This window comes from Hylobates moloch, unplaced genomic scaffold (genome assembly GCF_009828535.3).
Source record: "Hylobates moloch isolate HMO894 unplaced genomic scaffold, HMol_V3 SCAFFOLD_5, whole genome shotgun sequence".
Taxonomy (NCBI): Eukaryota; Metazoa; Chordata; class Mammalia; order Primates; family Hylobatidae; genus Hylobates; species Hylobates moloch.
Window position 1 is genome coordinate 77721731 of NW_026652280.1, and position 122679 is coordinate 77844409.

Consider the following 122679-nt stretch of genomic DNA (forward strand, 5'->3'; position numbering starts at 1 on the left):
AGCAAATAAACAAAATTAGCAGGGCATGGTGGTGCATGTTTCTACTCCTAGCTACTCAGGAGGCTGAGGTGAGAGGATGGCTTGAGCCCCAGAAGGTCAAGCTTGCAGTGAGCCAAGATCACACCACTGTACTGAAGCCTGGGCAACAGAGTGAGACCCTGTTGTTTTTGTTTTGTTTTTCAAAAAAAAAAAAGTTACTTCTTAGGAGCCAGGGAAGGGACTCATAATTACTGTTTGTCAACTATGTGGAAGCACTTCTCTCATTAGTGAATGTTATAATCAGAACAATCTTATGAAGTGAGCATTAATATCTCCAATTTAGAGATAAGGAAATGACATTGAGAAATATTAAGTCATGTAGCTGCTGGATTCCTGATGTTAAAGCATTGCCCAATCTGAATTCAAGTTCAGTGGACCCTACCACTTTTACTAGCTATATAACCATAGGCACTTCTGTGAGTTTCATCATCTGTTAAAATGGGGAAAATAAGAGGACCTTCTTCAGAGGATTACACAAGGTTTAAATGAGATACTGTAGGTTAAACACTTAGTACATAGCACATAACTGTAAATAGTGTTTACCATAATTAGCCATTATTGGCTGAGGATACACAAGGAATAAATGATGGAGCTGAAATAGTAGTACAAACCTAGGTGTATTTTTTTCCTAAATACTTCCCCTTTGTGTTTGTGTGTTTCATACACATCTGGTTAGTAAACTGAAGCGTCATTGCCAGCCCAACTTCATGTGGGTGTAAACGCTGAGCCCCCAAATAATAATAAGCCACACCAGGTCAAGACTAGTTTGCAAACTGGGTCAGGATTGGGATGCAAAAGTGACAAAGTGACCCTAGCTTGAGGAAGAAAGGGGTAAAGGGGATGGGAACCAGGCTGAGCCTAACACCTTCCTTAGGGATGTTCTTTTGATCTCCTGGCTTCCTGACAATTTGGGATCAAAGATTAATGTTCAGTTTATTTAATCAATGGTCCAATTTCTTCACAGTGTGATATGCTATATAACTGTAGGAAGTAAAATAGTTCTTTTTACTTCAGTAACTTTGTAGTTATTGTATGTATTTTAGCAACACAACTATAGCATCAAGCCATAACTTCATATGTGCATTGCTTTGAACAAAGCTAGTTTTTATAAAGTGAGTCAATAAACAAAAATATGAAAATATAAAAGTTCCACACCACACATATAAGACCAAAAAAAAAAAAAAAACAAAAAGGAAAGAATGAAATATGCTGCAATTTACTTGGAAGTGCATTCACTTAGTCTGATTCCATAGCATACCATGTTTCTTTCAGTATTGAAAGTCAATCTGATTTTGAATAAGAGCTTTTCAGGGTGGGATGCAGGAGAATTTATCTAGAAAAAAATTAATTTTTTCATTGTTGGTTTTTAATCACAAAGATAATCTATGTTGATTATACAAGTAAAAAAAAAATCCAACATGATTTTAAAAAGTTAATAACCTCTTACCTCCCCTCCCCTCCTCTCCTCCTTTTCTATCCCTTGGTGTAATAAGTGTCCTTGCCCATATTAATACACAGAAGGAATCCCAGCACTTTGGGAGGCTGAGGCAGGCGGATCACGAGGTCAGGAGATCGAGACCATGGTGAAACCCTGTCTCTACTAAAAATACAAAAAAAAAAAATTGGCCGGGCGAGGGGGCCGGCACCTGTAGTCCCAACTACTTGGGAGGCTGAGGCCGGAGAATGGCGTGAAACCGGGAGGCGGAGCTTGCAGTGAGTTGAGATCCCGCCACTGCACTCCAGCCTCGGGCCACAGAGCGAGACTCCGTCTAAAAAAACAAACAAACAAACAAATACACAGAGGGATATTCACTGATGATCTCTTTTGTCATCACTCTTAATTTGCCTTTAACATATGGACATCACTTTGGGTGAATCAATACAGCACTAAAGTATTCGTTTTAATAACTGTGGCATTTCATAGAGTCAATGCAATGCTATTTAGTCAATCATTCTGCTGCTGTTGGGTTCAAATTGTTCATACTTCTTTGCCACTACAAACAAGCTTCAATAAACATCTTCATATACATATCTTTACATCCTGGAAATTTTTCTCAGTACAATTGATTTCCAAAAGGAATATCTGCAAGTTAGAGTTTATCTTATTCTAAGCAGGCAATGCCAAATTACCTTCCCAAAGGATTCCACAATTTTATTTTTATTAGCAATGTATGGAAGAATTGTTTCCCCACATTCTCACCAGCACTGAATATTATCCCTCTTTTAATTTATCCCAAACTGGTGGGTGAAAAATGGCATCTTCTTGTAGATTTAATTTGCATTTCCCTGACTAGTGATATTGAACATATTATATTTTCATGTTTGTCAGTCATTTGGTGTTTACTTTTGACCTGTTTAAATTCTTTGACCATTTTTACACTGGGGTTTTGTGTCATTGTTAAAATTTTATAAGTGTTTTGGATACTAGGGATACTAAAAAAAGGTGTATGCTACAAATTTGTTGCCCAATTTAGAATTATTTTGTATTTTATTGATGGAGATTTTGACATTAAGAAATTTTTTATTTTCATGTAATCAAATATATTATCTTTTTTACTATGACTTCTGAGGTTTTGGGTTTTTTTAGTTAATAATTAGGAAGATTTTTGCTACTCCAAGATCATACAACTGTTTTCTCATTTTGTCTTACAGTGAGTTAATTTTTACTTTTGACATTGCAAACTTCATTCTATTTGGAATATATTTTTAATAGCATGAATTAACATTCTTTTATATTAATCTTCCTTATGGCTGGCTAATTATGTTAGTACCATTTATTAAATAAGTCATTCCCTACTGAAACATAAATGTCTATTTTGTCATATAACATGTTATATATTTTTGTATCTGTTTCTGTATTTTTTTCTAGTCTTTTCTCATGCTATTTCATTGTTTTTGTGGTAAATTGTAATATCTAATAAAGCAAATCACCCTTCACCAATCTTTTTTTACTTTCCTATTTCTGATAAACTTAATAGCTATATGAACATAAACTAATTCTTCCAGTTCCCCACCAACTACCCCAAATAACTATTGCAGTTGTGATTGGTATTGGAGGAGGATTTTTTGACAATTTTGGAAGGATTAATATTTTTGTGATACTAAATGTTTCATGAAGAAATATGGTCTTTTTCGCACTTTTTTCAGTTTGCATTCTATACCATCTGGTAAAATGTTAGTGTTTTCCTGTGATAAACTAAGTGATTTTTCCATTAAGTTTACCCTTAGGTATTTTATACTGTTTGTTAAGATTATTAAATTATTTTCCTGTTATATTTCTGAGCATTATTATTTTGTTATTGCTTTGTATTTGTATTCTTGATTTCCAAATATGTCCCACTATTCTTTAAAATCCTGTTTGTGTGGGGCATTATTTGCTTTGTTTTTTGTTGAAGTCTCTTGGATTTTCTAAATGTGTAATACTGTAATCTACAAACAAAGTAATTTGCTGCTGCTTCGCCAATATCTGTAAGGGTTTTTAGTTTCTTGCATTATTGCATAATATGCAACCTAAGAAAACAATTCCAACTAATAATAATAATATTTCTATACTTGTCTCATCCCTGATTTTAAATAGCTATAAAAGCTTACATTTGGAATTACATTTGATTCTGTATTTACAGGTTTAGACATTTTCCTGTTGTTCCTACTTTCATAGAACTTATATTTAGAATGGAGGGTAAATTTTATGTTATTTAATTTTTGTCTTTTCTATTTGGCAATTTATACACTCATGTAATTTTTTTCTCCTTTAACTTACTACACTAAAAGACCTTCCAATCAAAGCCATTCTGGCCTTTCTAAAACCAACTATTCATGTTCACATTTTTTGTATATGCTACTGAATATTTTCTTCATAATTTTTGTATCTGCATGCATAAGGGAATGTGGTCATAACTCTCTTTTTGTTATTTCCTTACAAGATTTGGCATTAGGATCTTTTCATCTGTTACCAAAGTCTACTATTAAAATTATGTGTTTGTTTTTGGCTTATGTAGAATTTAAATGTAAAATAATCTGGTTTTGGCTACATTTTATTTTTTAATTTCAACATTCTTTTTAGATACAGGGGGTACATGTGCAGATTTGTTACGTGGGAATATTGCATGATGCTGATTCTTGGAGTATGGACAGATTCCATCACCCTGGTAGTGAGCATGGTACCCAATAGGTAGTTTTCTAACCCAGCCCCTTTTACTCCACCCTCTGGCAGTCCACACTGTCTATTGTTCCTACATTTATGCCCATGTGTGGTCAATGCTTAGCTCCCAGTTATGAGTGAGAGCATGTGATATTTGATTTTCTGTTACAGCAATAATTTGCTTAGGATTATTGCACTGTGGAAAGTAGTCTGGAAATTTCTTACAGAACTTAAAACACAGTTGCCATCTGACCCAGTAATGTCTTTACTAGGTAAATACCCAAAAGAAAATGAATCATTCTACCAACATGACACATGCACTTGCATGTTCATTGCTACACAGTTCACAATAGCAAAGACAGGGAATCAAGCCAAGTGCTCATCAAAGGTAGACTGGATAAAAAAACTTGGTACATATATTTTTATGGAATACTACACAGCAATAGAAAATAATAAAATCATGTCCTTTGTAGCAACATGGATGAAGCTGGAGGCCATAACTCTTGTCTACTTTTTTAAAGGTAGATGTTTAATTTCATTTCTGATATTTTCTATTAGTTTGTTGAGGATTTCTATTTTTTTGAAAGTCAACATTGATAGTTTATTCTTGAGGGATAACATTCATTTCTTTTATCAGTAAATATCTTGCCTTGGAGTAGTATGTAATCTTCTATTAGAAGTCTTTTGTTCTTTTCTCTGTTTCTTCTGTTTCTGTTCTCATAGCTTATAGTCTTTTTTTTTTTTTTTTGCTTTTTTCTCTTTCTCTTGTATTTCTTTTAATAAATGCCTTACCAGAAGTTTATCTCTCTCTTTCTTCTTCTCTCTTTTTGCCATTTAAAAATGAACTTTTGGCTTTATATACCCTTTGCACTATGTCTTGTTCTCCATTTCATTATTTATAGCTTTCATTTTTACAAATTGTTCCATTTGTTATTTTCTAGTTTACTTTGATATTCTGTTATATATTTCCTTGACTATTTACTTGGCTATTTTTGGTCATTCTTTTAAAATCAGGTCTTTTAAAACATCTACTCTTTTAAATTTGCTGATATTTTGGTTTTGACCATATTCAGGAACTTGCATTTATAAAAGCACCCTGAAATTCTTGAAGGTTTCTTTAAATTAATTATACTATTTTCTCTTTAACTTTAGCAATACTATTTCCAACATAATATTAATATATTCACTGCTAAAACTCTCACACTTATTGTTTATATTTCCCCAGAGAAACAGATCATCTTCCAATGAAGTTTCTGTCTTGCCAGAATGGGATCACGAGTCTCTTTCTTTCAAACCCAAGAGTCTAACACCACATAAATTACCCAGAGAGCTACCAAAAATTCAGTTACATCATTCTATTTTGTGGGCTTCTGGGTGTAAAGCCAGTGTCACTCTTCTAATAGGCTGATATCCTGTAGGCTTGGGAAAAGGCAATGTCTCAGTAATGTTTATATTCACTAAAGTATCTTGCACAAGCCCTGGACACTGTAGATTCTAGGACACTATTGATTCTAGGTGTCTGGTGAAACAGTAGGCACTAAAAATTGGAGAAATCACAGTTAAATTTATTTTGAGCCAAGTTTAAGGACTTAACTCTTAACAACACAAACTCAATACAACCCGGAATGTGTCCCACAGTAGGTTAGCTGGGGCACAGTATATACAACAGGAGTATCCGCTTGGCACAGGTGGTAAGAGAAGCAGGGAGAGAAGCAATTGTTGCATTTTTTTTATTCTGCTGGGTGCTTGGTGATGCTATGTATAAAATAAGGTAAATGTGCAGTTGAGTGGGTAAGGAGAAAGGTGAGGCATCTTAAGGCCTGGTGGAGAGTGTCTGATTTCATCCTGTCTTAGTTCTGCATGTGATAAGGAGGTTTATAACCAATACTTGTCAGTGTTAAATATTTAACAAACTCCAGTTACACAGATAAGAGGTCAGCAGTAGCTTATAGGCCTAGGTTTTATTATCCACCTGCCCAACTGCAGCCATCATGAGCCACTGTTAAAATTATCTTTTGAACTTTCATTTTTCTAATAATTGCAATCAGTGAGAGGTGAAGAAAAAGTTCAAGGGAATGACCTGATCTTACATCATCCAATACAGGAAATGACTGATAACATGGATTCATACACAAACATATATCATGTGTTCTCCAAAGAGCCTCAAAAATCAGAAGAAGTTTTGAAAAACTGTGAGATCATAAACTGGAAACAGAGACTCCAAATCCAAGGTAACAAGTCGGAAGAAATGGGCAAGCAGCTGTGCTTCTCAAATTGTGTCTTCAGCTAACAGCATTAGCATCACCTGAGAGCTATGTAATGTAAATTCATAGAAACTCTGGGGGCTGGGAGAGGTAGAGCAATCTGTGGTGTGACAAGGACTCCATCTGATTATGGTGTAAACTCAAGTTTGAGAACTGCTAAGCACTGAGGTATTAATCAGGTGGGAGCAGTGTAAGTAGAGAACTCCATGTCTGACAATATTGCTTTCTTGGCTTTCTTCCCAGGTCTTCAAGAAAGTTTAGGTGAGGGGATAAGAGCGGCTACATTTTCAAAGTCAGTGAAAGTAGAGCATTCGAGAGCAGTCCTCTTGGTTACGGAAGATATACTGAAGCTCAATGCCTCCAATAAAAGCAAGCTTGGAAGCTGGGCTGAGACAGGCCACCCAGATGATGAATTTGAAAGGTACAAAAACATGTGCTGATCATGTATAATTGCTATTCCTTGTACATTTTTGTAATTCACATAAATCAGTTTTGTAATGAAGAGAAGATGAATTCATTCCTTGGATGAATAAAGGTTGTCAAAGTTCAAAATATGCAACTTTGCAATGGTGAGTCTTTAAACAAGAAGAGCTCCCGGGATCTCTAGATTGGGATGGCACCTAGAAATTACAGGAGTGGGGATGAAAGTTGTTGTCTTTCTTTTTGTTTTCTACAGTGAAACTCCCAACTTTAAGTATGCTCAGCTGGATGTGTCTTATTCTGGGCTGGTAAATGACAACTGGAAGCGAGGGAAGAATGAGAGGAGCCTGCATTACATCAAGCGCTGCATAGAAGACCTGCCAGCCGCCTGTATGCTCGGCCCAGAGGGAGTCCCGGTCTCATGGGTAACCATGGACCCTTCTTGTGAAGTAGGAATGGCCTACAGCATGGAAAAATACCGAAGGACAGGCAACATGGCACGAGTGATGGTGCGATACATGAAATATCTCCGTCAGAAGAATATTCCATTTTACCTCTCTGTGCTGGAAGAAAATGAAGATGCCCGCAGATTTGTGGGGCAGTTTGGTTTCTTTGAGGCCTCCTGTGAGTGGCACCAATGGACCTGCTACCCACAGAATCTTGTTCCATTTTAGACAATGAAGCTGCTTAGTAATCTCTGCCCAGCCATCTCTTAATATTAAAGTAGGCCGGGCGCGGTGGCTCACGCTTGTAATCCCAGCACTTTGGGAGGCCGAGGCGGGCGGATCACGAGGTCAGGAGATCGAGACCACGATGAAACCCAGTCTCTACTAAAAATACAAAAAATTAGCCGGGCGTGGTGGCGGGCGCCTGTAATCCCAGCTACTCGGAGAGGCTGAGGCAGGAGAATGGCGTGAACCCAGGAGGCAGAGCTTGCAGTGAGCCGAGATTGCGCCACTGCACTCCAGCCTGGGCGACAGAGCGAGACTCCGTCTCAAAAAAAAAATAAATAAAAAAAAAAAATAAAGTAGACACCACAGAAAAGATTTCTTCACTTACAAATGCATATTGGGCAGTTATAATACAGCAGGAACTCTTCTCACATAGAGCCTTGATGTTAAAAGACACAGTCATGCTCTTGAGGGCTTACAATCCTGGCTGGAGGCAGGAGAGGGTATAGTCTTTAAATATGCGTAAGTGTTGTAGGGAAGGACATGGTTACCAGTAAACATGTAACTAGAAAGCCTGGCTCAGTTCTTACCTCTGGGAATCAGAACTCTTTATGAAACTTGGTTGATAGAATCTACTATCTGGAAGATAAATGAAGGATTTTAATAAAATTGTCAATAGAATAAACCTAATCTGTATGGATACTTTATTGGAAATGAATATCCCTGCTATTTCTGGATTTATGAGGCATGGTACACTAAAGAATGGAATCAGTCTCTTAGTTCAGTGAGTGGAAAGGCATCCAAGGTGAAGCCTGAGACAATTGGCTTTCCCAGGCTACCTTCCATCATTGTTGTGCAGAAAAGAAATCCAGAGAATCAAATAGACTGGCCTTGGGGCCTCTGCTATGGAAATGCATATTTTTTTGTGTCTCCTTTCTCCTACTCTTTCTCACATCCTCTTCATGATTGAAGCGTGGCACAAGGCAAGGTGTTGCCTGCAAGTCTGGTTGAAAGTTCAGCCTTTGGTGTTTGCACCACTGCTGTCATAAGGGGTCAGGGCATTCCAGGACGAAGTGACCACTAAGGTGAGGATTGGAGAGTGAGTAGGAGTGAGCCAGACAAAAAAAGCAGAAAATGCAGATGATGGAATGGACATGTGCCATGCACTATCATAAGAACTTCCTAACTGAACACTGATATTACAATTATGAATCCCTGATCTTAAAAAATAATTACACTTCTCCAACAAAACTTGGCCTCTTTTGGTTCTGCTCTGCCACCCTGCCATTGGAACTTGGATTACTGTGAACATTGCAGCTATAGCAAAAAAAAATAAAAAGTAAATAATTGGCATTTTCATTCTTTCTGATAGTCTAGATTTAAAACAGAAAAGATACCTTAATAGAATTGGCTTTGGGAGTAAAGTCTGCCAGTATTAAGAAACACCTATTCTCATCTCTCCATAAAAAACAAAACCTCCACAAAATTGAATGTTTATATTTGATGCGATTTGAAAGTGTGCAATTCCAGCAATTAAAGAATTGTGTAGGTCATGTAGCTTTTTAAAAAAACTTCATCTTAGAAGGCTGTGGTAGATCTGTCACAGCTTAGTATGAATCAATCCAATCAGATTTCTAAACTCCTAAGACCTGGCTGATTTGTTACATTGACTGAAATGAAAGCACGGTTTGAGAAAGAGAGGAAACATGTCATTTGGGATTTCAAAGGGTGGAACATTCTTACATAAAAAATAAACTCAGTAACTTGGGGTAATATGAAAACAGCTATATTTTTCACTCAAGATGCAAAAACTAATACAGATGATGAAAGAAGACAAAGTGAATAAAATTTGCCTATTTCAAAATGGTGCCTTGGGCAAGTCCTGTATCCAGAAGAGGATGTTCATCCAGGGTCTGTAGCTCAGGTCATCTTAGCGCAGCCCAGCTGGCAGCTTCCCTCCTCTGCGCCTTCTCTGAATGCAAGCCAGCTTCCCTTATCTAGCCCTTCATGGCCCTGTTATGATAGTGATTCCCAAACCTTATCATCCACTTGGATTAAAAAAACACAAGAAAGCATGGGAAAGAGGAAGGAGGATTTCTTAAATATGGCACAAATAAGTCCAAAATTATCAGTAAACACAGTACAAATGAATGGGGTAATTTTTTTTTAAAACATATGTTTTTCATACTGAGTTAAAAACAAAGTCCAAGAAGCATGCATTAATCTGCTGTGGCTGCCACAACAAAATTTCATACACTGAGTAGCTTACACAACAGAAATTGATTTCTCACTCTTCTGGAAACTGGGAAGGGATATGACAAGGTTCTGGCGAGGTAGGTTTCATTCTCGGTCCTCTTCTCTCAGCTTGTTGATGGCTGCTATCTCTCTGTGCCCTCACATGGTGTAAAGGAGGGCTCAGACTCTCTTCCTTTTCTTAGAAGGACTTAATGTCATCATGGGGGCTCCACCCTCATGACATCATCTAAACTCAATTAAGTCTGAAAGGCCCACCTCCAAATACATTTGGAGTTGGGACTTCAACATATGAATTTGGGGATCACAGTCAGTACATAAGAAAGCACATCTGAAATAAAAACACAAAGGTTAAAAGAAAGGAAAAAGATATACTAAATGAATTTGAAGCTGAAAAAGCAAAGTAATAACATCAATACTAGGCAAAATAGAACTTAAGACGAAAATCTGCTAAATACAGAATTCTCCCACAACATAGGTCATGAATCTTCCTCACAACACAACTACAAAATATATATGGCAAAAGCTGACAGACATACAAAAAGAAATAGTCTCAGTAGGAGAACTCAAAATACTTCCCTCAGAAAGCAACAGATGATGCAGATAACAAAGACAATTTGACAAAATGCCATCACGAGTTGATATTTCTGTTGATGTTAGGGTTATCTGCTTACTGTGTATTTGAGAACTTCTGTTTATCTGTTTGTCAAACTGACCAGCAGGGGGTGCTGGGGAGGGGAACACTCCATAGGGAGAGTGGGGCAAATTCTCTAAGTCTAGAGGCTCCTGGTCCCCCATGATCATCATCTATCAGGGGCAAGCACTGCTGATACAATAGCTAAAATAATCAATTGTTTAGGCAGTTAGTGTGGGTAAAGGAGTCGTTGGTAAGGTTTTCCTTTTAATAAAAAAGCAGCCCGCATCTAATTTTGTTTTCTAATAACAATCAGCCTGAAAAATCAGCTGCAAGCATAGATGAGCAAGCTAAAATCTTTCAAAGGTGAATGCCCGCACCTATGCCAATAGAAAAGGGATACTTGGAAGCCAGGCATATTCAACATGGATGTTTCCACTTCTTTTTTTTTTTTTGACGGAGTCTCCCTTTGTTGCTGGCTGGAGTCGAGCGGCGCGATGTCGGCTCACTGCAACCTCTGCCTCCCGGGTTCAAGCAACTCGCTGCCTCAGCCTCCTGAGTTACTGGGATTTCAGGCACCCAACAGGCCCGGCTAAATTGTTTTTTTGGTTTTTTTGGTTGTTTTTGTTTTTTAGTGGAGACGAGGTTTCACCATCTTGGCCAAGCTGGTCTTGAACTCCTGACCTCGTGATCCACCCTCCTCGCCCTCAGAAAGTGCTGTGATTACAGGTGTGACCTACGGCACCCTGCCTCCTCTTCCCTTTTCTTTGTCTTCAAGTGTTCAGGCGACATGGTGCTGGCCAGTTAGAGACCCCATCTGCATAATAGAAGATTAGGATGGGATGGCCAGCCTCTTCATGCATTCACACCTGGTCCAACCAATCCTCTGAACCCTATGTAAATCAGACACTGGCTCCTCAAGCTCATCTATAAAACCAACTGCAGCTTGCCCCAAACCCAGAAACCCGCTTAGGCACCCTTCCAATGCGCAGGGAACTCTCTCTTCTTTCTTTTGCCTATTAACCTTCCACTCTTAAATCCACTCCTTTTGTGTCTACATCTTCAATTTCCTTATTGTGAGACAAAAAGCCTCTGGCATTTACTCAAACAATTCTGCTTCACTGCCATCTCTAGCCCAAGTGCCAAAATGACCACTTTAGCCTGATGCATGCCATGGCTGCTACCACGCTGCTTAGGACAAGCAAGGATAGAAAGATGGACTGGGGAATGGTTTATCAGAAAGGGCACAATAAAAGCATATCCCATGCAACTTTCCACTTCTTAACTTCTGTCATTTTCAAACTTAAAGGTGTTTTTTTTATTTTTATATTTTGTTGTTGTTGTTTTGTTTTTAACAATTTCTATTTCTGGCCCAAAGACTTCTCTTTGTTTTCCTGCTATGACATATTTATTGTTTGTACTAAAGTCCTTTCCAACATTTCCTATAGTAACTTAGAAGACATGTGTTTGGTTCACATCTTGATCTCCCCTCCACCTAGAATTCTTTTTACTTTCTCCCAGGAAGATTCCACCCCTCCTATTCTGCCAGTTCCCTCATATTTGCCTCAAACAGTTGCCCTTTTAGGCAGATAAACCCGGGCCAGTTCTACTTTACTATGGACACCAACTCTTCTGAAATAACATCTGAGTCTTGGGATTTGCATATGAATCGTCCCTTGACACAGAAAACAATCTTTCCTTTTACCTTCACTAAAGGCATCCACTTGGGAGAATGGACAGCACTAAAATTCCACAGGTTTCAAAACGAAACGTGCTGTGCCTTTCTAGAGTCCTTGGAATGAAGACGACAAAAGTAGGTTAGAAGGGATGATTTCCTCCTTCCTTTGTCACCGTGAAGGAGCTCCTGTTTTTAAAGGGAAAAATTGACGACTGCCCAGAAGAAACTCTTGCAAATCAAGCCTTGCCATGCCACCACGAGAAGGGTAACCTGTGTGCCCAGGGGTGAAATTTTAAAATTTTTGTAATGGTGTCCAGAGTCACCCCTGTGGATAAAAAAAAATATTAAAAAACCTACACCAGTGCCAACCTTTCAGAACCGTGTGTCTTTGCAAGGACTTGCCAAGGCCTAGAGATGATAGCACCTCACTAGCAGTCTACAGGCAATCTCCAAAGGCTCCCATCTACCCCAACCAACACACACACACACACACACACACACACACACACAAACACACACACACACCCTCCTGCTATTCTTTGGCCCTAGATCTCACCTAAATTTATTCTAAATCTTAATCTCCCTGTGCCTTCAAACTCATGTGTTGTAGAGCCTTGGTAATTGCTTTTTAAGGATATTCTCTGACTTCATAAAAACTATTTATGAGACATATGTCTAAGGTAAAACTTTTCATTTCAGCCCAGATCAGCACTCTTTTTATTAGAATTACAAATCCTGAATTTCTTAGTTGCTAAGAGAATATATTGAAAAGGAATTATTATGCTTGTATAGCAATGGATTATCTCTGGAAAAGTACTGGGTGTCTAGAGAACGAGTGAAAACTGTTTCCCCTATATATGTTTTTTCTTTTGAAAAGTATATCCTGTGTATATTCAAAAGATAATGTTTTATAAACAGGGAAATTGCCTCCACTGTGGACTCATTAATTCACTTATCCACCAAGTTCTCTTATTAACTGACTTATCTATCATATTCCCTTATTAACTTTTTATTCAATCACTAGTATTTGCTTCTATTGCTCATAATTGAACACAAATTTCTTTACTATTATATAAAATAAAGTACCAGCTATTCCACTTTTTCTCCTGTACCTCAATAAGATGACGTATTCCAATAGATTCATTTCCCTGTTTTGCTCCCTCCTCCCATCTAGATGAGTGTGCTAAGTGATACAAAATGCTTTTATTTCTCTACCCCTCATCCCCCTGAGCCCAATCCCTGGGTGTTTTAGTTCCAGGTGTCATAGAATTTTCCTTGCGGTGTGTCGCTTCTATTTAAAGAATTCTTCTTTAAAACTTTTATTACACATTCCTGTAGAGTCTATCATTGTCCATTCAGAGTTAACTCTCTACATAAAATTTGTCAGATTTTTTTTTGGCTCACCACTGTTTCTTCTCCTTTTTATCTGATCCTATCTGAGATCTCTGTTCCTGTTTGATTCGTTAAAATTCTTTCTCCAATATATTCTGCATGTAATTATGCTACTAATATGATAGCAGAAGACTCTCAAATCCACAAATACCTTTCTTTGATCCTCACAAGAATATAACTTCTGAAGTCTTATAAATCCACAAATATTTTTCTTTTAATCTCAGGGGACCGATGCCCTATGACCCCACATTTTAGGCTTACCAAATTTAATTTTTTCCTCTTAATACATAAGGAAACTGAGGTGCAAAGAAAGAAGGGAACCTTGAACCTTCATTCAAGGTCACAAAGCTAGTAAGAAGTTGATGAGTAGCGATGATGGTTTTAGGTTGAGATTAACAACAAATGTCACAGAAGATAATAGTGTTTAACCCAACTTCAAGTTCATAAAATGAATGGACATTTCCTGATCCCTCCACTTCCTCCCCCACCTCAGGGGATTTCAGGATGTACCAGGCAAAGCTGTCTCTATCCCCAACTGTTTCTCAGTCAGTGAGGGGTGTTAAGAACTCTTCACTGCCCCTCTTGAAGCTTACATTCTGGAGCAGGGAGATAGAAACTGAACCAAAAATTGAAAAAATCCCAGTAAACATATTTCCTGCATACTGAGATGTAGTATATAAAAAAAAAACAACACGATACAGGAACAGAAGATGATGGAGGGAGAAAGAACAACAAATAAATAGGAAAAGAGACTTCAGATAGGAGCAGATGAAAGGGAGAGAAAACAGGAAGGGGTCAGAACAGCCCTCCCCAAAAGCCTGGCATTTGACAGAGAGCTACAGAATGAAGGAAGAGAGCCAAGCACATACCGGGGGGTAGGGTTGCAGTCTGAGGAAGCACTCCAGGAAGCACCCAAGATGGTCCACTAGGGTGAACAAAGAACATACTTGAACCACCAGTTAGATTCATCTTCATCTAAAAAATAAGAAATTGAATGTGCCCGATAGTTCATTCTTTAATATGTTAATTACAAAACTATATATATATATATATGATGCTCAAATCGTTAAAAATTAGGTATGTAAAATTACAGCTCATAGATTACTGTTGCCTATAGCAGGGAGTTCCTGATAGGCAAGGGTAGATTTCACCCATCTCTGTATCTTCAGAGTCCATCATATTATGTGGAACATAATAGGTATCAGTAGTATGTTGGGGGGAAATATCGAAACCGTGCTGAGCACCGGAATTCTGTGTAAATCTTTCAAAAAAATCTCTTCTACTTTACAGCAGAGTCCCTTTTCTTTTTTATTTTTAGTAGCAACTAGCCCCACGCCTTGCAGATGAGCCCCTAAGAAATGAACGGGTGAATGAATGCGTGGACAGCGGGATGGATCAATGAGTGAGGAGCAGTGATTCGCAGGACCTGCATGCATTGAAATCCTGACAAAGCAGCCTCTGCAAAATAAAAGACCTTAGGCTTTGGCGTCTGACAAACGTTAAAATTATTCAAGGGCTGTCCTTGGGCAATTTAGTTGAAGTTTCATAATCTGTGAAACAGAAAATGAATTAAATAAAAAGATAATTGAGACAAACCTATAAAAGGTGCCAAAGCACGATGCCTGGCATTAAGGGATGCTTCACACCTGTTATCTCTCACCCTATTCTCTCTTCACCCCTACTCCCGCTCGGCAGCTCCCCGCTGTTAGCACCAGAAATACTTACCTGCTAAGAAAACGAAAAGTGCAATGCTGGCTTGACCCCGCGACGCTTTAAAAAACTCCAAAAACCCAGCGTGATGGGAGGTAGGTTTGCCTAGAGACAGGTGAGGCAGCCTTAGTAAACTGAGAGGACGGTTAATTGTCAAAGAGGGTTGAGCCACTACGAGCAGCAGCAACCTTGGACTAACAGGTGTATCTTCAGCAAGCACATGTCCCAGCACGTGTCCCCACGCCCATCCTTCCATTTAGCGCCACAAACGCAGCCTCTCAAGAGAAAAGGAAGCTTGGGAGTTGGAGAACGGAAGCTACCATTGGCCTTAATGGATGTCATCCATTAATGTAAGCTTGGGAGTCGGAGAACGGAAGCTACCAATGGTTTTAATGAATGTCAATCTTCACCCGCCGCTTTTCTTCCTGGCCTCCTTGCCCCTTCCTATTCTGTTGGCTAGTTCTCTCTTGCCATCTGCTGGCCGCACTCGGGAACACACCAAACCCTGAAACGCGCCTTCGCCTGCCCTGAGTACCTGCAAACGGAGGGCTGGGCGCGGTTTATAAGGGCTCGGCTAGCGTGCCCCGGGCGGTACTAAAAGAGGGCTGCCTGTGCCAATCTCATTCCCACAAAATGCAAGTACAGAAGCAGCGCGGACGCCCGAAGGGGTCACAGAGAGACAAGGCGGGGCAGTTGACCAGCTAACTGGACTCATTTCTGAGAAATGCAAATTACCGAGCCACCGTCCAACCAACGGTATCAACACAGAATCTCTACAGATGGAGCTCAGCGAAGGTGAATCTCAGCCTCACCCCAGGGAACTTAAATATATTGGGGTTACCCAGAATCCCCGTTTTAAAAAACCTATCCAAGTGATACGTTTGAACGTTAAAGTACAGAGAATCGCAAACTGGCAGAAGTCTTTAACTTACAAAAAGGGAATGAAGATCCCCCCAAGAGGAAAAGGAATTTGCCCAAGGTATCCCTGCAAGATCCTAAGAAAACGTGAGGCTCTAAGGTTAAAATCCTAACCGACAACCATTCCTTCCCGCAACTAGTCCTCTGACCTCTAGCAAACTATCCTGTCCTAATCTGTGAAATCCGAGCAACAGTTACATCTACCCCAGCGGGTGGCTGTGAATATCAAATGGGACCAAAATGAGCCAACTACCAAGCACTACCCCACTGGAAGTACAGGTTGAATTAAATCTTGATCGCCCTACCCCCATTCATCTCCCAGTACCACTGTATGAAGGTGGAAGTGAAGCCACCCAGCCACATGTTGGTTCCAAACCACGTCCACCTCCACCCGCAGCTCAGTGAATATTTCTTTTCTTGAAGAGAGAGGCAGGCTTCTTGGAGCCTCTGGAGTCTGAAGGTAGATGTTACCTTCCTCATGAGTGTGTTGTCTTCCTAAGATAGGATGGACAACAGGGTCTAAATGGAAAGTGTTGGCTGCCAGGGCTTCAAGGCTGGCTCCTAAGCGGTTGCTGGAGGGTTAGAGACCCCACTCCAGCTCTCTCTAAAATGAGGACAGCTTGTTAGCAAGAGTGAGTGAGGTGAGCCCACTATGAACCCGTGGGAGGAGAGAAAAAGAGCATCCCATCTAAGCTTGTACATACCCCATTGCAAGCTCCAGAATGCGGTGCCCAGGCCCTTATCTCTAACCCATCCCCAGAAGCCAATTCTCCTTAGCCTTTCCTGCCACTTCTTCCATTGTACATCCAGACGGTTCCCTTCTTCTCTTCTATCAAACTCCTACTCATCTGTCATCCATCAAGTCCAAATATAAATCTTTCTCTGTGACATACTCTCAAGTTAGAGGCAGTGTTGCCTTCCTCTGTATTCCAAGAACATGTTGTTTGCAACTCTAAATATAGACATCAGCCTACTGTTAGGGTTCAGGAGCATCTTTTAGGGATTCATGGAGAAATCATTTTCCATAACTGTTGGCCTTACTCCCTAACTTCACCAGACCTGACCTTAGTGCTTGATCCATTCCCACCTCTCTTGGCCATGTAAGAGGCCTTTTCTTCTTATTGGTTTGTGAAACACAAAATGACCCAACCACCAGTTATGTAGCCAAAAGAATTCTTGTCACATTGTCATAAAATCCAGCCAACAAGATGCTTTGTGGCAAGTGAACGTTCCTTTTCAGGGCAAACACTCTGTCCCCAGGAATGTGAGACAACTTCCACAACCCCATATAAGTATTAGCTAGAAGTGAGGCTTCCTTGGTGGCTCAAAAGATTCCCTGAGCATCCCTACGCTGTCACTCATGTCAAATTGCAGTGGGATTGCATCAAATCTCTTGGAGCACAGCTGCAAAGAGAAAAGCAAAGCTAGAGCTCTACTCTGGACCCGTAGCTCTAGGCAGTTAGTTTCTCTGTGAGGGTCAGTTTTATACATAAGGAAGAAATGGAAGATTGCTACCAAAAATGACATCATGTTACTTATTCCAGTCATGTGGTTCAGTTGCTACTCCAGTGATGAGCAAATGAAGAGGAATTAGAAGCATGGCTATTCCTAGGCTCAAGGAGCAGGGAAGCTCTGGAATTGGGTGTGTGGCAGTGCTGCTTGGAGTGCCATTACAAAGGGACAAGAGTGGTTCACTGGGATGTAAAATATAGGGCACCTAAGAGACAAGGGGTCTGGGAAACAAGGCAGACTTTTGTATTTATCATTTGCTCTGATAGCTCTCCGTGAACTTTCTTCTCCCTTTTAATTGTCGCTGTACTTTAATTACATTTCTTGTTGGGAACAGGCCCCCAAATCTGGCCATAAGCTGGCCCCAAAACTGGCCATAAACAAAATCTCTGCAGCACTGTGACATGTTCGTGACGACCATGAAGCCCATGCTGAGGGTTGTGGGTTTACTGGAATGAGAGCAAGGAACACCTGGCCCAACCAGGGAGGAAAACCGCTTAAAGGCATTCCTAAGCCACAAGCAATAGCATAAGCCATCTGTGCTTTAAGGACATGTTCCTGCTACAGATAACTAGCCAGAGCCCATCCCTTTGTTTTGGCACATTCCTTTGTTTCCTGTAAGGAATACTTTTAGCTAATCTATAATCTATAGAAACAATGCTTATCACTGGCTTGCTGTCAATAAATATGTGGGTAAATCGCTGTTCGAGGCTGTCAGCTCTGAAGGCTGTGAGACCCCTGATTCCCACTCCACACACTATATTTCTGTGTGTGTGTCTTTAATTCCTCTAGTGCAACTGGGTTAGGGTATCCACGACCGAGCTGATCTTGGCAATTTCTCAGGCCCGGCATGGTGGCTCACATCTGTAATCCCAGCACTTTGGGAGGCTGAGGCGGGCAGAGCACCTGAAGTCAGGAGTTCGACCCTAGCCTGGCCAACATGAAGAAATCCCATCCCTACCAAAAACACAAAAATTAGCCAGGCATGGTGGCAAGCACCTGTAATACCAGCTGCTCAGGAGGCTGCGGGATGAGAATCGCTTGAATCCAGGAAGTGGAGGTTGCAGTGAGCTGAGATCATGCCACTGCACTCCAGCCTGGGCAATAGAGCAAGACTCTGTCTCAAAAAAAAAAAAAACAAAACTTCTCAGTTAATGACCAACATCGTTATCATCATAAGTCCTAGCTTCCCTCTCTCTTCCTCCGTGTGTCTTTTATTTTGATCTATGTTCTTCTCTCCCACATTCGCCCTCTGGCCCCTTCTTAAGGCCCCCTGGGCATTCACCCTCATGTGTTGAATGTCCATTTCCCTCCTTATTTTTTAGTTGGCATGGATTAGCAACTCCAAGTCAACAGGTCAAAAGTAGAATTACTGATACACACACACACACACACACACACACACACCCTAATCCTGGCATACACAGCATCTCCTTCCTCAGTCTTCCCCATATCAGTTAATGGAGACTTTATCCTTCTAGTTGCTCAAGTCAAAAGCCGAAGAATCATCACGGAGCCCTCTTTTTCTCTTATTTATGGAACATCCATAAGCAAATTCCATGTGCTGGCCTTTCAAAATATATGTGGAATCCAGCCATTTCTAACACCTCCACCATTACCACCTGAGGCCGGGCTCCGAAATCTTTGCAATCCTGGGACAGACTCTTAGCTGCCTTCTCCGTTCCATATCTCCTCTTGTCCTCCCAGAGTTTGTCCCCCACACAGCTACCGGAGTGATTTTAAAAAATATGTCAGGTTATATCACTCCCTTGCTTCAAATCCTCCATTTAAAATAAATTTCACATTTAAAACAAAATCCAGACTTCTTCATATGGCTGACCAGGTGCTTTACGCTAATGGAATGTGCAGATGCTCCTCCCTAAGGAGCTCTTCTTTCCAGGGCAGATTATCTCCAGTGATGTCAGGCAATTTCAACAACAGCATTCTCTACCACCTCTTGCTTTTCATAGCTTTTTTTCCTCCAGATTCTATAATGAAAAGAAAATCAAGTCCCCTTGTGCAATGATTTACTCTCCGATGTATATTGGTGCCACTCACGTATACTGCTTTCAGATGATTCAAGAATAAGAGCGATTTGAGAAAGCTGTCCTTAAGTTTTCTCTTTTTCTGTATAATGTTATTTTTACAATTATACTTCCAAAGTTTTCTCTTTCCAAGCACCACAAGACCGGTGTAATTTAAGCAGTGATTTTAGGGGTCTGTCTATATTTTACATTAACTTCAGAAACATGCTCATGATTATTCCACCAAAACGATCAACTTTTACATAAACATCTGTCCTTCTATGAGTTACAAAATAATTGTCATCATCCCCCCTTAATCAACCATCTTCTCCCCTTTATTGACCAACTTTTCAAACACCCAATACTGAAGGCATCTCCTTCTATTCAGGTTCTTAGATACTAAGACATTCTGTTCCTAAACAGTAAGATGTTTTCTCAAGCCCCATGCAAAGCACTTCTTTGATCATCACTTTGGGGATACCCAACTCTGGCGTCTTCATCAGGAGGGTAAAGTTCCACACTCAGTAATGCGGGTCCTGGGAACCCAGCCTAAGCAGTGCTGGCCGCTTCCTTATCCAGGCTGGCATTGTCTGTGTTCGCCAGATCCTCTGCGAAGTTGGATCATTTGCGGAGCAGGCCAAGTCCCTCTAGCCCTCACGCAGGCGCCGGTGCAGCCTGCTCTGGGACTTGAAGTCTGCTGCTGTCTGGGCTTCTGCATCATCAGGGTTGAGCTCTCTCTGCTGCTGCCAACGGATCCCGCCTGGATTCTAGTCCCGCCACCGCCGCTCACCCTACAGCGGCAGAATGGCAGCAAGTGCCACACACCAACGCACCAGGGCGGGATATTTGCCCTGCAGCTCCCGCCAGCGCGCTGCTCTCGCGCAATCAAAAGGCGGGGAAAGCGCGAAACCGCCAGGTGCCTCCCGCTCCGCCCAGCTGCTGCGCAGCTCCTCCTTGGCCTCCACTGGTAGACAGCGGACACTGACGACCGGGAAGGAACAGGGCAGTGATTGCTTGGTTTATCCTGGGACACGGGAGCTGGCCGTGGACTGAGTCGTGGTGGTGGCGGCGGGGGGCGGGGCGGGGAGCGCTGGGACCGGGATGCATCATCCGGACAAACAGGGATGGTGAGCGGGCGGATATGTGCGCAGACCCCTCCACACGGACTTCCGACCCACCGCGCTTATCCCTTCCAATTGCTGCAGTCTCCAGAGATGTTAATTGGCTTCCAAAGTGGATGAGCGATGAGTCATTTTCATCCAATGAGAGAAAACAGCCTCCAGAGACTCTTCGTCTGTTGGCCAACGAGAGAGTCAATCCTCCTGCTCGCGGACTCGATCTTCCAGGCGGGCAAAGTTCAGCTGAGAGCCACAAGAGAGCAGTCTTCGCAGCACCTGCTAATCCAGAACGTGGGGCACTGGCACAAGCACTGTGTGGACAGACTCTCTGGTTCTGTGAGTGTTTTTTCTGGTCCTGTGTTGGACCTGGAGTTCTTAGGGGGATGGCTCGCAAGGGCAGTAGGCAGAAGGACCTCAGCCCAAAGTCAAGGAAGTTTTGGATGGAGAGCTGGGCCGCAGCCCATTGTGGTAATTCCCTTCCCGCCCCTCAGCTTCAAAGGCCAAGAGTTTTACTCCTGAAAAGATACTTGGAGATCGTCTAGGTGTTCCTGAATCTCAAGAGGGTCGTTTGACACTGGTGGGTTCTTTCCCTGCCGGGTGCCTTTCCCACACTTAGCACGAGACCAGGTTCGATTAAGCAGAGCAGAAATTTTATTCACTGATCAAGAAATGGAGAAGGGAAGCTCCTGCTCAAAGTGTGTGGGGTGTAGTGAGGGGGTGCTAGACAAGGTCTTCTAGGGCTTGTAGGTGGAGACTGAGGGCAAGGATTCCTGGAAAGAGGTGGGGTTTCCAGGAAGAGCTGAGCGTGACAGTCTCATACTTTCGGTTGCCCCTCATCACTACATGTGCCTAGCAAGGTGCATTTCTCCCCAGGGCAGGGATTTACATATGGCAATTAGCAAGAATTCAGGTTAGGGTAGCACTGCTGAGCTCCTTTCCTATCTTGCCGCATGGTGGTTACTGACATCGAGCCTTTGTTTCTGTAAGCAAGCACAGCAGCAAGCACAGCTGCAAGCACAGGTTACCTTCATAGGTTCTGGGGCATTAGGAAAGAATTGAAGTCATGCTGTGGTGGCATAGACAATTGTTTAAACAACGTGGTGCACATTTGAGGTGGGGGTTGTGGAGTGAGGCAGATAAAAGTGCCTGTTTCATAGCCACAGCCTGACATACTGAAAATTAGAGTCTGTGAGGGTGGGATCTGGAATCCTTTTTAAAAGGCTCAGAGGAACCAATTCACAGGAACAATAAAAGTTTGATCTGAGCCAACTCCTTAATTTAGAAATGAGGAAATGGGGATCCCCAAAAGGGATACAGGGAGAAGGCGGGAGGATAGTTACAATATAATGGTTTTAGGGTGGTTCTTTCCTGGCCTGGGGAAGTTTTCTCAGCCACTGCTCTGATCAGTACACAGTTGAAATCTTTAGGGGAACCCTCTTCATATATCCTAAGTTCTTTCTCTCTGCAGGTCTCCCGCCAGGTCTGTTGCCTGTGATCTCTTGTCACCTTGGTCTCTCAGCTTTGTCTCCTTAAATCTTGAATTCCAACTAGCTTTGCCTTGCTGCCCTTCCCTTAGACACTGGCCTGGAATCCTTCAAGGTAGTCTGCTTACTCTTGAGCTTTCTTCTAGTCTGATGTTATTTTACATGGAAACAATTTTATGCTTTCAAAGCTTGCATTTGTTTGTTAGGTGGGACCAGAACTAGGGCTAATTTTGTCCCACTATGGAAGCAATACCTTCTGAGTACTCTCCCTGATACTTCATGAATTATGAAGTTTTCTAGTCGGATTTTTGGAAACTGAAACTATTCCTAGTCCTGTATGAGCCTCAGAAATTGTTACATCTGCTCCTTTTGGGTAGCTGTTTTCCTGTTCCATTTCAACAGGGTGAAACAGGAGGATTTTATTGAGTGCATTCAGACCCAGCAGATTAACAGCCAAACACTGGTCCCAGAACAAAGACAGCACTTGACTTTTATACACAGTTCTAAGATGGGCTAGCTTGAAACAAGCTTACAGTAGTGTGAAGCATAGTGACATGAAAGCAAGGATACAGAGGCAGAAGAAAGGCAGTCAATCAAATTGTGACAGGTGCCTAACTCAGAATTACATGCAACTCTTGTTATGTGGCCCAGATGGCTGTTATCTAGGCTTACTCTAGTGCCTTGCATGGGCTTATCTTATAACCTTCGCTATGGCACCTAGATAGCTGCAGTCCAGGCCTGCTCAGGCATCTCATGACCTTCCTTGTGCTGCTTAGATAAAAAACAGAATACTTGAAGTTACTATTTACAGAAAACAGAAATCTATAAACTCCTAAGTTTACTCGTATCATGGGGGAAAGCCTGTGGGACGTTAAGGATTAATACCATGGCTTTCGGCTGAGTTAGGCTTAAAGTAATATCTCCTTGTGGCTCAAAAGTAATCTGCACTTGCAGTTTTTGTAGTAGGTTTCTTCTTAGCAAGGGAACTGGACAATTTGGGAGGTATAGGAATTCATGTTGAACTTCTCGCCCTCCTACAAGACACCTCCTTGACTGACAGAATGGCCTCTTCTCTGAGACTCCAGTGGCACCTACAATAGTTGCACAGTTCTTGGATAGTGGCCCTATAGGTCAGGTCACTACCAAGTGTTCAGCCCTGCTGTCTACCATGAAGTCCATCAGCTGGCCCCCAACTTCTAATGTGACCATGGGTTCCTGGGGGCCCAAAGAGAAGAAGCCCAGTCTGTCCTTGTCCTCATATCCTTCAGCTTCTGCCAGCCCAGTCAGGTTGGTGTCTAGTTCCTCCCAGGGCATGGTAGCCCTTGGCCTGTGGTTTTTTCATACTATGGCCTTGACCATTCTCTATGTTATTATTCTCTGGACATTCATCCTTCCAGTGTCTTTTCCTTTTGCATCGCGCACATTTATCTCTCGTGTAGCCTTGGCTGGCTCTCGAATCCTTGTTCAGACTGTCCAGTTCCACGCTTACATTTGTACCCCCTTGCAAAGCAAGCTTTTCTTCCTGTGAGGACTTCCGCTAGCAAATCAGCCTTTTCCTAAGGCTTTGATCAACCTCCTTCTTTACCTCCTGATCTCAGTTAATGTACACCTTGGTAGCCATTTCAATAAGCTGAGTAGCATTCATGCCTGCAAAGCCTTCTAACTTCAGCAATTTCCACCTGATATCTCCCTGGGCCTGCCCTACAAATGCCATATTCAACATGCGCTGATTTTCAGCAGCCTCAGGGTTAAATGGAGTGTATAACTGGAATGCCTCACAGAGTCTTTCATAAAACTGGTTGGGGCTCTCATCTGCACCTTGTAGCAGCCCTGAGACTTTCCCTATATTGATTGCCTTTTTCCTGTCATCTCTTAGCCCTTGCAGGATTGCTTCTCAGTACCTCTGTAGGTGCTGAAATTGGGTTGCATACTTTGGGTCCCAGTGGGGATCCTCTTCAGGAAATAGGCCCCGTGCATATGCCTGGGCATTAACTGCCTACAGATGCATTGGCTTCTAGCCAATGGAGGGCTGCCTCTGTTGCTCTCTGGTGCTCCTCAGTGTTAAATAGCATCAAGAGGAGCTGTTTGAAGTCTGGTCAAGTTGGATTGTGCGTTAGGAAGATAAATTGCATTAAATCTATAAGGACCTGGGCCTTTTCTGTGTTGGAGAAGGTATCATGCTTCCAGTTTAGGAGATGAGTGGTTGAAAAAGGCTGGTAAATGAAGGCTTGTTTTCCTCCCTGGACATGGCCATGCTCATTATGATAGATGGATCCTCAGAGGCATTTGTATAACTCAGGTGCAGCCAGACCAGAGGTTGCCTGCCTGATATTCTGGGCCTTGTACTTTAACTTCCAAATCATGAGTGAACTCCCACTCACAGTTGCTTCAAAGAGAATAAAATACCTAGGAATCCAACATACAAGGGTTGTAAAGGACCTCTTCAAGGAGAACTACAAACCACTGCTCAATGAAATAAGAGAGGACACAAACAAATGGAAGAACATTCCATGCTCATGGATAGGAAGAATCAATATCGTGAAAATGACCATGCTGCCCAAGGTAATTTATAGATTCAATGCCATCCCCATCAAGCTACCAATGATCTTCTTCACAGAATTGGAAAAAAGCTACTTTAAAGTTCATATGGAACCAAAAAAGAACCCGCATTGCCAAGTCAATCCTAAGCCAAAAGAACAAAGCTGGAGGCATCACGCTACCTGACTTCAAACTATACTACAAGGCTACAGTAACCAAAACAGCATGGTACTGGTACCAAAACAGAGATATAGACCAATGGAACAGAACAGGGCCCTCAGAAATAATACCACACTGCTACAACCATCAGATCTTTGACAAACCTGACAAAAACAAGAAATGGGGAAAGGATTCCCTATTTAATAAATGGTGCTGGGAAAACTGGCTAGTCATATGTAAAAAGCTGAAACTGGATCCCTTCCTTACACCTTATACAAAAATTAATTCAAGATGGATCAAACACTTAAATGTTAGACCTAAAACCATAGAAACCCTAGAAGAAAACCTAGGCAATACCATTCAGGACAGAGGCATGGGCAAGGACTTCATGTCTAAAACACCAAAAGCAATGGAACAAAAGCCAAAATTGACAAATGGGATCTAATTCAACTAAAGAGCTTCTGCACAGCAGAAGAAACTATCATCAGAGTGAACAGGCAACCTACAGAATGGGAGAAAATTTTTGCAGTCTACTCATCTGACAAAGGGCTAATATCCAGAATCTACAGTGAACCCGAACAAATTTACAAGAAAAAAACAAACAACTCCATCAAAAAGTGGGCAAAGGATATGAACAGACACTTCTCAAAAGAAGACATTTATGCAGCCAAAAGACACGTGAAAAATGCTCATTATCACTGGCCATCAGAGAAATGCAAATCAAAACCACAATGAGGTACCATCTCACACCAGTTAGAATGGCGATCATTAAAAAGTCAAGAAACAACAGGTGCTGGAGAGGATGTGGAGAAATAGGAACACTTTTACACTGTTGGTGGGACTGTAAACTAGTTCAACCATTGTGGAAGACAGTGTGGCGATTCCTTAAGGATCTAGAACTAGAAATACCATTTGACCCAGCCATCCCATTACTGGGTATATACCCAAAGTATTATAAATCATGCTGCTATAAAGACACAACGTATGTTTATTGCGGCACTCTTCACAATAGCAACGACTTGGAACCAACCCAAATGTCCATCCATGATAGACTGGATTAAGAAAATGTGGCACATATACACCATGGTATACTATGTAGCCATAAAAAAGGATGTGTTCATGTCCTTTGTAGGGACATGGATGAAGCTGGAAACCATCATTCTCAGCAAACTATCGCAGGGACAAAAAACCAAACACCACATGTTCTCACTCAAAGGGGGGAATTGAACAATGAGAACACTTGGACACAGGAAGGGGGACATCACACACCGGGGCCTGTCGTGGGATGGGGGTAGCAGAGAGGGATAGCATTAGGAGATATACCTAATGTAAATGACGAGTTAATGGGTGCAGCACACCAAGGTGGCACATGTATACATATGTAACAAACCTGCACGATGTGCACATGTACCCTAGAACTTAAAGTATAATAATAAAAAAAGAAATGTTGATGGGAAGAATATGGGTAGAGAAAACTTTTATTTGGGTAGATGTTAGAAGCTGAGGCCTGGGTGGGGTTATAAAAGCAATATTATGAGGAGAAGGAGGCCCTGAACTAACGTCATTGCAAGTGAATGGAGTGAGGAATGGATAGGATAGGTATTTTGGAGAAAGATGTGGCAGCTGATAGGTGTGGGAGTTCTTCTCATGTATTAGCCCAGTCTACAAAGTTCTCAGGGCAAATGGAACACAAGTTTTTCTGCAGGGAGTGATATAGCATGGTAGATCTTGAACTGAGACTTCTAAAATCTTTACTAAAACTTTAAAGGAGAATACAATAGTAAAACACAAGGGTATGGGCAATTTTAGTTAACAGGTGATAAACAGAAAAGAAGGATCTTGGAGATGGGGAAGAAAAAAAGACCAGTTTTTTTTGTTTGTTTGTTTGTTTTGACAACTACAAGAACAGCAGAGTCAAACAGGGGGTAGACTCGTGTCAGAGATCCAGTTCTATTTACTAAAACTTCCTTGGATATTCAAACATTCTGAAATTCTGAGCTCTTGCAAAAGGATGCCTTTGTTTAAACATTGCTTCATCCAGCTACAGAACATAGTTTAACTTTGAGGCGTTTGACCCCAGACAGGACAAAACCTGTTTCACCTTGCCTATTACTGAACACGTATTTCTTAACTATTTAACCTTCATGATAAAAAATTTCAAACATCTGTATTAACTAATTTGCTAATGATTGTTTCAAATATCTGATCCATGGGTTTCTTCTTACATTAATTAAGTTTGTTGTAAGTTCTTTATATTTTTAATTATTTTTATATCATTGGATATAATTGCTAAATATCTATGTGACATGTTGATTAATATAAAGTCAATTAAAAAACTAACATGTTAAATATTATTCTTACATCATGCCAGATATAATGCTATGCATTTTATACGTATTGCATTGTGTAATCTAATTCCTCTGGAAAACATGCATTCTAATTTCTGGCTCCAAAGTTGTGAGAAAACACTTTGAGGTTCTGATTGATTAAGCAACTTAACAAAGAAGTAGGGGACAGAATTAAAATTTGAAACCACCCTAAGCTTTGAAACTGTCAGTAGTGATGATTACCTTCTCCAAGTTATTATTAAATTAATGGCACATTTCTAAGAATTCTGAATGTTATTTCAATGGAAGTTTACAGATATGTGTCAAAATTTTTTCATCTTTTTAAAAAAAATTTTGTAATGAAACTGAGAAAAGATCCAAAATGGCCATAGGTCTAAAATATTTTGCCCTCAGAAACTAAAGAAAATCTTTGCCAGATCCTGCTCTAAGTTTTTCAGTCACAACTATTGTTAGAGGGCTGATATTTTCTATTCCACGTGGAAAAAGATTTCTCAGGCATTTGATGACCAAACGACAGGGAAAAAGTTATGATGTTGGTAGGTGAGTGTTCTGCTACAGGCATTTGAGAACCTCACAGAACTCTTAATATTCACTTTTATTTCATTCCACCAGGGAGGAAGGGCATGGGTTTTGGAGCCATTCATATATGGTTTCAAAGTATGACACTGGCATTTACCTCTGTAAGAACTTGAGAAATTTACCTGTTCTCTCTGACCTTTGGTATATTTACAATGAGGATGATACTAACAGTTTCTACATCATGATTGTTACTTGAATGAAGAAATATAAAGTGCATTTTAAATTCATTTGGTCCCTTAATGTTGTCCTTTCCCTTGTTATCTTTTCAGAGTTTCTTCTTGAATGGCTCAAGGACTGAAGCATCCCACAAAATAATTCTACTGAATAACTCCCAGAAGCTGCTGGCCCTATACAAACCCTTGGCCTGGATCATACCTGAGTCCCTGAAGGTGAGGGGGCAGTGAGAGAGTCAGATGGTTTTGTGCATGTTTCTTTACCTTTCTGTGCCTTTACCTTTGGTCTTTTCATCAAGGAAATAGGAATAATATCAGCACCTACCTCTTAAAGTTTTTGTGGACACTAAATAAATCCATACAATATAAGTGCTAAGAGCATTGCCAAGTGCCCACCTAGTACACAGTAGCTCTTTGGTATCAGAAGGACACCTACCTGTGAGTTCTGCCTACTTGCTGGTGACTTCACATCAATCAGAAGGGTCCTAGGGATGCTGCTCATCTCACCATCACTGACTTGGTCCCAGTACTGTCTCTTGACTTCTGTTTTTCTCTTTCTCTTCACATCCAGATCTCCATCTCTGAGGATCCCAGCCTCTCCTAGTCTTTCCATCCGTCCTTCAGGTGTACGGCTCTGTGTACCTCATCAATCACAGGAACCCCTTCAACATGGAGGTGCTAGTGGACTCCTGGCCTGAGTATCAGATGGTTATTATCCAGCCTCAAAAGCAGGTAGGCACACAGATAGGGACTGGTGGAGCCAGGTTGGCCCAAAGGGCCTAAGGAACTGACCAGTTGAGACACCAGGGCTGCTTTTATAGAGTGAAAGGAAATGTGAGTATTTTAAAAGACTACTTAAGTACTTGGCAGCTTGCAAGAGTGCCACGTGTTCCCACCCTTCCTGTAAAGCATAAGACTCATCTAGGAAAAGGGGTGGAGGGGGTAGAGGAAGAAAATGATAAGGCTGACACTCACAGATTAAGGGCCCTTTGAGGTGGCAGGGGTCACCTGCAGGGGCTGAGAGGAGGCAAATTTACAGGGAAAGTTGGGTGTCTGAGCTATCAGAACAGTGACTTAGAAACAAAAACCAAAGCAGAAGTCCACCAGTAAAAATTTCCTCTGAGGGCCAGGCATGGTGTCTTCTACCTGTAATCCCAGCACTTCAGGAGGCCAAGGCAGGAGGATCACTTACGCCCAGGAGTTTGAGACCAGCCTCTGCAACATAGTGAGACCTCATCGCTGCCAAAAAAAAAAAAAAAAAATTAGCAAGGCATGGTGGTGCATGCTTATCCTCCTAGCTGCTCAGGAGGCTGAGGTGGGAGGATGACTTGAGCCCCAGAAGGGGTCAAGGCTGCAGTGAGCCAAGATCACACCACTGTACTCCAGCCTGGGCAACAGAGTGAGACTCTGTCTTAAACAAACAAACAAACAAACAAAAAAAAAAACAAGAACCAGGAAGTTACTTTGCAGGAACCAGAGAAGGGAATCATAATTACTGTGTGTCAACTATTTGGAAGCAATTGTCTTGTTAGTGACTTTTCATAGAACAATCTTACGAAGTGACCATTAATATCTCCAATTTAGAGATGAGGAAATGACACTGAGAAATATTATGTCATGTAGCTGCTGGATACCAGATGTTAAAGCATTGTCCAATCTGAATTAAATTTCAATGGACTGACAGTAACCATAGGCCCTTCTCTGAGTTTCATCATGTGTTAAAATGGGAAAAATAACAGGACCTTCTTCAGAGGATTACATGAGGTTTAAATGAGATATTGTACATCAAAGACTTAGTACATAGCACATGATTTTAAATAGTATTTACCAAAAGTAGCCATTATGGTAATTGGAATAAACTATTAAGCTGAAATAGTAATACAAACCTGGGTCTATTTTTTTGCCCTAAAGTCTTGCCCTTTTTGTATGTATTTTATGCACATCTGGTTAGTGAACTGAAGCCTCATTGCCAGCCCAACTTCATGTGGGTATAGGCGCTGAGCCCCCAAATAGTAATAAGCCACCCGAAGTCAAGACTAGTGTGCAAACTGGGTCAGGATTGGAATGCAGAAAGTGACAAAGTGACCCTAGATTGAGGAATAAAGGGGTAAAGGGGGTGAGAGCCAGGCTGAGCCTAACACCTTCCCTAAGGATGTTCTTTTGATTTCCTGGCTTCCTGACAATTTGGTATCAAAGATGAATGCTTAGTTTATTTAATCCATGGTCCAATTTCTTCAAAGTGTGATATGCTAAATAATTGTAGGAAGCCAAATAGTTCTCTTTACTTCACTAACTTTGTAGTTATTATGTGTATTTTAGCATTGTAACTATATCATCAAACCATAACTTCATATATGCATTGCTTTGAACAAGGCTAGTTTTTATAAAGCAAGTCAATAAACAAAAATATTAAAATATAAAAGTTCCACAGGACACATACGTGACCAAAAAAAAAAAAAAAAGGAAAGAATGAAATATGCTGCAATTTACTTTGAATTACACTCACCTTGTCAGATTCCATCGTACACCATGTTTCTTTCAGTGTTGAAAGTCAATTTGATTTTGAATAATAACGTTTTAGGGTGGAATACAGAATTTATTTAGAAAATTATTTTTTTCTTGTTGGTTTTTAATCACAATGATAATATATGCTGATTATACAAGGGAAAAATTTAACATGATTTTAAGAAGTTAATAACCTCTCACTTCCCCTCCCCTCCTCTCCTCATTTCCTACCCTTTGGGGTAATCAATGTCCTTGGGCATATTAACATACACTGATGATCTCTCCTGTCATCACTTTTTAAATTTTTTTTATTTTTACTGTACATGTGCACAACGTGCAGGTTAGTTACATATATATACATGTGCCATGTTGGTGTGCTGCACCCATTAACTCGTCATTTAACATTAGGTATGTCTCCAAATGCTATCCCTCCCCCCTGCCCCCACCGCACAACAGGCCCCAGTGTGTGATGTTCCCCTTCCTGTGTCCATGTGTTCTCATTGTTCAATTCCCACCTATGAGTGAGAACATGCGGCGTTTGGTTTTTTGTCCCTGCGATAGTTTGCTGAGAATGATGGTTTCCAGCTTCATCCATGTCCCTACAAAGGATATGAACTAGTTCAAACACTGTGGAAGTGAGTGCGGCGATTCCTCAGGGATCTAGAACTAGAAATACCATTTGACCCAGCCATCCCATTATTGGGAATATATCCTGTCATCACTTTTTAATTTGCCTTTGACATATGGACATCCCTTTGGGAAAATCAATACAGCACTAATATATTCGTTTTAATAACTGTGGCATTCCACAGAGCCAATACAATGCTATTTAGTCAGTCTTTCTCCTGCTGTTGGGTTCAAATTGTTCATACTTTGTTGCAAGTACAAACAATGCTTCAAAAAATGTCCTCGTATACATGTCTTTACATCCTGGAAACTTTTCTCCATACAAGTGATTTCCAAAAGGGATATCTCCAAGTCAGAGTTTATTTTATCATAAGTAAGCACTGCCAGATTACCTTCCCAAAGGATTCCAGTTTTATTTCCATTAGCAATGTGTGGAAGAATTGTTTCCCCACATTCTCACTGGCACTGAATGTTATCCCTCTTTTAATTTTGCCAAACTGATGGGTGAAAGATGGCATCTTATTGTAGATTTAATTTGCATTACCATGACTAGTGATAGTCAACATGTTTTATTTTCATATGTTTATCAGTAATTTGGGGTTCACTTCTGAACTGTTTATATTGTTTGACCATTTTTACACTGTGGTTTTGTGTCATTCTTAAAATTCTGTAAGTGTTTTGGATACTAGGGATACTAACACAAAGCATATGCTACAAATTTGTTGCCCAATTTAGAATTATTTTCTATTTTATGGATGGAGATTTTGACGTGAAGAAATTTTTAACTTTCCTGTAATCAAATATGTTATATTTTTCACTATGACTTCAGAGGTTTTGTTTTCTTTAGTTAATAATTAGGAAGATTTTTCCTACTCCAAGATCATGCAAGTGTTTTCTTATTTTGTCTTACAGTGAGTTAATTTTTACTTTTGACATTTCAATCTTTATTCTATTTAAAATATGTTTTTGGATAGCACGAAATAACATTCTTTTATATTTTTCTTTCTTATGGCTGGCTAATTACGTTAGCACTATTTATTAAATAAGTCATTCCACTATTGAAACATAAATGTTTATTTGTCGTATAACCTTTATATATTTTTGTATCTATTTCTGTATTTGTTTCCAGTCTTTTCTTATGCTATTTCATGGTTTTGTGGTAAATTTTAATATCTAATAAAGCAAATCACCCTTCACCAATACTTTTCTTACTTTCCTATTTCTTATACACTTAAGAGCCATATGAACATCAACTAATTTTTCCAGTTCCCCACCAACTACCCCAACTAACTATTGCAATTGTGATTGGTATTGTCTAAAAGACAATTGTGGAAAGATTAATATTTTTGTGATACTACATGTTGTCATCTAGAAATATGGTCTTTTTTCTCACTTTTTTCAGTTTCTGTTCTATGCCATCTTGTAAAATTTAACTGTTTTCCTGTAGTATACTACGTGATTTTCCATTAAGTTTACTTTTAGGTATTTTATACTATTTGTTAAGATTTCAAAATTATTTTTCCTTTTCTATTTCTGAGAATTATTATTTTGTTATTGCTTTTTATTTGTACTTTTGATTTCCAAATATGTCACACTATTCTTTAAAATCCTATTTGTGTAGGGTGTTATTTGTTTTGTTTTTTTGTCAAAGTCTCTTGGATTTTCTCAATGCATAATACTGTAATCTACAAACAAAGTTATTTGCTGCTGTTTTGCCAATATTTGTAAGGGTTTTTAGTTTCTTGACTTATTGCATAATGTGCAACCTAAGGAAATAATGCCAACTAACAATATTTTTATACTTGTCTCATTCTTGATTTTAATAAAATAGCTATAACAACATACATTTAGAATTACATTTGATTCTGTCTTTACATGTTTAGAGCATTTTCCTCTCATTCCTACTTTCATAGAACTTATATTTATAATGGAGGGTAAATTTTATATTATTTCATTTTTGTCTTTTCTATTTGGCAACTTATATACTCATGTAGTTCTTCCTCCTTTAATTTATCACACTAAAAGATCTTCCAATCAAAGCCATTCTGGCCTTTCTAAAACAAACTGTTCATGTTCACATTTTTTTTTACCTTTTTTTATTATACTTTAAGTTCTACGGTACATGTGCACAACATGCGGGTTTGTTACATAGGTATACATGTGCCATGTTGGCTTGCTGCACCCATCAACTCGTCATTTACTTTAGGTATTTCTCCTAATGCTATTCCTCCCAAGCCCCCCACCGCCTGAAAGGCCCCGATGTTCCCCATCCTGTGTCCAAGTGTTCTCATTGTTCGATTCCCACCTATGAGTGAGAACATGCAGTGTTTGGTTTTCTGTCCTTGTGACAGTTTGCTGAGAATGATGGTTTCCAGCTTCATCCACGTCGCTGCAAAGGACATGAACTCATTCTTCTTTATGGCTGCATAGTATTCCATGGTGTATATGTGCCACATTTTCTTAATCCAGTCTATCACTGATGGACATTTGGGTTGGTTCCAAGTCTTTGCTATTGTGAATAGTGCCACAATAAACATACATGTGCATGTGTCTTTATAGTAGCATGATTTATAATCCTTTGGATATATACCCAGTTATGGGATCGCTGGGTCAAATGGTATTTCTAGTTCTAGATCTTTGAGAAATCACCAAACTGTCTTTCTTAATGGTTGAACTAATTTACACTCCCACCCACAGTGTAAAAGAATTTGTATTTTTCCACATTCTCTCCAGCATCTGTTGTTTCCTGACTTTTTAAGGATCACCATTCCAAATGGCATGAGATGGTGTCTCATTGTGGTTTTGATTTGCATTTCTCTAATGACCAGTGACAATGAGCATTTTTTCATGTGTCCGTTGGCTGAATAAATACCTTCTCTGGAGAAGTGTCTTTTCAAATCGTTTCCCCACTTTTTGATGGGGCTGTTTTTTGTTTTAAATTTGTTTAAGTTCTTTTTTTTAATTGTGCTTTAAGTTTTAGGGTACATGTGCACAACGTGCAGGTTTGTTACATATGTATACGTGTGCCATGTTGGTGTGCTGCACCCATTAACTCGTCATTTAGCATTAGGTATATCTCCTAATGCTATCCCTCCCCTCTTCCCCCACCCCACAACAGGCCCCTGTGTGTGATGTTCCCCTTCCTGTGTCCATGAGTTCTCACTGCTCAGTTCCCACTTATGAGTGAGAACATGCGGTGTTTGGTTTTTTGTCCATGCGATAGTTTGCTGAGAATAATGGTTTCCAGCTTCGTCCATGTCCCTACAAAGGACATGAACTCATCATTTTTTATGGCTGCATAGTATTCCATGGTGTATATGTGCCACATTTTCTTAATCCAGTCTGTCATTGATGGACATTTGGGTTGGTTCCAAGTCTTTGCTATTGTGAATAGTGCCACAATAAACATACATGTGCAACTACTCATCTGACAAAGGGCTAATATCCAGAATCTATAATGAATTCAAACAAATTTACAAGAAAAAAACAACACCATCAAAAAGTGGGCAAAGGACATGAACAGACACTTCTCAAAAGAAGACATTTATGCAGCCAAAAAACACATTAAAAAATGCTCATCATCACTGGCCATCAGAGAAATGCAAATCAAAACCACAATGAGATACCATCTCACACCAGTTAGAACGGCAATCATTAAAAAGTCAGGAAACAACAGGTGCTGGAGAGGATGTGGAGAAATAGGAACACTTTTACATTGTTGGTGAGACTGTAAACTAGTTCAACCATTGTGGAAGTCAGTGTGGCGATTCCTCAGGGATCTAGAATTAGAAATACCGTTTGACCCAGCCATCCCATTACTGGGTATATACCCAAAGGATTATAAATCATGCTGCTATAAAGACACATGTTTAAGTTCTTTATAAATTCTGGATATTAGCCCTTTATCAGATGGGTAGATTGCAAAAATGTTCTCCCATTCTGTAGGTTGCCTGTTCACTCTGATGATAGTTTCTTTTGCTATGCAGAAGCTCTTTAGTTTAATTAGATCCCATTTGTCTATTTTGGCTTTTGTTGCCATTGTTTTTGTGTTTTAGTCATGAAGTCTTTGCCCATGCCTATGTCCTGAATGGTATTGCCTATGTTTTCTTCTAGCGTTTTGATGCTTTTAGGTCTTACGTTTAAGTCTTTAAACCATCTTGAGTTAATTTTTGTATAAGGTGTAAGGAAGGGATCCAGATTCAGCTTTCTACATATGGCTAGCCAGTTTTCCCACTGCCATTTATTAAATAGGGAATCGTTTCCCCATTTGTTGTCTTTGTAAGGTTTGTCAAAGATCAGATGGTTGAGATGTGTGGTGTTATTCCTGAGGCCAGTGTTTTGTTCCATTGGTCTGTATATCTGTTTTGGTACCATGCTGCTTTGATTGCTGTAGCCTGGTAGTATTGTTTGAAGTCAGGTATCACGATGCCTCCAGCTTTGTTCTTTTTGCTTAGGATTGTCTTGGCTATTCTTGCTCCTTTTTGGTTCCATATGAACTTCAGAGCAGTTTTTTCCAATTCTGTGAAGAAAGTCATTGGTACCTTGATGTGGATGGCATTGACTCTATAAATTACCTTAGGCAGTATGGCCATTTTCACAATATTGATTCCTTCTATCCATGATCATGGAATGTTCTTCCATTTGTTTGTGTCATCCTTTATTTTGTTGAGCAGTGATTTGTAGTTCTTGAAGAGGTCCTTCGCATCCCTTGTAAGTTGGATTTGTAGGTATTTTATTCTTTTTGTAGCAATTGTGAATGGGAGTTCACTCATGATTTGGCTCTCTGTCTGTTATTGGTGTATAGGAATGCTTGTGAGTTTTGCACATTGATTTTGTACCCTGAGACTTTGCTGAAGTTGTTTATCAGCTTAAGGAGATTTTCAGCTGAGACGATGGGGTTTTCTAAATATACAATAATGTCATCTGCAAACAGGGACAATTTGACTTCCTTTTTTCCTAATTGAATACCTTTCATTTCTTTCTCTTGCCTGATTGCCCTGGCCAGAACTTCCAACACTCTGTTAAATAGGAGTGGTGAGAAAGGGCATCCCTGTTTTGTGCTGGTTTCCAAATGGAATGCTTCCAATTTTTGCCCGTTCAGTATGATATTGGCTGGGGGTTTTTCATAAATAGCTCTTATTATTTAGAAATACATTCGATCAATACCTAGTATATTGAGAGTTTTTATCATGAAAGGCTGTTGAATTTTGTTGAAGGCCATTTCTGCATTTATTGAGATAATCATGTGATTTTTGTCATTGGTTCTGTTTATGTGATGGATTATGTTTATTGATTTGCATATGTTGAACCAGCCTTGCATCCCAAGTATGAAGCTGACTTGATCGTGGTGGATAAGCTTTTTGGTGCGCTGCTGGATTCAGTTTGCCAGTATTTTATTGAGGATTTTTGCATCAGTGTTCATCAGGGATATTGGTCTAAAATTCTCTTTTTTTGTTGTGTCTCTGCCAGGCTTTGGTGTCAGGATGATGCTGGCCTCATAAAATGAGTTAGGGAGGATTCCCTCTTTTTCTATTGATTGGAATAGTTTCAGAAAGAATAGTACCAGCTCCTCTTTGTACTTCTGTTAGCATTTGGCTGTGAATCCTTCGGGTCCTGGACTTTTTTTGGTTGGTAGGCTATTAATTATTGCCGCAATTTGAGAACCTGTTATTGGTCTATTCAGAGATTCAACTTCCTCCTGGTTTAGTCTTGGGAGGGTATATGGTTCCAGTAATTCATCAATTTCTTCTAGATTTTATATTTTATTTGCCTAGAGGTGTTTATAGTATTCTCTGATGGTAGTTTGTAATTGTAGGATTGGTGGCGATATCCCCTTTATCATTTTTATTGCATCTATTTGATTCTTCTCTCTTTTCTTGCTAACGGTCTATCAATTTGTTGATCGTTTCAAAAAACCAGCTCCTAGATTCATTGATTTTTTTGAAAGGTTTTTTTGTGTCTCTATCTCCTTCAGTTCTGCTCTGATCTTGGTTATTTCTTGCCTTCTGCTAGCTTTTGAATTTGTTTGCTCTTGCTTCTCTAGTTCTTTTAGTTCTGATGTTATGGTGTCGACTTTAGATCTTTCCTACTTTCTCTTGTGGACATTTGGTGCTGTAAATTTCCCTTTACACACTGCTTTAAATGTGTCCCAGAGATTCTGGTGTGTTGTTTCTTTGTTCTCATTGATTTCAAAGACCATCTTTATTTCTGCCTTCATTTCGTTATTTACCCAGTAGTCATTCAGGAAAAGGTTTTTCAGTTGCCATATAGTTGAGCAGTTTTGAGTGAGTTTCTTAATCCTGAGTTCTAATTTGATTGCACTGTGGTCTGAGAGACAGTTTGTTTTGATTTCTGTTCTTTTACATTTGCTGAGGAGGGTTTTATTTCCAATTATGTGGTCAATTTTAGAGTAAGTGCGATGAACTGAGAAGAATGTATATTCTGTTGATTTGGGGTGGAGAATTCTGTAGATGTCTATTAGGTCCACTTGGTGCAGGGCTGAGTTCAAATCCTGGATATCCTTGTTAACTTTCTGTCTTGTTGATCTGCCTAACATTGACAGTGGGGTGTTAAAGTCTCCCATTATTATTGTGTAGGAGTCTAAGTCTCTTTGTAGGACTCTAAGGACTTGCTTTATCAATCTGGGTGTTCCTGCGTTGGGTGCATATATATTTAGGATAGTTAGCTCTTCTTGTTGAATTGATCCCTTTACCATTATGTAATGGCCTTCTTTGTCTCCTTTGATCTTTGCTGGTTTAAAGTCTGTTTTATCAGATACTAGGATTGCAACCCCTGCTTTTTGTTGTTTTCCATTTGCTTGATAGATCTTCCTCCATCCCTTTATTTTGAGCCTATGTGTGTCTCTGCATGTGAGATGGGTCTCCTGAATACAGCACATTGATGAGTCTTGACTCTTTATCCTATTTGCCAGTCTGTGTCTTTTAATTGGGACATTTAGCCCATTTACATTTAAGGTTTATATTGTTATGTGTGAAATTGATCCAGCCATTATAATGTTAGCTGGTTATTTTGCCTGCTACTTGATGCAGTTTCTTTATAGCATCAATGGTCTTTACAATTGGGCATGTTTTTTTCAGTGGCTGGTACCAGTTTTTCCTTTCCATGTTTACTGCTTCCCTCAGGAGCTCTTATAAGGGAGGCCTGGTGATGAGAAAATCTCTCAGCATTTGCTTGTCTGTAAATGATTTTGTTTCTCCTTCACTATGAAGCTTAGTTTGGCTGGATGTGAAATTCCAGGTTGAGAATTCTTTTCTTTAAGAATGTTGAATATTGGCCCCCACTCTCTTCTGGCTTGTAGGTTTTCTGCTGAGAGATCTGCTGTTAGTCTGATGGGCTTCCCTTTGTGGGTAATCTGACCTTTCTCTCTGGCTGCCCTTAACATTTTGTTCTCTTTTCAATCTTGGTGAATCTGACAATTATGTGTCTTGAGGTTGCTCTTCTCGAGGTTGCTCTTCTCGCGGAATATCTTTGTAGTGTTCTCTGTATTTCCTGAATTTGAATGTTGGCTTGCCTTCTTAGGTTGGGGAAGTTCTCCTGGATAATATCCTGAAGAGTGTTTTCTAACTTGGCTCCATTCTCCCCATCACTTTCAGGTACACCAATCAAATGTAGATTTGGTCTTTTCACATAGTCTCATATTTATTGGAGGCTTGTTTGTTTCTTTGTACTCTTTTCTCTAACCTTGTCTTCTCACTTTATTTCATTAATTTGATCTTCAATCACTAATATCCTTTCTTCCACTTGATTAAATTGGCTATTGAGACTTGCAAATGCGTCATGAAGTTCTCATGCCATGGTTTTCAGCTCCATAAGGTCATTTAAGGTCTTCTCTACACTCTTTATTCTAGTTAGCCATTCGTCTAATCTTTTTTAAAGGTTTTTAGCTTCCTTTCAATGGGTTAGAAGATGCTCCTTTAGCTCGAAGAAGTGAGTTATTACCAACCTTCTGAAACCTACTTCTGTCAACTCGTCAAAGTCATTCTCTGTCCAGTTTTGTTCCATTGCTGGCAAGGAGCTGCAATCCTTTGGAGGTGAAGAGGTGCTCTAGGTTTTGGAATTTTCAGCTTTTCTGCTCTGGTTTCTCCCCATCTTTATGGTTTTATCTACCTTTGGTCTTTGATGTTGGTGATCTACAGATGGGGTTTTGCTGTGGATGTCCTTTGTGTTGACGTTGATGCTATTCCTTTCTGTTTGTTAGTTTTCCTTCTAACAGTCAGGCCCCTCAGCTGCAGGTCTGTTGGAATTTGCTGGAAGTCCCTCTGTACCCTTTTTGCCTGGATATCACCAGTGGAGCTGGCAGAACAGCAAATAGTGTAGAACAGCAAATATCGCTGCCTGATCCTTCCTCTGAAAGCTTCATCCCAGAGGGGCACCCTCCTGTATGAGGTGTCTGTCAGCCCCTACTGGGAGATGTCTCCCAGTCAGGCTACACGGGAGTCAGGGACCCACTTTATGAGGCAGTCTCTCTGTTCTCAGAGCTCGAATACTATGCTGGAAGAACCACTCCTCTCTTCAAAGCTGTCAGACAGAGACATTTAAGTCTGCAGAAGTTGTCTGCTGACTTTTGTTCAGCTATGCCCTGCCCACAGAGGTGAAGTCTATAGAGGCCATAGGCCTTGTTGAGCTGTGGTGGGATCGGCCCAGTGGAAGCTTCTTGGCCACTTTGTTTACCTACTCAAGCCTCAGCAATGGCGGACGCACCTCCCCCCATCAGACTGCAGCCTTGCAGGTTGATCTCAGACTGCTACAATGGCAGTGAGAAAGGCTCCATGGGTGTGAAACCTGCTGAGTCAGGCACAGGAGGGAATCTCAAAGACTGCTGGTTGCTAAGGCTGTCAAAAAGAGCAGCATTTGGGCAGAAGTGTACCATTTTTCCAGGTAGAGTCTGTCATGGCTTCCCTTGGCTAGGAAAAAGAAATGCCCCAACCCCTTCTGCTTCCTGGGTGAGGTGATGCCCCATGCTGCTTTGGCTCTCCCTCGATGGGCTGCACCCACTGTTCCAACCAGTCCCTATGAGATAAACCAGGTATCTCAGTTGGAAATGCAGAAATCACTCATCTTCTGCATCTAACTTGCTGAGAGCTGCAGACTGGAGGTGTTCCTATTTGGCCATCTTGGAAGTGCTCACATTCTTTTGATATACTACTGAATATTTTATGCAGAATTTTTATATATGTATTCATAAGAGAATATGGTCAATAAGTCTCTTTTTGTTATTTTTTAACAGATTTGCTGTTTCCAAAGCTTAATATTAAAATTATGTGTTTGTTTTGGCTTGTGTACAGTTTAAATGTAAAATAATCTGATTTTGACTACATCTTATTTTTTAATTTTAATTTCTTTCTTTAGATACAAGGGGTATCTGTGCAGATTTGTTACATGTAAATATTGCATGATGCTGAATCTTGGAGTATGGACAGATTCCATCTTCCTGGTAGTGAGCATAGTACCCAATAGTTTTCTAACCAGCTCCTCTGTCTCCACCCTCTAGTAGTCCACAGCGTCTATTGTTCCCACATTTATGTCCATGTATGGTCAACGCTTAGCTGTCAGTTATGAGTGAGAACATGTGATATTTGGTTTTCTGTTACAGCATTAATTTGCTTAGGATTATTGCGCTGTGGAAAGTAGTGTGGAAATTTCTTAGAGAACTTAAAACAAAGTTACCATTCAACCAAACAATGCCATTACTAAGTAAATAGCCAAAAGAAAATGAATGATTCTACCCAAATGACACATGCATCTGTATATTCATTGCTGCACTGTTCACAATAGGAAAGAAATGGAATCAACCCAGGTGCCCATCAACTGTGGATTTAAAAAACGTGGTACATATATTCCCATGGAATACTACACAGCAACAGAAAAAAATAAAAATAATGTCTTTTGTAGCAACATGGTTGGAGCTGGAGGCCATAATCCTTGTCCAATTTTTAAATGGTAGATTTTAAATTTAATTTCTGATATTTTATATTAGTTTGTTGAGGTTTTCTATGTTTTTGAAAGTCAATTTTGATTATTTATTTTTGAGGGATAACATCCATTTCTTTTATCAATAAATATGTTGCCTTTGGGTAGTGTATAATCTTCTATAATTCTCTTGTTCTTTTCTGTTTCCGTTCTCATCTCTCATACTCTATGCTTATTTTTTTATTTTTGCTTTTTCTCTGTCTCTTGTATTTCCTTAAAATGCCTTACCAGAAGTTTATCTCTCTCTCTTTTCTCTTTCCGTTTTTGCCATTTAAAAATGAACTTTGGTTTTCATATATCCTTTACACTATGTCTTGTTTTCCATTTCATTATATATAGCTTTCATTTTTATAGATAGTTCCATTTGTTTTCTTCTAGTTTATTTTGATATTCTTTTTATAATTCCTTGAATATTTACTTGGCTGTTTTTAGTCGCTTTTTTAAAAATCTGGTCTTTTAAAACATCTACTATTTTAAATTCATGGAAGTTTTGGTTTCGGCCATATTCAGGAACTTCCATTCGTAAAAACACTCGCAAATTCTTGAAGTTTTCTTTAAAATTAGTTACACTGTTTTCTCTTTTTTCTAAAATAATATTAGTATTCGCTGCTAAAACTCTCACACTTATTGTTTATATTTCCCCTGAGAAACAGAAATTCATCTTCCCATGAAGTTTGTGGCTTGCCAGAATGTGATCACCAGTCTCTTTTTTTCAAACCCGTAAGTCTAACACCACATAAATTACCCAGAGTGCTGCCAAAATTTCAGTTATTTCATTCTATTTTGTGGGCTTCTGGCTTTAAAGACAGTGTCACTCTTTGAATACGCTGACATCATGTAGGCTTGGGAAAAGGCAATGTCTCATTAATGTTTATATTCACTAAAGTATCTTGCCTAAGCCTTGGACACTGCAGATTCTAGGACACTATAGATTCTAGGTGTGTGGTGAAACAGTGGGAACTAAAATTTAGAGAAATCACAGTTAAATTTATTTTGAGCCAAGTTTAAGGACCTAATCCTAGAGACACAGACTCAGTACATCCCAGAATGTGTCACACAGGAGGTTATGTGGGGGCACAGTATATATAACAGGGGGATACCCGTGGCCCAGGAGGTGAGAGAAGCAAGGAGAGAAGCAACGGTTGCAATCTTTTGATTCTGCTGGGTTCTCGGTGATGTTATATATACAATAAAGTAAGTGAGTAGTTGAGTGAGTAGGGAGAAAGGTGAGGCATCTTAAGGCCTGGTGGAAGATGACTGATTTCATCCTGTCTTTTTTCTGGATCTGATAAGCAGTTTTATAACCAGTACCTGTCAGTGAAATATTTAACGAACTCCAGTTACACAGGCAAGAGGTCAGCAGTACCTTATAAACCTAGGTTTTATTATCCGTGTGCCCATCTGTGGCCATCATCGGCCACTGATAAAATTTTCTTTTGAACTTTCATTTTTCTGATAATTGCAATCAGTGAGAGGTGAAGAAAAAGTTCAGTTGAATGATCTGATCTTTCACCATCCTAAACAGGAGATGACTGACAATATGGATTCATACACAAACGCATATTGCATGTTCTCCAAAGAGACGAAAAAATCACAAGAAGTTTTGAAATATGTGAGATCATAAACTGGAAACAGATACTCCAAATCCAAGATAACAAGTCTGAAGAAATGGGCAAGCAGCAGTGCTTCTCAAATTGAGTCATCAACTAATATTTTTAGCATTACCTGAGAGCTCAACAGAAACGTAAATTTACAAAAACTCTGGGGGCTGGAAGAAGTAGAGCAATCTGTGGTGTGACCAAAGACTCCAGCAGATTGTGGTGTAAACACAAGTTTGATAACGACTAAGCATTGATGTATTAATCAGGTGGGAGCAGTGTAAGTAGAGGACTCCAAGTCTGACAATATTGCTTTCTTGGCTTTCTTCCCAGGTCTTCAAGAAAGTTTAGGTGAGGGGATAAGAGTGGCTGCATTTTCAAAGTCACTGAAGGTAGAGCATTCGAGAGCAGTCCTCTTTATTATGGAGAATATCCTTAAGTTCCATGACTCCAATAAAAGCAAGCTTGGAAGCTGAGCTGAGTCAGGCCACCCAGATGATGAATTTGAGAGACAAAAACATGTGCTGATCATTTATAATTGCTATTCCTTGTACATTTTTGTTATTCACATAAGTGAGTTTTGGAATGAAAAGAGGATGAATTCATTCTTTGGGATGAATAAAAGTTGTCAATCATCAAAATACACAACTTTGCAATGGTGGGTCGTTAGATAAGAAGAGTCCCTGGGATCTCTAGAATGTGACGGCACCCAGAAATTACAGGGGTGAGGATGAATATTGTTGTCTTTCTTTTTGTTTTCTACTGTGACACTCCCAACTTTAAGAATGCCCTGCTGGTTGTCTCTTATTCAGGGCTGGTAAATGATAACTGGAGGTGAGGGAAGAATGAGAGGAGCCGGCATTACATCAAGCACTGTATAGGAGCGCTGCCAGCAGCCTGTATGCTAGGTCCAGATGGGGCTCTGGTATCATGATTAACCTTGGACTCTTCTTGTGATGTAGGAATAGCCTACAGCATGGAAACATACCAAACGACAGGCGACATGGCATGAGTGATCGTGGGATCCATGAAATATCTGCATCAGAATAATAGTCCATTTTACTTCTCTTTTCTAGAAGTAAATGAAGACTCCCACAGATTTGTGGGGCAGTTCTGTTCCTTTGAGGCCACCTGTGAGTACCACCAGTGGACCCAGGTGGTACCCAGAGAATCTAGTTCCATTTTAGACAATGAAGCTACTCAGCAGTCTTGTGCAAGCCATCTCTTAATATATCCGTAGTAGAAACCATAGAATAGTTTTCTTCACTTACAAATGCTTATTTGGCATTTATGATATGCCAGGAGCTTTTCTAACATAGAGACTTGATGTTAAAAGACACAGCCATGCTGTTGTGGAACTTACAATCCAGGCTGGAGGCAGCAGAGGGTATAGTCTTTAAATATGTATAAGTGTTGTAGGGAAGGATGGGGTTAGCAGTAAACATGTAACTAGAAAGCCAGGCTCAGTTCTTACCTCTTAGAATCAGAACTCTATGAAATGTGGTTGACAGAATCTGCTCTCTGGAAGATAAATGAAGGACTTTAATAAAATTGTCAATAGAATATACCTAATCTATATGGATACTTTATTGGAAATAAATACCCCAGCTATATATGGATTTATGAGGCAATGGCCACACTAAAGAATGGAATCAGCCTCTTTGTTTAGTGACTAGCAAGGTATCAAAGTAAAGCCTCACACAAATGGCTTTCCTAGGCTACCTTTCATCATTGTTACACAGAAAAGGAAATCTAGAGAATCAAGTGGATTGGCCTTGGGGCCTCTGCTATGGAAATGTCATTTGTTGTGCCTCCTTTCTGCTACTCTTTCTCACTTCCTCATCATTATTGAAGCATGGCACAGGGCAAGGTGTTGCATGTGAATCTGATTATGAGTTCAGCCTTTGGTATTTGCACCACTGCTATCTTAAAGGGTCACGGGCATTCCAGGGGAAGTGACCACTAAGGTGAGGACTGGAGAGTGAATAGGAGTGAGCCAGACAAAAAAAAGCGGAAAATCTAGATGGGGGAAAGGACACGTGCCATGCACTATCATTAGAACTTTCTAATTGAGCACTTATATTACAATTCTGAATCCCTGATCTTAAAAACAATTACACTTCATGATCAAAAGGTGGCCTCCTTTGGCTCCGGTCTGCCACCCTGCCATTGATACTTGCCATTGGAACTCTGCCAACATGGTGAAACCCCGTGTCTACTAAAAATACAAAAATTAGCTGGGAATGGTGGTACATGCCTGTAATCCCAGCTACTCGGGAGGCTGAGGCAGGAGAATTGCTTGAACTGGGACCTGGGAAGCAGAGGTTGCAGTGAGCCAAGATCACATCACTGTACTCCACCCTGGGCTACAGTGTGAGACTCCGTCTCAAAATTAAAAAAAAAAAGAAAAGAAAAAAGAAAAAAACAACTGGAAGGCAGAAGGAAATTTGAGCGCAGAAGAGAAGAATGTGATGCGATGATGATGAAAGCAGAGAGATAGAAGATGATGTGATTCAGAGACACAGGCAAAGGAGTGAGGACAGCCTCTATGATCTGGAAAAGGCGAGGGAGTTGATTTACCCATATTGCCTCCAGAAAGAGCTGGCCCTGCCAACATGTTGGTTTTAGCCCCATAAATCCTATTCTGAACTTCTGACTGCTATAAATATAACACATTGTGTTGCTTTAAGGCATAATATTTATCATAATTTATTATAAGGACAATAGAAACCTAATACATCTTAGACATAGAAATCATCTTGAAAATCTAAAGTTAAGCTTTAAATTTGCACCTCAACCTAGCAACCGCTTGTGATAAAAAGCAAGTAAGAAAACCAAATTTTCACTCATAGCCACAAAATTTAATTTAGCGGAGCATCTCAAAGCTCCTCAGAGGGTACTCAGAATAAAAAGCAAATTTTTTCATCAAAGAAGTCGTCTTCATTTAAGAAAGTGTTGAGATAAAGGGTTATCTTGGCACTAACGATTGGCATTGGGTGATTTTAATTCTGAGATGTCTGTCATCATAAAGGAAATTATGAGACCATAGGATTGAGCTTCTAATTTTCTGTAAGAATACAGAGGAGGAGGAGGGTAAAAATGTTAAGGGTGAGCTTAAATAATACCCAGATCCTGGATAATCAGATGTCTTTTGTGCTAATGTATATCACCATATTTGTGTTTGAATTAATGATTTTCTACTGATAAGATTTGAAATGGACAATGAAACTAATCAACAATATTTCTTGGGGGTGCATTTCCACTGATGCCAACCACAAGGACAAATCTTAAACCCAACATTTTTCAGTGCCTGTAGGCTTTTCTCATTATTATCTGCCACATGAGCATAAAATGGGATTTCTTTCTGAGAAAGATACTTTTCAAGATGATAACCAATTTGTGACATGTTGCCTTGGTGTCTGTATTTGGGGACAGTATAACCCATTCTCAACTCACAGGACTGTCCCATCACAAGCCAAGAGACAAGCTGCCCCTCTGGACCCAGCACACCAAATCCTAGAAAATCCTGGAGGCAGCGTTCAATATATTTCAAGCTCCTCTCATTTTTCCCAAAGGCCCAGTGTTCATTTACAAGACCTGCATGTGAAGCACCTAAGAACATGTTTGAAAAGTTTCCTTCCCTGTGAAGAAAAAAAATTTACCTTTATTCAGCCAATATTATCAAACACTGGAATTGCAAAAATATATATATATATGTATATATATATATATGTATATATCACCATTCCTTTCCTTAAGGATCCTACAGCCTAGAGGAGGCAATAGCTGCATAACAACTACCTTTTCTATTCCTGCTTCAAAATGTTTCCAAATAATTGTTGGGGGAATACTGTGTTTTATGGTATATTTAATAGCAGACAGATAGCATGATGTATTATATGACATCTCATAATGTCCCATTAAGTACCCTAAGGAAGAAAATGAACACCTGTCTTTAGAAGAGTGAGGATATAGACCAGAGAAGCCCTCCACATGGCTGAATTTACTTGAAAGATGCATGTATGAAACCATGTGCATTTTGAGTTCTACTCCACAAAATATCTAAATATACAAGATAGCAATTCATTGAACAGATATTCCAATCAAACATATTTTACAGGAAGATGAGAACAATGCTGATCTTACATCTTCATGTGTCCCAAAGCCCATCGTCACATACCCAGAAATGCAGTTTAAGAAGCTGCAATATAGGAAAAAGAATACTACATTTTTGGTGCTAACCATTGGGATTCAAATCCTGATTATTTTCTTTTGGAAAAGTTACGTGAGACTCAGTTTTCTTGTTTGTAAAATTATAGTAATATCCTCTGTAAATATGGAAATAGTGAAAGAGAGAAGATCTCCAGGAATTTTTGCCCCTCTCCAAGGGGGAAAAGCTTTGAGAAGTTTGTTCAGTTTCAGAGTCACTTCATGTTTGCCAGTGGGTGGGCAACAGAACGCTAAGTTTTCTATGGGTGATGCTTTGTTTTTGCTCACTTCCGTGTCTAACCTAATCCTGGGCTTGCTTCCTGAAAGATCTCAAGTACACTTTCCTGCACCCCCCTCCTGTGGATAGCCAAACCTAGAATGGCAAGATATAAAGATATCCATGTGTAGGCTTAGAGGAATCACCCTAGGGCAGGTACTTCATGCCAGATTTCCAGAGTTATACTACTAAATATAATTTAATCCCCATTTATCATTTTTCCCTGTGTATATGTTCCCCTTAAGAATCTCATGGGAACAATGGTGGGGCAAAGCAGAATTTGAAGAATGTTAACTTTTCTGGCTAAATCAAACGTATCTGTGAATGTGTGTTTAAATTCTATTTATTTTTTCAATTAGTAATAAAATTACAAAGCATAAATGGATTACTAGAGGAAAGCAAATCTCTCTTCTTTCTCTGGTCTCCTATTACCCAATTACTTTCTCTAGAAGCAACCACTAATACCAATATATTTTGTACAAGTTTCCCATAAATCTATGCAATTTTAGATATGTACATACATTTGTTTATTTTCACAAATGGTAGCATGCTATATACATTGTTCCATCCACCTTATGTTTTTTTACATAACAAACTATTTTGGAAATATTTTCTAATCTGTCATGTAGAGCTGCTTCATTCTTTTTAATGGCTTCATAGTATTCTAATGTTTTAATGTACCATAATAATTGTTTCCATTTCCCCATTACTGGATGTTTAGGTTGTTTCATAAGTTATGATATCACACATTAAATTTATGAGAATCTTACCATCCAGTTTAGAAATATCATTCATTTATTATGCATATTCTTTGACTCAACAGTTTTAATTCTGGTAATTCATCTTTCAGAAATATTTATACAACTGTTCAATAATCTATTTATGATGATATTCATTTCAGAAGATGCCATAAATTATGTGTACTTGTTGCAAAAATAAATACATAACTCATATACAGTACTAAAAGCATACATATAGTGTCAAAATTATTTACACCTAGCAGGGGAACCCGAGTGGACAGATTTTATTTTTCACTTTGTATCTTATGTACTTTCTATAAGCATGTAGCATTTTGTAAGACGTAAATAGTTTCAGTAAACATTTTTCCATGTCACCATGATGTCCATTACCCTCTCAGAAGGACCCTTGTGAGCCCTAAGTGAAATAATACGCATAAATACCTGGTCTAATGAAGGCTCTGTCCATGCTCAGCACACAGTTGCTAACATAACTCCCTTTCTTTACCCATGCAATTGTGTACCCCATCATAATTTAGTCTCAAGTCCTACATTTCCAAGTACAGCCTTTGTGGCAACTCAATAATTCTGTCAAGGAATTTGGGAAGCAAAAGGTAAAATCTCACTTGTTATCGTCACCCACTTTAAATAACTCCATCTTGTCATTACTTGAAGTCTCGTGTTTCTTTGGTAATTCTGGTGTAAAGAGCATGGTTTTCATGTAATCTACCTGCACTGATTTTGAAGTTGCAACCTTTCTTATTGCTTCATCCAAGCCCTCCTGGCAACCTGGAGAGAGGAGAAAGACAAGTACTGCTTTATACCTTCCATATCAGCTAGGAATAAACCATGGATCTTTTTCTTTGAACTCAGACTAGTTAGATTGGATTGGAAAGTTTGCTCCCAGTTGATAAACTCGGAGCATGACCTCCTCTAAGTTGTCAGGAGGTTTGGTGAAGATGTGGTAGGTGTTGGTGTAATGACCCCAGTCATTTTTTATCTCCTGATACAACAAATATCATACATAGCCCTACAATTACAAAATGCTCTTGCGTAGACCTAGAGTACTAGAGATTCACTTGTTTGAAACATTCTGTTTATCTAAGATAGGTGTAGAAAATGGCCTTGCAGTCGCTCCAAGAATAACTCACTATTTATACACTGAAGATAGTTTCTTTCTTCTAGGGCACTAAAATGAGCTGCCCTTGAGAGGGTGAGTAAATAGCTCCATTGTCTAGAATGGGAAGTGTAACCAAAATGGTGTATATTAAGGATTTAAAAGAGAAGGTGCCTAAGTTATGGAAAAATGATAAGGAACAGGTTGGCAAGGCTCTGAGTTTTTGGCAAGGTGACACCTGAGCTAATCCTAACCCAGGACTCTGGGGCTGGCTCAGTGATTGGCTCTTGGAGTGCATGTGAATAGATAAACTTTTGGAAAGAACTATCATTCCAGAACCAGAGTAGTACCTAGAATAGACAGCTCAGTCTGCCTCTACATGCCTGCCTACCCTCTGCTGATGATACTTCCACTTGAGAGTCCTTGCAGGTGAAAACACTTCTTAATCACTTTCAGCCATAGAAGTCCAGGTTGGGATGTATTCCTATGATCAGAATCTTGATGGAATAGATTGACTGGATGGAATCCTAATTTTATTTACACATCCAGGGTTATTGATCACTGGATCTAAGTTCAAGCCTTATCTCACTGCCCTACCCTCTCTCCCAAACAGCCCTTCCAAAACCTGCATACATCAACAGTGTCAACATTCTTCTCACCACCCCTCAGTTTCAGTTCCCTCATTGCCACACAGAGAATGTCTGCAGAGTGACTGCCCCAGTATTCAATAACTATTGCTCCTACCTGGTTCTGAGGCCAAGTAATGACGATCTGGTAATCTGTCCAGGCATCTACCATCACCTCCATTTTGAATGGGTTTTTATTTTTTATATTGAAAATGGTGCCATATGCCTATAATGCAACAGAACAAAACAGGAGAGGATGAAGTTTTTCTCCAATATAAAGTCTTATATGAGGCATGAGAAATAAGGACAAGAAGTCTAGGAGGAATTAGGATGGGTCCAGTGCTTCCAAGGTGGCTCATTGGGCTACTCATTGAGAGTTATGCTGTAAGAGGGACCAATAAGCATCCACAAAAACCCATGTTAACACCTGAATTGTTAGGAACTGGCTTCCCTGATATTCATTCATTTGTTAAAAATTCATGCCATTTTCTCATTTTTTTCTTTATTTCATAACATACTACTTATTTGGCATCTATTGTGTATCAGGTCTCTCTTAAGCATGAACAACTCAAAGGTGAGTATGATATGGCCACAACCCTAAAGTTAAGTTTAGAAGAATAGAGAGTACATAGTTCAACCATTGTAGGACACGTGGTCTGAGAGATATATGTATACGGTGGTATAGGATCCCAAGGAGGAAAAGCACTACCTATCTAGGAAATGATAAGGAGACTTACATAAGAAGTAATATCTGAACTGGGTCTTGATAAACATGTAATGTCTTTTTTTGGCAAAATAGAGAATGAGAGCAAGTTATTACAAGTAGGAGAAAAAGCATGAGTGAAATGATTAAGAGTATGGCAGATGATATCATGTCTACTGAAGTGTGAGGGGCTCAATATTTGTAGCATGTGGTATATAGGACGGGAGAATGTTGAGAGGCAAAATAGAAAAGGCTGGAGTATTTCATGATAAACTCTGTAACCCAATTAAGCCTTGGAGATGGACTCTGCAAATTGCTATGGCAAATTTTAAAACCAGGGAGTGATATGATCCTATATGTGTCATATAGATGACTCTCATCAGAAAGTTGTAACTAGGCTGTTAAGATTGGATATAAGGAAATATTGCAATTACCTGAAAGAGATGACAAAGTACACCAAAGATAGCAGAAGGATAAAATCAAAAGATGTTTAAGAGGTCACAAAGAGGAAGCAAAGTAGGTGATTGACTGGATATAGATACTAAGGTTATCTTTGCACAGATTCTGACTTTAGACTTGCATTCCTATCTCCCCAGTAAGGTACTGAACCCTGAATCTGTCCTCTTCTCAACTCAACCCTCTCTCCTTTGATCTCCTCCTACTCCCTTACCTTTGTGTATTCAGCAATGCTCTTTTCCAAGTATTTATACAGAATCTGCAGCTTCTGAGAGTCATGAAGCACAAACATCTTATGTAATGCTTCAGCTTCCTTCCCTCAAGAAGATGATCTAAGGAAATAAACACAAAAACAAAAATACCTAGAGAGATATGATGGGTGTCCAGAAAGAAGAGGAAGGAGAAGTCACCAGGGACATCATACACTGTTAGCAGTGACAGCTTTAGAAATTATCTAGTCCAAATTTTTCAGTTTACAAATGAGAAACTAAAGCCCAGAGATGCAACTAGACCTCAGAGCTCCTTAGTAATCTCCATACAATTCCACTTAAAAAGCACATTAACATATCTGGCAAAATAGTTCTCCTGTGCTCATTTGATTCAAATCAGTAAAAGAATATGGAGAGTGAATGCCTTCAGCTGTCCAGACACAAATAAAAAATAATGCATCTCTTCAAGGATTGTCCTTCTGGAGAGCCCCCCCAACCCCAAGCATTGAAATACTTGCTCTAATGTTGCCATACCATGGGTACTATTTTCAGCTATCAAGAAAGAATGTAACCATCTGGGAAAAAGCCTTGCAGACTATATTGTGCGTAGACCTTTTTCTCCTAAGGAACAAAACCATAGGAAGAAAAAATTGTTGATTAGTGATGATACCACCAAGTAGTAATTGGCAAGATCTAGGAATTGGAATTATATGTTAGCAACCTTAAAAATAGAGCAAACCCTTTTATTCAGTAATTCCACATCTAGAAACTCATCCCAAGGAAATAATAATAGATATGTTTAAGGATGTAAATGTAAGAAAATTTATTGTAATATGATGCTGTATATTAGATATAATACAAAATTCATTATGAAGAAATGATCAAGTTAATGATGGTATATCCAAATAATAGATTACCAGACAGCTATCTAAATGATGTCTTTGAAGAGTGTTTAATGACATAGGAAAACATCTGTGTTACAAAGTCAGAAAAACATATGATGTAATCCCAAATTAATAATATAAAGATGTAGGCCAGGTACAGTGGCTCAGCCTGTAATCTCAGCACTTTGGGAGGCCAAGGAGGGCAGATCATGAAGTCAGGAGTTTGAGACAAGCCTGGCCAACATAGTGAAACCCCGTCTCTGCTAAAAATACAAAAAACTACCTAGGTGTGGTGGTGAGTGGCAGTAGTCCCAGCTACTTAGGAGGCTGTGGCAGGAGAATCGCTTGAACCCAGAAAGAGGAGGTTGCAGTCATCTGATATTGCACCATGCACTCTAGCCTGGGCAACAGTGTGAGACTTCGTCTCAAAAAAATAAAAATTAAATAAATAAATAAATAAATAATAAATATAATGATGCATAGGTGAATGGTTATCTGTGTATATATACATTTGCCTATACCCACCTGAAAGTCTTTCTGAAATACAGTATTATACAAATAAGATACAAATATGAACTTTTGAACTTTCTTCTAGCCATATACACATGGCTGACAATATATAAATATATATAATATATAAATATATAATATATATTTACATTATATACACCTGACCTCTCATATGATACTTGTAGGCAATATATAAGAATGGCCATATTTTCTAAGAACTAACAAATAGAAAATTTCTTTTTTTTTTTTTTTTTTTTTGAGATGGAGTCTTGCTCTGTCACCCAGGCTGGAGTGCAGTGGCGCAATCTCGGCTCACTGCAAGCTCTGCCTCCCGGGTTCACGCCATTCTCCTGCCTCAGCCTCTCCGAGTAGCTGGGACTACAGGCGCCCGCCACCATGCCCGGCTAATTTTTTGTATTTTTAATAGAGACGGGGTTTCACCGTGGTCTCGATCTCCTGACCTCGTGATCCGCCCGCCTCGGCCTCCCAAAGTGCTGGGATTACAAGCGTGAGCCACCACGCCCAGACTGCAAATAGAAAAATTTCTACACCATTCTGATGGCTTGCAAGGAAGCCATTAATATTTTTTGCAATCCTAGAAATCTCAGTACATGTGACATCTATGTATGCACATATATATGTAAGTATGTAGGGAAAAGAAAGAGAGATCAGACTGTTACTGTGTCTATGTAGAAAAGGAAGACATAAGAAACTGCATTTTGACTTGTATCCTGAACAATTGCTATGCCTTAAGATGCTGTTAATCTGTAACTTTACCCCCAACCTCGAGCTCACAGAAATATGTGTTGTATAGAATCAAGATTTATTGGATCTAGTGCTGTGCAGGAGGTGCCTTGTTAGCAATATGTTTGCAGGCACTATGCTGGTAAAATTCATCACCATTCTCCATTCTTGAGTAACCAGGGGCACAATGCACTGCAGAAAGCCACGGGGACCTCTGCCCAGGAAAGCCAGGTATTGTCCAAGGTTTCTCCCCTTGTGATAGCCTGAGATATGGCCTCGTGGAATAGGAAAGGCCTGACCATTCCCCAGCCCAACACCCGTGAAGGGTCTGTGCTGAGGTGGATTAGTAAAAGAGGAAGGCCTCTTGTAGTTGAGATAAGAGGAAAGCCTCTGTCTCCTGCCTGCCCCTGGGAACTGAATGTCTCAGTATAAAACTTGATTGTATATTTGTTCTATTCTGAGATAGGAGAAAAACTGCCCTGTGTTGGGAGGCGAGACATGCTGGCAGCAATGCTGCTCTGTTACTCTTTACTCCACTGAGATATTTGGGTGGAGAGAAGCATAAATGTGGCCTGTGTGCACATCCAGGCATAGTACCTTCCCTTGAACTTATTTGTGACACAGATTCCTTTGCTCACATGTTTTCTTGCTGACCTTCTCCCCACTATCACCCTGCTCTGCCACATTCTCCTTGCTGAGATAGTGAAAATAGTAATCAATAAATACTGAGGGAACTCAGAAACCGGTGCCGGCGTGGGTCCTCTGTATGGTGAGCACCAGTCCCCTGGGCCCACTTTTCTTTCTCTATACTTTGTCTCTGTGTCTTATGTCTTTCCTCTGTCTCTCATCCCACCTGAGGAGAAATACCCACAGGTGTGGAGGGGCTGGCCCCCTTCATCTGGCGCCCAATGTGGGCCTTTCTCTAGGGTGCAGGTACGCTAACAACATGAGCATTGAGGACAGTCAATGAGAGATTTCCGAGTACGTCCATGGTCAGCCTTGTGGTAAGCTTGTGTTCTCAGAGGAATCCAGAGTAACAATGGGACAAACTGAAAGTAAATATGCCTCTTATCTCAGCTTCATTAAAATTATTTTAAGAAGAGGGGGAGTTAGAGCTTCTAGAAAAAATCTAATTATGCTATTTCAAACAATAGAACAATTCTGCCCATGGTTTCCAGAACAGGAAACTTTAGATCTGAAAGATTGGGAAAAAATTGGCAAAGAATTGAAACAAGTAAATAGGGAAGGTAAAATCATCCCACTTACAGTATGGAATGATTGGACCATTATTAAAGCAACTTTAGAACTGTTTCAAACAGAAAAAGATAGTGTTTCAGTTTCTCATGCCCCTGAAAGCTGTGTAATAGACTGTGAAGAAGAGGCAGGGACAGAATCCCTGAAAGGAATGGAAAGTTCACATTGTAAATATGTAGCAGAGTCTTTAATGGCTCGGTCAACACAAAATGTTGGCTACAATCAATTACAGGAGGTAATATATCCTCAAAGATTAAAATTAGAAGAAAAAGGTCCAGAACCATCGGGGCCATTGGGGCTAAAACCATGATGGCCACCTCCTCCTCAGCTGGGGGAAGGAGCCTGAAACTAGGCCCACTGTGACTCAGCTTGTGGCACCCATTATTGCCCAACCTGCAGTTCACTATGGTGAAGGAGCAATTCAGACTCACCCTGCAGCATCCTGTCTGGGTCAAACAGTGGCTGCTCCCTAAGGAATACTTGGGGGCACTTCATAAAATAGTTTAAAAACTGTTGTAAAAAGGACATGTTTCACCAATGTTCTCTCCTTAGATTCTCCAGTGTTTGTAATTCAGAAAAATTCCAGCAGATGGGGCATGCTGACCAACTTAAGAGCTGTTAATGCAGTAATTCAACCCGTGGGGGCTCTCCAAACTGGGTTGCCCTCTCTGGCCATAATCCCCAAAGATTGGCCTTTAATTATAATTGATCTGAAGGATTGCTTTTTTATCACTCCTCTGGCAAAACAAGATTTTGAAAAATTTGCTTTTACTATACCAGCCATAAATAATAAAGAACCAGCCACCAGGTTTCAGTGGAAAGTGTTGCCTCAGGGAATGTTTAATAGTCCAACTACTTGTCAGACTTTTGTAGCTCAAGCTCTTCAACCAGTTAGAGACAAGTTTTCAGACTGTTATATCATTCATTATGTCGATGATATTTTGTGTGCTGCAAAAACGAGAGACAAATTAATTGACTGTTACACATTTCTGCAAACAGAGGTTTAAAACACAGGACTGACAATAGCATCTGATAAGATTGAGACCTCTACTCCTTTTCATTATTTCAAAATGCAGGTAGAGGAATGGAAGATTAAACCACAAAAAATAGAAATAAAAAAAGACACATTAAAAACATTAAATGACTTTCAAAAATTGCTAGGAGATATTAATTGGATTTGGCCAACTCCAGGCATCCCTACTTATGCCATGTCAAATTTGTTCTCTGTCTTGAGAGGGGATCCAGAATAGGATAGTAAAAGAACATTGACTCCAGAGACAACTATAGAAATTGAATTAGTTGAAGAAAAAATTCAGTCAGCACAAGTAAATAGAATACATCCCTTTGCCCCACTCCAACTTTTGATTTTTGCTACTGTGCATTCTCCAACAGGCATTATCGTTCAAAATACAGATCTTGTGGAGTGGTCCTTCCTTCCTCACAGTACGATTAATACTTTTACATTGTACTAGGATCAAATAGCTACCTTAATTGGTCAGGCAAGATTACGAATAGTAAAATTGTGTGGAAGTGACCCAGAAAAAATCATTGTTCCTTTAATCAAGAAACAGGTTAGAAAAGCCTTTATCAATTCTGCTTCATGGCAGATTGGTCTTGCTAATTTTGTGGAAATTATTGACAATCATTACCCAAAAACAAAAATCTTCCAGTTTTTAAAATTGACTACTTGGATTTTACCTAAAATTACCAGACATAAACCTTTAGAGAATGCTGTGATGGTGTTTACTGATGGTTCCAGCAATGGAAAAGCAGCTTACATCAGGCCAAAAGAACGAGTCATTGAAACTCAATATCACTCAGCTCAAAGAGCAGAGTTGGTTGCTGTCATTTCAGTGTTACAAGATTTTAATCAGCCTATTAACATTGTATCAGATTCTGCATACTGTAAGAAAAAGGAATTTCCCATTTTGTATTACTCATATTTGAGCACATACTAATTTATCAGGGCCTTTAACTGAAGCAAATGAACAAGCTGACTTGCTAGTATCATCTGCATTCATAGAAGCACAAGAACTTCATGCCTTGACTCATGTAAATGCAACAGGATTAAAAAATAAAATTGATATCACATAAAAACAGGCAAAAAGTATTGTACAACATTGCACCCAGTGTCAAGTCCTACACCTGCCCACTCAGGAGGCAGGAGTTAATCCCAGAGGTCTATGTCCTAATGCATTATGGCAAATGGATGTCACACATGTACTGTCATTTGGAAAATTGTCATTTGCCCATGTGACAGTTGATACTTATTCACATTTTGTATGGGCAACCTGCCAGACAGGAGAAAGTACTTCCCATGTTAAAAGACATTTATTATCTTGTTTTGCTGTCACGGGAGTTCCAGAAAAAATTAATGGGCCAGGATACTGTAGTAAAACATTTCAAAAATTCTTAAATCAGTGAAAAATTACACATACAACAGGAATCCCTTATAATTCCCAAGGATAGGCCCTAATTGAAAGAACTAGTAGAACACTCAAAACTCAATTGGTGAAACAAAAAAAAAGAAAAAGAGAGTAAAACACTCCCCAGATGCAACCTAATCTAGCACTCTATACTTTAATTTTTTAAACATTTAGAGAAATCAGACAACTACTTCTACAGAACAACATTTTACTGATAAGAAGGACAGTCCACAAAAAGGAAAACTGATTTGGTGAAAAAATAGTAAAAATAAAACATGAAAAATAGGAAAGGTGATAACATGGGGGAGAGGTATTTCTTGTATTTCCCCAGGAAAAAACCAGCTTCTAGTTTAGATACCTACAACTTACAGAAGAAGTTGCCATCCACCAAGGAAGTGGAGCCGCCGACCTGGGCCCAGTTAAAAAAGCTGACACAGTAAACTGAAAAAGCCTGAAGAAAACAAGGGTAACGTGAACTCCAGAGAATATACTGCTTGCAGCTTTGATGAGTGTATCAACCAACGGTGGTAAGTCTCCCCATGTCTGCAGGAGCAGCTGCAACTAATTATACTTACTGGGCCTATGTGCCTTTCCCGCCTTTAATTCAGGCAGTCACATGAATAGATAATCCTACTAAAGTATATGTTAATAATAGTGCATGGGTACCAGGCCCCACAGATGATCATTGCCCTGCCCAACCTAAAAAAAGAAGGAAAGATGATAAATATTTCCAATGGGTATCATTATCCTCCTATTTGCCTAGGGAAGGCACCCAGATGCTTAATGCCTACAACCCAAAATTGTTTGGTAGAAGTACCTACTGTCAGTGCCACCAGTAGATTTACTTATCGCATGGTAAGTGGAATGTCACTCAGGCCACAAATAAAAAAGTTACAGGATTCTTCTTATCAAAGATCATTAAAATTTAGGCCTAAGGGGAAGAATTACCCCAAAAAAATTCCCAAAGTATCAAAAGACCCAAAAGTCTTACTTTGGAAAGAATATGTGGCTGATACTGTGGTGATATTACAAAACAATGAATATGGAACTGTTATAGACTGGGCCCCTCAAGGCCAATTATATTATAAGTGTATGGGCCAGACTCACTCATGTTCACAAGCCCCATCCATCTGGCCCATTAATCTGGCCTATGATAGTAATTTAAAAAGCTGGACCAGATTTATAAAAGGTTAAAATCACCCTATCCATTAAAATGGGGTAAAAAGATAATTTCCTCACCTCAACCAAAGTTAATTAGTCCTGTTACTGGTCCTGAACATCCAGAATGATGAAAGCTTACTGTGGCCTCGCACCACATTAGAATTTGGTCTGCAAATCAAACTATAGGAACAAATAATCGTAAGCCATATTATACTATTAACCTAAATTCCAATATGACAATTCCTTTGCAAAATTGTGTAAAACCCCTTTATATGCTAGTTGTAGGAAACATACTTATTAAACCAGATTCCCAAACTGTAACCTGTAAAAATTGTAGATTGTTTACATGCATTGATTCAACTTTTGATTGGCAGCACCATATTCTGCTGGTGAGGGCAAGACAGGGGGTGTAGATCCCTGTGTCCATGGACTGACTTGGAGGCTTCCTCATCTGTCCATATTTTAAGAGAAGTATTAAAAAGGAGTTCTAACTAGATCCAAAAGATTCATTTTTACTTTGATTGCAGTGATTATGGGTCTTATTGCAGTCACAACTACTGCTGCAGCTGCTGGAGTTTCTTTACACTCCTCTGTTCAAACTGCAGAATATGTAAATAATTGGCAAAAGAATTCCTCAAAATTGTGAAATTCTCAGACCCAAATAGATAAAAAATTGGCAAACCAAATTAATGATCTTAGACAAACTGTCATTTGGATGTGAGATAGGCTCATGAGCTTGGAATATCTTTTTCAGTTACAGTGTGACTGAAATACATCAGATTTTTGCATTACACCCCAAGCCTATAATGAGTCTGAGCATCACTGAGACATAGTTAGATGTCATCTACAAGGAAGAGAAGATAATCTTACTTTAAATATTTCAAAATTTAAAAAACAAATGTTTAAGGCATCAAAAGCCCATTTAAATTTGGTGCCAAAAACTGAGGCAATCGTAAAAGCTGCTGATGGCCTCACAAATCTTAACCCCGACACTTAGGTTAAAACCATCAGAAGTTGAACTATTGTAAATTTCATATTAATCCTTGTATGTCTGTTCTGTCTCTTGTTAGTCTACAGACGTATCCAACAGCTTCAAAGAGACAGCGACCAGCGAGAACAGGCCATAATGACGATGGCGGTTTTGTCAAAAAGTAAAGGAGGATATGTAGCGAAAAGAAAGAGATATCAGACTGTTACTGTATCTATGTAGAAAAGGAAGACATAAGAAACTCCATTTTGACCTGTACCCTGAACAATTGTTTTGCCTTGAGATGCTGTTAATCTGTAACTTTAGCCCCAACTTTGAGCTCACAGAAACATGTGCTGTATGGCATCAAGGTTTAAGGGATCTAGGGCTGTACAAGTTCTGCCTTGTTAACAATATGTTTATAGGCAGTATGCTGGGTAAAAGTCATCACCATTCTCCATTCTCTAGTAAGCAGGGGCACAGTGCACTGTGGAAAGCCGCAGGGACCTTGGCCCAGGAAAGCCAGGTATTGTCCAAGGTTCTCCCCATGTGATAGCCTGAGATATGGCCTCGTGGAATGGGAAAGACTGGACCATCCCCCAGCCCGACACCCATGAAGGGTCTGTGCTGAAGAAGGCTTCGTAGAGGAAGGCCTCTTGCAGTTGAGATAAGAGGAAGCCCTCTGTCTCCTGCCTGCCCCTGGGAACTGAATGTCTCGGCATAAAACCCGATTGTACATTTGTTCTATTCTGAGATAGGAGAAAAACTGCCCTGTGTCGGGAGGCGAGACACGCTGGCAGCAATGCTGCTCTGTTACTCTTTACTCCACTGAGATATTTGGGTGGAGAGAAGCATACATGTGGCCCACATGCACATCCAGGCATAGTACCTTCCCTTGAACTTATTTGTGACACAGATTCCTTTGCTCACATGTTTTCTTGCTGACCTTCTCCCCACTATCACCCTGTTCTCCTGCCACATTCCCCTTGCTGAGATAGTGAAAATAGTAACCAATAAATACTGAGGGAACTCAGAGACTGGTGCCGGTGCGCGTCCTCTGTATGCTGAGCGCTGGTCCCCTGGGCCCACTTTTCTTTCTCTATACTTTGTCTCTGTGTCTTATTTCTTTTCTCAGTCTCTCATCCTGCCTGAAGAGAAATACCCACACGTGTGGAGGGGCTGGCCCCCTTCATAAGTATATAGCCAAAATCAATACAAAAGGAAGCAAAGTGGTTAACAACATGGGCTTTGGAATCAAACAAACCAAAACTCCACCCCTGGCTCCTCTTCTGGCTATCTGGGTCACTTTAGATAAGTCAAATTACTTGAGCCTCTCTGCCTCAGTTGCATTATCTATAAAATGGGGAGAGTAATATCTACTTTCTAGGTTGTCATGAGGACTTCCTTGCCAGAAAAGGTGTGTGAAGTGTTTAGCATGGTGGTAATTTGTGTATATACAAGGTTCTGAAGGACATTTTGAAAACCTTTAAATTCAGTGAAGGTGACCATTCCACTGGACAGAAACATAAATGAAGAAAACTGCAGCTTCAAAGATGGACTATATGTAACTTGCTTGAATAAATCTATTGGCACAAAATAGACATTTTGAGGCAAATCACAGATCTAAAACAAGCTAATGTGTTTCTGTCACTGTCTAAGATGATAGGCGCACTAACCAAATGGCACAGAATTCTGCCTATTCTGCAAGCTTTGGTAGCATATTTCTCCAGAGGAGAGTAATCTCCTTGGTAAGTGATATTATGTCTTACTCTGTATTGTGACTCAAGCATCAAGCTCAGCACTTAGCATAGTGGAAAAATTAATAAGCTTTTGTTCAGTGAATGAACAAATAGAGTCAGTGAAGGATAGAAATGGGGTTTTTACAATGCTTTTCCTCAAAAACTGAGCATTAAGTCTCTTTGCTCCTGGCATAGCCAAGTTTCTGAGAAAAATGTGGCTGCTAACAGAAACTTTCAAAGCAGAAGAAAATGCCTAATGGTAGGTTCTTTGCAATGAATATTAGATATGTAACCTGTAGGGGGTGCACAAAAATGTGGATTAAAAAAAAAAGGTTGTAAATGGCCTGTTGCCTCTACCAATAGCACATGCTCTCCCACCCGCTTCCTTTTCACCGTCAGCTTCCCTCCATGGCTGGACCCTGGTTCAGCTTTCACCAATGAGAGACACATAGTTTCAATTCACTCCAAGGTGCCAAGGCAGTAGAATGTTTATGGGTCAACATGATCCAATAGTCTAATATAATAAAACATATTCTTCAATATATTATAATGGAGAATTGTGAGAGAGTGACTATTAGATCAAGTGTTGTTTAACAAAATCAGAGAGGAAGAGGAGCCAGTAGAAGAGATAGGAAACATGGCAAAAAAAATGTGAAAAATAAGAGAAGGACCTTGGAAGTCAAAATAGGAGAAACCTTCAAGGAAAGAGTGACCAAAGCAGTCAAAGGTTGCTGAGAAGCTAAAAGAGATGAGTATTAAAGATGGCAGTGCATTTTGAAGTTAGGAGTTGATTACCTACTTGGTTAAGAGATGTGGAAGGGAGAAGAAATCAGGTTATGGGGATTGGAGACTAAATGAAATGTGAGGAAGTGAAGGTAACTTTTTCAAAGAGCTTGACCAGAAAAGGAAGAAGAACACGAGAGTATCAAGGGGAAGAAGAGAGGTACAAGAGATCAAAGAAAGGCATTTCTATTATTAGATGAGAGTTAAGCATACCTATACTAACTACAAGAGGTAAGATGTAAGTTATCGATAGGCCAACGTGTCTAACAGGACATAGAAAGGTGACAGAAATTCAGTGACCTAATGTACAAAATGCCAACCACTATTTCAGCTTCTTTATGTTGACTAATTCATGTAATCGCCAACCATAATTCTAAGCATACTTGTTAAATTAAGTCTTGGACAGAAAGAATACTTCTTCCAGTGAGAAGTCAAAAAAATTTAGGATGGATGCAGATGCAGGTGTATGTAGGTAGGTATACAGCATGTCATCAAATAATGTCATTTTGTTCAATATCTTTTCATTTTAATGGTGAAGAGAAAAATCAATTCCTGGCTGGACTACTGTCTATGTGCAGTTTGCCTGTCCTCCTGATGTCTGTGTGGACTTTCTCTGGATAATCCCATTTCCTCTCACATCTCAAAAATGTGTACATTAGTATATTGACAGGTCTAAATTTGCACAGGATGAGTGTGTGTGTGAGAGAGAGACAGAGTGTGTATGTGTGTGTGTGCACATGCACGTGTGTCCCTAGGATGGAAGGGTTTCCGGTCTAGGGTGGGTTCCTGCCTTGTGCTCTGAGTTACCAGGATAGGCTTCTGTCACTTGCTCCCCTGAACTGGAATAAGGCAATTGAAAAATGAATGAATGAAACATTCATAATAAAACAAAAATTCATAAAGTCTATGATAATGGTACAAATGCATGACAATGAACAATGCTGTGCAAAAGGACTCAGCGAGCCCATCATATTTGTGATTCATTTTTAAATTCATAGATACAAGAGGTGCTTCTTACACCTTTTGCTTTGCAAACATTTATTTCTCAATTTAACCCACAACCACTGTGATCACCATCACACACCAACACACCAAAAATTAGGTAAATAATTATCTTACTTGTTTGTATCAATATTTCTTAAATGTATATACAGCTTACATTTATTGCATTGTTTTATATTAGATGTGTTTCAGTTCTTTACAAGTTTGGTGATGTTTTTGTCACCAGAAATATGCTGTAGGAACTTAACTCTTCTTTATATTAATTAGCTTATGGTAAAAGTAATTTTGATATATGTTGTTTCATTTGATATTGCAGTTTCCAAGAACCTATTGACAATGTTAAGTAAGGCCTAATTGTATATAGGAGTACACAGGGTTAAAAAAAAAAAAGAGCAGAGAGTTGGCAAGTTATTTTTGAATGTCTATTTCCTGGAAGAGGTAAAATTTCTTCCTATTCCCAAAATCACTTTTTAGAAGTAAGTGGGTGAGGGAGTTTGCCAAGAAAGTGTCAAGAAAAAGAAGTAGGATGTTAGGGGAAATGGTTAGGGTATAAATGGCTTTTGATGTTAATGAGTGAAAGAGTGGACTAGAATTAGCAAGGGCTGGCAAGCATGCTTAGGATCGTGTAAAGATGGACACCATGATTTGGAAGTGTTACTCAACAGTTTATTAAGCTCAGCACCCTGAAAGTAAAGCACAGAAGACAAATTAAAACAAACCAAGATTGGTTTTTTCAGGACTGGATTAACAAAAAAGATAAGGGACAAAGCATTTGAGAACATAGAAATGAGGGATTGAAACTCACATCTAGGACAGAGAAGAAAAAAGTAAAGTAGGTTGGAGACCAATAAATTGAGAAAATATAGAAAAAGCAAGGGACGAAAGTACTTGATGAAGTCAAAGAATAGCAATGTGAATAGACAGGGAAAAATGTACTTACAAATAGGAGATTGGAGTCAGACATTAGACTATTAGAGGTTGAGATTTCAGAGGTATTCAGAAGTAGATCAGTTTGGGATGTAGGGCTGTTGGCTTCAACTCCAAGTCAACAGAGTAGGAGCCAAGAAGGGAATGGGAGTTTCAGGTACCACAGACATGAACAGGATGTAGCAGAAGTTTGCTGGAGAGAAAAATTAGGATGTCAGGTGCCAAATATTTCAATGAATGGAGAGAAATTTGGCAGAGGGCAACAGAAAAGCATTGTTTTATTCCAGCCACATGACACAGAAGGAAGAAGGAAGATTTTTCTATGCAAATAAACAAGTAATACTCTAGAAGCAGGATTGGAGGCAAGGAGAATACTGATTTTTTTTTCTATTTGCTAACAATATTACCCTGGAGATCTAGAGGTTGTCAGAGAAATGTTTAAGCATATTGATAATTTATAATTCAAGGAAAGCATTTGGATATTTTACAAATTCAAAAGCCTACACACTGGCTTTTTCTAAGGTATTTTCCAGCTTCAGGTACCTAAAAGGTTTTGAAGAATTTGTTCTCAATGTTGAGACCCTAGTGAGTGCTCATTCCAAGGGTTTGCAGGGGAAAAGAAATAAATTAACAAATACAAATGATTTAGAACAAGAATCCTAATTAATTGACATGCCAAGAAAAAAAGGCTGTTCTAAACAATTCTGCTTACCTGAAGTTTCTTTGCAGAGCTGTAGGCACACTGCCTGCTGCACTTGCTCAGAATGGCAATGGAAAGGTTTCTGTAGCTAACACTCTGTGGAATCAGACACACTAAAATTCAATTGACTCACGCTGTCACTGTTTAGCATAAAGCTTCAGGAAGTTATGGGTTCCTGTAGATTAAACCAGATGTTCTGTCCGTAGACAGGAAGTCAGAGGCTTTGTGGACCACAGGAGGACTGAGACTATGTTCTGTATTGAGCACCTTCTACAATTATAAAAAGTTTTACACAAGAAGCTTTTGATTTATACATAACGTGTTATAGCTGAAAGACTATTCTAGGACAATATTAAGTCAATTTTCTATAGTTGGCAAAAGTAGCGCAGCTGCAGCCTTATTTAAATGAAGTTAGTAGAGCAAACAAAGAGTTGGAAAGTTTCGTTTCAAGGCAAAATAGCGGCCTAATACTTTTAACCATTTGTGGATTGGAAAAAGCCAAGAATGCCTCAAGAAAGTTACTGTAATAATGAGAACTGGGTTTCATATACCTTGTCCTCTGGTTGTCTAAAGTGGAGCAAGAGGGAGGTGTATTGTAAGTATAAGAAGAAAAAGCAATTACTGGAGAAAAGTTTCAGGGGTACTGGAATTAGCTTTGTAGAGGAATAGAGACAAACATTGTTTTCAATGTGTGTTCCTCCCACCATCTACTTCAAGATCAATTGGGCTTGCTTGTTAACAATACAAGAACTTTTCCAGATCAGGTAAATCAGAGACTCCCAAAGTGCCTGGCAATCTGTATCTTATAAAAAGATATCTAAAAGAGTCTGATCTACATTACATTTTGAAGACTTTGAGATTAAAAATGGGAAAATATAAGTTATAAAATTTTTATCCTGGGTGCAGTGGCTCACACAGGTAATACCAGCTACTTGGGAGGCTGAGGCAGGAGGATCGCTTGAGGGCAGAAATTTGGTATGAGCCTGGGCAACCTAATAAAACTCGTCTTTAAAATTTTGGTTTTTAATTAGCCACATATAGTGGCATGTGTCTGTAGTACCAACTACTCAGGAGACTGAGATGAAAAGATTGCTTGAGCCCAGAAATTTGAAATCGCAGAGCGCTATTTCACCACTGCACTTCAGCCTGGGCAACAGGGTGAGATACTCTCTCTAATAAAAAAAAAAAAAAAGTCTTTACCCACTTTTTGGAAGTGAAAACAACTTCAAATTGTAATCATTTATGACATGAGAAAAGCAAGAATTATTTTTACACAAATAAGGAAGCTGTTGCTGAGAAAAAAATAAATGTCTTCCCCCAGGTCTGGAATATGAGGCCAAATGTTGAATTCTTTTAATGACACCATGATTCTGTATAGAGTGATTCCCTACCATCAGGCAGTTTATATCTTCTTACAAACCTAAATCATCTACTCCAGATGACATGTTAAAAATTATCAGTTAGGATTTTATACTGTCTGCGCATGCTTGCTGTGTAAGGCACTGAATTTTATATTTTTAGTTACTCTACTTTTTGAACCAAAAGTGGTTCACATAATCTATCAAAGAATTTTTACATATTTATAATTGTAAATGATTAATTTGTTAAATCTATATCAAACTTTATAGAGTTATACAGTAAGCTAATTAATCATCCTTTTAAAAAATGGTCCATTTCAACTACTCAATACATATTTTTTATTCCATAATTGACAGCACACTGTAGATAGTTGAGAGAACACATATTTTTATTCTATACTGAGTATTATTTAAGTAATTTCTTGAGCCATTAAATATTTTTTAAAAATAGTTTATAATGGGGAGGAGAAGCAAAGCAAGATGGCAGAATAGAAGGCTCCAATAATCATTCCCCCATACCTCACAAGGCCCCAAGTTAACAACTACACAGAAAAAATACCTTCATGAGAACCAAAAATCAAGTGAGCACTCATAGTACCCGGTTTGGACTTAATATCCCTGAAAGAGGCACCGAAGAGACAGAAAAAAACAGTCCTGAATCACCAACCCCCCTCCCTCCCAACCTCAGTAGCAGTCGTGTGGTGCACAGTGTATCTCTGGGTATGGGGGGAGGAAGAACACAACAATTATGAGGCATTGAACCCATTGCTGTTATATTAGACACAAAGGAAAACTAGACAACACAAACTCAGCTGACACCTGCCCATGGAGGCAGAGGGAGCATTTAAACCAGTCCTAACCTGAGAGAATCCCAGCAGTAAGAACTTCAGTGCCTGAAAACCTCACCACAGAGGGCCTACTGTTCCCTGTGTTTCCAAGTAAACTTGAAAGGCAGTCTAAGCCATAAGGACTGCAACTTTTAGGTGAGTCCGGTGCTGAATAAGTCCCAGAAATTGTGGACTAGGGGGACATTTGACATACTGAGACACCAGCTGGGTCAGCCAAAGGAGTGCTGTTATCACTCCTCCCCTAACTCCAGGTTGCACATCTCACAGCTCAAAGAGACTCCTTCCTTCTCATTGAGGAATGGAAAAGAAAGAGTAAGGAGGAGTTTGTCTTTGCATATCAGCTCAGCAACAACAGGGTAAGGCACCAAACAGAGTTGTGAGGCCCCTGTTCCAGGCCCCTGCTCCTAGACAACATTTCTAGACATAGGCTGGGCCAGAAGGGAACCCTCTGCATTGAAGGAAAGAATCCATTCCTCAGAGCATTCATCACCTGTTAATTGAAGATACCTTGAGCCCTGAATAACCTAAGCAATACCCAGGTACTATTAATACATCGAGGGCTTTGGATGAACATCTGAGACTAGCAGGTTTCAGGTGAGACTCAGCACATTTCCCGCTGAGGCAGCTATGAGGCAAGATTCTTTCTTCTTCAGTAAAATGGAAGGAGAGTAAAGAGACTTTGTTTTGCACCTTAGGTGCCAGCACAGCCACAGCATGGTAGAGCAGCAAGTGGGCTCTTGGCATCCCCAGTTGCAGGACTTAGCTCTTGAACAGCATTTCTGGACCTACCATGGGCCACAAGGGAGCCCACTGCCCTGAAAGGTGAGTCCCAGGCCAGACAGCCTTTACTACAAGCTGATTTAAGAGCCCTTCGGCCTTAAGAGAACACTGGTTGGTAGTCTGGCAACCAGTGGGTAGGGGTCACTATGGGGTGTGGCTCCTCTGCCTTTGGAAAGAGAAGAGGAAAGTGGAAAGGACTTCATCTCGTGGTTTGAAAGTCAGCTCAACCACAATATAATAGAACACCAGGTAGCCGTCTAATGTTTTTGACTCTAGTCCCTGACTTCTGGACAGCACCTCTGTATTCACCCAGAGCCTGGGGGATCTCACTGCCCTGATGGGAAGGACACAGGCCTGGCTGGCTTTGCTACCTGCTGACTGCAGAGCTCCAGGGCCTTGAGCGAACATAGGCAGTAGCCAAGAAGTGATTACAGCAGGCCTTGGGCAAGATGCAGTGCTGTGTGGGCCTCAGGCCTGATCTACTGCAGTCATAATGGTGGTGGCCACAGGAGTGCTTATGTCACTCCACCCCAAGTTTTAGGTGGCTCAGACCAGAGAGAGATACTTTTGTTTTTCTGTTTGTTTGTTTGTTTGTTTGTTTGTTTGTTTGTTTGTTTTCGAGAAAGTAAGGGGAGAAAACAGAGCAGTCTCTGCCTGGCAATCCAGAGAATTCTCCTATATCTTGTCCAAGACCATCGAGGCAGTACTTTTATGAGTCTTCAAAAACCGCAGTATTACTGGGCTTGGGATGCTCCCTAAAGTAGAGACAGCTTAAATCACAATACCTATGTCCTTTCAAATATCTGAAAAGCCTTCCCAACAAGGATGGCTACAAATAAGCCCAGACAGTGAAGACTACAGCAAACACTTAACTCTTCAGTGCTCAGACACTGAAGAACATCTACTAGCATCAACACCATCGAGAAAAACATGACCTCAGTGAATGAACTAAATAAGTCACCAGGGACCAATCCTGAGGAAATGGTGATATGTGACCTTTCAGACAGAGAGTTCAAAATAGCTGCATTGAGGAAACTTAAAGAAAGTTTGATAACACAGAGATAACACAGAGAAGGAATTCAGAATTCTATCAGATAAATTTAACAAAGAGATTGAAATCGTTAAAAAGAATCAGAAACTCTCGAGCTGAAAAATGCAATTGTCATAATGAAGAATGCATCAGAGTCCTTTAATAGCAGAATTGACCAAGCAGAATAAAGAATTAGTCAGCTTGAAGACGGGCTATTTAAAAACACACTGTCAAAAGATGCAAAAGAAAAAAATAAAAACAATAAAGTGCATCTACGGAATATAGAAAATAGCCTTGAAAGGGCAAATCTAAGAATTGTTGGCCTTAAAGAGAAGGTAGGGAAAGAGATAGAGGTAGAAAATTTATTTAAAGGAATAATAAGAGAGAACTTCCCCATACCAGAGAAAGATGTCCGTATCTGAGTACAGGAAAGTTATAGAACACCAAGCAGATTTAGCCCAAAGAGTATCTCAAGGCATTTAAAATCAAACTACCAAAGGTCAAGGAGAAAGAAATGTAAAAGCAGCAAGAGGAAAGAAATAAATAACATACAATGAAGATCCAATACATCTGACAGCAGATTTTTTCAGTGGAAACCTAGGAGACAGTGGCATGACATATTTAAAGTACTGAAGGAAAGAAACCTTTTACCGTAGAATATTATATCTGGCATAAGTATTCTTCAAACACGAAGGAAGAATACTTTCCCAGACAAGAGCTGAGGGATTTCATCAATATTAGACCTGTCTCGCAAGAAATGGTAAATTAAGAAAAGAACATTAGAAAGAACAGAACATTCAGTAAGAAAAGAACATTAGTGAGAAATAAATAATCACCAGAAGTTTTAAAACACACTGATAATAATCAGTACACAGAAAAAGACAGAATATTATAACACTGTAGCCCTGGTGTATAAACTACTTTTACCCTAAGTAGTACCACCAAATGATGAACCAATCAAAAATAATAACTACAACAACTTTTCAAGGAAGTCAGTACAATAAGATATAAATAGAAATAACAAAAAGTTAAAAAGTGGAAAGACAAAATTAAGGCATTGAGTTTTTATCAGTTTACTTTGTGCTTGTTTGTTTATGCAAATAGTTTTTTTATCAGATTTAAATAATGGGTTATAAGATAGTATTTGCAAACTTCATGGTAACCTCAAACCCAAAAACATACAATGGACACACAAAAAATTAAAAGAAAGAAACCAAATTTTATCACCAGAGAAAATCACGTTCGCTAAAGGAAGGCAGGAAGGAGAAAAAGAAGGAAGAGGAATTCAGAACCAGCAAACAAATACCAAAATGGCAGGAGTAAGTCCTTACTTATTAATAATAACATTGAATGTAAATGGACTAAACTCTCCAATCAAAAGACAAAGAGTGGCTGAATGGATTTAAAAACAAGACCCATTGATCTATTGCCTATAAGAAACACACTTCACCTATACAGACCCACATAGACTGAAAATAAAGGGAAGGAGAAAGTTATTCTGTGACAATAGAAACTAAGAAGAGCAGGAGTCACTATACTTACGTAAGAAAAATAGATTTCAAGACAAAAACTATAAAAAGAGACAAATAAGCTTACTATATAATGGTAATGGGGTCAATTCAGCAAGAGAATATAACAATTTTAAATGTATATGCACCCGCAACTGGAGCACCCAGATATATAAAGGAAATATTGTTAAAGAGAAGGAGAAAGATAGACCCAAATACAATAATAGCTGGAAATTTCAAGACCCCACTTTCAGCATTGGACAGATCTTCCAGACAGAAAATCAATGAAGAAACATCAGACTTAATCTGCGGTATAGACCAAATAAATCTAATAGATAGCTACAGCACATTTTATCCAAGAGCTTCAGAATACACATTTGTATCCTCAGAACATGGATCATTCTCAATGATAGACCATACGTTAGGTCACAGAACAAGTCTTAAGATATTCAAAAAATTGAAATAATATTGAGAATCTTCTCTGATCACAATGGAAACAAACTAGAAATTAATAAGGGGTGGGCACAGTCACTCACACCTGTAGTCCCAGCACTTTGGGAGGCTGAGGTGGGCAGATCACTTGAGGTCAGGAGTTAGACAGCAGCCTTGCCAACATGGTGAGACCCTGTCTGTACTAAAAATACAAAAAAAATTAGCCATGCATGGTGTCACGTGCCTGTAATCACAGCTACTTGGGAAGCTGAGGCATGAGAATTGCTTGAATCTAGGAGGCAGAGGTTGCAGTAAGGCGAGATCATACCACTGCACTCTAGCCCAAGTGACAGAACAAGATTCCATCTTAAAAAAATAAATCAATAAACAAATAAAAGAAATTAATAACAAGAGAAATTTTGTAAACTATATACTATATGAATACATAAACATTAAACAATATGTTCCTGAATGACCAGCGGGTTAATGCAGGAATAAAGAAGTAAATTGAAAAACTTCTTGAAACAAATGATAATGGAAATACAACATATGAAAACCTATGAGATACAGCAAAAGTAGTACTAAGAGGAAAGTTTATAGCTATAAGTGCCTACATCAAGAAAGAAGAAAAACTTCAAATAAACAATCTAACAGTGCATCGTAAAGAATTAGAAAAGGAAGACCAAACCAAACCCAAAATTTGTAGAGCAAAAGACATAATAAACATCAGAGCAGAAATAAATGAAATTGAAATGGAAAAAAAGTAAGAAGGATTAATGAAATAAAAACAGGGTCTTTTGAAAAGTTAAAGAAAATTGACAAACTTTGAGCCAGACTAAGAAAAAGAGAGAAGATCCAAAAAAATAAAATTAGAAATAAAAAAGGAGACATTACAACTGATACTGCAGAAATTCAAAGGATCATTAGTGGATACCATGAGCAATTATATACCAATAAATTGGATTTTTTTTTCTTGAGACAGAGTCTCACTCTGCCACCCAAGTTGGAGTGCAGTGACATGATCTCGGCTCACTGCAACCTCCACCTCTCAGGGTACAGGAATTCTCCTGCCTGAGCCTCCTTTGTACCTGGGACTACCAGCACATGCTGCCACATCTGGATTTTTTTTTTTCTTTTTGTATTTTAGTAAAGACGGGGTTTCACCATGTTGTCCAGGCTGGTCTCAAATTCCTGAGCTCAGTCAATCCACCTGCCTTGGCCTCCCAAAGTGCTAAGATAACAGGCATGAGCCATGGTGCCCAGCCTACATACCAATAAAATGGAAAATCTAAAATAAATGGACAAATTCCTAGACACATATAACCTGCTAGGATTGAACCAGGAAGAAATCCAAAACCCAAACCGACCAAAGCAAGTAACGAGATCAAAGCTATACTAAGGTCTCTCAGTAAAGAAAAGCCCAGGACCTGATAGCTTCACTGCTGAATTCTACCAAACATTTAAAGAAGAATATCAATCCTACTCAAACTGTTCTGAAAAATAGAGGAGAAGGCAGCAAAATAACACAGGAACAGAAAACCAAACACCACATGTTCTCACTCATAAATGGGAGTTGAATAATGAGAACACATGGACACAGCGAGGGGAACTTCATACACCGAGGCCTGTCAGCAGGTGAAGGGCTAGGGGAGGGATAGTATTAGGAGAAATACCTAATGTAGATGACAGGTTGATGGGTGCAGCAAACCACCATGGCTCATTTATACCTATGTAACAAACCTGCGTGTTGAGCACATGTATCGCAGAACTTAAAGTATATAAAAAAATATAAACAATTCCAATAGAAAAATGGGAAAAAGTAAAAAAAAAAAAAAAGAGAAGGGAATACTTCCAAACTCATTCTATGAGGCAAGTGTTATCCTGATACTAAAACCAAAGACACATCAAAACACAGAAAACTATAGTCCAATATCTCTGATGAATATTGATGCAAAAATCCTCATAAAAATATTAGCAAACGCCGGTAAAAGTGGACATCCTTGTTGTGTTCCAGATCTTGGAAAAAAGGCTTTCAGCTTTTCCCCATTCAGTGTGATACTAGCTGTGGGTCTGTCATATATGTCTTTTATTCTGTTGAGGCATGTTTCTTCTATTCCCAGTTTGTTCAGAGGTTTTATTATGAAGGAAAGTTGAATCTTGTCAAATGCTTTTTCCGCATCCATTGAGATGATTATATGGTTTTTGTCTTTCATTCTGTTGATATGGTGTATCGCATTGATTGTTTTGCATATTTTGAACTATGCTTGCATCCCAGGGATACACCTCACACGGTCATGATGAATAATCTTTCTAATGTATTGTTGAATTTGGTTTGCTAGTATTTCGTTGAGGATTTTTGCATCAATATATACACCTACTGTGTACCCACAAAAATTATTAAAAAGAATTTTTAAAGGACCAAAAAAAGATAGACAATTGAGTTGGCCTTCTTCCAAAGAATAGTATTACATAATATTTGGACACTGCCGGAAACTCCAGACATGTGGGAGACACAATTACTATTGTATCGTTCCTGAGCGTACCATCTTCACTTCTGTAGAACTATATAAATAAGTGGGTGACAGGTGGGAAAAGATTTGTAAGTTATGTTAAAGAGTTTCTAAATCATCACAGGGGAGTTGTCAAGCCACTGGAAAGTTAGAACTGGAAAAACATGGTCAGGAGGAGGATGTCTGTTATTGGGATGCACAAAAGAGATGATGGACACCTGAGCTAGCATAATAGCCTATTGAGATGAGAAAAGATCCATAGATTTGAGATAATTCAAAGGTAGAGTTTACAGAATTTGGTCATTGATTGAGAAAGATTGAGAAGGTTGACATCTAAGTTTCTGGATTGATCCACTAGAAGCAACAATAATCTTAATTCTTTCAAAGGAAATAATATGTAAATTGGTAGCTGACATTTTGCTTGAAGTCTTTAATATAATATTTTCATGACTGTAAAACCAAATGCCTCTCTATGTTTATGAATGTGCTTACTTTTGACAGAACTTTCATAGGCTCACTCCTTCTAAACTCAGTTCCCTTAACTCTCTTCGCATGAGATCATATGTTTCTCCATAACAAATTCTGCAGTAGGGGCTATTAGATGCCCAATCCCATCTCCACTTTTCACTCATGCTTCAGGAAGAAGAATTTGCTATTTACCAGGGAAGTCTTTTAAAGCTGCTATGGACATTCGGCTAAAGACACTGAGAATGTAACTAAGAAATTCAATGATGTCTTCAAGTTGCCTGACTATAGGTTTTGAATAACAATGACCTACATTTATTGAGAAATTAACAATATGCCAGGTACCTTCTAACTTCTAAGTATATTGTTTCATTTGGTCATCACAACAATTCTATGCGGTAATCATTACTATTATACACATTTTATAGAGCAGGAAATTGAGATAGAGATAGCATAAATAGATTGCTCAAAATTACACAAGATGAAAATAGCCAACCCAGGATTAAGGCCACAGAACCTGTGCCAAGAGCTCTCACGTGAGATATACAAACAAATATTCTTTTCCTAACTGCCATCAGCTATTTGAGACCATATTATCTGCCAGTTTCCTTGTTGATCTAGAAGCCTCTTTAATCATTAACTGCTTCCCTAAAGGCTCTGTCTCCAAATACAGTCACATTGGGGGTTAAGCCTTCAACCTGTGAGTTTTGAGGGAACACAATATAGTCCTTAACAGTTGCTCTCTGTTCCCAAGCTTAGTGCTAAGATCTTTCCTCAATAATGAATTCTATTTTTGCCTAAGTCAGCCAGAGAAGTGCTTGTAACCAACAATGCTAATGAGTAAAGTATCTCTATAAGATAGCAATATATTTGGTATCATTTATTTGATGAAATCGTTTATTTGATGTTCTTTTCATTTGTACATGTAATCAAGAATCATTTAGTCATTTATTCAAACATAGTTTTACCACCGCCATTTAACAACCTGTGTGACTTTAGATGAATTCATCTAAGTAACAGTTCCTTTAACTATAAGGTATAGACAATTATACTGACTCCAAGATTGTTTGAAGAATTTGGGGTTATATGAATCTATATAATTATTAAATATCCTGACAAATACAGTTGACCCTTGAACAACACAGGTGTGAACTGCATGGGTCCACTTATGGTTGGATTTTTTTCAATAAATACAGTCAATAGTCCATATTGGTAGGTTCCACATCTGCAACCCCATGCAGATTGAAAATACAGTATTTGCAGGATTCAAAACCTGTGTACACAGAAAGCTGACTTTTCCTATCTGCAGGTTCCACAGAGCCAACTGCAGGACTTGAGTATGAGTGGATTTTAGTATCATTGGGGATCCTGGAACCAATTCCTCCAGGATACGGTGGGATGATTGTAGTATTAACTGGCAGTATCATATGTTTGGGTGAGCTCTGACACCTTTTTAAAAAAAGACGGCCAGGAGAAAAAAAATGAATATTTAATTTTTGGTTTTCAAAACTGGGACTGTGAAACAAAGCTATTTCCTTCTTTTTTTCATAGTGAATATGTTTTTTAATCATTTATTTATTTCCAAATGAAAATTATATATATTTATTGAGTACAACATGATGTTTTAAATATGTATACATTGTTAAGTGGCACAGTAGAGCTAATTAATATATGCACTATCTTATATACTTTTAATGTTTGGGTGAGAACACTTAAAATGTATTCTCATAACAATTTTCATAAAATGGTATTTTAAGATATACTCACCATGCTGTACAATAGATTTGTTGGACTGCTCCTACCATCTAACTGAAATTTTGTATCCTGTGACCATCTCCCCAATCCCTACCACCTCCTCCAATGTCTGGTAACTGCCATTATACTCTCTGCTTCCATGAATTTAATTTTTTCAGATTTCACACGTAAGTTACATAATGTGGTATTCGTCTTTCTGTGCCTGGTTTATTTTACTTAACACAATGTACTCCAAGTTCATCTTTTTAAAAGCTGAATCGTATTCTATTATGCATATACACCACATTTTTAATGTTCATAAATCTGTTCATAGACACTTAGGTTGATTTTATGTCTTGGATATTGTGAATAATTCTACAATGTACATAGAAGTGCAGATATCTGTTTAACATACAGGCCTATCTCAGTGACTTTTAGGATTCAGTTCCAGATGACTGCAATAAAGTGAATATTTCATTAAAGCAAGTCACACAAAGTTTATGGTTTCCCCGTGCATAGAAAAGTTACGTTCACACTATACTGTAGTCTATTAGGTTTCCAACTGCATTACGTCTTTAAAAAGTACCTATCTTAATTTGAAATACTTTACTGTTAAATAATGTCTAGGATAATCTGAACTTTCAAAGAGTTGTAATCTTTCTGCTGGTGCAAGGTCTTATTTCAATGTCGATGGCTGCTGACCATGGTGGGACTTGCTGAAGGTTAAGGTAGCTAAGGTAATTTCTTAAAATAAGACAACAAATAAGTTTGCTGCACTGATTAACTCTTCCTTTCACAAAAGATTTGTCTGTAGTATGTAATGCTGTTTGGTAGCATTTTACCCACAATAAAATTTCATTGAAAATTGGAATCAATCATTTCAACCCCTGCTGCTGCTTTATCAACTAGGTTGATATAACATTAGAAATCCTTTGTTATCACTTCAGCAATGTTCACAGAATCTTCACCAGGAGTAGTTTCTATCTTAAGAGGCCACTTTATTTGCTCATCCATAAGAAGCAATTTCTTATCCATTCAGGTTTTATCATGAGATTGAAGCAATTCAGTCAGATCTTCAGGCTCTACCTCTAATTTTAGTTCTCTTGTTATTTCCACCACATCTGCTGTTACTTCCTCCATTTAAATCTTGAATGCTTCAGTTATCTGCAAGGATTAGACTCACCTTCTTCCAAATTCCTGTTGATGTTGATAGCTTGATCTCCTCCCATGAATCATGAATGTTTTTAATGGCATATGAAATGGAAAATCCTTCCAAGAGGTCTCCAATTTACTTTGCCCTAATCCATCAGAGAAATCACAATGTATTGCAGCTATAGCCTTACAGAATGTATTTCTTAAATAATAAGACTTGAAAAGTTGAAATTACTCCTCGATCTGTGAGCTGCAGAATGAATGTATGTTAGCAGGCATGAAAAAAAATATCCTTTTACATCTCCATCAGAGCTCTTGAATGAATAGGTGCATTGTCAATGAGCAGTAATATTTTTATAAGAATATTTTTTTCCTGAGTAGTAGGTCTCAATAGTAGGCTTAAAATATTCAGTAAACCACGCGTAAATAGATGGTGCTGTAATCTAGGCTTCGTTCTTTCATTTATAGAGCATTGGCAAAGTCTATTTAGCACAATCCTTTAGGGCCCCAGGATTTTTGGAACGGTAAGAGAGCACTGGCTTCAACTTAAAGTCAGCAGCTTCATAAACTGCTAATAAGAAAGTCAGCAGCTGCATAAACTGCTAATAAGAAAGTCAGCCTGTACTTTGCAGCTTTGATGGTAGGAATTGACTTCCCCTTTCTAGCTGTGACAGTCTTTGATGGCATCTTCTTCCAATAGAAACCTGTGTCATCTAAATGGGAAATTTGTTGTTTGGTGTAGCCACCTTCATCAATTATCTTAGCTAGATCTTCTGGATAACCTGCTACCATTTCTACATCAGCACTTGCTGCTTCCCTTTGCACTTTTATGTTATGAAAATGGGCCAGGCACGGTGGCTCATGCCTGAAATCCCAGCATTTTGGGAGACTGAGGTTGGTGGATCACCTGAGGTCATGAGCTTGAAACCAGTCTGACCAATGTGGTGAAACCCCGTCTCTAGTATAAATACAAAAAAAAGTCAGCCAACTGTGGTAGTGGGCACCTGCAATCCCAGCTACTCTGGAGGCTGAGGGAGGAGAATCGCTTGAGCCCAGGAGGCAGAGGTTGCAGTGAGCCCTGATCTCCTCACCACTACATTCCAGCCTGAGCAACAGAGTGAAACTCTGTCTAAAAGAAAAGAAAGAAAGAAAAGAAAGAAAGAGAAAGAAGAAAGAAAGAAAGAAAGAAAGAAAGAAAGAAAGAAAGAAAGAAAGAAAGAAAGAGAAAGAAAGAAAGAAAGGAAGAAAGAAAGAAAGAGAAAATGGCTTCTTTCCTTAAACCTCATGAACCAACCTCTGCTAGCTTCCAACTTTTTCTGCAGCTTCCCCACCTCTCTTAGCCTTCAAATAACTTAAAAGAGTTAGAGTCTTGCTGGGGATTAAGCTTTGGTTTATGAATGTTGTGGCTAGTTTAATTTTCTATCCAGAGCACTGAAACTTGCTCCAAAACAGCAGTAAGCCTATTTTGCTTTCTCATCATTTATGTGTTCACTGGATTAGCACTATTAATTTCCTTCAAAGATTTTTCCTTGCATTCATAACTTGGCTACCTGTTTGGTGCAAAAGACCTAGCTATTGGACTGTCTTAGATTTTGACCTGCCTTCCTCACTATACTTAATGATTTTTAGCTGTTTGTTTAAAATAAAAGACTCGTGACTCTTCCATTCACTTGAATACTTATAGATCATTGTATGGTTAATAATTGATGTGATTTAAATGTTCTTGTGTCTCAGGGAATAGGGAGGCCGGAAGAGAGGGAAAGAGTCTGGGAACGGTCAGTCGGTGAGGCAGTGAGAACACACACAATAGTTATCAATTAAGTTTGCTGTCTTATATGAGTGCACTTGGTGGTGGTCCAGAACAGCTAAAATAGCACCATCAAAACTCACTGATCACAGATCACCTTAACAGACACAATAACAAGGAAAAAGTGTGAATATTCTGGGAATGACCAAAATGTAACACAGACAGGAAGGGAGCACATTTGCTGGAAAAATGGTGCCAGTAGGCTTGCTTCATGCAAGGTTGACACAAACCTTCTACTTGTAAATAGAACCTTTATAGTACCTGTGAAGTATGATAAAGTGAAGTGCAATAAAATGAGGTGTGCCTGTACTGATTTCATTTCCTTTAAACCTATGTGCAGTAGGGATTGCTGGATCATATGATAGCTCTATTTTTAGCTTTTTAAGGAACCTCTGTACTGTTTTGCATAAGGCTGCACTAGCTTACTTTCCCACCAACAGTACACAAGGGTTCTCATTTCCTCACATTCTCCCCAACAGTTGTGGTCTTTCATCTTCTTGATAATAGTGTGAGGTGGTATTTTGGTTTTAATTTGCCTTTTCTTGATAATGAGTATTGTTGTGCATTAGAAAAAAAAACTTTTTGTTATTTATATGTCTTCTTTTGAGAAATGTCTATTCAGGATGGCGGTGGGAAGCTAGCTGCAGCAGGCTGGGGAGGGGGTGTCCGCACACCAGAGAGTACTGCGCTGGATGATTCTGGCACCTGGAATAGCCTCCTCCTCCTCCCACTGCCTAGACCTGGAGAAGCCCCTTCTCATCCTTCTCACCCATCCCCTTGTGGCAGGGCGAGTGGGCTGAGCTGCCCCATGCATGCACAGCCCAGAGCCCGAACCCACAGGACAAGTGCTGCAGAGTGAACTTCACCTCCTTTCCAGGGCTCACGTGTGAGCCACTACCCTAGGTTGTGTTGATGTCTTATTGCTGTTTCTCCAAAACTGTAATAAGACCATTTTTCTACTTACCATTCATGTTTACACTGGACTAGCACTTTTAATTTCCTTCAAAATTTTTTCCTTGCACTGAAATCAGTTTCTGTATTGACATCCTGACTCCAGACTCCTCTTTCCAAATCTAGATAAGCATAGTGACCATTCAGCATAACCAAGATCCCTTTCTCACTGTTGCCTCTTTCCTGACTTACCTGCTGCCCTATTCCCTACTCTTTCCCCCTCCTCAAAATAAATAAATAAATAAATAATTAAAAATTAAATAAAATAATAAAACAAGCAAAACAAAACAACAAACAAAAAATAGCTTACTCAAGGAATTAGGTAGGTAGGGAATGATGGATCACATTGGAGTTTGGGATTAAAAACACACACAAAAAGAAAAAAGTTAAAATGTGTTTGTTTTCTCTACACTGGCTAAGAATATTGCTCTACAGTATAAATTTTAACGTCATGTGTCTGTTTGAATGTAGTGTTGGTTTGACTATCACTGTGTGTGAGTGGCTCCACAAGTACCTTCTAGTGCAGCCCCTCAGTTTAAAGAAGAAAGTGGGGGAAAAAAAACTCCAGAAAGCTTAAAGGTTCTTGAGTGATTCCTTTACCTAATGAGCATGGTTTTAACAACTGGAGATGAGTCTACTTTGGAAACAGCCCCTCTCACCCCATGTTTATTCTTATGGCACCCTTTTATCCACTCCATGCCCAATATGTCTCATTCCCAAGTGGCAATGAGCTAACTAGAAATTTAACAATTTTCTGTAACTTTACACTTAGATTATGCTTTGTTATAAATTTTTACATCCTTCTTCTGTTAAAGATGCAGAATTGGGCTTTAAAAAAAATTATTGGATCAAATAAGCCCTTCCCTTTCCACTTGTCTCTGGGGAATGTGAGCTGACGGTTCTTAAGACATTGAGTTTTGTTTACTATCCACTGCTCTTTAGCCAGGAATTCTCTAGTGATCTGAAACAATGCGACAGAAGACCAGTTTTTAAATTATGTGTTGACAAGTTGCCTTATATTTAAAAAGGGAAAAAAATTACCTGGTTTATATTATGCCAGATGACAGTAACATGAAGTCCTAATTTATTGTTCTCAGTTGTTTTCCTGCGTAATGTGAACTTCCGTGTGCCTGAGCCCTCAGGAGTACCTACAGCTTATGGTGCAATGTCTTCTCCCAAAGTGTTGGCCACCATTTCACCCAAGGCCCTCTTCCAATTCTTGCTTATCTGAGTCAGATTTAGAGAGCACCACTGTCTCCCCTTATCCCTTACTTCATCTCTAAACCACATACTCTTGCTATACTTCTCAGTACCTCTCCCTGAATGGTGAGCTGCCATTTTAGGAAATTGGACCAGATACCAATTTGGGAGCTTTAAGTCAAACAACCTCAAACCCATTTCTTCCTATGAAGGGGTGCAAGTCTCTGAAGCTCTCACTCACCCTTGATGTCTGTGTAGAAAATGTACTGTAATCCCCCTGGCCCCCAACTGTCATTGCCTTTGGTGTGATATGTTCCTTATTTTCTAGTTTAGTTTGAGTCCCTCTCTCCTCTGCTAGCAAACCCCCATCCAGCAATAAGGAACCAAACAACAGCCTCCTATTCACACTCCTTGCCTCCTTTCCACACTACCCTAGGGAATACCTGGATTGCCCCACTCTGTCCACATACTGTAGCATTCATTCTCTATCTCTATCATCCTTTCACCTGTGGTGGTTTATGGATGTGATCGAGTTTTTAAGATTATTACACACTAGTAAAAAGAAAAAGCAACTCAAAGAGAGAGAGAGAGAAAGAAAGAAAGAGCTATTCAGGGTCTTTGCCCATTTTTAATTTGGAGTATTTGTTTTCTTGCTATTAAGTTTCTTATTATTTAAAACATTAACCCCTTATCAGATGTATGGTTTGCAAATATTTTCTTCCATTCCATAGGTTGCCTCTTAATCCTGTTGATTGTTTGCTGTATAAAGCTGTTTTAGTTTGATGTAATCCCATTTGTCTATTTTGGCCTTCGTTATCTGTGCTTTCGGGATTCTATCCAAAAATCATTGCCCCACCTAATATCAGGAAACTTTTCTCCTGTGTTTTTTTCTACTGGTTTTGCAGTCTCAGGTCCTGCATTTAAGTCCTTAAACCGTTTTTGGTTGATTTTTATACATGGTGTGAGATAAGGTCTAATTTCAATTTTCCGAATGTGGAAATGCAGTTTTTTCAACAGCATTTATTAAAGAGACTGTTCATTCCCCATTCACGTTTTCTTGACAACTTTGTCAAAATCAATCATCTTAAATGCATGGATTTATTTCTGGACGTTCTATTCTGTTCCATTGTTTCATGTTTCTGTTTTGATGCTAGTACCATCCTGTTTTCATTACTATTGCTTCATAGTCCATTTTGAAATTAGGTAGTGTGATATCTCCAGCTTTATTCTTGTTGCTCACGATTGATTTTGTTCTTAAGGATCTTTTGTGATAACATATACATTTTTTGGTGTTTTATATTTCTTTGAAGAATGTCATTGGTATTTAGATAGGAATTGCATTGAATCTGTAAATCACTTGGGCCATTATTGTCATTTTGACAGTATTAATTTTCCCAATCTATAAATAATAAATATCTTTCTATTTATCTGTGTTTTCTTCACTTTTTTCATATGTTTCATAATTTTCACTATATAAGTCTTTTACCACCTTATTTACATTTACTCCTAAGTATTTATTTTTTGTAGCTTATGCGAACAGGATTTTTTTCTTTATCAGGTCTTTCATTGTTAGTGTATAGAAATGCTGCTGATTTGCATATGTTCATTTTGTATCTTGCCACATTACTGAATTTGTTTAGTAGTTTTAACCTAGTTTGCTGCAGTCTTTAGGATTTTTTATATATAGGGCCATGCTATATGCAAACAGGGACATATTTAGCTACCTCCTCTCCAATTTGGATGCTTTTTATTTTTTTCTCTTGCCTAATTGCTCTGAGTAGAGCTTCCATTAATGCACTGAATAGAAGTAGTGAGAATGAGTATCCTTGTCTTGTCCTTAATCTTAGAAAAATGTTTTTCACATTTCACCATTAAGTGTGATGTTAGCTGTGGATTTATCATATATGGTCTTTATTGTATGAGCTACATTCTTTCTATACCTCATTTGTTGAGAATTCATAATCAGGAAATCATGGTGAACTTTATCAAATGCTTTTTCTTGCATCTGTCAAGTATCATATGGATTTTGTTATTTATTCTGTTGATGTGGTATTTCACATTTATAGATATGTATGTTGAACTATCTTTGCATCCCTATGTTAAAGCCCACTGTATCATGATGAATGATATTTTTGACATGCTGTTGGGATTAGTTAGTATTAATATTTATTGATGTACCTTAGTTCATTAGTGCTATTGCCTAATATTTTCATGTGTTGAAGTGTCCCTATCTTTGGTATCAGAATTATGCTTGCCTTGTAAAATAACTTTGGAAGTATTCCCCCTTCTTCAATTTTTTGGAAGGCTTTTAGATGGATTGACATGATTTCTTCTTTAAATGTTTGGTGGAATTCAGCAGTGAAGCCATAAGGTCCTGAGCTTTTCTTTAATGGAATATTTTTTATTACTAATTTAACCTCCTTACTCATTATTGGTCTGTTTAGACTTTCAATTTCTTCATCTTGGTGGGGTTTATGTATCTAGGAATTTACCCATTTATTGTAGATTATCCAATTTGTTGGCGTATAATTGGTCATAATAGTCTCGATTTTTTGGTGATGTAAGTTGTGATGTCTCCTTTTTATTTATGATTAACTTTTTTTCTCTTTTTTTCCCTTAGTCTGGATAAAGGTTTGTGAATCTTATTTAACTTTTCAAAAGATCAAATTTCAGGTCTTTTTTTTTCATTGTTTTCATAGTTTCTATTGAATTTAACTGCCCCGATCTCTATTTATTCTTTCATTCTATTAACTTTAGGCTTAGTTTATTCTTTTTATAATTCCTTGAAGTGTAACATTAGGTTGTTTAACATCTTTCTTCTTTTTCACTGTAAATGTTTTGAAGCATCTAACAAGTTTTGGTATTTTGAGTTTCCATTTTTGCTGGTCTCAACATATTTTTTAATTTCCATTTTAATTTTCTCTTTAATCCATCTGTTGTTCAGAAGCATGCTGTTTAATTTTCATGTATTTGTGAGTTTTCCAAAAATTCTCCTGTTATTAATTTCTAGTTTCATGCCATTGTGATCTGGAATGATAAATGATATGATTTCAGACTTCTTAAATTTATTATGACATGCTTTGTGTCCTAACATTTGTTCTCCAGCATTTCCTGAAAGACAGCTCTGATGGTAATAAACTCCCTCGATTTTTGTTTGTCTGGCAAAGATTTTCTCTCCATTATTTGCCAAAAAAAACAGATTTTCCCAGGAACAGTATTTTTGGTTGACACTTTTTTTTCTATAGAACATTGAATATATCATTCCACACTCTCAGCCTATAAGTTCCTGCTCAAAAATCTGCTATTAGCCTTATTGGAACTCCCTTATATGTTACTTGCTTGTTTTCTCATTTGTTTTCAGAATCTTCCTTTTCTTTGATTTTTGACAGTTTAATTAAAATATATCTTGTACTCTTGATGGGACTGAATCTTATCAAACATCTTCAACGTTCCTATACCCGTATATTTCTCTTTCCCCAGACTTGGAAAGTATTCTGCTATTATTTCATCAGATAAGCTTTCTTTCCCTATCTGTTTCTCTTCTCTTTCTGGGACACACATGATGTGTGCAATGGTTCTCTTACTGATGTTCTCCAATTGCCGTAGGATGTCTTCATTTTTTCTCATTTTTTTCCTTTTATGTCTCTGACTCAGTAATTTCAAATGATGTGTCTTTGAGTTCATTGATTCTTTATTCTACTTGATCAAATCTGCTTTCAAAGAACTCTATGAAATTTTCAGTTCAACCATTGTGTCCTTTATGTCCAGAATATCTCCTTTTTTATGATTTCTTTCTGTTTGTTGAACTTTCTATTTTGTTCATGTATTATTTCTCTGATTCTTTTTAGTCATCTATCTGTATTCTCTTGAAGCTCACTGAGCATTTTAAAGATGATTATTTTAAATTCACTGTCAGGAAGTTCATAAACCTTTATTTTTTGGGGTCAGCTATTGGTTATTCTTTTTTTTCTTTGGTGGTATCATTTTTCTCTTATATTTCTTGATTTTTAGGCTGTGCATTGGTGTCTGCACATTTGAAAAACAAGAAAGTTATTCCAGTCTTTGCATACTGGCTTTGTCTGGAAAAAACTTTTCCCAGTCATCCAGCAATTCTTGGCAGCGTGTCTGTTGTGGTCTGCAGGTGAACTTGTTGCTGAAGTCTTCAGGCAGGCTGGCCTGGTGCCTGTGTCAGCAGGTGGTAGGCTTGGTTCCTGGGTCTGTAGAGTTGGGCCTGAATCCTGTATCCACTGGTTGGATATTTTCATTGGGTATGTGGGGATGGACATAAAGCCTATGTCTATAAGGGTAGGCATAGAGCCTGTACCAATAGGGGCTGGACTGAAGCCCATGTCTACAGGGGCTGACAAGGCTCTGAAGTGGGCATTGAGCCTGTGTCTACAAGGGCTGGCTAGGTTGTGGAATGGGCCTAGTGTCTGGGTCTACTGGGATGAGTCTGAAATCTGAGTCTATGGGGACTGGCCTGGTACTGGTGCAGGATTAGAGCCTGAATCTGAAGAAATGGGCCTAGGATCTTGGTAGATGGGAGCTGACTTAGAGCCTGTGTCTTCAGAGGTGGTCCTAGAGCCTTGGTCCATGATGACCAGCCTAGCGTCAGGGTCTGCTGAACTCAGCCTGTATGCTGGGTTTGCAAGAGCACAGCTCAGCTCTGAGTTTATTGTATCCTGGGTCACAAAAACCAGCCTGAACCCTGAAGCTGGCCTAGGGCTGGAGTGGGGGTGGGGCCAGTCTAGAGCCTGAGATTACAGCTGCTAGACTGGTGCCTGTAGCCACAGGAGCTGGCCTAGAAGCTGCGGAATGACCTGGAGACTGGGTGTGTGAATTCTGGCCTAGAACCTAGGTCTTCAGGGCTGGCATGGAGACTAGGTCCACGAAGCATGCTTAGGGTCCTAGGGCTGGAGGAACTGGACTAGAACCTGGTTCCACAGAAGCAGTCCTAGATACTGGGTCTGTGGGCACAAGCCCAATAGTGGAGTCAACTGTGATGGGTCTGGACCCTGGGTCTGCTGGAGCATGTGACCCTAGGAACTGGCCTCGAGAGTGGGGTGGCAGAAACTAGCCAAGTGCTAGGTAGGCCTGAAGCCTGTGTCTGCAGATCCTTGTCAGATACCTAGCTAAGGGCTAGTGCTAGGGCTGCCAACCTGGAACTGGGGTGGGCCTGAATCCTGGATTTGTGTGAGCCAACCTAGTTCTGGGCTGGTCTGGAACCTAGGGTAGACTTGGAGTCTGTGACCACAGGGGCTAGCCTGGTACTAGGCAGTCCTGGAGCCTATATTCACAGGGGCCAGCCTGGAGGTTGGATCTATGGACACTGGCCTGGTGACTAGAGTTGAAGGGGCCAGCCTGGCCCTGAGGCTGGTGTGAAACCTGGAGTTGTGGAAGCCAGCCTGGTCCTGGGAACAGTCTGGAGCCTGGAGTCACTGGGGCTGGGCTGGTCCCAGGGAGCATCTGACACCTAGGGCACTGGAATAGATATATCCAGAAACCATGTCTGCCAGGCAAGTCTGGAACCTGGGCTCTGGGATCTGCTCTGGCTCAGTCTGCAGGTACCAGCCTGGAGTTTGGGGCCATAGTGGCATACCTATTACTGTATTTCACTGAAGCAGGCTGTGTTTCGGTCAAAGGCAAAGTTCAGTGCCTACTTCCCTTTTCTTCTTCAACACAAAGGTTGCCTCTCTCTGTGCTCTGCTGCCTGTTATTGTGGGAAGGATGACATAGGTAATGTAAAATTGTTCTTCCTATGCTCTTCAATTCATCTTTTCTTATTTCTCTGCTACACAAAGATTCTGTAATCTTTCACCTGGTATCCTTAGCTCTTGTGAAGGTATTTTTGTCCACAGATAGTTGTTTAAATTGATGTTCTTGTGTGAGGATAAGTACTAGAAAGTCCCATTCTGACATTTTGCTGATGTCCAGTTGTATGGCATCCAATCAGATTTCTAAATAGTGATTTTCAAAGTGCCTCAGCAGCATCAGAGACAGGACTCCTGCTAATTTGGAAAGAAAGATGGCAGACCTTATGTTCAATGATCTTATCAAACACATATATACACACAATAATGATAATAAATAGAGCAGACAAAACTTTTGGAAGTGATGAATATGTTTATGGCATAAGTTGTGGTGATGGTTTCATGAGTATGTATTCATCTCTATCTTCATCAAGGTTTATACATTAAACACATACGGCTTATTGTATGTCAATCATACCTCAATAAAATAGTTCTACAAAAAAAGAAAGGTAAACACAATAGAGGAAAACTACTCTTGGCCTATTTCTCCCACTAAGTTCAACTTGTATTTCAGAGTTCTGATGGTTACTGAATCTTCCAGACTTTCTGATAAGTATAATAAGAGAAATAATATGTTGGGCTAGAAAAGATAAAAATATGTATTTGAGGATTAATCAATCAAATTTTCCCTTAACATAATAGGACTTGTTGTTCAAGATATTCAAGCCAGTACCAGGTTAGAGGGAGACAAAAGTTCCCAGATCAAATATCTGTGTAAACTAATTCAACTAAAGTCACAAGAGGAAGAGACTCATGATGACATATTTGGAGGTACAACATGCAAAATTCATCACAAAGTGGAAACCAGCATCTTACAAAACAAAGAACAATGGCTTGGGATTTAGAACGTCTGGGTTCTGGTCTCAAGTTTTGCACATTCAATCATGTGTTTATGCAATCATGTGTCTACATTCCAGGACTTAGTTTCTTGAGACTAGACCATCTCTGATAAACTTCCTATCTGATTTTCCTCTCTTTCAGCAAGTTAGGCAGGTGCTCAGATCAACTTTTTGGTCACAAAGGATGAAGGAAGAAGGCTTCGGGTGTCGTTCTTAACCACAGTTTTAGGACACAGGTTTAAAGAATGCATTAGCAGGGACTAAGCAAATAATGAAAGCTAAATTTGGGGTAGAAAAATGGGGAACAGGAGATGAAAGAATCAGAAAGAAAATATTTAGGACCAAAAAAGAGAGTCCCCTATTGCTTTGTAGTATAGCCAAAGTTCCTGTTTTTCTCTTCTTTAGACTCTAAGAAAACCAGAAAACATAAGAGAGCTTTAGAGCTTTAAAATATTCTCAGATGCCCCAAGCCAAGAAAGCATGTCCTGTGGATCCCACCTTTTCCCAATTCCCTGACCTAGCTAAAACCATATACCACTTCCTTATTTCCTCTGGAGGCATTGAAACCTCATCACCAACCCAGAACAGTTTGGTACGACTTGGTCTCTCCATGAAGTATCTATACATCCCATTTCTTCCTCTGTAAAAGCTTCAAGATTCCACCTTGGTGTCAAGTTTTTCTACAGGGCAGATTATTGTTTATTTCAAACTCCAGAAACCCTCATTCTTTTCTGGGATCCATTTAAATTGGTGCTACCAGGCTTTTTGACCCTAAAGAACCTGTGTTTACTTGGCTCTTCTATGCCTTCCCACCAGCCCCCAGTCAGTTAAAACACCTTTCTTTTGCTATAGAAAAGTGCAACCACATCTAAAGCCACCATCAGTTCAAAGTCCTCTGACTGAATGAACAACCCCTCCCTCAGTGTCCAGATGTGAAGAATCTGCTCAATCACCAAAGCTCCTGAATTAAGAGTTAGGGTGCTCCTTTTTACCATTAGGAGGAACTTCATTAGGAATTCTGAAATAGAGCAAGTATTTCAGGGGAATCCCAGGTCACAGTGCCCACCTGTCATCTTAGAAGCCAGAAAAGAAAACTTTTTCCCTAGAAAGACTTCCAGTGAAAGAGAATTTCTCCAGGATTTGAGAGTATGAGAGTCTCTTGGTGAGTTCCCTGTTGAACAGAAATCAGGAATGTACTACTACACAGAAGAGATGTACAAGCATCTAGTCACTGCCTCAAGGTAATGTTGAAAGAATTTATTATAACTTAGATTGGGATAGAGTGATTCTTTGATCTTTAGGTCTCTCCAAAGTCCTCCAGAAGATCTTGCAAAGGTAAGTCTCCTCAGAAGCTCTAGGAAGTTTTTGGATTCTATGGGTAGGTGCCAACAGCTATCAGATGTCTTCCTAAGTTGGCTGCTTCATTCCAGTTTCACATTGCTAAAGGCTAATTAAGGACATTAATATGAACGAAGCATCCCAGAGATCCTTGACACATTGTGAGAATAGACAGAGGGAGCAGCTCCATCAGCCTCCCACAGACAGCCATGCAGTCCTCATTACCTGCCATGAGCAACAGTTTCAGGGCTTCGCAGGGGTTCAAAGATGGCCAGCTTATTGCCACTCTTTGTAGTATGAAGTAGACCAAAAAATAAAGATAGATCAAAACACTGATAATATAATGTCTTTAAAATGTGTACATTCTATAAATGTATGCTTACAACCACAAAAATGCCATGCAATACTGTTGTTCTACTCACATGATCAGTACAGGAATTATAAAGCATTGATTCAGGGTGGACTTCTGGCAGCATATAATTGATGGTGAATGTGTTCTCTTCATTCTCTCTGAGTTTCATTGGGTGATATCATTGGTGATAAAGCTAGAATCTCAAATTTGGGACCCTTTTTGAAAGTGGGGCCATGCCTAAATGGTATCCCAGGTGTCTACTCCACCATGACCCCCTGAAGCACCTGCAGTGTCCCAAAGGTTGGAAGAAGATTCAGAGCTAGGCAGCTGGAGAGACCTAGAATCAGAGATCTCTCACACAGCCTGAAAAGTCCAAAGCTGATTAGCACAACCTCAGCACCAGTAAAACCAGAATTCATTGCTTCCATTCAGAGATCCCATGTTTGTGCCAGAATCCAGGCTGCCATGAGTGTTTCAGGAAGTCACTTATGACTAATACTGAGTATGATGAGACTGATATCAGAGCTGAGCTAGGCCCAGAGAGCCCAGAGGCAGTGACACATAAGGCTAAACCTTTCAGTTTTGATCCATAGATTAGCTACATCAGAGAAGTGGACTTGGAGAATCCCCTGCTAGAGTCCTGCGGAGTAACCACTCTGTCAGATAGCATGTGTTTCTGGGAGGAAGTCATAGGGGTCTAGTTCCACCTTATCCCCCTGCACACCATAAGCATGGGCTGAGATCTAGAGAGAGTCCAGAGCTGGCCTGAAAGGCAGATACAAAGGAGTCTGCTCTGGAACTGAGGTATTCTAAGAACTTGGCAATCTCAGCAGCCCTACAGATGGGAGAGGAGCCCACAGATGGGAGAGGAAGCTATTCTCCTGGCCAAGGTCCTGAGACAGTTTGCCAGAAGTGTAGGTAGACTTGAGGCAGATTGCAGCTAGCACTGGCACTCGAATTGAAACCTCCCCTGTAGTCCCATGGACAGGTTTTTGTATAAACATAGAAATTGACCCTTCTGGTCTTAAAGCTTGAAACTTTTATTTGTTTTATATGAGTTTCATCCTTAGTAAAGGACCCCTAGGTCCCTCAAAAAATATAAAAGAACTGAAACTCACCAGAAGATCCCATCCAGACAATGGCACACCAGGCCCCGCCTACATTATGATTGCTTCCTTAGGTCTCCTGAGTTCCTGTTTTTCTACACATTGTTACATTTCTTCCCTGCTATGTAAACTCATAATTTTAGTTGGTCAGCGAGATGGATTTGACACTGAACTGCCATCTCCTCTGCTACAGCATCTGATTCAGCCTTCTTCCTTGGCAATAATTGTTGATATGAATTGGTTTTCTGTGCAGTGAGCAGCAGGACCTAGACCACACCCCTGGTGTTTCAGTAACAGATTTTGGTTCCCCAACCAGGAACACTTGGGCTCGGCTGCCATGGGCAGGGAATCTCAAAGTCATCCTAAGCAGCTGCTTACCCAATTTTGGCTAGAGATGAGTACCCTCTCTCAAGGGCCAGCCGCAGCTGGCCCCAACCATGTTCCTGATTGCCTTGGGAGAACTGCCTTTGAAATTTGATATCTGCATCCAGATAGGTGACTGTCCTTTGTGGGCTCAGACAGAAAGATCTCCTCCTCTCAGTTTGGGAAATTTTTAAAGGAATTTCAACCTGCAGGTTGAACAAGTCCAACTGATGAAGAGAGGGTAGTACCCTGACTATTTCAGTACGGACACTCTTAGGAGCTTGTCATTTTGTGTGTATCCAGGCAAGTGAGTGTCATTTGTGGGAACCAGACAGTGGGATCAGCTCCTCTCCATCTGAGAAATTCTGAAGGAATTATTATTTCAGGTCAACTGAGCCCAACCAATGTAGAGAGGAAGCACCCCAACTCTTTCATATTGTAGACTTTTGGGGCTTGTTTGATGCTGCAGCAGTTGGATTGTGTTTTAGTGATTGTTTGCATGTGTCTGATACAGTCATGGGAAATTAGAATTTGATAAACTGATATTCTTTTGTGACACTGTTTGGTTCCGTATAGTTTGGAATCTGGAGTTTGCTGTTGTATGGGAAAGCGGGCTTTTGTGCTGCTATTTTAAGCAGGGTTGGGCCAGGTTAATATGTGATGATCTCATGTGGTGCCGTTTTTAACCCCAGTGTTCTGAGAGTATAGGGAGTTTTGGCCTTTAAAAATCAAATTGCCACAGAAAGTCCTTTTATTTAAAATTTTGGTTCACAGCCTTCACTAGATTACCTATCAAGGCTAACAAAGTTCAGCCATGTGGACATGTTTGCAGACAGCTGAGACTGTATTACTATCTCATGGCTAGAGTTCCAGGGTAAAAGCTATTGGATCTTTGTGTGTATATACATCTAGATGTGTTTATGTGTATGCACATGTATTACATTATATGTTGTGACTACCAAATTGGCTTATACATAAAAGAACACTCCTAGATTAAGTAAATAAGTCCAAAGTGTTTTTAACATTCATATTACTTAAGTAAATTTTTAGGAAGCTAGCATTAAAATTATTAGAATATGAAAATAGAAATGTCTTCAGAATTGTCAGCATACATTTTTTTCTGGGTTTTATGTTTGTCTCTGCTAGATATTTTGGGGTATCAGAGTGTGGCACAGAAACTTATAAAACTATAACCAGTAGTTTGAGAACAGCCTGAAAAACAAAGACCACCCCCAACTCTGTAACATAAAAATAACATAATTAGCCAGGCACAGTGATTCATGCCTGTAGTCCCAGCTAATCAGGAGACTGAGGTGGGAGGATGCTTGAGCCTGAAAGGTCAAAGTTGCAGTGACTCATGATCCAGCCACTGCACTCCAGCCTGGGTGACAGAGAGAGACCCTGTCAAAAAAACAAAAAGATAAGAGGCAGAGAATGACAATGGGGCACAGCAGCATTGCAGAGAAACTAGGGGAGCAGTTGTAATTGTTAATAGGATGGTCAGAGGAGGCCTCATTGAGCAAGTGGCTTTAAGGTGAAGACTTAAAGAAGGTAATAGGGTTTTCTATAGGTATAATGAGAAAACAGAATGCAAACAGAAGAAAAAGGACAGCAAAGTGCCTGAGGCAGAGAAGGCAAAGAGATTGAAGTTAGGGACATGACTGGAGGGATGTCAGGGAGGTGACTGGACTCTAAGTCATGGAGAACTTAGAGGGCGGTTATAAGACTTTTATATATCTTTCTCTGAATGAGATTGGGAGTGACAGCAGGAGTTCCACAATGAATAACAAAAATGCGGCTTTTGTTTTAACAGGAGCATTCTGGTTTTACATCGAGAAAAGACTAAAGACATTCTCCATCCAGAAAAGACTGCCGAGAACTGTGAAGCATCTAAAAGTTTACAGGGGCACAGATTCATAAATGCTGGCAGATGACACAGGCTTCCAGGTAAAGGCAGGATTTTATGACTCCTTCAACAGGCAGAATGATTCATGTGTTTGTGTCAGTCATCTTTGCTCCACAAGTCCTACAGAGGAAATACAGGAAGGCAGATTAATGTCGCAAATGCAATAGATGTGTGTTGCAGCAAAACTGCCTTCTGCTTCAGAAGAAAGCAATATCTCTAGCTTCCAAGCTGTCCTCTTTACAAACATCCTTGAAAAGATAGGAGCAAAGGCTGTCAATGTCTCTGCTCCTAAGACATGCAGAAATGTGAGAGGCCATGAAGAATTTTCTGCCAACAAGAATGAGCAGAATGTCATAATGGATTGGATGTAAAGTGGGAGGGGAAAAGACACTTACGAATAATTCCAAGAGTTTTTATTTGAATAGGTGAAAAGGTGGAGTTGCCATTAACTTAATTGAGAAAGACTACAGGTGAAGTAGGCTGGGTGGAGATGGTGGATAAGGAGTTTGATCTGAGACATAATGAGTTTGAGATGGCTATTGGGTGGAATCCAAGAGATATCAAACAGGCCATTAGATACATATGTCTTGAGTTTGGAAAAGAGTTTTAATAGTAATATAAATGTATTAGTCATTGGCAAGCAGATTGATTTTAAAGCCATGGGACCAGATGTGATTACCAGGGAGTAAGTGTGGATACAAACGAAGGCCAGTGATTGAACTCTAAAGTGATGCAAACTTAAGAAATTGGGGAGAAAAGAAGGGTCCACAGAGGAGACTGAGAAGTAACCAGTGAAGTTAAAGGAAAATGAAGAGAGTGTGTTTTCTTGGAAACCAAGTGAAGAAAGTCTTAAAGAATGATCTATTAAGAACAGAAGCAATAATTGACCACTGGATTTAATAAAATAGAGATCACTGATGGCTTTAAAAAATGTTTCAGTAAAACGGTAGCAGCAAAAACCCAGTTAGATAAGATTAGGAGGAGGATTGGAGATAGCATTTTTAGATAATCCTTTCAATGAATTTTGCTACAAAGTGTTAAAGCAAATTAAATATGGTCTGAGAAGGACTCTGTACTTCATTTGAGTCCTTGTGGGTGAAGAGTAACCTAGCTTAATAGTCAGACAAAACTGAAAACCTAATTTAGGAGTGTGCACCTGTAACAGTACTTGAATGTTGGCCAATCCTAGCAGCCTTACATCACCACTCATAGACTGCTGAATGTTCAAACTGTGTTTAAATAAGGCAAACGCCCAGTTGACAGCAATCTCAGTTTCTGTAGCTCATTTCCGGTTCCTGGACGTCATTTTAACTTTTTTTCCCTATAAATTTGTTTTGACCACAAGGCACCCCTGGAGCCTCTGGGAATCTGCTGTGATTCTAAAGGCTGCTGGATGGAGGAATTGTTCATTGCTCAACTAAACTCCTTTAAATTTAAGTCGGCTGAAGTTTTTATTTTATCAGATCGTGTCAGAAGCAGAATCTGAAGTGGAGCTTCTAGTATTCCCAGGAGCACTGAGTAAATGCAGAAGGTACCTGCAGTATCCACTTGTGTCCATTGATCTCTCAGAGTGGCTGAGGATCAAAGGTAAGCTCCCTCTTGCATTTTGGAGCTTCACACATTTGTGTTTTGAGCTCTCTGAGTTTCCTTGAGCAAATCTGTGATCCAAACTGGTTTTGGAGTTGCAACAGAAAATGAACTGGGTCTCGAATGAATTTGATCTGGGAATTAATTGGCTTGGATCCACTTAGACGCCACTAACAGTAGAGGCCACTAACAGCTGACTGGGTCAGAAAAGAAGTGGTAGTAAGCAGTAATGTTGCAGCAGTCATAAAATTTGGCTTTGGAAAATTCACAGGGATTTTTGTGTTCCACCCATTTGTTTCATTTTTCTTGTGCACCTAGGTAGGAAAATTCATTGGCTAAGTTAATCAAAAGAACCTGAGAGTAAAGCCAGTATTTTAGGTAAAAATGGAATCCTTAATTTCTGAAAAACTGAGTTCTTTCTGGCTTATACATTAGGCCTGGGAGGCAGAGAAGTCTTACACAAATGGCAAAATCTTACTAAAAATAACTTAGAGTGGAACATTCCAAATGAAAAACAATGCATTGAATTATGTCTAAAAATGAGGGCTCTCAGTAAAGTCCCTTTTGGCTAAGAACCGGTTTGGCACTATGGAATGTCAACTGTTAGACTCTTTGGCACATTTGTAAGAATTTCAAATGTTATTTCAATGGAAATTTACAGATATGTTTCAAAATTTTCCATGTTTTTTTCTTATTTTTGTAATGAAGCTGGGAAAAATTTCAAAATGGTTATAGATCTGAAATATTTGGCCCTAAGAAACTAAAGAAAATCTTTGCCAACTCCTGCTCTGAGGTTTCCAGTCACAACTGTTCTTAGATATTTTCTATTCCAGAAGAAAGAAGACTCCTCAGGCATCTGATGACCAAAATACAAGGAAAAGTTATGGTGGTGGTGGTGGAGTGTTCTGCCACAGGCATGTGGGAAGCTCACAGAACTCTTAATATTCACTTTTCATTCATTCCACCAGAGAGGAAATGCATGAGTTTTGGATATGACTGTCATTTATCCGTGTAAGAACTTGAGAAATTAATTGTGTCTCTCTAAGCTTTGGTGTATTCAAAATGAAGATGATACTAACAGTACCTACATCATGAGTGTTACTTGAATGGAGATGTGTAAAGTGCATTTTAATTTCATTTGGTCCTTTAACGTTTTCCCTTCACTTCTCTTCAGAGTTTTTTCTTGAAGGGCTCAAGGTCTGAAGCATCCCACAAAATGATTCTGTTGAATAATTCCGAGCAGCTGCTGGCCCTCTTCGAATCTTTAGCAAGGAGCATTCCTGAATCCCTGAAGGTGAAGGAACAGTGGGAGGTTGGAGTATGGGAGTAGGGGGGTTGAGGATGAGAAAATAACAGGCTCATGATTCTGGTCCTTCCTGACTTTGTGTAGAGGGTTGGAGCTGGGAAACAGGATGGGGTTGGCGACAAAGGAGGCATGTGAAGAGCTGCTGCTTCTCCTCAGGAAAAGGCAGCTAGGCCCACTCTGCAGATTTTATCACTCATTTGGAGAGGCGGTGGAGAATGGTGGCTACGAATATAGGTTTGGGGCCAGATTCAATAAATATGCATTGCAAGGCTGCCGTTTTTTAGTCAGATATCATTATGCCTGTGTCTTTAGCTTTCTATGCCTTTACCTTTGGTCTTTTGATTAATAAAATGGGAATAATATTGGAACCTACCTCTTAAAGTTGTTGTTGACACTGAACGAATCCATACAATATAAGTGCTAAGAGCATTGCCAAGTGCCCAGCTAGTGCACAGTAGCTCTTTGGTAACACAAGGACACCTACCTGTGAGTTCTGCCTGCTTGCTGATGACTTCATGTCCATCAGTATGGTCCTGGAGATGCTGGTCATCACACCATCAGTGGCTTGGTCCCAATGCTATCTCCTGACTTCCATTTTTCTCTTCCTCTTCACATACAGATCCCCATCTCTGCGGATCTCAACCTCTCCTATTCTCTTTCATCCCTCCTTCAGGTGTATGGCTCTGTGTATCACATCAATCACGGGAACCCCTTCAACATGGACGTGTTGGTGGACTCCTGGCCCGAGTATCAGATGGTTATTGTCCGACCTCAAAAACAGGTAGGCACCCAGACAGGGACTGGTGGAGCCAGGCAGGTCCAAAGGGCCTGAGGAACTGTCCAATTCAGACACCATGGCTGCTTTTATAGGGTGAAAGGAAATGTGAGTATTTTAAAACACTCCTTCAGTACTGGGCACCTTGTGTGAGTGCCACATGTTACCACTCTTCCTGTAAAGCATAAGACTCATTTGGGAAAGGGGGTCAAGGTGGAAGGGGAGGAAAACGACAAGGCTGACACTCACAGATTAAGGGCCCTTTGAGGTGGCAGGGATCACCTGCAGGGGCTGAATGGAGGCCAGTTTACAGGGAAAGTTGGGTGTCTGAGATATCAGAACAGTGACTTAGAAACAAAAACCAAGGCAGTAGTCTACCAGTAAAATTACCTCTCACCGCCAGGTATGGTGTCTGTTACCTGTAATCCCAGCACTTTGGGAGGCCAAGGCAGGAGGATTGCTTGAGGCCAGGAGTTTGGGACCAACCTGTGCAACATAGTGAGACCTCATCTCTACAAAAAAATAAACAAAATTATCAGGGCAGGGTGGTGCATGCCTATACTCCTAAATACTCAGGAGATGGAGGCGGGAGGATGGCTTGAGCCCCAGAAGGTTGAGGCTGCAGTGAGCCAAGATCACACCACTCTACTCTAGCCTGGGCAACAGAGTCAGACCCTTTCTTAGAAAAAAATGTTACTTCTCAGGAACCAGGGAAGGGACACACAATTACTGTGTGTCAACTGTGTGGAAGCACTTTGCTTGTTAGTGACAGTCGTCATCAGAACAATTTTACAAAGTGAGCATTAATACCTTCAATTTAGAGATGAGGAAACAACACTGAGAAATATTAAGTCATGTAGCTGCTGGATACCAGCTGTTAAAGGATTGCCCAATCTGAATTCAAGTTCAATGGACTCTGCCACTTTTACTAGCTGTATAACCATAGGCCCTTCTGTGAGTTTTACCATCTGTTAAAATGGAAAACATAGGAGGACCTTCTTCAGAGTATTACACAAGGTTTAAATGAGATACCATATGTCAAACACTTAGTACATGGCACATAATTCTAAGTAGTATTTACCATAATTAGCCATTATTGGCTGAGGACACATAAGGAATACACGATTAAGCTGAAATAGTAATACAAAACTACATCTATTTTTTGGCCCTAAAGACTTCCCCTTTTTGTGTCTGTTTCATGCACATCTGGTTATTGAACTAAAGCCTCATGGCCAGCCCAGCTTCGGGTGGGTGTAGACGCTGAGCCCCCACATAATAATAAGCTGAGCCTAACACCTTCACCAGGGACGTTCTTTTGACCTCCTGGTTTCCTGATAATTTGGGATCGAAGATTAATGCTTAGTTTATTTGATCCATGGTCCAATTTCTTCAAACTGTGATATGCTAAATAACTGTACAAGGTCAAATAGTTCTTTTTACTTCAGTAACTTTGTAGTTACTATGTGTATTTTAACAATGTAACTGTACCATCAAGCTGTAACTTCACATATGCATTGCTTTGAACAGAGCTAGTATTTATAAAGTGAGTCAGTAAACAAAAATATTAAAATATAAAAGTTCCATGCCACACATATATGACCAAAAAAATAGAAACAATGAAATATGCTGCAATTTACTTGGAAATACATTCACCTAGTCTGATTCCATAGTATACCATGTTTCTTTCAGTATTGAAAATCAATGCAATTTTGAATAAGACCTTTTTAAGGTGAGATGCTGGAGAATTTCTCTAGAAAAAATTAATTCTTTCTTTGTTGGTTTTTAATCAGAAAGATAATACATGCTGATTATACAAGTGGAAAAATCCAACATGATTTTAAGAAGTTAATAACCTCTCACCTCCTTTACCCTCCTCTCCTCCATTCCTACCTTTTGGGGTAATCAGTGTCCTTGCCCATATGAACACACAAACGGATATTCAGTTATGATCTCTTCTGTCATCACTTTTTAATTTGCCTTTGACATATGGACATTGCTTTGAGTGAATCAACACAGCACTAACGTGTTCATTTTAATAACTGTGGCATTCCCTAGAGTCAATGCAATGCTATTTAGTCAGTCATTCTCCTCCTGTTGGGTTCAAATTGTTCATATTTCTTTGCCACTACAAACAATGCTTCAGTAAACATCCTTGTATATGTGTCTTTACATCCTGGAAAATTTTCTCGATACAGTTGGTTTCCAAAAGGGATACCTCCAAGTCAGAGTTTATCTTATCCTAAGTAGGCACTGCCAGACTACCTTCCCAAAGGATTCCACAGTATTATTTCCATTCACAATTTGTGGAAGAATTGTTTCCCACATTCTCCCCAGCACTGAATGTTATCCCTCTTTTAATTTATGCCAAACTGGTGGGTGAAAAATGGCATCTTATTGTAGATTTAAGTGACATTTCCCTGACTAGTGATATTCAACATATGTTTTCATATGTTTATCAGTCATTCGGGGTTTACTTCTGAATGGTTTATATTGTTTGACCATTTTTGCACTGGGATTTTGTGTCATTCTTAAAATTCTCTATGTGTTTTGGATATGAGGGATACTAACACAAGGTGTATGCTACAAATTTGTTGCCCAATTGAGAATTATTTTCTATGTTATTGATATATTTTCACATGAAGCAATTTTTAATTTTCATGTAATCAAATATATTATCTTTTTCACTATGATTTCTAGGCTTTGGGGGTTTTTTTGTTAATAATTAGGAAGATTTTTCCTAATCCAAGATCATACAAGTGTTTTTTTTTTTTTACTTTATCTTACAGTGAGTTAATTTTTACCTTTAACATTTCAAACTTCATTCTATTTGGAATATATTTTTGAATAGCATGAGTTAACATTCTTTTATATTTATCTCCCTTATGTCTGGCTAATTATGTTAGTGCTATTTATTAAATAAGTCATTCTGCTACTGAAACATAGATGTCTATTTTGTCATAGAACATTTTTATATATTTTTGTAGCAGCCTGTATGCTGGGCCCAGAGGGGGTCCCGGTCTCATGGATAACCATGGACCCTTCTTGGGAAATAGGAAAGAGCTACAGTGTGGAAAAATACCGATGGACAGGCAACATGTCACGGATGTTGGTGCGATACATGAAGTATCTGTGTCAGAAGAATATTCCATTTTACATCTCTGCGCTGGAAGAGAATCAAGGCATCATCAGAATTATTAGGGCAGTAGGTTTCCTTGAGGCCTCCTGTCAGTGGCACCAATGGACCTGCTACCCACAGAATCTTGTTCCATTGTAGACAATGAAGCTGCTTAGCAATCTTGGGCAAGCCATCTCTTAATATTAAAGCAGACACCACAGAATAGCTTTCTTCACTTAAAAAAGTTGATTGGGCATTTATGATATGGCAGGAACTCTTTCTCTCATGGAGACTTAATGTTAAAAGACACAGCCATGCTCTTGAGGAGCTTACAATCCAAGCTGGAGGCAGGGGAGGGTATAGTCTTCAAATATGCTTAAGTCTTGTAGGGAAGGACGGCGTTACCAGTAAACATGTAACTAGGAAGCCAGGCTCAGTTCTTAGGACAAGGTGTTGCCTGAGAGTCTGGTTATAAATTCAGCTTTTGATGTTTGCAGCACTGCTATCTTAAGGGGTCAAGGGCATTCCAGGGAGAAGTGACCACTAAGGCGAAGACTGGAGAGTGATTAAGAGTGAGCCATACAGTAAAAGTGGAAAAATCCAGATGATGGAAAGGACACGTGCCATGCACTATCATAATAACTTTATAATTGAACACTTATATTACAATTTCTGAATCCCTGATCTCAAAAAAAAAAAGAAAAATACACTTCATGAATAAAACGTGGCCTCATTTGACTCCGCTTTCCCACCCTGTCATTGGAGCTTGGATTACTGTGAACATTGTAGCCACAGAAAAAAGAAAAAAAAAATTGGCATTTTTACACCTTCTGACAGTCTAGATTTTAAAAGACAAAAGAAATCTTAATAGAATTGTCTTTTGGAGTAAAGTCTACCAGTATTAACCAACACCTCAACTCTCCACAAAAAATAAACCTCCACAAAATTGAATATTTATACTTGATGCGATTTGAAAGTGTGCAATTCCAGCACCTAAATAATAGTGTAGGTCATGGAGTTTTTTAAAAACTCCAATTCATCTTAGAAGGCTGTGGTAGATCTGTTACAGCTTAGTATAAATCAATCCAATCAGATTTCTAAACTCCTAAGACCTGGCTGATTTGTTACATTGACTGAAATGAAAGCATGGTCTGAGAAAAACAGTAAACATGTCATTTGGGATTTCAAAGGGTGGAAAATTCTTACCTAAAAAATAAACTCAGGAACTTGGGGTAATATAAAAACAGCTATATTTTGGCACTCAAGAGGCAAACGCTAATACAGATGATGAAAGAACACACAGCAAATAAAATTTGTCTATTTCAAAATGGTGCCTCAGGCAGGTCCTGTATCCAGAAGAGGTTGTTCATCCGGGGTCTGGGGCTAAGGTCATCTTAGCAGAGCCCAGCTGCCAGCCTACCTCCTCTGCCACTTCCCTGAACGCAAGCCAGCTTCCCTTATCTAGCCCTTCGTTGCCCTGTTAAAAGTGATCCCTAAACCTTATCATGCACTTAGATTAAAAAAACAACAAGAAAGCATGGGAAAGAGGAAAAAGGATTTCTTAAATATTGCACAAGTAAGTCCAAGATTATCAATAAACACACTAAAAATGAATGGAGTAATTTTCTTATTAAAATATATGTTTTTCATACTGAGTTAAAAACAAAGTCCAAGAAGCCTACATCTCTGTGCCCTCACATGGTGGAGACAGAGGAGAGCTCAGACTCTCTTCCTTTTCTAGAAGGACTTAATACTGTCATGGGGGCTCCACCCTTATGACTTAATCTAAACCCAATTACTTCTCAAAGGCCCACCTCCAAATTCACTGGGAGTTGGGTCTTCAACATATGAATATGGGGGTCACCGTCGGTCCATAAGAAAGCATATCTGAAATAAACAACACACAAGGGTTCACGGAAAGGAAAAAGATATACTAAATGAATGTGAAACTGAAAAGCAAAGTAATACCATCAACACTAGGCAAAATAGAACGTAAGTTGAACATCCTGCTAAATACAGAAATTCTCCCACAACATAGGTCATGAATCTGCCTCACAACACAACACAACTACAAACTATACATGGCAAAAGCTGACAGACATACAAAAGAACAATGCAAATCCACAGTCTCAGTGGGAGAACTCAAAAAACTTCCCTCAGAAAGCAACAGATGATGCAGACAAAAATAAAGACAATTTGACAAAATGCCATCACAACTTGATATTTCTGGTGATGTTGGGGTTATCTGCTCATTGTGTATTTGAGAACTTCTGTTCATCTGCTTGTCAAACTGACCAGCAGGGGGTGCTGGGGAGGGAAACACTCCATCTGGAGAATGCTGGCAACTTGTCTCAAAGTCTAGAGGCTCCTGGTCCCCCCTCATGATCATCACCTATCAGGCACAAGCACTGCTGATACAGGAGCTAAAAAGAAATTATTAAGCAGTTAGTGTAGGTAAGAGAGTCCTCGGTAAGGTTTTTCTTTTAATAAAAAAGCAGCCCCCATATAATTTCTTTTCTAGCAAAAATCAGCCTAAAAAATCAAGCCGCAAGCATACATAAGCAAGCTAAAACTTGCATAGGTAAATGTCCGCACCCATGCAAATAGAAAAGGGATATCTGGAAGCCAGGCATACTCAACATTAGAGGTTTCCTCTTCCTGTTTTTTTTTGTTTTTGTTTTTGTTTTCAGATGGAATCTCGCTCTGCTACTCAGGCTGGAGTGCAGTGGTGCATTCTCAGCTCACTGCAACCTCCGCCTCCTGGGTTCAAGCAATTCTCTCCCTCAGCCTCCTGAGTAGCTGAGATTACAGGTGGCCACCACCATGCACGGCTAATTTTTTTGTGTGTGTTTTTTTAGTAGAGGGGGGGTTTCACCATCTTAGCCAGGCTGGTCTTGAACTCCTGACGTCTCGTGATCCACCGTCCTTGGCCTCTGAATGTGCTAGGATTACAGGCATGAGCTACCACGCCTGGCCTCCTATTCCCTTTTCTTTGTGTTCACGTGTGCAGGCGACATGGCACAGGCCAGCTGGAGGCCCCGTTTGCATACTAAAGATTCATGTGGGATGGCCAGGCTCTTCATGCATCACATAAATGGCACACCTGCTCCAACCAACCCTCTGAGCCCTATGTAAATCAGACACTGCCTCCTCAAGCTCCTCTATAAAACCAACCACAACTCACCCCAAACCCGGAAACCTGCTCAGGCACCCTTCCAATGCATGAGGACACTCTCTCTTCTTTCTTTTGCCTATTAAACTTTTGCTCTTAAACCCACTCCTTTGGTGTCCACATCTACAATTTCCATAGTGTGAGACAACAAACCTCCAGCATTTCCCCAGACAAACGATGCCGCTTCACTGCCATCTCAAGCCCAAGTGCCAAAAATGAGCACTTTAGCCTGATGAATGCCACGGGTGCCACCATGCTGCTTAGGATAAGCAAGGACACGAAGATGGAGTGGGGATGGGTTTATTAGAGAGGCCGCAATAAAAGCATATCCAGGCAACTTTCCACTTCCTCACTTCTGTCATTTTCAAACTTAAAGGTGTTTTTTATTGTTGTTGGTTTGTTTTTCTTTTTGTTTTAACAGTTTCTATTTCTGGCCAAAACACTGCTCTTTGTTTTCCTGCTATGACATATTTATTCTTTGTTCTGAAGTCTTTTCCACAATTTCATATAGGAACTAAGAAGACAGCCATGTGTTTGCTCAACACATTGATCCCCTCTCCACCTAGAACTCTCTTTACTCTTTCTCCCAGGAAGATTCCATCCCTCCTGTTCTGCCAGTTTCCTCATATTTGCCTCATACAGTTGCCCTTGTAAGCAGATGAACCCAGGCCAGTTCTACTTTACTATGGACACCAACTCTTCTGAAATAACATCTGAGTCTTGGGATTTGCATATGAACCTTCTCTTGAAACAGCAAACAGTCTTTCCTTTTACCTTCAATAAAGGCATCCACTTGGGAGAATGGACAGCACTAAAATTCTAGAGATTTCAAAACCAAACTTGCTGTGCCTTTCCAGAGTCCTTGGAATGAAGAAGAGAAAATAGGTTAGAAGGGATATTTTCTCCTTCCTTCCTTGCCCTGAAGGAGCTCCTATTTTTAAAGGGAATCGTTGGGAAAAATCCAAAAGAAACTCTTGCAAATCAAGCTTTGCCATGCCACCACAAGAAGAGTAACCTGTGTGCCCAGTGGTGAAATTTTTAAATTTTGGTAAAGATCTCCAGGGTCACCCCTATGGATAATAAAAATATTTTAAAAAACCTTTAAGAGAGCCAACCTTTCAGAACCATGTCTCTTTGCAAGGACCTACCAAGGCCTAGAGATCACAGCACCTTGCTAGCAGCCTACAGGCATTCTCCAAAGGTTCCCACCTGCCCCATCCAACACACACACACACACACACACACACACACACACACACACACACACACACCACACACACACACACACACACACACACACACACACACACACACACACCCTCCTGCTATCCTTTGGCCCTGGATTTCACCTAACTTTATTCTAAATCTTAATCTCCCTGTGCCCCCAAACTCATATGTTATAGGGCCTTGGTAATCCCTTTCTGAGCATATTCCCTGACTTCTTAAATACTATTTATGAGACATATATCTAAAGTAAAACTATATTTCAGGCCAGATCAGCACACTTCTTATTACAATTATAAACACTGAACTTCTTAGTTGCTGGGAAAATATATTGCAAAGGCATTCTTATGCTTGTATAGCCATAGATTATCTATGGAAAAGTTTTGAGTGTCTCGAGAATGAATGAAAATTGTTTCCCCAATATACACCTTTTTTCTTTTGAAAAGTATATCCTGCATATATTCAAAGATAATGTTTTTCAAAAGGGGAAATTGCCTCCACTGTGGGCTCTTATTAATTCACTTATCCATCAAGTTCTCTTATTAACTCACTTATTCATCATATTCCCTTATTAACTTTTTATTCAATCACTAGTATTTGTTTCTAGTGCTCATAATTGAACACAAATTTTTTTACTATTATATAAAATAAAGTAACAGCTATTCGCCATTTCCTCCTTTACCTCAATAAGTTGACATCTTCCAATAGATTCATTTCCCTGTTTTGCTCCCTCCTCTGATTCACATGAGTGTAATAAGTGATACAAAATGCTTTTATTCCTCTACCCTTCAACCCCCTGAGCCCGACATTTTAGTTCCAGGTGCTGTAGTTCCAGGTGTCACAGAATTTCCCTTGCAGTGTGTCACATCTATTTAAAGAATCCTTCTTTAAAACTTTTCTTACACATTCCCAGGGAGCCTATCATTGTCCATTTAGAGTTAACTCTCTACATAAAATGTCAGTTTTTTTGCCCACCACTCTTTCCTCTCCTTATTTTCTGTTCCTTTCTGAAATCTCTGTTCCTATTTGATTAGTTAAAATTGCTTCTTCAGTGTTTTCTGCATGTAAATATGCTACCAATATAATATCTGGAGACTCTCAAATCCCCAAATATCTTTCTTTGACCCTCACAAGAATATAATATCTGCAGCCTTATAAATCGACAAATGTTTGTCTTTTACCCTCAAGGGACTGATTCCCTATGACATCACACTTTAGGATGACCAAATTTAATTTTTTCCATTTTATACATAAGGAAACTGAGGTACAAAGAAACAAGGTAACCTTGAACCTTCATTCAAGGTCACAAAGCTAGCAAAAAGTGGATGACTAGCGATGAGGACTTCAGGTTGAGATTAACAAACAACATCACAGGATATAATAGGATTTAGCCCAACTTCAACTTCATAAAATGAATGGACATTCCCTGATCTTCCCTCAACTCCCACCCCCACCTCAGGGGATTTCAGGATGTACGGGGCAAAGCTGTCTCCCTCCATCCCCAACCGTTTCTCAGGCAGAGACGGGTGTTAAGAACTCCTCACTGCCCCTCTTGAAGCTTACATTCTGGAGCAGGGAGGCAGAAACTAAACCAAAAATTAAAAAAACAACATATTTCCTATAAACTCAGATGTAGTATATGAAAAACAACACATGATTTGACGACAGAAGATGATGGAGGGAGAAAGAACAACAAATAAGTAGGAAAAGAGGCCTCAGATAGGAGCAGGTAAAAAGGAGAGAAAACAGGAAGGGGTCAGGACCAGTCTCCCTAAAAGCCTGGCAGTTGACAGAGAGCTGCAGAAATAAGGAATAGAGCCAAGCACATAACAGGAGGGTAGAGTTGCAGTCTGAAGCACCCAAGATGGTCCACTAGGATGAATAAAGGACATACTTGAACCACCATTTAGATTCATCTTCATCGAAACAATAAGAAATTAAGTGTGTGTAATATTTAATTATTTAGTACATTAATTACAGTAGAATATATAGAGTTGATGCTCAATTTGTTAAAAAATAGACATCTAAAATTAAACCTCAGAGATTACTCTTGCCTACAACAACGAGCTTCTGAAAGGCAAGGATAGATCTCACCCATCTCTGTATCTTCAGAGTCCATCATATTATGTGGGACATAATAGGTATCAGTAGTATGTTGGGGGGAAAGATCGAAACCGTGCTGAGCACCGGAATTCTGTGTCAATCTTTTTAAAAAATCTCTTCTACTTTACAGCAGAGTCCCTTTTGTATTTTTAGTATCATCCAGCCCCACGCCCTGCAGATGAGCCCCTAAGAAATGAATCGGTGAATGAATGCGTGGACAGCGGGATGGATCAGTGAGTGAGGAGCAGTGATTCGCAGGACCTGCATGCATTGAAATCCTGACAAAGCAGCCTCTGTAAAATAAAAGACCTTAGGCTTTGGCGTCTGACAGAAGTTAAAATTATCCAAGGACTGTCCTTGGGCCACTTAGTTGAGGTTTCCTAATCTGTGAAACAGAAAATGAATTCAATAGAAAGATGGTTGAGACAAACTTCTGGAAGGTGCCAAAGCAGGATGCCTGGCATTGAGGGACGCTTCACACCCGTTAGCTCTCCCTATTCTCTCTTCACCCCTACTCCCGCCCGGCAGCTCCCCGCTGTCAGCGCCAGAAATACCTGCTGAGAAAAGGAAAAGCACAACACTGACTTTACCCCGCGACGCTTTTAAAAACTCCAAAAAACCCAGCGCGATGGGGAGTAGGTTTGCCTGGAGACAGGTGGAGCAGCCGTAATTAACTTAGAGAAAGGTGCATTGACAAAGAGGGTTGAGCCACTAAGAGCGGGAGTTACCTTGGACTAACAGTTGTATCTTCAGCGAGCACATGTCCTGGAATCTCCCACGCCCATCCCTTTTTTTAGCGCCACAAATGCAGCCTCCTAAGAGAATGCGAAGCTTGGGAGTCAGAGAACCGAAGATTGAGCTACCATTGGCCTTAATGGATGTCAATCTTCTCTTGTCGCTTTTTTTCCTTCCTCGCCTCCTGGCCCCGCCCTATCCCTGTAGGCGCGTTCTCTGGCGCCATCATATGGCAGCATGAGGGACTACACCAAATGCGGAAAGGCGCCTTCCCCTGCCCTGAGTATCTGCAAACCCGAGGCTGGGCTCTGTTTTTAAGGGTTCCGCTCGCCTGCCAGGGGCGGTGCGAAAAAGGGGTTGCCTGCGCAGATGTCATTCCCACAAGATGCAAGTAAAGAAGCACCGCGGACGCCCCGGGAGGGTCACAGAGCCACAGGAGTGGTGGTTGACCAGCTGACTGGCCTCACTTCTGACAAATGCAAATTACCCAGCCACAGTTCAAATAAGGGTATCAAAACAGAATCTCTGCAGATGGAGCTCAGCGTTATGTGTTTTGGACAGCTCGCAATAAGATTTTCATGCATCATAAACTTTGCCTGAGTATCTCAGCCAGTTTTGTTGATGCCAGGGTTTGTTCAAAGCTGCAGATTACTGGGCCTCACCCCAGACCTACTCTACTTAAATATATTGGGGTTCCCATAATCCCCATTTTAAAAAACCTATCCAAGTTAAAGTACAGAGAATCACAAACTAGAAGAACTCCTTAATTTACAAATAAGGAATGGAGAACCCCCACCAAGAGAGAAAGGAATTTGCCCAAGGGCTCCCTGAAAGAGCCTAAGAAGTGAGGCTCTAAGGTTAAAATCCTACCTGACACCCTTTCCTTTCCCCAACTAGTCTTGTGACCTCTAGCAAACCATCCTGTCCTAATCTGTGAAATGGGAGCAACAGTCACACCTACCCCAACTGGTGACTGCGAATATTAAATGGGGCCACAATGAGTCAACTACCAAGCACCGCCCGCTGGAAGTTGAGGTCGAAGTAAATCAAGATCGCCCTACCCCCATTCATCTCCCAGTACCATTGTATGACCCTGGAGGTGAAACCATCCAGCCGCCTGTTGGCCCCAAACCATGTTCACCTCCACCTGTGGCTCAGTGAATATTTCTTTTCTTGAAGAGAGAGAGAGGCTCCTTGGAGCCTCTGGAGTCTGGAGGGGGATGTTACCTTCCCCATGCCTGCGTTGTCTTCCCAAGATAGGATGGACTACGGGGTCTCCATGGGAAGAGTTAGCTGCCAGGGTGTCAAGGCTGGCTCCTAAGTGGTTGCTGGAGGCTTAGAGACCCCACTCCAGCTGTCTCTCAAATGGGGGCAGCTTGTTTGCAGCAGTGAGTGAGGTGGGCCCACTATGAACCCACGGGAGGAGAGGAAAACACCATCCCATCTAAGCTTTTACATACCCCATTGCAACCTCCAGAATGTGGTGTCCAGGCCCATATCTATAACCCACCCCCAGAGGCCAATTCTCCTCAGCCTTTCCTGCCACTTCTGCGGTTGTACAACCAGACAGTTCCCCTGTTCTCTTCCATCAAACTCCTACTCATCTCTCAGCCATCTAGTCCAAATATAAATCTTTCCCTATGATATACTCTCAAGGTAGAGGCAGTGGTGCCTTCCTCTATATTCCCAGAACATGTTGTCTGCAACTCTAAATACAGACATCAGCCTACTGTTAGGGTTCAAGAGCATCTTTTAGGGGTTCATGAAGGAATCACTCTTCATAAACACTGGCCTTATTCCCTAACTTCACCAGACCTGACAGTGCATGATCCATTCCCACCTCTCCCAACCACATGAGAGGACTTTTCCTCTTTATGGGTTTGCAAAACACAAAATGACCCAACGACCAGTTACTGGCCAAAAGGATTCTTGTCACATTTATTATAAAATCCAGCCAACAAGATGCTTTGTGCCAAGGGAATGTTCCTTTTCAGGGCAAACACTCTGTCCCCAGGGATGTTAGACAACTTCCATAGCCCCATATAAGCATTAGCTAGAAGTGAGTTTTTCCTAGTGGCCCAACAGATTCCCTGAGCATCCCTACTCTGTCACTGATTCAAACTGCAGTTGGATTACATCTAAGCTCTCAGAGCACAGCTGCAAAGGGAAAAGCAAAGCTAGAGCTCTACTCTGGACCTATCGCTCTAGACAGTTAGTTTCTCTGGGAGGGTCAGTTTTATACGTAAGGAAGAAATGGAAGATTGCTCCCCAAAATGGCATCAGGTTACTTATCCCAATTGTGTGGTTCAGTTGCTACACCAGTGATGAGCAAATAAACAGGAAGTAGAAGCACAACTATTCCTAAGCTCAAGAAGCAGGGAAACACAGGAATTGGTGTGCAGCAGTGCTGCTTCTGGTCTCCAGAACTGTGCTATACGAGAGTAGATTTCTGTAGTTTTAAGCCACCAAGTTTGGGGTAATTTGTTATGAACTTGGTGGCTTAAAACAATTTAGCCTCTCACAGTCATGAGAGGACAGAAATGTACAACCTGAAGTCAAGGTGCTGGTAGGGCTGTGCTTTCTCCAGAAGGTGCAGTGGGGGTAAGGGTGAGGGAATTAAGGGTCCCCCACTGACCTACCTGTTAATGAGTCTGAGTTGGCCAGAGGTAGAGCTGAAATAAGCCACCCAAATGATTCTTTGGTTTTCACTCATGTGACTCAGTCTCCTCTGGGCAGGAACAGGAAGGGATGCTCTCATGACAATGGAGCAGCAAGCCCCACAGCCCAGCAGAAAAGCAATGTGGTTGTGGCTACTGCGTGAAGAATCCCTGAAGTTGAAACACATGGTGTCAGCAATAAGGACCTTGCTATTCGATATACAGCTTCAGGTGAACAAAACATTTGAAATTTATTTGATTGAATCCAAACTAGTCGTTCAAAACTAAAAATGCATGTAGCCAATTTCCTTCCCCTTTGCCCCCCTTTAACCCATCCCTTCCCTTCTGCCTCAACCTCAGCTTCCTTTAGAGAAAGATAATTAGAATGCAACTGAGATCTCTCTGTCCCCAAATGGGACGGAGGCCATGCACACCTGTGTGCGTATACTGGGGAACTTCAGGGAGGGAAGGGCTCAAGCTTATGGCTCTGTCGGATTCAGGTGTCCAAGTCACCATCTTACCCTGTCCTGTAAGAGAACAAGATGTTGGGCACAGGAAGGGCAAAAGGTACCAAGGACTAAAGGATGGAGCTGAGGCAGTGTGCATAGGGATAGAAAGGGATCTCTGGGCCTGGGTGTTCACCAAATACTGAGAGGTGCATGGAAAAGAACTGACACTTGTGCTTAGATTCTGACCCTGCAGCAAGGAGTTAAAGGAGGGAAAAGGCTAGCAACTAAGTTTTCTTCCCTCTCTCTCTACTGTCTTCCATTTGCCACCCTAGCTGTCCTTTCCCTGTCACCCTGAACTTCCCTGGGCTCCTAGACAGGCACAATTGTTGGAGCCTGATTTTCATTATGCTCCTATAGGGGGAAAAGCAAACGAATTCAACTGATGGAGTTTAGGTATGATTTGCTGTGAGAGAAAGAAAGCTAAAGTAACGTTATGGATGGAGCTCCTTGGGCGGATTCAAGATACCGTTGCTGTGGAATGATGTTGAGTGCCTTCACTTCCTCATCTCATGTCAGAGAGGATCACCCTGTTCAGCAACTGCTTCCTGTGGGACATGTAGATCATCCTCTCAGTTTGTTTCCCTGTCCCCTCTCAGTAGTCTGGCAACAACAGTATAGACTCTTCCAAAGAATGGGAAATCCCAGCTTTGCCTAAATACCGAAGCGCTCAGAGGCCATTTCCTAGGACAACACTGCCACCTACTGGAGGTAGCCACAAGTACACACCAATAAAGGCAGCTATTAATTACGCTGCTGCCAAACTCTTGAGATCCACTGCCTGACTCAAGGAGGCCTCTTCCATCTGGCATCCCTTTTGGGGGTTGGGTCAACTAAGACTGATCGACTAACAAAGGGAGAATCCAAAAGGCCAAAAAAGCAGTTAAATGAAAATGGTATATTCAAGAGCTCAGCCGGGGTGGTCTTGGCATCACATTGGTTTTACAAGAAAAGAAAATGTCAGATGCCTTTCTGGGTGAAATGTTATCTCTTACTTTGTCACCTGAATTATGTTATTTTCCTCCAAGGAGGGTTTACTGTATCCTCCTGATACAGAGTGAAATCAGATCATTAAGTTCTGATTATCAATTAAGAGGTCTGATTGATAATCAGACCTTTTAATGATCAGATTTCAGTCATGGATAAAATCAACCTGAGACTCAGTTGTATAATGTCAAGGCTCTGTCTACCTCTGGTTGGCTTCACTTCTAGAGTGTAGCCTGGAAGGGCCCCAGCTGAGGCCTTGGGATATTTACTAGTGTCCTCCCACTTCCTGCTTTATCAAATTCAGAACTCCAATTTTTATCTCCTCAGCACTGTAAGTCTTTAGGGCACTCTGCTCCACTTTTCACTAGATGACTCCAATGGGCACAAGGCATGAAACTTAGTGCCATCCTTGAGGATCTAAAGGATACAGAAATGATGCTCCCTGTCATGTATGCATTTAGTTCATCAGTTGTGGAGAATGACCGTTCACTATCACAAAATCAACCAATTGGTGGGCCCAATTGCAGCCATTGTGCCAAATGTGGAATCTTTGCTAGAGCAAATGCACATTTAATCAGGTACATGGTATGTGGCCATCAATTGAATTAATTCATTCTCTTCTATCTCTATCAGAAAAAGGGATCATAAATAGTTACACTCACATGGAATAGACAACAGTATACATGTGTATTTTTGCCCTAGGACTATATTAGATATAGTGTTCATTTTGTTATAATATAGATAGAAAAGGTTTGGACTACTTGTACTTCCTTCAGACCATCACACGTGTCTACTATATCGATGTTAACATGCTAATTAGGCCAGAGGGCAAGAAGTAATCAACACCTTGGAGGTGCCGGTACGCATGCATTTCAGGTGACAGGAAATAAACCCTGTGAAGAATCAGAGGCCCCCTAAATCAGGGGCATGCTAAGACCACCTATCCAAAGAAAAGGATGAATTATTGAATCTTGCATACCCCATGAAGAAAAAGAAAGTACGCTGCCTGATAAACCTCTTTGGATTCTGAAGGTAGCGTATTCCACGCCTGAGTATACTGTTTCAGCAAATTTACGGGGAACGCTATAGGCTGCCAGCCTTGAGTGGGGTCTGGATTAGAAAAGGGTCCCAGAAGATCCAAGCTATAGTGAAAACAGTACGGCTGCTTGGACCGTGTGTGCCCTGGCTGATCCTCTGGTATCAGAAGTATCAGATGTGGGAAAAGATACCTTGTGGAGTTGATAGCAAGCCCAAGTGGGAAAATTACAAGGCAAAGTTTTGGAGTTCTGGAGAAAGGCCGTGTTTTTTGCAGTGGATAACTATATATCTTTTGAATAACAACTCCTTTTGAATTATATACTATTTGAATATACCTTTTGGGCCCTGGTAGGGAGCACCTAACCATGAGACATTAAGTGACTCTGCATCCAAATCTCCCCATTTTGTAGTGAGTTCTATCAGATTTATCAAGTCATAATGTCAAGTGTGGCCAAAAACCCAGTCTCTCGTATGATGGAATTGGAATGCCTAGCATTGAGCAGCATGAGCAGGAAAGGAGACCACAAGTGAGTTGTATGAGAAATGTGTGGAGCAGGCTCCCAAAGATGTTCACACCATAATCCCTGGAATATGACTATGTAGGTTATATGGGAAAAGGGAATTAACATTGCAGAGGGAATTAAGACCGCTAATCATCTAAGTTTAAGACAGCAAGGTTATCTTGGATATCTGGATGGTCTGATGTAACCACAATGATTCTTAAAGGTGAGAAAAGGGAGAATCAGAGATTCAGAGGGAAACGTGACCATGAAAGAGGCATAGAGAGATGCAACACTGCTGGCTTTGAAGATGGAGGAAGGGGCCATGAACCAAGAAATGTGAGTGAGCTCTAGTAGAAAGAAAAGGCAAGGAAACAGATTCTCTTCTAAATCTTCCAGAAGAGAACTGAGCCATAATGATACCTTGATTTTAGTCCAGCGAGACCCATGTCAGATATCTGACCTATGTAGGCCTATACATCAGCCTGGGAAACAAAGGGTAGAGGCAGGAAGGGCCCTGCTTACCTTTATCTGTATTCCTAATAATACACTTAGGGAATTTGTGCTTCCTGTCTCTCCCTCTGCCATCCATGCCCCTGCCAGCCCCCAGGTCAGGGCTCTGTAGGATGAAAGGTCCTGATTCCCTATGGGGGCACACTTCTGCCAGGGGACACGGAAAGAGTCCTGCTGAACTCTAAGCTATAGCTTCTGCCTGTCACTGCAAAGACTTTGTATCCAGAGACCAGTGTGCAAGAAGAGTCACTGTCTGGGCTCAGGCAATTAATCCAGTTCTTCAGGAGGAGGAACTGCTTATGTGACCCAGTAAGGGCAGGAAGAAATGTGTTTCCCACTCACATGAACCATTTGGACCCTGCTTGACCAAATTTGATAGTAAACAGACAATTGCACCACTATAGCTTGAAAATAGCATGGCAGCCAGGGTCTCAGACCCCTCAGAAATGAAGATTTGGGTCCTTCCACCAGGTAAGACACCAATACTAGAAGAAGCATTACCTGAGGCTGAGGCTAATATAGAATGGACACCAGAGAAGGGAGAGAGTAAAAATCAGTTACATCCCCTAAATCAATTTTTTGTGAGAAAAAGGAGAATTCTCTCTGAAATTCGAAATAAAATAAATTCTCCCTTTTATTTATTATTTTATTTATTTGAGAGAATTCTCTCTCCAATTCCAGCTGTGCATTGTACCAATTGGAATTTGAAAGTAAAAACAATACCATTTATTTGAGCAATTTCCCTCCTTCCCATCCAAACTAACTTGCTGAGATTTTGATTGCAGTTGCAATGAATCTATAGAACAAGTTGGGAAGAACTGATAACTTGACAATGCTGAGTCTTTCTATAAACGTACATTGAATATCTCTCCATTTATTTAGTCATTCTTTGATTTCATTTATCAGAATTTTATAGTTTTCTTCATATAGAGCTTGTTCAGTCTTTTTAGATTTATGCCCCAGCTGTCCCTTCCCAGTGGAGTTGTATAGATAGTGCTATTTCTCCCAGCCACAATGTGTGACAATACACATGAAGTATCATCAACCAGGGAAGCTGACCTGAGCTTCAGTGTCAGGGTTTTTACTGGGGGCTAGTCATGTAGATATGGCTGACCTTAGTCTCCAGATCCTCCAGAAGTGGTGCTGATAATGTGCGGTCCAAGTCCACCACTATAAATATTAAATAAAATAGACTTCAGATCAGAGAAAATTACCACAGACAGAGAGTGCTATTATATAATAATAAAAGGATCGATCACCTAAAAGACATAGTAATTACAGGTATGCAAGCACAAAACAACAAAGTGACAAAATATGTGAAGCAAATCCTGACATAACTAAAAGGAGAATGGGCAAATCCACAATTATAGTTAGAGAACTCAACACCCTCCTCTCTCAACAACTTACAGAACAACTATACAGAAAATCAGCCTGGATATGGAAGAACGGAACAACGTGATAAACCAACAGGGTCTACTGGTCATTTATTGAACACTTCATCCAACAGTAGAGTACACATTCTTTTCGAATGAATATAAAGATAGATCATATCCTAGGCCATGACACAAACCTCAACAAATTTGAAAGAGTTGAAATCAGATTGAGTGTGTCCTCTGTACTACAATGGAATCAAACTAAGAATCAATAACCTAACAATAACAGAGAAACCTCCAAACATTTGAAAGCCAAACAGCACACTTCTCACTTCTTCTTTCTCTTTTTTTTTTTTTTTTTTTGAGACGGAGTCTCACTCTGTCACCCCGGCTGGAGTGCAGTGGCATGATCTCGGCTCACTGCAAGCTCTGCCTCCTGGGTTCACGCCATTCTCCTGCCTCAGCCTCCCAAGTAGCTGGGACTACAGGCCCCCGCCACCACGCCCAGCTAATTTTTTCGTGTATTTTTAGTAGAGACGGGGTTTCACCTTGTTAGCCAGGGCGGTCTCGATCTCCTGATCTCATGATCCTCCCACCTTGGATAGTGTGTAGGTTAAAGAAGAAGTCTCAAGAGAAATTTAAAAAGACATTGAACTGAATAAAGGTGAAAATAAAGCATCTCAAAATTTGTGGGACACAGCTAAAGCCATGGTGAGAGGAAAATCAATAGCACTAAATGCTTACGTTAGGAAGGAGGAAAAGTCTGAAACCAATAATATCAGCTTTTACTATAATAATCTAAAAAAAGAGCAAAATAGGTAACCAAATGAAGACAATAATAAAGATAAGAGCCAAAACAAACAATGAGCTGGTTCTTTTGAAAAAAAAAAAAAATACATGAAATTGACATACTGCTTAGCAAGACTGGCAGGGAAGGAGGGAAGGAGAAAGGGAGAGGTGGGGGGAGAAAACCAAATTGCCAATAACATCAAGAATGAAGCCACGTTATCACAACAGCCCTTGAAGATATCAAAAGTATAATAAGCACATATTATGAACAACTCCACACATAAATTTGACAACTTGTATAAAATGGACCAATCCCTTAAAAAATACAAATGACCACAACTCATCCGATATGAAATAGATAATTTGAATAGCACTCTATTAAGGAAATTGAATTTGTAATTTAAAATCTTCTGGAAAAGAAATCTCCAGGGCCAGATGCTTTTACTGGACAATTCTATCAAACTCTTAAAGAAGAATTAACACCAATTCTATACAGTCTGTTTCAGAAAATAGAAGAGGGTAGAAAACTTTCCAATTCATTTTTATGAAGCTAGTATTATTCTGATACCACCCCTCCCAAAATGAAAGTATTAAAAGACAAACTTTAGACAAATTTAATTTAACAGAATTTTACAGAGCAAAGAACAATTCGAGAATCAGGCAGCTCCCCAGAACTAGAAGAGATTGGGAGACACTCCAACGCTGCCACTTAGTTGAAGATAATTTATGGACAGAGAAAGGAAAGTAGCTTAGAGAAAATGAAAGTGAGGTATAGACACAGCAGCCTTGGCTGTAGTTCACAATAAGAGAGCAACTCAAATATCTAGGAGGATATTAAATGTTCCCAACAGAAAGAAATGATAAATGTTTGAGGTGGACAGATATGCTAGTTACCCTGATCTGATCACTATGTATTATATGTATCAAAACATCACTATGTACCCCATAAATATGTACAATTATGTGTCAATTTTAAAATACAATTTTTAAAAGTATTTTGAAATAAAAAGTTTAAAAAAGAAGAAAAAAGAAAAGAAAAGAAACAGTTGCCTTGGCTTCAGCTCAGCATTTACCTTGTTTGAACACTATTGGAACAGTTGGCCTCCTGTGAGTGGTTGACGTATTGCTTCTGTGAGTGGCTGAGACTCAAGTACTTGCTACAAAAATAGGCTAGTCTGTTTCCACATTCAGTTAGGTTATAGTTCACTATGTATTGAGAAATGTTTAGGTCAAACTTAAAGTATGTAAGGAGGTAGCTTTAGGCTAAGCTTAATTTAACAAAAGAAAGAGAAAAGAAAACTATACACCAAGATTCTTTATAAATATAGACCACCCCCCAATTTTTTTTTTTTTTTGAGATAGGCTCTTCCTCTGTCACCCAGGCTGGAGTGCAGTGGTTCATCATAGCTCACTGTAACCTTGAAATCCTGGGCTCAAGGTATGCTTTTGCCTTAGCCTCTCAAGTAAGTAGGACTACAGGTATGCACCACTATGCCCAGCCCCCTGAAAACTTTAACAAATAAAATATAGCAATATTTTATAAGAATTATACACTATGACAAAGTGGGGTTTATTCCAGGGATGCACATCTCATTAAGTATTTGAAAATCAATGCAATCCACCATATTAGCAGTCTGAAGAAAAAAAACTCATGATCATATCAATTGATACCAAAAAAGCATTTAATAAAACTCAATATCTGTTCACGATTTAAAAAACTCTCAGAAAAATAAGGATAGAGGGAAACTTCCTCAACTTGATAAAGAACATCTAAAATGAACACCTACAGCTAATATTACAGTTCATAGCGAAAAACTAGTTGTTATCTAAGATCAGAAACAAGGCAAGAATATCTATTCTCACAGCTGTATTAAACATAGTACTGGAAATTCCAGGTAATACAATTCTAAGTAAGGCAAGAAAAGGAAATGAAAAGCATAAGGATGGGCCGGGCATGGTGGCTCACGCCTGTAATCCCAGGACTTTGGGAGGCTGAGGCGGGTGGATCACGAGGTCAGGAGATCAAGACCATTCTGGCTAACACAGTGAAACCCCGTCTCTACTAAAAAATACAAAAAATTAGCCGGGCGTGGTGGCAGGCGCCTGTAGTCCCAGCTACTCGGGAGGCTGAGGCAGGAGAATGGCGTGAACCTGGGAGGCAGAGCTTGCAGTGAGCTGAGATCGCGCCACTGCACTCCAGCCTGGGCGACATAGCAAGACTCCGTCTCAAAAAAAAAGAAGAAAAGAAAAGAAAAGCATAAGGATCAGAAATGAAGAAACAAAATTGTCCCTATTTGGAGATGACATGTAAACTCCTAAGGAATCTATGAAAGAACTCTTAGACCCAGATTTGGACTCCTTAGCAAGCTTACAAGATACTAAATAAACATACAAAAATCCATTGTACTTATATGTACCAGCAATAAGTATGTGGAACCAAAATTAAAAATAGAATGCCATTTATTAATATAATCACTGAAAAAAAATGAACTACTTAAGTGTACATTGAGCAAAAAATGAACTGGATAGGTATGCTTAAAAATAGAAAACACATAAAACAAAGAAGATCTAAATAAATAGAGAAGCATATCCATATCGTGCTTATGGATTGGAAGACTTAACACGGTAAAAATATGTCAATTCTCCTCAAACTGATATACAGCTTCAATGCAATTCCTATCAAAATCCCAGCAAGAATTTTTGCACATATAGACAAGATTATTCTAGCATTTATGTGGAAATCAAAGGATCCAGAATAGCTAAAAAAATTTTGAAGAAGAATAAAGTGAGATGAATCAATCTACCCAATTTACAATAAGACATTACATAGCTTATTAATACAGCTTATTAATCAACACTGTGCAGTACTGGTGAAGGGATAGACATACAGGTCAATGGAACAGACTAGAGAAACCAGAAATAGATCTACACAAATATGCCAGACTGATTTTTTTACAAAGCCTCAAAAGCAATTCAAAGGAGGAAGAAAAGCCTTTTCAACAAATGGCGCTAGGACAATACATCTATAGGCAAACAAACACATAAAAAGACACTCAACTTAAACCTCCCTCCATACACAAAAATTTAACTCAAAATGGATCATAGATTTAAATGTAAGTTGTAACAGTATAAAACTTTTAGAACAAAACAGAGGAAAAAAATATTCAAATCTTAGGACTAGCCAAAGAGTTCTTAAAATTAACATGGGAAACAGACGCCATTTAGAAAAAAAAATTTGGTAAGTTATATTTTATCAAATTAAAAAACTTTTGTTTTGTGAAAGACGCTATGAAGAGCATGGAAAACATAAGCTACAGATTGAGAAAAAATATTTTCAAACTATATATCCACCAAGAGTATTTATTTATTTATTTGAGACTAGGATTCACTCTGTTGCCTAGGCTGGAGTACAACATCACCATCACAGCTCACTGCAGCCTCAACCTCCCAGACTCAAGGGATCCTCCCACCTCAGCCTCACGAGTAGATGGAACTACAAGCCTGCACCACCATGGCCAGCTAATTTTTGTATTTTTTGAAACGGATCTTGCTCTGTCCCCAGGCTGGATCAGGCTCGGCCTCACCCTCCTCAGCCTCTCCGAGTAGCTGGGACTACAGGCGCCCGCCACCACGCCCGGCTAATTTTTTGTATTTTTTAGTAGAGACGGGGTTTCACCGTGGTCTCGATCTCCTGACCTCGTGATCCGCCCACCTCGGCCTCCCAAAGTGCTGGGATTACAAGCGTGAGCCACCGCGCCCGGCCCTAATTTTTGTATTTTTTGTAGAGACAAGGTTTCCCCACGTTGCCCATGCTGATCTCCAACTCTTGAGCTCAGGCAATCGAACTCCTGACTGGGCTTCCCAAAGTGCTAGGATTACAAGCTTGAGTCACTGTGCCCAGCCCAATATTTAGAATATAAAAAGAACTCTCTAATTTAAACTATCAAAAACAAAAACCAGCAAAAGACCTGAACAGATATCAAAGAGCATATATGGCAAATAAACACATGGAAAGATGTTCAACATTATTAGTCAATAAGGAAACAAGTTAAAAACAATGAAATAACACTACACACTTACCAAAATGGCCAAAATAAAATATACAGACTAAAAAATGATGGTGAAGATGTAGTGACCAGATCATGGGTATATTGCTGGTGAAAATGTAAAATGGTGCAGCCACTTTAGAAAACTGGCAGTTTGTTAAAAAGCTAGACATGCAACTACCCTATGACCTTGCCATTGTACTCCTAAGCATTTATCACAGAGAAATGGATACTTTATGTTCACACAAAAACCTGGATGAGAGTGTTCATAGTAGCTTTATTCATAATAGCCCAAACTAGAAACCACTTTTATGAACTTCCATGGATGAACAGTAAGGTGGTCCATGGATACTATGGAACACTACTTAGCAATAAAAAGAAACAAACTTCTCTTTATACACACAACTTGGATGAATCTTTAGAGAATTATGCTGAGTGGAAAAAGCCTATCTTAAAAGATTGAATGCTCTATGACCATTTGCATAATATTCTTGAAATGACAAAATCATAAATATGGAGAACATATTAGTTATTGCCAGGAGTTATGGACAGGATGGTAGTGGGGAGGAATTAGTGGGTGTGACCTTTTAGGGCAACATAAAAAATCCTTGTGGTGTGGAAAATGTATATTGTATACAAAATATATATTGTATAATGTGTGACACAATGGTATTTTATCAATAAAGGAGCAGAATTGTAACCATTCTGTATCTTAACTGTGTCAATATCAGCAATGGTACTGCACTATAGTTTTCCTATAGTTTTATACGATGTTGAGGATACACAGGCTCTCTCTGTCTGTTTCTTATAACTGCATGTGAACTTACAATTATTTTAAAATAAAAAATTAAAATGCAATGCCTCTTCTGCCTGGCTCTTTCTCTTCCCTCTTGTTTATTTGGAAACTAACTTCTGTGTTGTGAGAATGCCCATCAATAACATAGACAGGCCATGTGTAGGTACTTGGGCTGATAGCCCTAGCTGAGTGCCCGGATAACAGCCAGTATCAAGCAGTAGACTTATGAATGAGCAAACCTACAGACGATTCCAGCCACTTGCTTTCCTGAGAGCTCCCTTGAGCTAATGCTGTGTGGAGCAAAGACCAGCTGTCCTTGGAAGCCTTCCCCAAAGTGCAGATGTGTTTGAAAAATAAACGCTTGCTGCTGTTTTTAGCCACCAGTTTTAGGGTGGTTTATTACATAATAATAGGTAATTGAAAAAAAAGGGCTTTGTCTATGAACATTCCACAGAAAAAGAAAACAAGCGGCTTTTTCACTGAACCTTTGTGTTAGACAATGACGACCTTTTTTGAAGTATCATCAAATTGTACCTTTGAACAGTTCAAAACTGGCTTCATAGTCTCAATTAGTGAGGTTTTATTATAGCCATCATATGTTCAAATTAAAAATTTGGCATATCATTTGGTTAAAGATTTTTATGCCATTTATGGGTACAGGAGGCAATTTGGGAGACATAGTTTGGATACTAAAATGGAATGTCAGCCAGGAACGGTGGCTCATGCCTGTAATCCCAGCACTTTAGGAGGCCAAGGTGGGTGGATCTCCTGAGTCCGGAGTTCCAGACCAGCCTGGCCAACAGGGTGAAACCCCATCTCTACCAAAAATACAAAAATTAGCCGGGCGTGGTGGCAGGCACCTGTAATCCCAGCTACTCGGGAGGCTGAGGCAGGAGAATTGCTTGAACCTGGGAGGAGGAGGTTGCAGTGAGCCGAGATCGCGCCATTGCACTCCAGCCTAGGGGACAAGAGCAAGACTTTGTCTCAAATAAATAAATAAATAAAATGGAATTTTGAGATTTTCAGGGTTTACGGTACAGATTATTTGAAATTAAGATTGTGTTAGAAGATCTAAGAAATGTATATACATATATAATGATTATACACAATTATAAATTATTTCTAAGTAGGTCATGATGAACTATAAATTATCATGGATTATTAAAATGCAGATAATTTACATCTATAATTTACTACTAATGTCAAGTCATACACACACAAACATATGAGGGGACTTCCAGAAGTTTGTGAAAAATAAAATTAAAAAACAAAATAAAAAATGTACACTTTATTTCTCAACATAAGCACCATCAAGTTCAAGATACTTTTGTAGGTGATGATACGAATCATTTAGTCCATCCCTAAAGAACTGAGTGTCCTGGGACCCTAACCATATAAATGCAGTCTTTCTTTACTATAGAAAAACAGATGCTCTTTAAACATTTTTTTAAGATTAGGGAACAAAAAGAAGTCAGAGGAGCCAAATCAGGACTGTACAGCAGATTAAAAGATTTTCCATCAAAATGCTCACAAAAGTGCCTTTGTTTGATGAAAGGAATGAGCATGAACATTGCCATGGTGGAGAACAACTCTGGTGAAGCGTTCCCAGGTATTTTATCCTAAAGCTGTTGCTAACTTTTGCAAAATACTCTCATATTAGGCAGATGTTATTGTTCTCTGGCCCTCCAGAAAGTCAGTAAGTAAAATGCCTTGAGCATCTCCAATAAATTGTTGCCATGGTCTCTGCTTTTGACCAGTGCACTTTTGCTTTGACTGGACCACTTCCACCTCTTGATAGCCATTGCTTTGGTTGTTCCTTGTCTTCAGGATTATACTGGTAATGTTTCATCTCCTGTTACAATTCTTCAAAGAAATGTTTCATGATTCTGATCCCACCCATGTAAAATCTCTATTGAAAGGCCTGCTCTCGTCTGTAGCCAACCTGGGTGCAATGGTTTTGGCACCTATCAAGGAGTGGAAAGTTTAATTTCTTGGTCAGAATTGTGTAAGCTGAACCAGTTGACATATCTATGGTGTAGGCTATTGTTTTGACTGTTAATCCTTGATTCTCTTCAGTAAGGGCATTGTCTTACCCTTCTTAGTGTCTCAAACTAGATCCTGTTCAGACATGTTATAACAAGTTAGTATGAGTTTATTTGGGTGCAAAAAAACAATTTGAACTACCTGCCTAGTTTTTTCATAATAAGCATTTTCCATAAACTTTTAAAGACCCCTCTCATTTGTGTGTATGTGTGTATATGTGTGTATTCACTTCCTCTTGCAAATGAATCAGACTACATACAAACCTTCTCACATGTCATAAGATATTTTTATTCTGCTGTAATACTCTGTTGTGTTTAACATGGAAGATACAAGAAGACCAGATACAAAACTAGGCTGAACATAGGCAGGTAGGCGTCAGTTTCCTTCTGCCTTCCATTCGTCTTTCAAACAGCTCATCTAACATTTGCTAGTAGCCCACTTACTAGTTTAGATTTTTTTCACCTGGGAATTTCTGGCTTAGCTGGTCAGGTGCTGTATTTTCGCTGGTACTTCCAATATCCCCTTGAATCATTACTCTTCGCTTTTTGATTCATACCTACAAAGACTATAAGAAAGTTTCCTGAGTTTTGATACTTTCCATTTTTATGACTAGAAATAAAAGTAGTCCAATAAATTTTTAAATTACTTTTTCTTCAGTTTGCCTTTTGTTGCTTTTCCAGAAAATTCTACCCCCATTTTCTCCCTTCCCTTCTTTCACTCTGAGACACTTCTACATTGCCTAGTATTGTGCCACCTCTGTGTCATATAGGACATGCTATGGAACATGCAGTTTCTTTTGAGTCAGCCCAACTAAATTTTGAATACTGGTTTCCCCTCTAACTAGATATGTAATCTAGGGCAAATAGTTTAAATTCCTTAAGCCCTGTCATTTGTAAAATGGTAATAATAATGGCCTATGATATAATTAGTCTAGGTATCCTTAACTTGTTTTCTTTTTGTTCTTCTAATTCTGAAACTCGACATTTTAATCAGTTGTGTTGTTTAGGTTGGATTAGGAACAGTCCCCAATTAAGGGAGAGGCTGGCTAGGCATTTTGGAGGTCAAGCTGTGCAAGAAGACCAGAAAGAACAAAGCTCAGAGGTACCTTGAGCCTGGTGCCTTTAGAGGCCTGAAGAAGAACAGATTTCACACTTTTTCTTTTGCTTTGTATTTAGAACTCTGTTGGGAGAAAGATAAAGGTAGAAGGATGGAAAATTCTAACAATGGGATAAATGACAGCAACTCTTCTAAAACATAAAAGGGTCATATGATATTTGTGAAAAAATTGATTATTTCAAAAAGATTCGCAATCCCATTCTCTAACACATAATCTATTTTTACTTTCCCACATCCTATATCTTGGATCTTGATAGACTCGATTCGTTGTTTTATGTGGTTTGCAATCTCAACAAAACAAAATTTGTGTTCTTTGACAAGGATAATGCAGAATCCTGACTTCAATCTTCCCTTTTCAGAACCTACCTATTTAAGGTTATTTTCCATATTAACTATTGATGATCAAAATAAGTCTAGCTTGTGTTTGTCCTAGTGTTTCATAATTTTAGTTACAGAAACGATGCAGATAAAATTAATTTAACATGCATCTTCCTGACTCTAGTGCGTTGAATCTGGCCAGAAAAACAACATTTGCTCTCTACATAGGTAATATAAATCCATCATTAGCCAAATTGCTGCATCCCTTTGGACTGGGTCTCATTAGCA

General features: G+C 39.6%; 1 protein-coding gene, 1 long non-coding RNA gene and 2 pseudogenes across 2 annotated transcripts in view; 2 read left to right on the plus strand and 2 right to left on the minus strand.

Moving 5' to 3' along the window:
• The window catches only part of LOC116468818 (glycine N-acyltransferase-like protein 1), a 12462-nt gene extending 4877 nt beyond the window's left edge, over positions 1-7585 (plus strand). The window contains exons 4-6 of the mRNA XM_058439769.1: positions 6285-6411; positions 6688-6865; positions 7121-7585. Coding sequence (XP_058295752.1) covers positions 6285-6411; positions 6688-6865; positions 7121-7538 — 723 coding nt within the window. The 3' untranslated portion in view covers positions 7539-7585. The remainder of the gene's footprint in view (positions 1-6284; positions 6412-6687; positions 6866-7120) is intronic.
• Positions 7586-28706: 21121 nt separating this feature from the next.
• On the plus strand, positions 28707-98634 carry LOC116467863 (glycine N-acyltransferase-like protein 1; annotated as a pseudogene).
• On the minus strand, positions 46005-51189 carry LOC116468817 (glycine N-acyltransferase-like protein 2; annotated as a pseudogene).
• A 2212-nt stretch (positions 98635-100846) lies between the features above and the next one.
• On the minus strand, positions 100847-105833 carry LOC131383588 (uncharacterized). The gene is made up of 3 exons (XR_009213730.1): positions 105703-105833; positions 102422-102508; positions 100847-100898 (listed from the first exon to the last, which is right to left on the minus strand). It is a non-coding gene; the product is annotated as an uncharacterized LOC131383588 (long non-coding RNA).
• Between the last annotated feature and the right edge of the window lie 16846 nt (positions 105834-122679).